The sequence below is a fragment of the Pteronotus mesoamericanus genome, unplaced genomic scaffold (assembly GCF_021234165.1).
Source record: "Pteronotus mesoamericanus isolate MK-2021 breed Mesoamerican mustached bat unplaced genomic scaffold, CSHL_Meso_final scaffold_174, whole genome shotgun sequence".
NCBI classification, from domain to species: Eukaryota; Metazoa; Chordata; class Mammalia; order Chiroptera; family Mormoopidae; genus Pteronotus; species Pteronotus mesoamericanus.
The window spans coordinates 36,160,316-36,304,494 of NW_026555309.1; the positions used below are offsets into that span (position 1 = coordinate 36,160,316).

Sequence of the window (144,179 nt, forward strand, 5' to 3'; positions counted from 1 at the left end):
CCAAAAGCCCCAAGACACTCATTTGAAAGAACATATGCACCCCTGTGTTCATTGCAGCATTATCTACAATAGCCAAGCTATGGAAGCAGCCCAAGTGCCCATCAGTAGATGAGTGGATAAAAAAGCTGTGGTACATCTTTGGTAAATTCTCTTTTAATTTCTCAAAAATAACTAAAAGGGGAAGAAAAAGTTCCATGAAAACTGTAAAATTTTTTGTGGTTTCAACCAGTGAGAAGGTAATAAAACTTGCCAATAAAAGTGTGTTTTCATGCAAACTATACTTTGAGCTTATTAGCTTCAAATTATATCGTAATATATTTTATTACTAGAGCAAACTGGGTTTTTTAAGGAAAATAATATGAAACTCTGGAAATTTTCTTCCGGGCAGAGAAGAGCGTTCGCCCTGCCTCACCATCACATTGCCACACTGTCGCCCTGCAGCTTGTACGCAGCAAGGCAACGCAAGCTGTGTGTGTGTATCCAGACACAAAGCGTCCAGCTTAAGACTGGGCGGCGTTAGTGGCATAAAAACGAGTTCTGTGGCCTGACATAGCATCACATCACACACACAGAAATTAGTATACCCATGTATGTCAAGTACAGGTTAAAATAGCAGGGCATTTCTATGGAGAGGTATAGTCTTCTAATAAAAGTAGACTGGATCCCCTTTGCTTAAGAGATGACCAGTTTTTAGCAACTATAATATGGATGAGTTTTCTTGTTTTGTTGACTCTTTGAGGCTTTTAACAAGTAGTTTCTGAAAGGAGCTTTGAACTCAACAGAATAAATACCTTTATAGTCTGAATTTCTGCCCTGCTTAGATTTTAAAAGTGTAAGCATGGATTGCGAATTCCACTTGATGTAAACGAAACTTTTTATACATTGTGTGTGTGTGTGTGTCAGTGTGTGCGAGCGCACGTAAAGTAACTTATTGTGTTGGTCCAGGTTCAGAAACTTGCGGTAGGCCAGTTCCAGATAGTTTCATTTCACCTGTAAACTGTATCACTTTTACTGATATTGTAATCTTTAAATGTATAATAGGTTTACAGATGCGCCCTAGGTTTAGTCTGCCTTGTTCCTGTTTTGACTTTCATTGAGGCTCCTGCCTGCTTGCCAGAACCTGGGATGCTTCAGGCCCGTGTACAACTGAAAGCGGAAGCATCCTTGAGCTTTGAAGCATTGAACAAACTGGAAAATGCAACAAACCACATACTGAAGTGAAAGGAGTCTGTGTTTTTGTGTTTTTTAAAAAATAAGACATTTCAAAATGATTTTTTTTTAAAAAAGATATCAGGTTGATTAAAGGAAAAAAGGCTCTACTTTGTTTTATAGGTCAAAAATAAAAGCTGTGGTACATTTACACAGTGGAATACTCCTTGGGAAGTCTTACCCTTTGCAACCGCATGGATGGACCTGGAGAGCATTGTGCTCAGTGAAATAAGCCAGTCAGAGAAGGACAAGCACCATATGATTTCACTTATATGTGGAATCTAATGAACAACATAAACTAACAAACAAAACAGAAACATGCTCACAGATACAGAGACTAGATTGACGGCTGTCAGAGGGGAAGGGGTGAAAAAAGATGAAGGGTTTAAGCAAAACAAAACAAACAAAACAAAACTCATAGACACAGATAACAGTATAACGATTACCAGAGGGAGAGTGGGGTGGGGAGAAGTGGAAGAGGGTAAAGGGGGGTAAATGGTGGCGGAAGGAGACTTCACTTGGGGCAGTGAACACACAGTACACTATACAGATGATGTAGTTTAGAATTGTGCACCTGACAACTATATAATTTTGTTAACCAACGTCACCCCAATAAAGTCAATGAAAAAGAGGTTAGGATGATAGTGAGTTGAAATATAGAGGACATAGTAGGGAGGAAAGAAGGTTGGAAGTGGTCAGTATTTTGGAAGCTGGGGCGCTTGAAGGAGGCTGCCTGGTGAGGTCCTGTTTAACCCGCTCAGCCCTCACCGGCAGGCCTTCTCCCCAAGCCCCCGCCTCGCTCTGGGGGGCTGCCTCCCACCCTCAGGGTCTGCGCCGCAGCGGCCCTTACATCGCCACCTGGCTCCCGGGTGGCGTCCTCCCGGCTGTCCCCTCGAGGTGCCCAATACTCTTCCCTTTCCTACAGTGTCATTACGAGGGGCAAAGGGAAGTGACATAGGGCAGCGTGTCGTTTCCTAGGGTTGTCATAACAAATGACCATGACCTTACCAGCTTAAAGCAACAGAAGTGTGACCCTCACAGTTCTGGGGTCCAGAACCCTGAAGTCAAAGCTCCCTCCTAATGCCCTAGGGGTGGACCCTCCCTGCCTCTTCCAAGCGCCTGGTGGCTCCTGCTGTCCCCTGGCTGTGGCCTCACCACTCCAGCCTCTGCCTCTGTCTCCACGTCTCTCCTCCTTGTGACTTCTTTCCTTTTTGTGTAAGGACACTTGTTACTAGATTTAGGGTCTACTTGGGTTACCCAGAACGACCTCATCTTGAGATCTTTAACTTAATTACATCTGCAAAGACCTTTTTGTTTTTTTTCAAATAAGGCAACGTTCAGTTTCCAGAATGTGGATGTCTTTCTTTTTGGATGGTGTTGTGGGGGGACCATTCAGCCCCCTACAGGTCATGGTTTCTGAGGCATTTGACCTACGCAAATACCTTTGTTTTATTTTATTCATTTTTGTTCTTCGTAAACTTGGTACCTTTGAAGTAGCATCAGAACACAAGCCCTAAAGAATTGTCATAGCACGGAGGCAGCGGGCCGGAGAGCCTGAGGACACAGGCTCTGAGATCCCTGGCCTCGGTTCAGCTCCCTCTGTGGCTCGATTGCAGTGCCTACCTCTGAGGCTGTGTGGAGCTTAAAGAGGTTAACACTTGTAGAAGCATCTAGAACCAGACCCAGGTGAAGTGCTTTATCAATGTTCACTGTTATTATTATTATTAAAGTGAACAATATAAATGCATTACACGTGGTTTGGGGCACTGTCTGGAGGTAGGGTTCTTTGGTGTCCTGACCTACCTGTGGCACCTGACTTGGAATAAAACACGTCAGGGGCCCCTCCTCTCCGGACGTGCTCTGAGCTGCTGTGTTTGCTGATCAGAGCCTTGGCCTCTGGCGGCCAAGCCAAGCAGAGGGCGCAGAATTTCAAACAGAGATAGGGCGCTGCTGGGCGAACAGGCAGAAGGGTATTTCCTGGGAGGCGCCACCCCTCAGGATGGGGCGGCCTGATACCCACCTCACTGGGCCACTGCGTTCTAGGCAGGAGGCCTTCTCCGCCCGAGACCAGTGCTGGACGCTCTGCCTCCTGCCCTGCTGACCTGCTTCGGGTCCAAGAACTCAGTGAGTGCAAGTGCTTCTGGGCACGGTCAGGAGCCCTCGCTGGTCAAGGTGAGGCGCATTGCTCTGTTTCTTTTTCCTGAATCTGTCTGCACTCTTGGCTGCAATCTGGGCTCCCAGATGCCCTTGGAGAGAAGGCGGGGGAGGGGTGCCGCTCGTCCTCTTGTTCTTAGAGACCTGGGCCGTCAAGGGCGAGGTCCCAAACAGAGCACAGAGCACAGGCTGCTGTGTGGCTGCATGCAAGTTCCCCAGCCTCTCTGAACGGTGGCGTTCTGCACCTGGGGAAATGAAGCTCGCACAGCACCTGACAATTTCTTTCAGAGAAATTGTGGCTCTGTCATTTGCGAGGCAGCACAGAGTGGCTGCCTGCCAGGCCAGAGCTCAGCTGCAGCTTATGGCCTGGGATCTTAGGCAGGTTGCTAACTTGTTAGACTTCAACTCCCACATCTGTAAAAGGGATGGAATTATCAATGGTTATTGGGATGATTAAACGAAGAAAAAAATGTATGCGGAACTTTGAGCCCAATGCATGTCTCATTCTATGTGCTTCACGAACAGTAGCTATTAGGACTGCCCCAGAGCACTTTGAATACTGACAATTAAATAATAAAATGGATGAATATAATGAATAAATTAAACATCATACACTGAATAACTGTTTACTGGCTCAGTCCCAGTGTGGTCTAGATGGAAAAGCATTCAGCAAACCGCGAGGAGACCTGGCTCTGCCCCCGTGTGGCCACGTTTTAGCCAGGTGACTTTGAGCAAGTTGCCTAACTTCTGCGCCTCGATTTTCTTGTTGTAAGAATAATAGTAGCTATTTTCTCTCATTTGCCAGGAGCTGTTCTTAGTGCTTTACATATATAAACTCACTTAACCCTTGATACTCTATGAAGTAGGTATTATTTGATACCCCTTTCACAGATGAAAAAATGGAGGCATAGAGAGGTTGTATAGTTTGCTCCGGGTCACAGAGATTGTAAGTAGTATTCTGGGGCCAAAGTTAGACCCGGGCTGTGTCTTACCCACTCTTAGGAAATACCTATTAGGAAATACCACCGCCTTCTTTCCTACCCTCATGGGGCTTCTGTTAGAGCCCCACATATGGCTAAGTGCTCCGGGGAGGGTGAAATAGCTCACAGATAGAATATGCAGTCACTACTTACCTCCTCAGGTCTTGGCTGCATCCCTGTTTTTGTTTATTGTGTGTGGCATACATCACTGTGTAAATCTGGATTTTAAGCAGACATGGTATAGACACATTGTGTTTCTATGTAAGCTCAATATATATTCTTCGCCAGCTCTGACATTGCTGTAGCAGGCTGGGGATCGGTGAGGCCCTCCTCACTGTATGGAGCAACCTTTACCGGAAGTCTCCTGAGTCTGAGGCCCAGGATGAGGCATGACTTTAGAGCCCTTCTCTTTGGTGTTTCCAAGTTGAGGAAAGGACAGAAGTGAGCTGGGGTGCCTCTGCATATTTGGGACTCCCCACATGTGGGCCCTGAGCAGAAGCTGAAATTCCATGGAGAGCTACCTCTGAAGAGTGAGCTTCCTCTTCCCATCTGACAGGTTCCAACTCTAGCTTTTGCAAAAGTAATTTCAGAGGAAACTGAGCAAGCCCCCAAAAAGATCTTGGTTGAGCAAGGGAGAGTGAGTTTGATGGAATTCTGTCATTTCTGGGACCCTGTACATCTCATGCAAAAGGCTTCCTCAAGACAAGCTGTTCTGTCAAGCCTCCCCAGAATGTCTTCTGAGTCAGGTTTGATGGCATAGGTTGATAGAGGAACCTTCAGGTTTAATCCCTTCTATGAAGGACATCAGTGAGAACTGGTGCAATGAATTTCTGGTGGGGTTTTTTTTTGGAAAGAAAATTGAGATCATGTCTGGGGTATGGGGTTACTGGAAGCTGTTTGTAATTGCATTGAGTTACCTCACTGTATTTAAAGTTTTGACTGATGAGAGAGCTTTGTTTGACTGCACTAGTTGAAGTTTTTACTCTTGGAAGTAATCAACTTGAGTGATGTAGATTTTTCCTTCTCTTGGTTGCAGAAGCCATTAAGGAACTCAAACATGGAAAGGAAGTAAAATCCTCTGAGGATCATATTTGAAATACCAGTTTTTTTCTGTCAGTATTGAACTACTTTTGCTTTTAACAGATGTGAATTTTCTTTCATTTTTTCCTTTTTTAGGTATATAGAGAAAAGTAATTTGACTATCATACTTAAGCCCTTGGAGCATTTTGCAGAATGCTCAAGAGTTCTGAAGGAAAGCTCTGTTGAAGGAGAAAGTTAACTTTTAGGTGAATGGGATTTAGGTGTGTCTGTCATCAGCGAGCCTGGCCTGGGTTGTAGGAGCTCATGCTCACTGAGGTGTTAGTGTTTCTAGAAGGTAAACACAAGATAAATGGGCATCCAGATGTCACAGAAATTTCAATAATCAGATACCTGACCTTGATATTTGATCTGGTTCCTACATTTCCTTGAGTTTCAGCTTCCCTATATGTTGAATGAATAGGTTGATCTTGATTAGTGGCTTTCAAACTTAGAGAGTTAATATATTACTCAAACTCCTCAATATATAAAACCGATGAAAATGGATACCCTTGGGTTGAAGGGGTAGAGGGAAGGATGGGGGGGGCAGGTTGGGCCATTTTGTTATCTACTTGGTCTTTCCTTAATTCCTCTTACCCCTGACCCCTTGAGCAGACACCTGGGCTTGAGATCATTGATAATCCTTCCCATCAAGTATCTGTAATTCTTTTACCAGGCCCTATTTCTGCTGAACCTCTTTTCCCTAGTCATTCTGCCAAAAATAGATGTGGAAATAATTTCATATTTATTATTTCATCTCTTTTTGACCAAAGTTGCATATTTCTATTATGATTCACTCTGAACTCTTTTGTCTTGAAGGAACTAATGTAAATTCTCATTCCGCCTTGTTGCATGTTTGGGGAGTATTTGTGATCATCAGTCTGTTGGGCTGTTAGGTTGTGAGCTCCTCATCACTAAAAGCTAAAGGTTAAGGGCTGGCTTGTCAGTTGATAGAGTTTTATGTACTTTATTAAATAAACACCTCTTGAATACCCAGTATGTGCAAAACACTAAAACCTTGCCTAATAGGGAGAGAGACAGATGCACAAGAAATGTGTGAGGGCACGACCTGCCTTATTAGCTTAGGTTACAGGTAAGTCACATTGTCTTTGATCATTCTGAGTAATTTGCTTAAGCAAGTTAGAAGAATGTTCAGCTTGTCTTTCGTGAGGGTGTGCCTTCCTACTCTTAAGTCTCTCTGGAAGCAGAAAGAGCAGTAGACAAAGAGACAAGATCAGTCCATTCGTAGTCAAAGATTTTGCTCCTGTCACTCAAAAATATACTCCTATTGAAGGGGTCCTTCTCTGATGAAGGATAGTCCTTGGGTTTCCTTAGGCTGTAACCCCCTGGTTTGAACTTGGATGCTCAGCCCTTTCAGTATCAAGGATATAGAGTTGGGAGGGGCTTCCAACCTTGGCCACACCCTGGACCAGTGCTGGTCTTCTCCATGACTCTCTAGGTTTGGTGTTGGGCACTGGCCACCAATCCAGACTCACCGATTTTGATAGTTAATTCCCTCTATCCCTCCATCACCATTCTGGGATCCTTTGATTTCTTTCCAGCCAATGAACCTCAGTCAGAGAAAAACATAGTCTACCAGAATATTTCTAATAACACTGCACCTCAAAAGGGTCTCCATCCCTTTTGCCCAGGCCTCCATCCAGATTCATCTGTTCCTCCCAAGCAGCCTCTGAAATCTAAGTACCAAGGGCATGTGGAGACAGGATCTTGGACAAGACACACAAAAAGAGCGTCTTCCCTTGAGACCTCTCACCTTACAGTTGCAGAACTAGGATGTACTGGTCAAGCCGCTTACCCTGGGGGACATCTGCTGCAGGGGACCTCGCTGGGGCTGTCTAGTCACAGAAGCAACTGGCAACTTAAAACTGACAACTCAGTGACATTTCACTTGGCTAATAACTCAGCTCAGACTACAAGAGAGGGGTCCCCAGTGTGACTGGTGGGGGAGAGTGGTGGGGGTGTGGAGAGAAGAAGATTGGATCCCTAGACAGGGAGAGAACGAAGTACCCCCATTGAACCCTTCAGTGACTTCCCATTGCTCTTAAGGTAAAATTAAGTCCCTCGCTGGTGACTTGAGTGCCTGTGTGACCTGCCTGCTGCCCACCTCTCTGGCCCCATTGCTCTCCCCTCTTTCCCTTCACTCTTCGCTCTGGGCATGCGGAAGGCCATGTTTTTATACTGCATGCCTCCGGATTTTCACACTTGCTCTTCCCTCTTTCTAGAACTCTGACAGAGTAGAGAGGGATGTTTTTAAATGTCATCTTAGAAGATGTTCTCCAGGCCTGGCGGAGAGAACAGAATGGTGAAAGGCCCGAGTGACCCTTGTGTGTGAGCGTGGTGCCCCATGGCCTAGACCTTCCAGAACAGAGCCAAGTACCGTTTGAAATGCTGCCAACCCTGAGTTTCACCAAGCCCCTTCCAAGCTTGTCACCCACTGCTGCTCCAAGGCTTCCTGTCCCTCTACATCCCACTGTTGGCCTGAAGGAACAACCTCTATTTTATCCTCTGTTGAAGTCAGGTAGCTACTGAAATGTTAGAGCTTCTTCTTGGTTGAGTGTCAAACATTCAACCAAAGTTACACCTGAACATCTATCTACTTTTAAAAAGTGACTAAAAGGGCTGAGTAGTTAGGGAGTAGTGAACTCCTCATCCCCAGGGATATTCAAACAATAATAATAGGTTGGAGTTAATGGAGATGGATGTAAAGGAATTCAAACAGATGGAGCAATAGATGATTTTAAAGAAATTTTTCAGCTCTGAGATGTTTTGAATTTCCAGAAGATTAGGTGGAATGCATGGACTTTTGCAATATAGTTCATCTTGCTGTCTTGGTTTGGAACCTCAGAGAAACCTGTCAGGAGTGGAAAAACACCCAATACACTAGGGCGCAAAGGTATCATCTATTGTAGCCAGAGGGGTTATTTTCTCAGACCTGATTCTGCATCTCTCAATATAGGAGGATTGTTGGGATTTTCAGTTCTTGGAAAGACTCTTAATACTACAAGGTATTCAGAGGGAGTTTTCTTGAGTATCTGTGTGTGTACTGTTCCCCTTGCCTGCTTATCCAGTCTGAACTCTGTCTATATCCAAAAGTGGCCTGTCTTAGTCATTTTGGCTGCTATAACAAAAATACCATAGCCTGGGTAGCTTAAACAATGAATACCTATTTCTCACAGTTCAGGAGGCCAGGAAGTCCAAGGTGCCTGCAGACCCAGTGTTTGATGAGAGAGGTGTCTGATGACAGTTTGATGACTATTTGACAAGAGTCTGATGAGAGCACATGGTAGAGAGAGAGGAGAGAGGGGGACCCTGTCCTTTTATTTTCTCATAAAAGCGCAAGTCCCACCTCCATGACCTCATCCAAACCTAATTACTTCCCAAAGGCTTCGCCTTCAAACACCATCATGCCAGGGGATTACGGCTTCATCATATTGACTTGGGGCTGGGGTACAGACATTAAGTCCATAGCATGGCCTAATCTTTCTAATTCAATTTCACCTCTGTAAACTGAGACTAATATTGTCTTCGCTCAAGGTTGTTGTGGCCCTTCTCTAAATGATCACATGTAAAGGAATCGAACAGAGTAGTATTGAATACATGCTCATCCTCTCCACCCATCTCCTCTCTGCTTCCCAGGATCTTATTCCTCTCTTAAGATCAAACTGGAGTATCGCCTCTTCTGGTTGCCTTCCTTGGCTCTTCTTGTCCCATGTCAGGCATTCTTTCCTCTGTTCTCCAAAAGCACTTGGCACCTACCCATGACAGCATTGTTCTTCTGTGCTTATAACCTCACAACCACACTGTGAGCACCTCTAAGGCTGAGGACCCTGTTAGATTTTCTCTGTACCCCAGGTATGTTTTGCTGGGACACAAATCGGCTCCACATTCTTCTGTTGAGTCACCACCCACGGGACTGGTGGTAGAGAAAGAACCGACCAAAAAAAGGTATTTAGACATGAAAAAGAGAAAGGAAAAGGAGGATGCATTAGAAAAGGGAATGATTTTAAGAACTGGATGGAGACCAAGGCTGGGTGACAGCCAGATCTGATGCACCATTTAACAGAAAACAAATGGTTTATCAAGCTCCAGAGAGAATAATTTCCTCTTTCTTCACAGCTCCAAGGTAACTATCAGGGCAAGGCTTAGCAACTGATGTTTTGGGTTACTCTCTTTTCTCAGTATGCTCTCAGTCCTGGAATGGCTTTGACTCTTCTGTCTGCTATGATACATTTTTTAAGAGAGACAAAGCACTTTCAGTGAATTCTTGTGGAGCTTTCCAAATGAATGCTCTATCTGTCCATCTATCTATCCATGTGTCTAATAGTCATTGAGCCCTGCTGTGACCCAGGCATTATGCTAGAGACTGAAGGTATGGACATAAACAAACACGGTTACTGCCTTCAAAAGCTCAGCGTCTAATAAAGGAGAATGACCATTGTATACTGTTAGTATTCATGTGATAAATGCTATCATACAGATAAGAACCAAGTGCTAGTGAAATCCAGAAGAATGAGTGATTTGCTCTTCCTTGCAAAACTGGAGAACCCATCACATAAAAGAAGGTAGTTGAGTTGGGCCTAGAATATAGATTTGGGTGTTGATAGAGACGGGAGAAGTCACTTTCAATGGAGGGCCTGGAGTGAGAAAGTGTCCATGGGCAAAAGAGTGTGATGGAGTCAGGCGGAGCTGTGCATGGGGCTGGAGTCCAGTGTCTGGGGAGTCCAGGGCTGGACTGGTGGGCTGAGGCTGGGTTGTGAGGGCCCCAAGGGACATTCGCAGAATGTCAATCCTATTTTTTCCTTTAATTAACATGTGTAGGATATAGTACTTTAGTGTTTACAAACAGAATGTGGCATCTTTTATCTCATTTGATCTTCATGACATCCCTCTAAGGGAGACATAACTTATCCTCCACTTTACAGATGAAGAAGCTGAGACACAGAGGATGAGAAGTTTGCTCAAGCCTTCCTCATCAGCAGATGGCTGCACTGATACTCAAAGCCAGAGCTTTGGGTCCCAAAACTAGGCTTTAAAAAATTTAAACATTTTACTGAATCATGACATGTGCACACAACACACACAATCATAAATGTATGACTTGAAAGTTTTCACAAAGCAGATGCAGTAAATATAATCTCTAAATCAAATTGGGAAAGTTTGGCATCTTCCCAAAATTACACTTTCTCGTTCACGAGCATGGAATATCACTCCATGTATTTTATTTTCTAATTTTCAGTATAGAGGTCTTGCTCATATTTCTTAGATTTATTCTTAAATTTTTTATGCTATTATAATACCTTTATTTACAATTTTACTTTATAATCCTTTTTTTGGTATGGAGATGTACAACTGAATTTTGTATATTGCCCTTGTGTCTTGATGCCCTGATAAATTCACTTATTAATTCAAATAGTCAAACTGTGTTGATCTGATACTGTGTTGAATAGAAAGAGTGATAGTGCATATCCTTGTCTCACTTTTTTTTAATGTTGGGGGAAGTCTTTCAATATTTACTACTGGTGTCATATTAACTCTAGGGCTTTTGTAGATACTCTTTATCACATTAAGAAAGTTAGTTCTCTGCTCTCCTGGTTTGCAGATGCCTGCAGAATGGAGACTAGTTTGCAGGAAGGAGAGAGGATGGATGCAAAAAGGCCAGTAGGGAACTGAGTTAGAACCGGAGCCGGGTGGAGGCAGAGGGAGAATTAAACCAGGACCTGGGAGATGTGTCCTGGGATCTCTATTTCCCCAGTACTTCTTACTTGATCACTGCTCATCTCACGAAAGTCTTAAAAGAGAGAAGAGCACTAAAAGTTGCCAAGGTTCTCTTTCTCTGGATATCCCCAAAAGTGTCAGGATATTTGCTCTTTTGTGATAAAGGTGTGATCAAATTAATTTGGAAAAATATGAATACTGTATTATCCTCTTAGAGAGGCACAATGAACATCAGCCTATTAATGGCTCAGAGAAAAAATTATGGCAAGGGTGGTTACTTAGTTTAATTTCACACAAGACCTGTCTTCAATATCCATGACACCAAAAAACAAGGTTTGGAAGAAATTTCATTAGACCTTCTTTCTATCCATTATGGAGTTTAATGCTTCTCACTTGTAATAAAATGTGTTATATATCAGTGTACTGGTGCTCCTAAGGCTATACACATACCCATCTCTCTCCCCCATATGTTCAAAACCCATCGAGAAATTGAGATCAAGGCATCACCTTTAACACAGCTAGATGGGAGGAAGCTGGATGGGCTGGCATCCAGCTTGGCTTTTCCATACTTCACTGTGAATCAGATGGATTCACCCACCCAGCTTCAGGGAGAAGAAACCCCACCTCTGTGACATACTCCCTCTCAGATGTAGGGACAGAAAGTAGAACACGGATGTTCCACGGGAGGGTAGGCCTGAAGAGGGGAAGACCCCGCGGGAATAGGAATCTCGCAGCTTAATCTTACTCAAGTGGAGTATCAATCATTGGGTTTCATACTGTTATCATTCTGCCAGAAGATAAAGGGAAGAGAAAGGTTTGGGGAGTGAAGAAAAGCTGAACGCTTAAAAAGGGTGGGAGTTTGAAGATTTGCTGATGCTGAGACATAGAGGGAGAGAGCTGCTTGTTCCAAATGTTGGGAAGCTGCCTATAGTCTTATTTTGGCTCGAAGGTTGATTCTTTTGTTTAGGAGAACCGAGATCAGGACTCTGATCAGTCTGGCTATAAAGAGGATGGAATAGGAAAAGTGGACATTTTTCTTAGGGGACCAGGCAAGAGAACGTTTGGAGTTGGGGTGGATCCAGCGGCCCTAATTGTACTGAGTCTTTGATACCACCTGCCAATATTGTGTCTCTATTTTCCTTGTGCCCTAACCAACATGGTCATGTGCTGACCTTAGCCATAGAGGAGGAGGGGTGAGACAGGAGGGAGGCCAGTGGCTGGGGAGGGGTCCTCACCCTTGGAAGATGGCATCAGTAGTGGGCACTTCCACTGGGCTGCAGGGTGGGTGCGATGCATGCGGGGGGAAAGTCCCCATTTTCCTGGAGCAACCCCACAGCAGAACCGTCCAACTGCATTGTCCTTGGACACTTGGCAAAGATCTCGAAGGACTGGCTTACTCTAGGCTGGCTTTACATGATGGGACTCTGAATTATTCCTGGGTCATCCTTGATTCAGAAAAACCACAGGAGGAGGGTTCCTTAGCATCCCTGGAGGTGCATTTCCTAGGCTCAGCCGCTGTGTCAGGTGAATATCACGGTTCTCAAGGATAGTCTGTTGAGCTGGTGACATTTGAATCTTATGATGGCCAATGTGCAAAATGAGGACGTAATAGAGAAAGATCCGCTTACCTCAGTGAGGTAGCAGGTTCTGAGCTGCAGTGGGCAAGAACGAGCTGATTCCCATGAGACTGAGAGCCATTTATTCAGGCCATTGCCTGGGACACTGTGCGCTCGGTTCCTCCAAGACTGGGCTGATCCTACGCATAACTAGAAAAGGTAACCAATTCTCTGGCCTCTTTGCTGGGATAGAGATTTTAAATGGAAGAGAAGTTGGGGTTAGACGATAAAGTTCTTTCAGCCTACTAAAATGTATCCACCAAGTATACTGAATTTCCTAAATTTCATTGTTTGGTTATAAAGTTATCTTCTGAGCTTTCTTGAAAAAACATAAACCTTCTCTTTGAGAGGACAGTTCATTGTTGCTGATGGCTTAACCTCAGGGGTGCAGTCCTGCCACCTATTAGAGTCACTTTGGGGACTTTAAAAAGCACTGAGCCTTAGCCTCTTGGCTGGACAATGAAACCAGATTCTCTGGAATGAGGCCTGGCCACTGTGTGGGACAGGTTAGAAAGCTGCCCGGTACGAGTTCAATGTGCAAGGAAGGTTGAGCATCAATGCCCTAAAGAAGTAAAAGCAGGTAAGTTGTAACAGGAGGATCACACGGAGAGAGGAAGAAAAGCTTCAGAGTTGACACAGGCAGGATGTCATACAGATGTTTATTTAACAGTCTTCTGTCACAACCCACATTATAGCTGTTGCTGGGTTTGGAGGTTTGCATTTAATGAATATATCCCAGTCTTAGAAGTAAGATAAATACACAGATGGGATATTTCCAAGGAGGTATTTCCCAGAAGGCATCTGGGAACTTATCCAAGGCTCCTCAGATACCTTAGGATGGTAGTAAAGCTTGGTTTTGTTTGGGTCTTAGAATAGACCTGTTATATGCAAATTTATTTTCTGGATAAAGAAATTTTATTACATATGTAATTAAACCTTATTTTTTTAAAGTTTATAAGAGTTTTCATGTGAATAAATTCACAAAATGTTCAAAAAAATTTTTTAAAGTACTGGGGGCTGTGCCTCTGGGTGTCAAGGGAGAGGCGCACCGGCCACCTGTGTCCTGTGTCCTCTTAGGGGAGAAGAGGGTAGCAGGGGCCAGGACTGGTCACACTGTGGACACAGTTAACTTAGTGTTTTGTCCTTTGTCCTGAGTGACTTCTTTTCCCCACTGAAGGTAGGAAAGGTGAGCCCAGTCGGGGAGTTCGGTGACACAGTGGGAAACCACGCGGAGACCTAGCCTGCAAGCGATTCTCTAATCTCAGCTCGACTGAACTATGAACATGACATTAAATTAGCTCTTAGTAGAGCTCTTTATAGTTCAGCATGAGAGTTACTTCAATCATATATATAACAGCCCAGGGAGTAGAGGAGCCTGGAGCTGTGCGAAGCCCCGGGGCCAGCCCTGTGACAGAGTTATAAAGTGTGTAGGTGAGACCCCAACCCCGTTGTCCAGCTCTGCTTTCCATGTGCCCGGCAGCGAGGGTCCTGGGTTTCAACATGGAGCATCGCCACCTGGAACAGATGTGCTGAAACAAGCCTAACACGTGTGCTGTTTGATATTCTTATTGTTTGGATACAGATTTCGGAGTCACGGTAGCTTTCACCCTGAGGAGACCAGGTTGGTATGGGGGTTTCTGTGTGTCTCTTGACTTCTCTTGGGGTGGACTTGGGAGGAGATTAAATAGGTCCTAAGCCAGAGTCTCAATCATGTTGCGAAGGGGGAGGGTCCCATGCTGGGATCCCTGGCAGACTGGAGACAGGGGCGTGATGGTACCTGCCCTGGAGACTTACCAGGTGAGTCCTCCTGATTATTGGCTGATCCCAACGTATGAGCTGGAAACCTCCAACAACCTCTTGTTTGTAAAAATGGACAATAATGAAATCTGCCTGGTGATACGCTGTGGGACACCTAGGTGGCAATGTGTGTGAAACAGTGTTCCTGGCACATAGTGAATTTCAATATATTCGTTTAAAAATTATACATGCATTCAGGGACATAGTCTAACGCACTTCCTTGTCATCAACATTGCAATAATGTGCAGCATTTTACAAGCATTGTTTCCTATTTTAATGTCATCCTGCGAATCAGATAAGAACTGACTTTGTGTGACACGTGAACAAAACATGCTTATCCAACCCCCAAATTCTAGCAGATTAAAGCTGGCCCTTGAGCTGAGTCCCGTGTCACCGATTTTCCCAGCATGGCCATGGCACGATCGTTCTGGGCAGGTGAGCCCTGTGTCCTCTCTGCTGTGGATGCCATGGGATCGAGGGGGAGGAATCAAGTTTTATCAAGAAGGCGTTTCACCCTGGGAGTCAGGCCGAGAGCGCCCCTCACGACTGACTCAGGGGTCCAGGCCAACAGCCTTGCATGTTTGTGAAACAAACAGCCCACCCAGCAGAGCTGGTTGTAAATCCTTTGGGTGACTCTGAAGCATTTCTCTGGTCCCCCTGCCGGGGGTCTGAGCCACGCCCAGACCAGACCTCTGCACTGGTCTTCTTTAAAGCAATCACAAGTCTTTGGAAGTGACTCGGGACAACAGTATCTTTTAGGGTTCCTCATGGCTCCTAGTGGGCAGCAGGGCCAACTGCTCTTGGTTTCAGAGATGGGGGCGCTGCCTGTCTCTAGGAGGTGGGGCCCCTCTCCCACCTCTCCTGCCAGGGCAGCGGTTCCAGGCATGCCCCGACGCCTCAGTCACCAGCTGCCCAGCGGGAGATTCAGAATGAGGAGGCCATGGATGATGAAGGTCATCCTAAAGGAACCTAATGTCTCCCTCCGGTAGATACTGCCATTTATTAGAAGCAATTTCCTATTTGAGGCTGGAAGTAACTCAGCCTTTTCAAGTAGTCCTTTTCAAGTAGTCTGCAGGGACCATTGGCCAAGCTCCCAGGAACGTCGGACTCTGCCTCTGTGAAATGGTCACAGTAGCGAGCCCTCGGGGACCACAGTGGGTGATTCAGGGTTTGGAAGGCACTGGCCTTGGGCCCTCTGCCTGGTAACTTTCCTTTGAGAACAGAGTAGCAAGAACTATTATTGGAAGTTTCCTTTAAGAAATTTCAGAAAATGGTAAGTCGGGCGACGTTAAGTGACCTGTTCAAGGTTGCAAAGGTAGAGCTGGGGTTGGAATCCAGGCAGCCTAGCCCGTGTACTCTGCCCCTCCTAAGTCCTAAACATGGAAGCAGAATGGAAAACTCTGCTGGTTGGTGGGTCCCAGCCCTCATTGCTCCAGAAACCTCGCGGGGAGGGGCGGAGCTGCTGCTCTCTCCTCCCCGCTCCTCCGGGCCTTCCCTGCTCTCCCGCCCCTCCCTCCACGCTGCCCACCAGCAGCCTGACTCAAGGCCAGGACTTTTCCTCTGAACCGTGACTTTCCGCTCCTCCACGCAGAGCCGGCTGCTCTTCCTTCAGGCTCTCAGGTCCAAAAAGCGATTCTCACAGATGGCCAGCAGGGTGTTGGGATGCTTTTATTGTCTGTTAGAGACAGTGGACTGTGGCCTTTTCCAGAGATGGGAAGGAGGCCCCCAAATGGCTTCTCGCTCGGGGCTAATGATAACAGTAATAATAATAGCTGACATTTGGGTCACATATCTCGGGCCTGCTTATGTGTGCTTGTGGCATGGCCTCAGTGAGTTCCGCGGCCTCTTGACCTTGGAAATGGTCTGGGAGCCTGGCTCTGGAGAGGGTGTTCCTGCTGCCTGGGGGAACCAGCAGGCTCAAGGCCACCAAGCTGTATAGCCTGGGCTCTGAAATCAGGCAACTTGGGTTCCAGGGGTAGCTCTGACACTTAGGAGCTATGTGACCTTAGAAACATTACTTACCCTCTTTGGGCCTTGGCTCCTCACCTGTAAATTGTAGGAGAGGGTGGCTGATTGACATCGTTATTAAATGTTGCCCTTTGTTTTGCATGCGTGCACAGACAGAGTGAGGAGAATTGGAGAAGTGCCAGCTGGTGCTGTCAGTATTAGGGTTATGCCTCATTGAAGTGCAATTTCGTTTCTGTCTTTCTTTCTTTTTGACAGTTTCTGTTCATGTGGTGTTTTCCTGGTTTCTGCATAAGTAAAACTGCCTAGATCCCTTATTGGGTCATCCTGACCCTTGTCTTTTGATCCCTATTGTGGGTAAATGAGGAGGCTGGTCGGCTTCTGGGAAACTCAGTGTGTGCACATGTATTTATTTTCTCCTCACACATCTAAATGACTCAAAGTTACTGTGACTGTGTTTAAGTTTTTCTTCTTCTTTTCAGAAAGGGGATGTTTGGGAAGCTGAAGAAGAAGAAGAATAAAGCAGAGAAGGGGTTAATCCTAGTGAACAAGGCTGCAAAAGGTGAGGCTTTTCTGGGGGGGGAAGCTGATCGCTATCTTGGGGCCTTGCAGAGTGGGCCCTTCCTTGGCTGAGAATGCAGTTCACCCTCCTTAGGGGGAAGCAGGAAACGGGTTGCCTGCTGGGTCTTCAGACCCTTCCGGTTACAGGTGCGGGCCCAAGGCAACCCACCCCAGGATGGCTGGTCACCTGGTCATTGGACCCAATGGGTGGAAGGGAACCCATGAAGAAGCAGCAACTGGATTCAAGTTCCTCTGTCTGTTCTAATATGCTCTGTGGCCCAGGATATGTCCCTCAGCATCTCTGAGTCTCAGTTTCCCCCTTTGCCAAAGGGACATGACATGGGTTGCTGGGTTGATGTCAATCGGCCAGATAGAGGGTCACGTGAGACTTTGAAAGTGAGAGTGAGCATAGCAGCTGTTATGGGAGGCCTTGCATACACCGTCTCATTTAACTCCATCATCTTTCCGGTCGGTGTTTTTGTCCTACTTTTGCAAGTGAGATTTCAGAGACGCAGAGAGAGTGAAGTATGGGAAAGCCCAGCTGCAGGAATCTGCAGGGCCCAGTGAAAAGCTAAATGCAAAGCCATTGTTAGTAAATTATTAAGACTTTCTAGATGGTGACGGCAGAACATTAAGCCAGGTTTGACGAGGTCCTTTTCATCGTAGGACTTTGCGTGGCTGCCTAGACCCCTGAAGCCTGCCTCCCCAGCAGCCACAATGCCAGAAAGCAAGCAGGGTGGGAGGTAAACCCAGGCTGCCTGACCTTCTGCCCTTACAAGGGGCTACATCCTTCTCCTAATGAGCAAAGCCCCAGTTCCAGTGCGAATGCTGCCAGCCCGGGCCAGGCCTGCATCCCGCTACATTCATGTGTATTGAATCAAATAAAAATAACCTTCCATTGGACAGGTCTGGGGTGGTTCCTGGGAGACTTCTGCTGGGGGCCCTGACAACCACCCGTTCAAGGCTAGCTTTGGGGGCCATTTCTAAACCATAACGGTGCAGTAGGTCTGCCTCATTTTCACCCTTCGCATCTCCTTGGGAGGGCTCCCTTCACCCTTCACTGCCGTTTGCTGCGGGTGTCCTGCAGCCTCTGCCCCACCTAAACTTAGAGTAAAATAATGTGAAAACCATTCATGCTAACGCGTTGATAGTAATGAGTCAGAGTCACCTGGGATGGGATGGGAGAGGCATTACATTTTATGTGGAGACGAGGCTTAACGTTTCAAAGACGTACTTGTCTACTCAGTCAAAGGTATCAGGGAACAGGTAGAAAAGGCTTAAGGGTCTTTCCGGGTGTCCTTGAAATTATGACACTGTGGTAGGTCCTGGGGACAGGTGCTTGAATAAGGCACAGTCCCTTTCTTCAAGGACATTATGAAAAATAATACTTATGACACATTTAATAAGACCCTGATGCTTTCTACCTGACCCGCATCATTTGCTACTCCAAAATGCAGATTCCTCGGCTCCTGGTTTACAACTGAAGGTCAGAGAGGGTGAGTGGCTTGCCCAAAGCCACACAGCTAATAAGAGAAGAAGTCGGCTCCTGCCCCTGGGTCAGTCTCACACCAGAGCCCGGGCCTCCCAACCACTCCTGTTGGGGCCCTCAGCGCGCGGGGGAGGAAGGAGCAGGCTGGCCGCTGGCCGAGAGTGAGGGCGGTCCGCCACAGGTGTTTCGGAGGGGCCGGCTCCTGTGGCTCATTCTAATTAGAGTCTTCAGCCCACAAAGCAAACAGGGCAGAGAATCAGCCCCCTCCTGGAAAGTAAACAGCACCCGTCCAGCTGGCCAGGGGCCACCCTGCAGGAGGCTGACAAAACAAAGTCCATAGAACTGAGTACACATTGGTCCTTCCTTGTTGGCCTGGCCTGGGAAGTTAAGACTTCTCTGGGCGAAATGTTTCAAGATTCTCAAAGTCTGTGGCTCTTATATTTGTGTATTTTGAGGCATACTGGCTACGTCTTAATTTTCTAAAATTCCAGTTACTTTAACTCCTCTGTGAATTGGTTACCCAACAAAGAGTTATTGGGTACCTCCCACGACCGTCCATTCATTCATTCATCTGCTCAGCAGATAGTAATGGAATGTCTGCTGAGAGCTGAGTGCTGTGCCAGGTTCTGGGTGTAAAATGGAGAAGAGCAGATAGTCTAGAGTGGGGACAGGTCTGTGCAGGACTCCTCGTTTGCCCCTTCATATCTCTTCTGCACCCTTCTCCACCTTCTCTCTGTCCCAGGGGGCTAGCCTCTGTGGGTGCACGACCCAGGTCCCTTCCAGGGGGGTGCCCCGGCAGGGGGTCTGAGAGAGGGAGGAGCGGAGGCCATGACCGGGGTCCCTCCACTGAAGGCTGGTTGCTGCTCCTTGTGGGGAAGCTGACCGCACATGACTTCTCCTTCCAGGTTCTGGTGGCCGCTCTCTCTCCTCATTTTGGTGGGCCTCTGAGTGTGGTAACAGCCTGCTGCTGTGAGCCCCAGTGAGCTGCGGAGGCCTCGGTGGTTTTCCCACACCCATGCCTTTGCAAAACAAGCCCTCAGATGGTCCTGCTCTGGGTGGGCCATCTGTTTCCCATCGGGGCCCTGATGAGGGAACGGTGTTACCAATTGAGAAGAGTAGCGTCAAGAAAATAGTGTGTGGCAAGAGACTACTGGGCAACCTCTTTCAGGGCAGTCAGAGAGGGCTTGTCTGGGGAGGTACCGTTTAAGCCGAAACTTCGAGGAAGAGAAGCTGCCCCCGTGGGCGGGGCAGGGGCGCAGCTCAGACTCAGACGGAGGGATGTTTGTGCAGACAGGTTCCACGCAGGAGAGGGCTCGTTAGGGGATACGGAGCTGAAAGGGGGCTGTGTGGCTGGAAAGCAGTGACGGCAGGGACAGCGGGACAGGAGGGCTAGGAGGAGGAGACGGAAGCCAGGCAGCGCGGCGAACTTCAGCTTTATTCCAAGTACAGTGGGAAGCCACGGAGGGGTTTTAAGAAGAGAAGCAACCCGAGAAGGCTTTTCTTTAGACGGTCTCTCCGCATGCTCTGTGGTGAGTGGATTGGAGGGAAGATGGTAGTAATTCAGTAAATGAATGAATGCGTGCATGCCAGCTCTAGAGGAGGCCGGCTGCCTTTCTACCTCCTGGTCTGTGCCACCCTCCAGCGTGTGACATAGAGGGAGGGGCCCCCATTTTCTTACGCCTTCCATTCTTGGCATCTACCTGCGCACAGCTTCTGGCACGTGGGAGGTACGTAAGCATGTTCACTGCTTACATTTGGTCCTCATCCTTGAGGTCTTCGTTGCCAAGTAGAGGAGAAAGACTTAATTTTCTCTTGCTGCTACCAGAGAGCAGCCAGGTGCTGGCATTTTTTCTGGCATCTCCATAGGCTGGCTTGCCTTTTGTTTCCCCAGTGAGAGAAGAGTCCGAAGTGACTGTGTTCATTCAGTCATCCTTTCTGTAGCTACTAAGCACCTGCAAAGGCCCTTGTCTGTGAGCTCCTTAGACATGTGGGACGCATTATACCACTTGCTGTCTGGCCCGGCACTGTTTCCTCGGTTGCTGATTAAAATCAGAGAACCAAAATACTTTAAAACTAGAAGGCGTTTAGAGATTATTAAGCTGACAGGTTGACAGGTCCACAGAGCTCAGGGCTCTGAGAAGGAGCTTCAGGGGTGTCTGCCGAGGGGGGTTGGTGAGGTCCTGTGGGAGGCTCCCTGCGTGGAATTTCAGCCCCTGGCACGTGGAACAGTTCTGTGTGCATGGACTTTATGTTATATATTGAAGTTTGGTATAAAATTACATTTATTGAAAGGGTTATGTTGCTTTTAAAATGTTTAAAACCACTTTTCTTATCTAATCCTTTCATTTTATAGGCAAAAGGGAAAAGAGCCAAGAAATTCTAAGTGACTTACCCAAGTCACCCAACCGGAAATCCCTGCAATGGAAACTCACCAAGTGCCCTGCCAGCACTGTGCTAGGGGCTGTCCGTACTTTAATTTTTTCCTAATAGCTCTGCGGGTAGATAACACTAGCATTGCTTTGCTTTATGAATGAGGAAAACATGGCCGAAACAAGTTAAGTAACTTGCTCCAAATCTTAGAGCCAGAAATGACAGAGCTGGGATTTGAACCCAAACGTGATGGAGTCAGGGTTTTGAACTACACCTTGCAGAGTCTCTTTATATAGAAGAGTGTTGCATCCATTTTTTAGTTTTTGCCAAAAACCTGGTTAAGAAGTAGTTCTCAAGATGTGCTACACAGTAGAATAATCTAGAGAATTAAAAAAAATTTTTGATATCCAGGTGGCATCCCAGATAAATTAAATCAGAATCCTCCTGGTAGGGGGGAGGGGAAGATCTAAGAATTTAGTATCCATTCGTGGAAATGTTCTTAACAGGTGTGTATTAGTTTCCCATGGCTGCTGTAACAAATACCACACACGGGGTGGCTTTCTTCTCCAGTGGAAACAGAGACCAGAAGTCCGCCATCAGTGTCACCGGGCCAAATCAAGATGTTGCAGGGCCTTGCTGCCTTAGGAGAATCTGTTTCTTGCTTCTTCCGGCTTCTGGTGGCAGCATCAGTCCAATCTCTGCCTCACAGTCACATTGCATTTCCCTTTGTCCCTCTGCCTTACTCTTCTAAGGATGCTGTGTTTGCTGTTAGGACCCACCTGTGTAATGCAGGCTACTCTCCTTATTTCCAAGCCTTAATTTTATCACACCTGCAAACACCCTTCTGCTAAATGTCACATTTACAGGTTCCAGGGACCAAGGCCTGATATATCAGGGGAACATTATTCAACCTACATCACCTTGCTACTCAAAATTGTCCCCCAGATGACCTTGCTGTTAGAAACCCCAGACCTACTGGATCAGAATCTGCATTTTAACAGTTCCCTAGGAGATCATTATGCATATTCAATGTTGCTAACGAGGTTCGAAAGGGATAAATTACTCATCTACATCTCATTGTGGCAAGCTTATGACTTGAAAACATGTGTTAATTCATACTGAAGTTTTCTTTCCATAATACTATGCATTTAAATATACTCTTCTCTGGAAACAGAAGATGCATATTCTTTTAGAGAAGTAAGATATGTGTCTGACTCTCTGTCAATAATGTATTGAGTTTCATGCTAGTAAGAACCATCTTATGGTTGCCTTGTACCCCTCTGGCATAGCACGGGACACAGAGTCAAGACCAAGATCACCACTACATGTATATTTAACAGGGTCTCCTTCCTCTTTTGGCTTCTCTAGATGGCCAAGGTGAAGCAGAAGCACCAGAGGAGGGTCCTTCTCAAAAGGAAGGACCAAGAGGAGATGCGATTTATGACGACACATCTATCTCTCCTGTCCCCCCGGCTCCTCCAAAGAGAAGGTATTGTGTTGATGTGGGTAGTAAGCACACACATTTGCTGAGCACCTCCTCAGTGTCAGGCACCCCTGCAGGCTCTGGGGGACAGAAACTAGCACCTAGTCACTGCAAGGAGCCTGCGGTCTAAGGAAGACGGAGTGCATGTCCTCATGTCCAGCTTTGTGTGTGGCAGCACCGGCCTTGTGATCTGGGCCAGGGTTCTGGCTCTACCTGCTTCCAGTCTTAAATCCCCAGGGTTTAGGCCCTCACGTCCACCACAGTTCAGGAATGACAGCAGCAGCAGACTCAGGAGCTGTCCCTCGCCTGCTCTTTAATTTTATCAATAAATGAGATGTCTTAGCTTTGTGTCTGTTCCAAATGAGAAGGTGGTCCTTATATGACCCAACAGAGTCAGAGCAAACTGACTTTCTGCGTGCAAAGTGTGGTATCAGTTAGTTATTGATGTGTACCGAATAACCCCCAAATTCAGTGGTTTCATAGAATCAGCATTTATGATTGCTCCTGAGCCTATCAGTTAGTTGGGTAGTTTTCCTGGTGCCAGATAGTCACAGATGTATCAGTTATGTGTCTGTGGTCATTTGGCAGCTCCACAGATCTTAGTCTGAAGGTTGGCTAGTGGTAGGCTGGTCTAGGTTTGCTTCAGCTGGGGCCCGCGGATTCTCCTCCAAATGCTATCAGATCCTCTAACAGGCCAGCCTGAGCTTGTTCTGATGGTGGGGATGGCAGTATTCTGAAAGAGAGTGGAAGTACATGGGTCTCCTGAGGACTAGATTTGGAATTAGCAAGTCATTTTTGCTGCACTCTATAGGCCAGTGCAGGCCACAAGGCCAGCCCACATCAGAGTTAGAGGAGACTGAGTTCCAGGGCAAAGAACATAGATGCAAGGAAGCCAACAGTTGGAACTATCAGTGCTTCAGTCTACTATGTATGTTTATGCCAGTTTCTTCCTTGTGATAATTCCTCATGCCACTCCATCTTTCTCAGTGAAAATTAGTGATTCTCTGTGTGGTAGACCCTCAGTTGTTATCATGATGCCATGATAGGAAGGCAGTGTATGTGTGAGAGGGGCAGAGGGGATGGGTGACCAAATCAGAGAAGGTGATATCACAGAGGCTGACCTTCAGCAGAAGGCACTCAATTGGCATGAGCACACTTACCACAATGTCTCCTCCCTCCTACATGGCCCCATTGACAACCACCAACCCCCAACCCCTGAGTGGAAGGAATTTCAATTATTTTTAATTAGTTTTTAAGGGCTTATTTGTCATTTATTTCGCTAGAATAATAGCACTGAATGGAGGAAGGCAGGAAAAAGAGGAGTGGTAGACTTCTCTTTTTTACTTGGTCAGACATTCTCCATCAGTTAAAATTCTGCCCACTAACTGATGCTCAATTCAGATCCAACCTCTGTAGAGATGTCTTTGTTGCTGATCCCAGCTCTCAGAACTTGTCTCTTCTCTGAACTGTGGCATTGTTTTTTTCTATGACACATTTTATATTCACCTGCTCTCTCTTTATATGCCTTGGACCTTCTCTCTTGAACAGACTGCTAGCTTTGCCAGGGCTGAGATGATAGTTTTCATCTTTGTTTTTCCTCTGAGGAAATCACAGAGCCTTTCCACTGTAAACAGTTGATAGAAATTTGCCATTTTATTAATGAACATATACTTTTTGATATCTACCCTTCCTCCTGTGCATTATCTCCGTTAATCTCTACATAGTAGGAATTATCTTCTCCACTTTCAGATGAGGAAGCTGGGGAGAGCAAGCATTGTAATTCTAATCAGTTTGACTTCAAAGCCTTGAGATTCTTGCTCGTTTACTCTGTTCTCTGCTGAACTCAATCACCTGGACAAATGGAATGAAGTCAGATGCAAGGTGGTATTGTTAGACGGCAACAGAATGAATTTAAAAGGAACTCAGGCGCAGTTCATTTCCTACCCATGGCTGCTTCTGTAACTGTCAGGATTCTTCATTTCCTTCTACTGTTACCCAATCTTTCAACCCAGATGTGGCGCTCCTGTGTTCAATTACTTATGACAGTCCAGATACAGGAAATCTTCCGGAATGTGAAATCTCACTGAGACAGTGCCTTGGTTCTTCCTTCCAATTTTCTCTTTTGCCGATTTTTTCAAAAGCAATCATGAAATTCTGAACTGTTATATCTAATGGAAACGGCAAAGTGGTCCCATGGAAAGGATCAGACAGGAGCCAAGGGGCGTCCTTATTGAGACCCAGCTCCGCTGCTGACTTGAGGAGGAGTTTCAGTTTCTCATTCTGTAAAATAAAAAATAAAGAGTACTGATCGCCTCACTCACAATAAGATTTGACATTTATTCTTGCCAGGTCCTGGCTTAAACATTTACATGCATTGTATCATTAAATTCTAGCAATCACCTCATGTGGTAAGTGCTATTATTAGCTCCACTTTTGGGATGTGGAGACTGAGTCGTGGAGTGGTTAAGTCACTTGTCCATTTATGTGTATGTCCCCCAGAGATGTAAAATACATAAAGAGAATATGTGATACAAGGTAAATAGAAGTACTTAGAAGTACCTAGGGAAATATCATCATGGCTTATGGATCTAAAATATGTTCTAACCTGATGAAATACATATGTTAAACTTTCTTTCAATAGATCAAAACTGATGACTAAGATCCATGATGGTGAGGTCAGATCCCAAAATTACCAAGTAAGTGATTGACAATTCCCACCTGCGCCCTGCGCCCTACCCCGGGCTTCCTGCGGGAAGGAAGAGCCGGGTCAGAGCGCATACCCACCGCCTTGTGTTGTAGATTGCCATAACTGTCATTGAGGCCCGCCAGCTGGTGGGCGAGAACATCGACCCTGTTGTGACCATTGAGATTGGGGATGAGAAGAAGCAAAGCACAGTGAAGGAAGGAACCAACAGCCCATTTTACAATGAAGTAAGTCACGGAGGTCACCGGGGTCCTCTCCACATGCTGTCCACTGCCACTCTCTGGTATTCTCGAGCCCAATAGAAAGCCTGTGCCCCTTGTTTCTGCTTCCCACCACTCATCTAAGCCCACAGCAAACTCTTGGAGCTTCTTTAACAAACAGCCCCATCAAGTTGAACAAAAAGATAAGGGAAAGGATAGGTAAGGAATTCCTGTACATTTTGAATACATTACTATATTTTTAATAAGACCCATTTTCATATTTCTTACGAGTGCATCTTCATCCATCTTAAGCTCTGGGCTTATAGTTAAAAATGTGTCGGATGTTGGTTAATGAGAAGATATACATTCTTTCGCAGGACAGAGACACTGGAAATTTAATTATTAATTTTGAAACAGGCATGCTGCGTGGGAAAGTAAAACAGCCGTATTTTTCTAAGCAGTGTAAAAATTGTAAAAGAAAACATCAAAGAGAGACATGAAGTGTCTAAATATTAAACACAGAGACATTCTCTTTTGAAAGTAAAAAGAGTACACAATATACAAATGGTAAAAGACACAAAGAGCATAAAATGATGTTTGGTGAAACATACGTGTCCCACTTATCTCTAATCCTCCCCCCTCCCCCTGGAGGGCATCTATTCTCACCGACAGTTGCATGTCCTTTCAGAGATATTTCAGGCATGTACAAGAATACAAATAATATTGTAACCAGGTGGTAACATTCTGCACTCACTGTCCTGACCTCGCTCTTTTCGCCAAGCAGCAGGTCTTGGAGATTAGTCTCCTCCATCAGGGTGTACAGTTCTGTATCATTTTCTGCTCACTGCTGTAGAGTTTCCCACTGCATCGACATGCTATAATCTACTAAGCCAGTCAATTTCTCATTGATGGATATTAATTTTTTCCAGCCTTTGGCTACTATTGGTAATAATATTTTATATAGCATAACTGGGACAAAGAGTACATGCATTTAAAATTTTGATATCTCTAAATTGGCCTCCAAAGAGGGAACCATTTATACTGTCACAGTGTTCAAGCATTCTTGTTCTCTCTTAGACACCACAAACAATCAAAACATGCAGAAAATGCCTAATTATTTTCCTAAGGGGAGTGGTAATTGAAAAGAAAGGCAGGGAGAGCATCCATCAGATAATGAAATCCAGAGAGAACACCCAAATCCCATTAGAGCTGTTAACTCCCTTCCTCTTCGTCACTCCTGCCTCCGAGCATTTACCCTGAGTTGAAGTGGCAGCTGTCTCCTTCCTGGCCCTCGTGCCAGCTCTGTAACGTCTTTGGCGTGCATGTGATGTGAAATAATGTACGTGAAAATGATTTAGTGCAAAGCTCTACAGATTTGTTATTTATTACAATTAGTATTTGCTTTATGCATGCAAGTCCTGGGTCTAAATGACATCAAGTGTAATCAGTAGGAAATCAAATAAAGACATAGAAGTGGGAGTAAAAACCTTTGTCACAGCTTTTGACCCTAATTTTCAAGCCCAAAGAACATTAGACGCTGACAGGGCTGGTGAGTAAGGGCTGGGAAATATTTCCCAGCTAGAAAAATGTATGTGGTCTCCAAGGTCTAGGGAACCTGTATGAGGCAGTTAAGTCTGAAATGTGAAACTCAGCAGAAGGCAATAAACATTGGAACTAATTTATTGGTCCAAGGGAACCCACGGCATCTCATATTTCAAGGAGTGAAGAATTTTATGTAAGTGAATTTTGCACACAAAAGAAATTCTCAACACAAAACTTTTAAAGAGTTTGAATGTACGTATATGAAAAACTTCCTAAAATGTTACATGTCTTTCTATTTTTTTAAACAGAAGACAACGGATACATGGTACCCTTTTTGGTACCTAAGGACCCCCATTTTTAAAGTCTCATGATACATGATGATTTCTTGCCGTTTTCACATTTTGGGTTTTCTGTTTTGCCCACTAAAAACAGGCTGTTGGTGCGTTAGCAGTCACTTCTCTCTTTCCTACCGCTGTCATGCTCATCTCTAATGTCTTTGGGTCATTCCTCCATCCTGCAGCTCAAAAATAAAAATAAATAAATAAAATAAAAAAGAAAGAAATGGTGAACAAAACAACTTTCTAGTTCTACCTCTCCTAACACCCATCAGCTCTCAAAACAAACAACCCCCTCACCACACACACTATTCCAGTTTTCTGCACCTTAAAATCATGCCCCCACATTTAAAAGGTACTCAGTAAAGCTCAGATGTTGAAATATCTAGTCTGTGAGCCCCTTGCGTGATAATTTCAGGAGGACCCAGCTTGGTCCCCAGCCCAGCAATAACTAGCTATATGACTCTAGGCATGTCTCTCTCTCTCTCTTTTTTTAAAAAATATTATTTTATTATTTTTCAATTACAGTTGATATTCAGTATTATTTTTTATTAGTTTCAGGTGCACAGCATGGTGGTTAGATATTTGTATAACTTACAAAGTGATCTCCTCAGTCAGTCTAGTACTCACGTGACACCATACATGGTTATTACAAAATTACTGACTGCCGTATTTTACCATATATAATGCACACTTCTTTGCCCAAATTTTTGAGGGAAAAATAAGGATGTGCATTATACATGGGTAGCACCTAAATGTGAGTGTGCATTATCCATGGCAAAATACGGTGTATTCCACACAGACATGCTCTTTTCACCCATCATTCTGTATAGGTCAAAATAAACAAAAGATTTGACCATCTCAAGGCCTGGCAAAGGTGTGGAGAAATGGCGGTTTTTATATGCTGCCTGTAGGAATCTAAAATGGCCAAGCTCCCTGATAAAGAAATCTCATGCTGTCTGCTAAGTATTTACATGCATGCACACCATGACCCAACAACTTCATTTCTCATGTCCATTTTAGAGGAAAACTCACTTATATCCTGTGCAAAGATGTGGCTGGTGGTGGTCTCTATTTTTTTTTTTGTTAATTTGAAAAAAAAATTCCAAAACAAGTTAAATGGCTTTCCATAGGGGATGGCCAATCAATTGATGACATAGATATTCATGCCACTGAGGACTGCGCAGAAGTGGGTTAGAACAATGCAGATTGAAATCTACTCCGGGACCAGGGTTCTTAAAAGGCTGGACTTTACAGTCAGAATGAACTTTGTGTTTTATAGCACTTTGTCTTTGACTTCATTGGGCCCCAAGTGCATCTCTTTGACAAGATCATCAAAATCTCAGTAAGTATATGATTGGTGGGGGAGCTGGGAGGGGTTCCAGGCATTGGGGGCCCACAAGGGCAGCTTCAGGGGAGAATAGATTCAGGAGGATGAGTGTGAGTTGGTGGGTTTGAAACCAAGAGGATAGAATTAAAATAACCAGAACAGAGGAGTTCAGGAAGGAACACTTTTCAAGAAAATCTATGCTTATTGGAAGCACGATGTAAGCTACCAACAGGCCATCATGAATTGAATTGGGTAGCTTACTAATGTGGGAATGTGAAAAGTAGGCTTCCAATGACAATTGCCTTTTTTAATTTATTTCTATCTTTTTTTATGAAGCAAATGTTAATGTTTCTCTCTTGGGGTAGTATCTACACGAATGATAATTAATCACATCTCTTCCCCTCCTAGTTTGTAATACATAGATAAATGGAAAGAATTAGGAGGGAGCCAAATACATCAGAGGATCAGAAGATGTATGTGATTTTGAGCAAATGATTGCCATTTGGCTTCTTAATAGTAGTTGCCTTTGAGTATAGATCTCCAGACCTACTCATGGGGGGCCGGGACGGCTGCACAGACCCTTCCTCAGCCCTGGCAGGTGAATTCCTACCTCCACAGACCAAGTCTGAAGAGTAGGGGACAGAGGGAGATTTCTGGGTCAGTCAGGTGCCTTATCCAGGCTGGCCCAACCCCTGGAGGACAGGAATGGGAAGGGCAAATGCCCATGTTGGGGCTGAACCATTCCCAACTTCACACCAGTGTAGAAGGACAGAGATCAGTGGGTGACAGACTGCATCTGTTGCACCAGTTTGAGAAATCATTGCTTCTGGCTTGGGGAGGGTAGTGAAGATGTTCACACATGAAAAGGGAGGGGTGGGGCTTGCAGGGTACAGGCCCTCTTCCAAATAGTTCTCAGAGGACAGAAATTCCTACTTTATGCACCAACATAAGATGTGTGGAGGAGAAAATGTTTTTCTAACAGTGACACCAACTCCAGTGAGAATTGTGAAGATGGTAAAATTTGTCTCCAAGACTTCCTTATCTGTCTTTATCATTCACTCATCTTTATTTTAATTTTATGTTACATATGGGTATACATGTATATTTATATATCATACATAACACATTATGTATGATATATAACATTTAAAACATATTTTATATATTTATATATATCACATTATGTATCAGCCTTGCATGAGGCTCAGGCAATAGTGGAAATTATGACATTATCTTTCCCAGGGGCACTTGAAGAATGTGACTCTTGAAGAATGAAAAGTCATCAAGAGCCAAAGGCTCTTCATGTTTAAATTTCAGGCATGATGACAAGTGGTGCAGGAGATATTTTGGGACCTGGGACATTGCCCAGGACTCTGTTACATTGCATAGCTTGGGCAACAGTCTGTTTGTGAGACTGGCTTTATAGCAGACTCCTAAGGGACTCTCTAGCTTGCAGATAAACAGTTTATAGCTAGACTTTTATACTGTGTCATCGACAAGGGTTCATGACTCCCTGTGGGACAAGTGGGTTTTTAGACAGAGGATCAAAGCTGGTAGTGCCCTTCTATGGTCCTCTAACTTAGAAGAAGGGTCTCCCTAAATGACCCTTTGGGACAGAGACCAAAGATATTAAAAGGAAACCTGCCCTTGAGCGGGGAGTATTTAATACAAATTTTCTGCTCATTCATGAACTGTAGGTCAGCATGCCCAGAATAAATTCAGCATGGGAGGAGAGGGAGGAAGCGCTGTGCGCCGGTGCTATTGGGACAGACTGCTCTCTGGAGCAGACCCTGGTGGGTCCAAAGACCATCCTCCCTCCACAGTGGTCGCAGGCACACAGGGTGCCCCGCAGCCTGTGTGTCAGGTGCCCCAGGGTTCTGGTCATCACAGGCTTGCCCACCCCAGGTGCTTGGTGCTCACCCTAGATGCATGGTCTGAGGAGGCCTCCTGTGTTACTTAAAGACCCGTTTGGGGCTCTTGCTTCCTATCATGCCCACTGGGACACAGATGCCTTCAACCTGAGAACAGCTTGAGTCAGCCTTGTGTTCTTGCTCGGGCCTTTGGGAAGCCACATTAGCAACTGCAAGCCTGGAAGGGTTGGACGGAGCTTGGTGAGTGTGCGCCGTAAATAACTGCGTGACTCAAGCCAAGCTGCCCTTGCTTCCCCTCAGATCTCTAACACCCTTGCAAAGTTCGGGCAAGGGAGGAAGAGTGGAAAGGGAGATGGGAAGGGCTGTCATGTCTTCATTTCTTGAAGTCAATTGAATTTGTTTCTTACTGCTTCTACCAAAGGAGCTGTTTAGAAGTTATAACAGCCTCCCATTCATCCATCATTCGATTGGTCAATCATTCATTAGTTCACTCAGTGTTCATCAAACACCTGTTATGCACAAGGTCATATAGTGGGTGGAAGAGAGTAGGAAACTGTCCTTGATTCAAGGGACTCATAGGATTTTATGACTAAGAGAAAATTTAGAGGTCATCTAGTCTAACTTCCAGCTGGGGCAGAAATTCTCTTCTATCACCTCCATGACATGAGGTTCTCAGGCTCTACTTGATTATATCCAGTGATGGGGCAGTCACTACTTCTCAGAAAACCCATTCCATTGCTGAGAAGTTCTGTTATAACAATTGTCCTTACGGTGAGCTGAAATCTTCTTCCTGTAACTCAGGAGCTACACTGGAAACTTACCCCTTCTTCTAGATGGAAGTACTTCCAAGATCTGAAGACATTTAAGTTACAGTTGCCCTTCCTCCACATTCCACTTTTCTCTTTTCTGGGTCAAAGGCTAAACTCCTCCTGATTCTTCAGCAGTGCCTCATACAATGTTGTTTTTTAATCCAGGGCCAGCTCCAACACCTTCCTTTAGAACTTAACTCATCTTTATAGCATTAGCATTAAAATGTACTGCTGTAACCAGCTAGGCACTTGGCTGTCTTCTGATTAGACAAAATATTGAGGATGGCCATTTCCCTGGTTCTGACTCTTGTGCATGTTCGAAACTTCTCAAAGTAATATGTGATGAATTGTCTGAAAAAGTTGTGACAAAGTATTGTGGGAGTTTAGGGGAGAAACGGAATATTTTTAGCTGTGGGGAACCAGGGAGGACTGCTTGGAGGAGGCAACATTTGCTGTATGCATTGAAGGATGGGTAAAGTTTCAACAGGCAAAGATGGGTGTTTAAGGATTGGCTGCACAAAAGTTCATTTTGGTTAAAAAAAAAAAAACAACACTTTTAGACAGTGGGATTTGTTAGGTGCCCTTCCATTGAGGATTAGCTGAAACCCTTCTCGGAGAAAGAGGTACTTCTGGACACCCTTCACAGCTCTGACTTTTGGTGACCAAATGTCATTGTGCTTCAGAGGATAGTGAAGCCCAGACAAGACTCAAGACCTAGCGAGCTCTTTGAAGTGTCAGAAACCCATTTCACAAGCTTATCCTCAAAAAGAAACACAGTTCTGCCGGACTCACTGCCCTGTCTCACCTCAGGTTTTTCACCACAAGCTGATAGGAAGCGTACTCATTGGGGCCTTCAAAGTGGACCTGGGCACTGTGTACAACCAACCTGGTAAGAAAGCGTGGCCCCCCGACATCTCTCTTACTCTTCTCCAGGTGGCCCCACCTGGAGGTCAGCTCAGTGATTCGCTCATCCATTTAGCCCACCATTCAGTAACACTGAGCACCAGGTACAGAAAATTGAGTCAAGGCATGCCTCTTTTCCTCAGTTTAAGAGCTAATGATAAACTTATCTTCTTTGTCCATACTTCTGAGCAGGGTTTTTTTTTTTTTATTATCACAAATTCTGTCTAATTAATGCTGTGAGACATCATCAAGAAGGACAGGAAAGTGTAGAAGTTAAGAATATGGACTCTGGAGCCAGGTTGTCAGGGTTCAGATTCTACTCGGCCCTTTCCTAGTTGTGCAAACTTGGGCAAATGATTTGACTTCTCTGTGGCTCAGTTTCCTCATCTTTAAAAGATGGGGATAAACTAGTGCTCTCTTCATAGGGTTTTTGGGGGATTAAGTTAGTAAATATATATCGAGTACTTAGTGTAGGACCCAGCAAAGAATAATAACTGTGGCATGCCATCTAAGGATTTGTTATAATAATCATTATTATCCCTGACTTATAGGAAAGTGAAATGCAGGGAAGTTAGGTAATTTGTCCAAGGCCAAGTTCTAATAAGTAAGAAAACCAACAACAAATGTAGATATTCCCATGAAAGTCCTTTTCAACTGTGATTCAAACTCCTGTGACTAGGTAGGCGTTCAGGTCATATGAGTTTGAAGTAGCTCAACTAACTCAGTTGTGATTAGCATCCACTCAGCTCCTTTACCATCTGCTGTTGTGTGGAAATGTATTGCCCTCTGTATTGCCTTGTTTAACAATTTTTTTTCATAAGCCAGAAGTGTAGATTTTTATATGAGATTTTGATGTTTGGACCCACAGTCTAAGCCAAACCAAAAAACAAAACAAAAAAAAACAGGAAAAATCCATGAGCCACATGTATAGCTTGTGAAATAGTATGTGACTTCTGTGCTCTATTAATGTCCTTCTATCCCATCAAAGCTAGAATCCTGGCTAGGGGATTTGCACCAGGTGGAAGTCCAGTTGCAGAAAAAGATGGAGAAGAGGATGGGAAGTAAAAGAAAGGAGAAAAAGAGGAGAGGGAAGCAGCATGAGACTTGGAAATAGCCCAGATGAGCTACCCCCTCAGTGGAGTGTGGGAGACCTTCAGCGTGGGAGTGGGGAGACCTGGGTGGAGCTATTGGGTCCATTTGTGCGGGACATCTGAGCTGTCGGGATGTTTTTACAGGTCATCAGTTCTGCGATAAGTGGGCCCTGCTCACAGACCCTGGTGACATCAGGACTGGCACGAAGGGGTACCTGAAGTGTGACATCAGTGTGACTGGGAAGGGTGACATCTTAAAGACCAACCCTAAAACTTCTGATGCTGAGGAGCAGATAGAAAAGTGAGACAGATTCGTCCAGGACTCTGCAATGGAAATGATATGTCCCAATTTCCGTGCATCTCTTTTCTTCCCCCCTCCCTCTTTTCCCTTATGGGTACATGAGAACGGCCAAGTGTATGGCTTGTCCACCTGGGATTTTGCTCTCTTGGAGGCACCAAGATGTGTCTCATCAAAGACATAACTCTCCGTTGGGCAATCGGCTTCTAAGACAAGAAGATCCTGTCTTCCTATAATAACCCATAGAAGAAAAGCGATTGCTGAGCTTATCTGATTTATTTGAATTTAGCTGATTTTCCTTTGAAAGAATTATAACTTTGAACACTGGGTGTTTGGAAAATGGGAAGACAACACACCTCTTTTAAGGTGCAGTGTGGGAGGCAGTGTTCGTCCTATGACTGTAGGGCCTAAATGAGTTTGCATTCACTCTAATCATACCCTTCGCTGTCATGAAACTAGGAAGAACACCCATTTTAGCAATAGATCCTAATCTTTTCAGATTTCTGTCATGTATCAGGGTCCTTCTTTATGTCTCCAAATTCATTCTAGCTTTTCTCTCTCTTCTTTCAAGCGAGAGCGCTGTTTAATTTTGTTCGTTTGTTTGTTTTTGTCCCCCTCTAAGGAACCTTTTGATCCCTCAAGGGTTTCCATCAGAGAGACCCTGGGCCAGATTCTATGTGAGGCTCTACAGGGCAGAAGGGTTGCCCAAAATGAACTCCAGCATCATGGCAAATGTCACCAAAGCCTTTGTGGGTGACAGTAAGGACCTCGTGGATCCCTTTGTGGAGGTCTCCTTTGCTGGGCAGATGGTGAGGACCTGTTGTCACTAAGAGTGGTAGGCCCGGGCCAGAACCCTGCTCTTTACCCTGGACATTTCTAGTCAAATGAAATTAAGTGAAAATCAAACTTAGGAAGTGCCTTGGGAGAAAAAGCTAGGTACATGGGGTCACATGGCAAGAAAGAAGAGAGAGGTCACTCCCTGTCCCCTGGAGATCATAGAAAGGAACCATGGGGGACCATGGTTTAGGACCCAGGCAGACAGGCCACCTTTCTTACCCCTGGCTACTTCTCTGAGCTCTTCCACAGTCCCCAGGCCCTGCAGAATTACCACCCTCCCCCAAGGATGCTCCATAGTGTGCCCAGGTAGCTTTGACCTGGTGAGCGTGGGCATCCCTGACGATGCCCACATTCTTCTCTGCTCAGGAGCCATTGAACATACCAGGACCTGGGCACATGGCCGGAGCTCAGTCCTGGCCACTGGACTTTGAAGCTTCAGCTGACACACATATTGTTTCTGCCCTAAATGTATGCCTACCCCGGCCCCCTTCACTTGCCAGGGTGAACCCTGGAGTATTTTGGACTTGGACTGCCTTGGCGGTCATATAGGACATCACCTCCATTTTATGATGCGGAAACTGAGGTCCAGACTAGGGAAGAGATTTGCACAGATTCCTACTTTTATAGAACACAAACTCAGGGTCTAACTCTAACCTACTGCATTCCTGGAGGTGCATGGGACAGCTCCTATTTATAACACAGGTGTGAGGTTCACCCCTTGTCCCAGTATGATGATGAGAACTTCTGGAGGGCAGAACGCGAGATGTACTCACCTTTGCCCCCAGTGCCTGGCACAGTGTCTGGAGTAGAGTAGGACACCAGCAATGTGCGCTGGGTATAACTGATTTTCACGGGTGTCGGGTGGAAGAAATTTCATTATTTTTAATAACTCACTTTATATTGCCAGTGGATTTGACGGGTTTTCTTGGGTCAGTCAAGGGCCTTTTTCATTTTGCATCCTCTGGCTTTGTTTTTAGGGGCGAACCACAGTGCAGAAGAATTGTGCTGATCCTGTGTGGCACGAACAGGTGGTCTTCAAGGAGATGTTCCCGCCCTTGTGTCGGAGGGTGAAAATCCAGGTGTGGGATGAAGGCAGCATGAACGATGTAGCGCTGGCAACCCATTTCATAGACCTGAAGAAAATCTCCAATGAACAGGATGGAGATAAAGGTAAAGCCTCACAGGCCTGACTTGGACATAGGGCCTCAAAGTGATTGATTTGGAGCCTTTGCCCTTAAAACGGGAGGCTTAGGGGCAGGCACTGTGTTAGGCCATGCCCTGTGTGGTCTCTGGTGTGGGCTGGTTCGGGACAGTGGCTGGAGCCAGCCTCTGGGATCCATGAGCACACCTGTGTGTGAGGCTATCCCTCCCTTTTTCTGGGCCTTAGATTTCTTAATTGGAAAATGAAATGTTTGGAGTAGATCAGAGGAGGGCAAATAGTGGGTCCAGGGGCCATATCTGGCCTGCCACATATTTTTGCATGGCTTGGAAGATAAAAATGGTTTTTACATGTTTAAATGATCCCCCCAAATTGAGCCCCCAGCTGACTGATGGAGCAGGGAGCATGAATATTGCAGGGAGGTGCCTCTGACAGTGCCCTCGGAGGCCCAGGGAGGGAACATGTCCCAGCTCATCCACTGAGTTGGCGGAAAGAGCTTCCACCCAGGATAAAGCTCTTTCTTCATAAAACCTAAATCAGTAAGTGAGGACTCTCTAAATATCCCAACAACGCCCCCCTTTTCCTTTAAATCTACCACTTCCTTTAAATCCAAGGCAACCTTTCTTTGCACAACAAATTTGTGCTAACTGATGTATATATTTGTACATGTGCGTGTGTACATATACACATATATACTGAAGGCTTGGCAAAAGCAGAGATCGAGATGGCATTTTTGTGGCCCTCACAGAGTGGCACCATTGGAAAGCTTCAATAAATATCTATTGCTTAACTCTTCATACTACGGAAGGGTTTGCCACAGGCTGTTTAATGCAGAAAGCGCACTCTACCTGTCTACAGGATTTCTCAGCTAGATGCGAATGTGTTTTACCCACAGCTTTCCAGGAACATCTTGATGGTTTTCGGGGAGATGTATAGGAGTGTTTAAAAACTAGACAGCGGGGGCCATAAAATCTTTCTATTCTTTTTAACACAATACCTCTGCTTCTTGCAATTCACTCAATGGAAGGACAGACTCTAGTCTCAGGGGGTACGGGAGCAGGGGGAGAAAACAAAACTATTTAGGCACAAAACTATTGACAACGAATGGAAATATCTACCTGTCAACACTGGGGGACTTGTTAAGCAAGTTATGATTCATATATCTATTAAGAGTAAAAGCTAATATTCTTGAGCTCTTCCTAAGGGCCTATGTGAAGCACTTAATAGATATTATCTCTTTTAATCCTGATAGGTTAGACAAGTACCATTGGCTTCTTCATTTCATAGATGAGGAAATGGAGGCATAGGGAAGTTATCTAACCTGACTGGCAAAAAGGAACGTTCTGTAGCCAAGGAGATGTTCACATTGATACTGTGTATTTTCCCAGATGCAACGTATTGAGAAAGGAAAATACTTATGCTAATAGTAAATTACAATCATGAGGTCTCTTCAGTTTTATGTTTAGAACAGATCATAGAACATTTCCTTCTCTCAGTCTCCACTACCATCACCCTAGGAGCCACCGATGTCTTCAGTTTTGGTGATGATATGATCCCTAGACCAGTTTGCCCAGATCCATTTTTATACCCATTCACATAGCAGCCAGAGTGATCTTAAAGCACACACCCAATTATGTTATATTTTTACTTAAGACCTTCTAAAATAGTCCCACAATTTCTAGGATAAAGACCTCATCAAGGCCTTCAGACCCATTCATTTCTCCAAATTCGTCCCACATAGCCAGCCACCGTGGCTTTCCCTTTCAGCTTCTGTCTCCAAGCTCCTTTCCAGGGGCATAGAAATCTATCTTTTCTCTCCTTTCACTCTCCACCTAACTCCCCTCTGTGCTATATCAGGCCGTTATTCGTTCTTGTAGCACCAGGTATATCTCCTTCATAGTGTCTACACATTGATATTTGTTTGATGTTTGTATCTGCTTTATTCTCCACTGGGCTGTTTAGAGTCTAGCATGGTGACTGGTGCATGTTAGGAGTCAGTACACAGTTGATGAATGAATGAACAGACAAGGATGCATATCAACATTCATAGTATTTCAACTGTGAACAAGTATAAACATTTGCATGGAAGAAAGACTAGAAAGAAATATAACAAAATGGTAACTGGCTGTCTATTGGTGGTGCAAAATGCCTGGAAATATTTTCTCTTGTCTGTATGTTCTACATTTCTAAGTGAATGTGTACAACTTTCATAAAGGAAAACATAATCAACTTGTAAACATAACCAGGCAACTAAAGTTTGGGATCTTTCTAGGCTTCCTACCTACCTTTGGACCTGCCTGGATTAACCTGTACGGCTCCCCCAGGAACCACAGTCTGATGGATGACTACCAGGAACTGAACGAAGGCTTTGGAGAAGGCGTGTCATTCCGGGGCAGAATTTTGGTAGAAATTGCTGTGGAAATCCTCTCGGGAGGGGCACAGGAGTCTAAATTTTCCAAGGCGCTCAAGAACCTCAAGATGTCTTCCAAGGACAAAGACTCTAAATCTTCCAAAAGCTCAAGTAAAGACAAGGGTGACCAAACTGATGACGGAAAGCCTCAGCAGACTTCAGACAAAACCAACTCAACTGATGTCGAGGTGGAGCCTTTTGATGTACCCCCAGAGGTAAGCACTGCTTCGCCACCGCACACACCTGTGAGGGGAGCCCAGCAAGGAGCAGCACGTGCCGCAGGTTCCCTAGGGCCTGTGGACGTCTCACTCCTCCTGCAAAAGTGCAGCCCCCGATCCTCTGCCTCTTCCCGCACACATCACAGCCATCTGCTGGTGATGAATTCCTTCAGCATCCCGCACCCCCCCACAACTCCAATTCCCATAGAAACCAAAGTAAAGGAGAAATAGAAGTTCTCTGGAGGAGCCGGTGGGAGTGGGTGGCGGGGTGAGGGACTGAACTACATCTGTGGCCCAGTTTTGTTTAACTTTGTTATTTTGCTCTGGATGCGAGATAATGTGGGAGGAAGGATGAAGAGGAGGAGTGGGAGACAAGCCGGGACACAGGAGACGGAGAAAACTGTTCCTCTGCCCCAGGCCTGTGGGGAAATCGCAGCTCAGGGGAAGGCTTCTCTTTGCTTCTTACTCGGCATCCGGCACATTAGCATTTTCTGCCCTGGTTCTATTATGAGAAAGAGATCTGGGCTCCAAGATGAACGCACACTGTGAATATCCGCTCAACTATTTAGGCTAGTAACAGCGCTTTGTAGTTTAAGCAAGTGGGAGAACGGTATGCTTTGTTAGTAGGAGGGGAGGGTGGATTCCAGCCCTTGGCTTGGAGGATTCTGCCTCTGGGAGTGTGTATCTCAGGTCAACAGACAGTCATTTCGGGTGGGGAAGGGAGGTGAAGGCTGGCCTCCCAGAGCCAGCCATTCCTGGGGAAGACTAGACAGACTGACAGATTGTGATATGTGGGTCACCTCAGCCTTGGAGGGTCCACTTATTTTTACTTCTGGGATCTAATAAATCATAAGAAACAGCGTAGGGGAGAGGTTGGATACATGGTCGGAAATCTTGGGGTTGCTTCTATTCATGGCTTTGGCACTAATAGCACCTCTTTGTGTTTCAGTTTACTCATTAACAAGATGGGGTAGTAATAGTCCCTGTGTGATAGACATCTCCTGGGGGTAAGTGAGGGAACGCCTGTGAAATGATCGGCAGAGTTCTTAGCGTGTACATGTCAGTAGGCAACACATTTGCTGTTGTTGTTGCCAAAGTTGCAATGGTTTGCTCCCGCCACCAGGGGGCAGCTCTTCAGAGCTCTCTATCCCTCTTGTTTGTGACTTAGTTTGGGTATTTTGCCAAGCTCCCCAGCTCTCCCCTCTGAAATTATCTGTTGGGAGATATTTATTCTCTGGAAATGTGCACTGTCAGTTTGTTGTTAAAACTGACATTGCCTTGATATGATTGTGTTTACGTGCATTTCTTCAGAAAACATGCCAACTTTGGAAACTTGACTTCTTTGGACTTTGCCAGAAATTGTGGGTGGTTTAGTAGCCACCTAAACTGATATTTAACTTTTTTTGCTATCAGGATTTGCCATTCTTTTCTAAACAGGGGTTGCCAAATAGAAAGGGGCTAGCAGAAGATTCTCTTAACATAAGCCAGTATCTTCAAGATATTTTGCTAAGGCCACCTGAAAAAGTAAATTCTAGCAGAAAGCAAGAGTGTCTGGGAATTTATGTGGAGTACGGTATACATCTTTCTTCAAAGCCAGGGTGGGCCATGTTTGCTCTTGTGTAGGTCACAGGGGAGGGGGGAAATTCAGGCATCATTCAAACTCTTCTTTCTCCTCTCTCCTCTCCTCGTCTTGGATTCATGTTTGTGGTCAGTGTTTTTGCAAATTACCCCAACATTTAGCAGGTTAAAACAACACACTTTAACTTTATTTGTGATGAGGAATTTGGGAGTACCTTAGCTTGGTGGTTCTGGCATAGGATCTCTATGAGTTTTCCATCAAAATGTTGGTAGGGTCCTGGCTGCTGTGGCTCAGTGGGTTGAGTGCTGTTCTGCGAACCAATAGGTTGCCAGTTTGGTTCCCAGTCAGGACACATGCCTGGGTTGTGGGCCAGGTCCTCAGTTGCGGGCATGCAAGAGGCAGCCAATTGATGTTTCTCTAGCACATCGATCTTTCTCTCTCCCTTTCTTTCTCTCTAAAAATAAGTAAATAAAGTTTTTTTTAAAATGTTGGTAGGGGCTGCAGTCTTTGGAAGGCTTCACTGGAGCTGCTCGGCTTCCACAGTGGTGATCTCCCAGTGCCCAAAGTCCACCAGCTGGGAGGTAGCAGAACTGGGTTTGAAGAGGGTTTGTCTGGCTATGGAGCCTGCTGCCGCTCCTCCCTGCTACAGAGCCCACATTCCCTCCAGGTCTCTGAGTAATTTTTACCCTCCTCCCAGAGAGTAAACCTGGCCTCAGGAAGGTGAGATAAGTGGCCAGTTTACAGCCCGTGGATACAGTGGCAGCAGGTGGGAAGGGTGTGTGCTCTGTGACTAAGGTCCTGCCCTGGGCCCCTACCCTGTCAGGTGTTTTCTGGTCAACAGAGACATTTCCTGCTGATGCTGGGAACACAGGCTCCTGTGGGAAGGAAGGGGTGACCTTCACCGAATGGTGTGGAAACCCTTTGACTCTCTGAGGGTCAGGTTTTGTGGTTCTTGATTGAATGGGGCTGTTAACCTCTGAGGCCACAGTGGCTTTAATCCTTAGAGGAATCTTACTGCTTTTTCCATAATAAGTCCAACCACAAAACCAGGAAGCACAGACTATAGGCTTCCAGCTCATTCAGCCTCTTCGCTCAGAATGCAATGCCGTGTCACCACGTCCCAGCCTGTTCCATGTCAATAGGAGTCATTTGTAAATAGTTGTGTATTATCTTGGGACGGCTCCTGTGTCTTATTCCTCCCTTGAACCTTAGAGAAAGACAAAGACGAATACCATATGATTTCACTTATATGTGGAATTGAAAGAACAAAATAAACAAGCAAAATTGAAACAGACTCGTAGAGACAGAGAACAGAATGATAGTTGCCAGAGGGGGAGGGGGCTAGAGGGTTGGGTGAGAAAGTGAAGGGAGTAAGAAGTGCAAATTGGCACGGGATATAAATTACAGCATGGGAAATATAGTCAATAATATTGTAAGAACCCTGTATCGTGCCAGGGGGGTCCTAGACTGGTCAGGGGGATCACTTTGTAGGTCATATAATTGTCTAACCACTATGCTATACACCTGAAACTAATATAAAATAATATTGAATGTCAACTGTAATTGAAACATTAAAAAAAAATGTCAAAAAAATGATCTTTTATTGTAAGGTCAGAGCTCCGAAGGTTGAGACTACATCTTTCCCAATAAATGGCCAAATTTTAATAATAAATGGCAAATGTGTAATTTGCAGGTCCCGGTTCCTGCCTGTCTGACTAGTCGGGAAATTATGTGCCATTTCAGGCTGACACTGAAACTCAAATACCTGTAAACTACCCTGGACCAGGTTAACATCGCCTTCCCAGTGATCAAAACAAACAAACAAACAAACAAACAAACAAACAAACAGCAGAGCTGTCTCATACATATTTTTTCCTTTCTATAGATTGTACCAGAAAAATATGAGGAATTTTTACTCTTTGGAGCCTTTTTTGAAGCTACCATGATTGACCGGAAGATTGGAGATAAACCCATTAGCTTTGAAGTTTCTATTGGTAAGTGCAGGCCAGCACAGTGGGCCTTTGGAAATGGGCTTTGCAACCATTTCTTGAATAAGTGAATGAGGGCCTTACCTGCAAATGATAGCGCTCAGAAATCAATGAATAATGCCTTCCCGCTCTTGTGTCTCTGCACAAGGGACAGATGTATTTTCATACCTTAAAAAGTAGACTGAGAGTGTAGTTTGGATTCAGACACATTTGGGCCACTAATCCTGGCTCCATGACCCTAGGCTCCCTGCATTTCCCTGGGTCTCAGTTTCTTCATCTATAAAGTGGGAATGATGATAACTTCTCACAGAGCTGTTGTGAGGGCTCAGTGAGTCAGTGCAGGCAAAGCACATGCCTACAGTCAGAGCTGTTGTTATGACTCCCAGCGATCTTCTTGGGTTGATGTACATCTGGGAAGACCATTCCAAGAAAGAACACTTGGTCAGAGAAGGTCTTCATTCACAGTTGGGAAGCTCTGCTTCAAAGAAAGAAAGGGAGAATGGAATCTAGTTAATGTGTAACTTAAGTGGGTTTTTTTTTGTTTGTTTGTTTCTTTTAACAAATGAGAACATAGCATGGATGTAGATAATGGCTCGTTGTCATTGTCAATCCTATGTTTTGGTCTGACCATGCTCTCCCCACCTGCTTACTGAGACCTAGTTTCCCTTCCCTGGGAGGACGTGAACTTGGATCTCTTATGTGAAGCAGCCCGATTCTGCTCGTTGCCAGACACCTGGCCCCTCTCCCCTTGCTACTGCCTCTGCAGGTAATTTTGGGAACTTGATTGATGGAGGGTCCCATCACGGGAGTAAGAAGAGGTCAGCGGAGTCAGCTGAAGAAGACAGCCTCCCGCTGCTGCATGAAGGAGAAAGGGACGCAGCCCCCGAGGCCGTCCCTATGGTCTCCACCACTCGCCCAGAGAAGCCACTCGTGACAGAAGGGAACAGGTAGGAAGCACAGCAGAGCCAATGGTGTCCGATGGTGGGAGTCGGACCAGTTTCTGGGAGTGTTAGTTTCAGTTCTTCCCTAAAACCAGAAACATTATTATTGTTTATCTCCGTTATGGGAGCAAACATAAATCGAGGCCACATGGTAAGTGCCACTTTACTGAGTCCTTCGTTACATTTCAACAGCTCTCCAAAGGACACATCCAAAATTCACGCAAAGGCAGAACAATGAGGATGGTTGCTATGATCAGATCTGAAGCTCCTTTATTCTATAACTATGATGCAGAACAGGGTAGGAAGGTCAGAACTTAATATCTGAATCCAAATCCTATTAACAGTTATTATATTCATCTGAGTTCTGTGCTATTATGTAAACTCAATTTAGTGGCATTATTAAATACATCATTTCTTATTTGGTTTTGCCACAGTCCAACTGAAGAACTAAAAGAAAAAGAAAAAAAAAAAAAAGATTGCTAGCTACCAGAAAAGACTATTTCAGAAAAAGCCAGGGCACCTACGTGTGTCCTTACTGAACTTGAATCGGTGTAAAATTTCAACATGTGAAGAGAAGTAAAATTATAGAATTCTGTTTAAGAAAGAGGTTCGAGCACCAACCAAGTGATTTGTGAGAAGAAGGGAAGGCCACACACCATGAGAGTCCTCTGCGTCTGAGCCTCGTGCTATGAATAAAGATGTTGCCATCTGTGTGGATTATCCTGTGTGGAGTCTCATGAGAACGTTGCGCTTCTCATTTACACGCCAGGAGAGTAGAACCACGTCACCGGTGCTCTCTGCTCTCTGCTCTTCACCAAGACTTTCGCTCTGGGCACAGGCCCATGGCTTACTGACCTCTGTTAGGAAAACACGGGCTGGCCATGTCTTCCCCAGACAGCCTCTTTCCTGGGCAGCGGATCCAAACCCCTCCCACTGGGGGCCCGTACATCACCCCCAGGCTCACCGTCTGCACAGACAACGTTGCTTCGCTCCCTGTCTTCCCAGCTCCTAGACTGACCCTGCCATCCTCTGAGCCCTTTGAGCCACAAAGTGGTCAATTGTTCTCTTTTTCCTTCCTACCCACATCCAATCAGGGATAAAGTCTGGTTGATTCTAGATCTTAAGGATTTCTCATATCTGTTGTCATTTCTTTAATCCTGTCAGTCCACGTCTTCATCTGGATTATTTTAAATATCTTCTACCTGCCTTAGATGTTCTTCAAGAAATTTACCAAACTATCTATCTGACCCTAATTGACACCGTCTGTTGGTTGCTGGTGGCTTTCGGGATAGTTTCAGAGGCCACAGCTTGGTTTTTCAACCCCTATCTACCTTCCCACCATCATCCCCAGCCACCACGCCCCAAGCTCCACCTTTCCTCCAGCCACACAGCGGCCCTGGCTGGTCCCTCAACTGCTGCTTCTGGTCCTTTTAAACATGCCCTTCCCTTTGCCAGGCAATAGACCCCCTCCTCCAAACTGCTGGCTCCCATTAACCTTTGAGATGAAGATCAAGTTCGCTTTCCTGAGTCTCAAGTCTGATTTAGACTTTATACTCACCTCCACCAAACGCCAATGAAAGACGTGTTCCCTTGTCTGCCTCCCTGTTCACCGGGAGCACCCTGAGGGCGGGGCCTGCGTTACTCCCTGTGTGTCTGCTTGTCTCTGCGCCTGGCACATAGTTGCTCCTAACGGTCTCCGAATGAGCCAGGGCGTTGCTGCCAGCGGGTTGGGCGCAGGGTGCTGTGGAAGCAGACAGAGGGGAGTGGGCAACCAACTCTGCCCGGGGAGGAGGTGAAGAGTCGGGAAAGGTCACAGAAAAGGTGACATCCTAAAGGATGAGAAGGGGCTTAAGGGGTGGAGAGAGAGTGTTGGGGACAAAGCAGGAAGGAGTAAGTGAAACCAACCTTAGCTGTTGTGCTCCTGCTTTTGAGGACACCCTGTGGTTCGCAAGTCCCGTCCCCCTCATGGACCACTCCCCCTCCCAGGGACCGCCCTACCCCTTTCCATGGCCCATCTTCTTCGGGGCCTTTTCTGGCTCCCGTGCCGCCATACTTGGCTGTCTATCCTCCTTTACACAGCCCAAAAAGAACCCCGAATTTCCCAGTCCCTTAACAGCTTCTCTGTCCATGTTTAAAACGGAGGGCATCCATGAGTGGATCCTATCACAGGATCTGAAGCTCTCCTCTGAGGCTCCACGGAAGTTCTCTGCATCCTTCTACTGGGGCCAGGCAGTGAGGACCCGCCTTGTGGGACTAGCCTAGTGTCAGGGGATATAGTGTGGGAAGGGCTGGGGAGGGCATGAGAGGTCTCAAGGCCTCAGGTTAGTGCTGGCCAGCTGGCTCGAGGAGAGCAAACTAAGTCGTGCTGGGATTTTGGGGGCTTTCTGTGTATTTCTCAGTCACTCTATTGAGGTTCTGTCCACACAGTGGCAAGTTGGGGTAGCGGCAGCTGAATTGAAAGGTCCTGTGTCTATAATAGACATCTACATGCATGTGCACACACATATATGCATGCATACGGTCTTTACACAAACATGCATACACATATACACAATTTATTTGTCTATTTCCTCTATTAAAATACCACCTTGTAAGGGGTGGTTTAACATGGCACTTAAAACACCACCGTGTCTTTGTTTGGGGCTTCCCAGTTTTGCGAAGCACATGCATTCACATATAATTTATGTATTGGGTTGGAGCTCAGGAATGAGATTGGAGCACAAGACACCTAATGATTAGATTCTCAGGATTCCAGGCCTACCCTTGCCCAGAGTCACAAGGCTGGTCATGTGTCAGGGCAGCCGTTCAAACTGGCAGTCCTCTCTTTCTACCGGCAGCGTGATGCCCTTCCATCTGCTCTCCCCCATCTGCACTGTAATTTACCTGAGAAACCACGGCGTCTTGGTCCACGCAGACCCAGGAAGACCAGGAGGGTCCTGGGAACCAAAGAGACAAGGGCCTTGAACATCATCAGCACAAAATAATCCAAACCAAAGAAACGTTGAAACAAAGCACAGCACTGAGAGGGAATTTATTCCGTTGCAGGATTCTCAGTGTAATAATTTTAAAAAGAGATAAAAGAGCACTTTTGTTTCTAACCTCTTTTGTTTCATGTTATTTTTTTGTTTTCTTGCTGTAATAACAACCTCCATTTCTGCCAAGAATTTATTTGGCTTCTCTCCTGAATGGGCACCTGCTGGTTTATTTCCTGCAGAACAGATCACAGGGCATGATCTCCAAAAGAAATTTGGATTGAAGAGCTAAAAGGAGCAATCATGCATCCTTTCGGGCCAAAGTTCTCTTTAGCTTTCTGGAACGTAAATGATTCTTCCTCTTTTGCTTCTCCTCCTCCTCCTCGTCCTCCTCTTTGTCCTCCTTCTCCTTCTCCTCTCTCTCTCTCTCCCCCTACTCTCTCCCCCACCCTCATCACTGTGTGACTCCGAACACTGTCTATATTTACCGGGCCTCCTGTCTGCCCCACCATACCCGTTCCTAGAAATTTGCTTTGGCCTTCCTTCTGCTTTTTTTTTTTCTTTTTTCTTTTTTTTTTTTACACAGACCTGGGTGTTTGTGGGAAAATTACAAGGGGTTTGGGGGAAAACTAGATAAAAATGTAGCTGTCATGAGGAAGGGAACTTCACCCTTTTGCTCCAACCTCCCCCACCTACCTTCATTCCCGTTCCTCTCCTCCTTGGGAACTAAAATGTACAAATTAGTTCCTTCTTTTCTGTCTTTAATCTCATCCTGTTAACTGTCTTTTTCTCATCCACATTGAAGCATACCCAGATGGCACCCTCAAGATTCTCTTTGGCTCTACATTTCCCCTTCTAGCTACTTTGACATTTCTCTTGTCCCTTCTTACTCAAGTGAGTCGCCTACATTATAAGCACTAATGCCTGGTAAGAATACATACTGGATGGATGGGTGGAAGGATGGATGGATGTATGGGTGGATGGATGGGTGAATGGGTGGGTGGGTGAATGGGTGGCAGGCAAACCATGGAATACTGAAGTTTAGTTTGAGGCACATGCTTTAATCCTTATTAATACTACCATTGTCTTCTTACATTTCCCTAGCAATTTCAGCTTATGAAATACGTCTGTTATCTCAAGTGATCCTTACACAGTGCCCAGCATATAGACATTAAAGGGAAATGTTAGCTTCCCCGCCTTCTTTCTTCTCTCAGTTAAAAACCTACCCCCTTAAAAGAGGCTTGCCTGATAAATCCTGCCCTCTGGTGGTTTTATCTAAGCTTTGCCCTGGGTCTGACAGCAGTAGCTGTTAGTACCTCTCCACTGCAGCCACATAACTGCTCCTTGTTTATTGAGTCCCCAAGTAGAGGCTAAGGATGAAATCCATAATAGTTTGATAGTTTTGTCACCACCCCTTGTCACCTCCGCATAGAACATCCAGAACATGAACATGTAGCTGGAATTGCCTGAAAAATGCCGATTGCCAACTAATGTCCAGACCAAATGTGTTTTCACAGGAATTACAACTACCTACCATTTGAGGCAAAGAAGCCCTGCGTTTACTTCACCAGCTCCTGGGGAGACCAGACGTTTAGGCTCTACTGGTCCAATGTGCTGGAGAAAATGGCAGACTTGCTGGTAGGTAACTGACAGGTGACAGATTTGAACATTGGGAAGCTGGGGGCAGAAAGACTGTTTTTCACTTGCCTAGGAGAAGGTCCTGCCTAAGTTTAAATACAAATACATTGAGGTTATTGCATTTGGAGGACACAGACCTCTTCTACCACACGGACCCAGGGGAATGAGAACACATTGTGCAAAATGCCTCGACTTTAAATCGAGCTGTATGAATTCAGATCCCTGCTCTTCTTCTTATTGATGTAGGACCTAAAGTAGGCTGTTTTCCTGATCTCCAAAGGGCTGGGTATTGACAGCTTTCTCACAATGCTGATAGATGCTGGCTGCAACTAATAAAATCCAAAGTCCCTAACATCGTGGACAATTTCTGCAAAATTAGGCCCAAATCCAGTTAAGAAAAGAGAGGGTCAGAATCAGCATGCTGTAGCGCTTCCTAGTCCAGGCACGAGAAAGCAGAGGGAATCTTCATTTCTGAAACAAACAAAACATAGTTAAGTGTTATTTCTGGGATGTCACAATCTGTATCTCCAGTACAATGTCTCATTCCCATCATTCCTCCCTCCACCTGTGGTTTGTTTTCAGGAAGAAAGTATAGAGGAGGTGAAAGCATTGGTCAAGGTTTCAGAGGAGGCACCGGAGGAGAAAATGAAGACAGTGCTCAGTGACTTCATCAGTCAAAGCAGGTACCAGCTGGCACATGGGTGCTGCGCTTCGTGGAATCAGGTTTTAATTATCTCAGAAAATAGTCCGTTTTACGTGCATTCGGATGGGTTATACCCATCTTTGTTTTGTTCCGTAATTTAGCTGGCACTAGAGAGATTACAGTTGCTTCCTGAAACATTAACAACTAAAACATAAAGCAAAGGGAGAAAGAAAAGAGAAGATCAAGACTCACTGCTGAGACTCTTTATGAAACAAGAAAAAAATGCCAGCAGTGCCCAGCATGGTTCTTTGTATTTGGTAGATACTCAACAATTACACTGACCGTGAGGTAGATAAGTTATATCAAATAGCATTTAATAGAATTTGTCAAATAACTCATTAATAAGAGACAATTAATGACTCTTTTTTCCCCCAGAGGTGAACAATACAATCAAAGATGCAGAAATAATGTGTCAGGTACTAAATACCGAGTAACAAGCAACCCTCAAATTCAGTGACTTAACACAATGTTTATGATCTCGTGGCTTCCGCGGGCATAGTGGGGCCTCTTGCTCTGAGCCTCTCACAGACGGCTGTCCAGGCCTTGACTGAGTTCTCTCCAGGCTCAACTCGGAAGGACTGGCTCCCAGGAGCACCTCCTCGGTTATTTGCAGAATTCAGTTCTTCACGACTGTTGGAGAGAGGACTTCAGTTCCTTTGTAGTGGATGGTTAGAAATCAGCCTCAATTCCTTACCAAGTGGGTTTCTCCAACCTACCTCTCACATGATTCAGTGATGGAAGGCAAACACTGATAGATAGGGGAGAGCAAAATACTGCTGTTTTCCCCACTTTCCCTCATTGCTCTCCCTTGCCCTGCCCACCCCCTCTCCCACATTCAATCTTCCCCCTGCCCCATCGTCCTTGTCCATGGGTCCTTCATACATGTTTCTTGACTTAACTCTTCCCCTTCTTTCCCCTGTTATGGTGTTCTGTTTTATAAGGTCTGGCTTTCCTAATATCTCAACCACCCAAGCATTTTTACTTTAAAAAAAAGGAAAGCAAAGAAAGAAATATGTAGTTTTTTTCTTTCTATTTGAATTTTTCTTGTTTTTCACTGTAGAAGCAATATATATGTCAGCGCTACCCCTGCTGTGAGCTAAATGCCACCTGCAAGTCCTTTTAAGCATCTTTAAAAAGTCTCATGAGCTCATGTTTTTAGAAACTATTTCTGGGCAAATTAATAGCTCAATAACTTTTCTATATTGGGGGTTCCTTGGGGTACTGATCATTCCTCTTTCAAGCTTTTAATCAACTTAAAACATACTCATAAGGGTTAGAAAGATAAGAAAATGTTGGTTTTATATGTGGTAAACCTAGGTTGAGAAAGCAGCTTGGACCTGAGGTCAGCTGGTCTTTGGAACTCTCCCTGAGAAGGGACAGACCATTTGCCATGTGGAGGAGAGGGGGCTGCCCCCAGCTAGCAGCGGGCTGGGTCTGAAAGACGAAGAATGAACAGAAACATGTGGCCATTTACCCCGATTTTGATGAGGAAATAATTTACCTTCCCCCCTGTGAAGAAGGGAGAGAGATAAGTCAGAAGTCTACCCCAAATCTCCCCAGGTGGGTCCATCCTGGGAGAGGAGTGAAATGAAAGTCCTTATGCCTCTATGAGAGGCAGACGTGTGAAAACAAGACTCCCTCCTCAAAATATAATGCTTTCAATTCCTTTCAGGAATTAAAAGAAAGCATAACTTGACTAGTCGTCCAAAGAGACTTTCCAGGGAAGCCTCCATTAGCCACAGGCGGAGCTCCGTGCTAGGACCCCTCAGGGGTGCTGGCAGGGGTGGCACCCTAGACTTCCCCTTTTGTCTCTTGTAATGGATTATTTTTTTTTCATCCTAGAAGCACTACATGCTCATCTTATAAAAAGGACAAATGCAGGAATGTAACCAGTAAACATCTCTCAGTTTTTCTCCAATCCCGCTCTCCAGAGAGGAGTATGAGTTTCCCTCTTGTATTCTTTTCCTGTGCATTTGCAAACACACACATCCATAAAAATACTATCTTTCTCCATGAAAAACAGCGCACGCTTTGTTCATCAGGTTGCCTTCTCACTCAACAATATATCACTGGCATCTTTCTATAGTAGGGTTTAAGAGTCATTCTCACTATGCAACCCATCATATGTATCAGAGAGTTGACTGGTCCCTGATACTGAAGTTCTTGCCATTTCTTTGCTTCTATAAACCATGCCGCAGTGAACAGTGCTGTGTAAACATATCCTTACAAAAATTTTCAGTTATTTTTGAAGGATAGAGTTCTAGTGAAATTTTTGGATTAGATTATATAGACATTTAAATGTTGACAGGTGCTGTCAAATCGCCTCTTAAACATTATAATGATGTACCTGCTCAAATACTGGAGGAGAGTGACTACATGCCCCACCTTCACCAGCTTTGACCACCATCACATTTGTAATAGATGAAAATAGTATTGCATTTAAGTTATTTGTAATTAGGACAATATCTCATTTCTCCACGTTTTAAAGCCATTTATTTTTCTTCTTCAATTGCATTCATACCCTTTACCATTTGAATACATTTTTAACTCCACTCCTCAAAATGTTACTATTCCATTCTTTTTACAGTTTTAAAAATTTGAGTTGAGTCTAAGGTATTTGCTTTAAAAACAACTGTTCACGAACCTCTTGGTGTGTGTTAAACTTGTAAGGTAAGAAAAACTGCTTTATTGTTCAAAAACCTCTTGGTGTGTGTTAAATTTGTAAGATGAAGGAAAACTGCTTTATTTTGTGTTTGTTGTTATGAACTCAGACAATAGTCATAAAAGATATGTGCTGAAAGAAACTGGAAAAACAAACATCTATTCCTCATGCGGGGTCTAGGCATCATTTTTGCCAGATAAGAAAAAATTCTCATTTTGTCGCTTAGAAAAGGGAATGCATCATTGCTTAATCTTAAATGAAAAATCTTGGTCCTGTGGCTTCATCAACTTTGCCATTGTATTGCAGAAAATATATTTACAAATCTCTGGAATTATATAAATGAATTTTCACTAAGTAGGTTTCAAAATTGTTATTTCCTTCTAGTGCCTTTATCTCTGAAGCAGAAAAAAAGCCCAAGATGTTGAACCAAACTACTTTAGATAAGAAACGACTTACGCTCTGTTGGCAGGAGCTGGTATGTGAAAATCTATTTATACTTTGAAGAGAATTGAAATGTGCTTTAAAAATAACCCTCATGGATGAGGCATAGGTCAGAGGCTACCTGAGGGTAAGGTTCCCAAGGTTATCCATTTGTGTGATGGAGTAGCATGAGTGAGAGGGAAATACATGGGTGAGCTGGAAAGGAACCGGCATTGAATGAATGTTTACAAGAATGAGCTGGAAGCCCACCAGTCCTCCGTCCTCTTCTGATGGATTTCCCCTTGTTCCTTTTCTTGATATTTGTATTTTGTCAAAGGCGGTAGACTCTTTCCCTTGACCTTGTCTCATAAGCTGAGAGAGCAAAAACAACAACAAAGCAAATAACCATGCTTCCTCTTCTTGGTTTCCTACCATTAAAAAAAGGTTGTAAGCATTTCTTGAAGTGGTGCATATTTACAATGGAATATGATTCAGCCATACAGAAGAATGAAATCTTGCATCTGCAACAACATGGATGGACCTAGAGGGCATTATGTTAAGTGAAATAAATCAGACAGAGAAAGACAAATGCCAGATGATTTCACTTATATGTGAAATCCAAAAAGCAAAATAAATGAACAAGCAGAATAGAAACAGGCTCATAGATGCAGAGAACATTTTGATGGAGGGTGGGGCGGGGAGGTGAATGAAAGAGGTGAAGGAATTAAGAAGCGCAAACTGGTAGTTACAGAATAGTCACAGGGATGTAAAGTACATCATAGGGAATGTAGTTAATAATATTGCAATAACTTTGCATGGTACCAGGTGGGTCCCAGATTTATCGGGGTAATCATAAGTTATATAAGTGTCTAATCACAGGGTTGTACACCTGAAAATAATATGAAATTGTACATCAACTGTAATTTAAAAATCAAAAGTATTTTTTAAAGAGTCATAAGCACTTCTTGAGGGGGCTGTCCCTGGTGTCCGTCTCTATCCGGAGACCTTGCATGGCGCCGGGGAGCCTACGGGTGTCCAGCCCCTGCTCAATGAGCGGTGACTGAGAAGTGCCAGACCACGTCAGACTCTGGCTTGTCTCACCTCCGCACTTCAGTTCCAATGATGGCCCCAAGGGACAGTTTACAGGAGGCCGTGATAATTTTGCAAAGAAAAATTACTCAGCGTCTGACGGGCCAGGGGTATTTTAAAGATGTGAGTTGTGCCCAGAGAGATTCAATGATTTTTTGAAGGTCACGGCTAGTTAATCGTAGTCTAGAGACGCAAACTCAAGTCTCAAAACTCCTGGGCCATCCTTCTTTTGAGAAAAATAGCCGAAGGCCCGGCCCCCACCATGCAGGAGGCCTGCCTCCCAGCACAGCTCTTCTTCAGCACCTCTGGCCGCCCCTCCCTGTGTCAGCAGTGCCACCACTACCTGTCACCCGCAGAGCTCTGCTGTCTTCTCAGTGTCCGACAGTCCTCGGCCTGGACAAGTTCAGGGTTTCAGTGACTCGGTAGTGGCCCGCCCCACCTCTTCACTTCCAGACCTGTATTTCCAACCTCCCCCGGGACACGCCCCCTGCTTGTCTCACAGCACCTCACGCTCAAAAGTCCACAGGCCCTTCTCAAGCCGTGTCACCTTCCCGCCTGACCTTGCTCCCATCCTGCACTGGCACCGCCCACTGCACTTGCTGCTCCACATTAAAAGCCTAAGGATCCACTTCAGATCCTAACCTCGCACCCTAAACAGTCCGTTTGACCCTGGGCTCTATTCTGCCCCTTAAAAACTCTGGGACTTACCCCACTTCCTCATCCCCAGAATCACTGCCTACACTGAGGGTCTCTGTGTCTCTGGCCTGGACCGCTGCAGTGATCTGTCTTTAATCCATGTTCCGTGCCACAGCCAGAGTTGGCTTCCTACAATGCAAACCTGGCCAGGTTGCTATTGCTTTAAAAAAATCACTGGGGATCTTAATCATTCATAAAACAGTGTCCACATTTCTTTGAAATGAGGGACAGGGCTATCCACTGCCTAGCTCTAACCTCGCATCCCAGACTTATCTCCCATTCCTCCCTTCCCGTACATCTCCGCCCCAGCCGTTTTGAACCTTCAGTTGTTAGGTGATCTCTTATGTAATTGTCCCCTCTGTCTGAACCATCTTTTTTCTTCTTACCAATTTATTGACTGGTTTGTTCATTTTGCAAACATTTATTTAACACCTGCTATGTGCCAGGAGCCGTGCCAGACACTGAGGATACGTGGTAAGAACAAGACAGAGGAGGTCCCTATCCTAGTGAAGTTCACATTTTAGTGCGGAAGACAGACATAAACAAACAACAGATAAATAAAAATGATTAGGGCTGATGATAATGAAGGAAATTTTTAAAGGCCCCATAATGCCATGGTGACATTTAAATTGAGGCAGGAGAGGAAACCAGCCACATAGAGCCTAAGAAAAACACTTGAGCAAGAGGAAACCCCCAGCACTCTGGTCTTGAATGAAACATGTGTGACACGTTTCAGGGCCGCCTGGGGCACACGGAGTGGAACGCTGTGGGAGGAGGCAGGGCCAGCTCACACAGGGCCTTTGAAATCCCTGTTAAGTGTTTGGGCCTTTTCCCTAAGCACAGAAATGTGGGCTGAGCAAACGGATCAAAGTACACACTTTCGGATGTTTCAGTTGCTCACACTGAGCTCCTTGGCAGAATTTCTCGAATGATGCCGCCTTGGTCTGGAAGCATCCACCAGACCGCTAGGAAGAGGTGGGGAGAAGGGTAACTAAGGACTTGGACTCTGGGCTCAGCTGGAGGTCAACTCCAGCTCTGCCTCTCAGAGCTGCACTATCCTATCTCCCCAACTGCAGAGGAATTAAGAGTACCTACTCTGGTTGCTAAGGTTGCTATGGTTGCTATGAGGATTAACACAGCAGTTAGGGCATTGCCCAGCCCAGAATAAGAGCTCAATACGTTTTAGCTGCTATTAGTATAGTTGTTGCTAGTATCACAAAACCTCGATTTGGGTCTTGTCTACCAGAGCTATGGGACCCTGACAAACCTGACTTCTCAGCCTTGGCTTCTCATCTGTCAAAGGAAAATGAGGTGATGATCACGGCCTCTATCCTCTTATGAAATTTCTATTAAATCGGCAGCATGCTCGGCGGGGGGGCCCGGAAACAGCCCCTGAGAGTGGCTCAGTGTGCAGTTCACGAGCACCTTCAGGATTCTCCAGCAGCAGGGCAACACCCGTTGACCAGATTTCTAGAAAGATCTGCACTGATTCTTGTCTTGTTTCAGGAGGCGATGGCCAAGAAGGCCAAAGGGATCATTCAGCAGCAGAAGAGAAAGTTGTCACTCGATGAAATGATCCACGAAGCCCAAAATTTTGTGGAAAAAATCCGCTTTCTTGTGGATGAGGTAATCAACTCTAACAGCAAATTTCATTTGGGAGATTAGACTGGGTGACTTCTCAGTGGGATGTGAATGTGTAATGAGAGAGAGCAGCATTGTCTCCTGAACCCTGCAGGGCTGAGCGGGCGCTGTTAGTTTGGGGGGGAAGAAGGAGATTTTTAAATTGAGCCAGACATCTACAGCTTCATTGATTTCTTTTTAACATGAAGCTTCAATATTCAGCAGAAATAAAAAACATGTTCCTTAATGGACGCAAGAAAAGTCAAAATTAGCACGGGATCCTTGATAAGTTTCCAACAGAGGATTTAAACTCATGACCAGTAAAGGTCAAATCAGCTTTTCTTTTTTAAATTAGTTGTAACCAGTGTTTTCTGGGGATTTCTAGAATGATCTAAAAGGGCCCTTATATTTGCTTCTGTCAGACATGGGGTTTTGTGTGGGAAGGCTGCAGGGAGAGGTACAGGTTTATTGTTTCTGTCGTTCTCAAAAGCTGTATTTCTTGTAAATCAACTGTTCTCTGCAGGCATAATAAACAGTGAGACAGGCAGTCATTTTAGCAGATTCAGGGGTTTTAATAAACACCCAGAAGGCTCAAGCCAGGCATCAGGGCTTCAGGTCTGTGACTGACCAACCCCGTGGCCAGGAAAATGTCCACGGGATGTTTGCTTCCATGTCTGGGGAGAAGGGGTACTGAGGAGGGCCCCAGTCACACCAGAGTGTCAGGGATTTCGAAATACAGAGCATCTGTGTCCAGCCCAGCAATGCTGAAGCCTAGTTTAGGACATTACACTTCCCTTCTGTTTCGGGAGCCACGTGGTTCAGAAATGTACATTTCAAACTCTCATATCATAATAGGCCTCTTGGCAGGGAATTCTGCAATTCCTATGTTGACTAGCTCAATTCTAAAATCTCATTATCTGTGCAATTTAGTCAAGTTTTTCCTGAATAACCACTTAAAAGGGAGCTAAAATGCTTGCAATCATATTTTAGGTATAAAGTCCATGTGGAATTGTTTTCCCTTCCAAGAGCAAATGGAAAGACATTTGTGGAATTTTTTTTTTTTATTTGAATGTTCTGGAAACATTACCTGTTTCTGAGGAGGCCCAATGCTTGAAGCTAAATTCCTATTACAAGATTGGAGGAAAAAAAATCCATGGGAAGGTGTAGAAAATGTTTGTTCTGCAGATGGAGAAAAGCAGGCCACTAAGATGCTAAATCTTTGATCCAATTTGCATATCATGAAAGCACAGTGAGCCATTTGGCAAACAGGGTTTACATGCACGGTTAATTCACAACCTAAAGCTTTCTCTTTTCAAAGAAGCTACGTTTCACTTGCTTGATTGCAGAGATGTATTAGGATAAAAGAACTCTGAGCATGTGCTGGTTAAACACCAACCAATCAAATCTATCCCCCTCCATCCCTACAGCCACAGCACACCATCCCCGATGTCTTCCTCTGGATGCTCAGCAACAACAAGAGGGTAGCATATGCCCGCATCGCCTCCAAAGACCTGCTCTACTCCCCCGTCAGGGAGCAGATGGGTAAATACTGTGGAACCATCAAAACTCATTTCCTCAAAGTAAGTCTGCACTATTTTTAACTCAGAGATGGGAAACCTCTGGTTTTTTTCCTGGTTTGCTCAGCATCCTTAGTCTGTGTTCATATCTCTGACTCTTCCCCAAGACTTTCAAAGGTCCGAAGGATACCATTTAATCCATAACAGAATTCCAGGGTTAACATTTATTAGCTGCTTGATCCTGGGTAAGATATTATACCTAGCATTCCTGTGTCTCCTGTTCTTCAATCAAATGGAGGGGGTGTTGAGAATTAAATGGGTACATGCATATAGAGAACATAGAGTGCACATCACCCGGAGTAATCACCCAATAAACACTGGCATTCAAACACACGGGCATCCCACATCTAGAGGATGTCTCTGGATCCCGTCCCCTTCGTAGCCAGTGAAGTGTTTGAGGCTCTGTATGTTATTCTCTGTCATGTGTGTAAAATGATTATAATGATTCTGCCCCTGTAATGATTGTAACTGAAAAAGGAAATGTTTACCCAACTTATTCACCACAAATATCAGGATTCTTCTTCAGCTTGCTCCATCCAAGAAATTCTGGGGTCACAAGAAACATTTATTTGTCTTAAAAATAGCAAGTCATTTTGGAAGGCCTTGTGCTAAAAATACTAGAAAATCAGTGGCATGTTGCTCTCTCCTAAATATTTTGACGTATCGTGGCATTATTTAAAATTAGAACAAAGAACAGCTGCAAATAAAGCCAGAGGCTGGATGTAACTGACTTCTGTATCTGCATTTTCCTTTTGCCATCGGGGTGGTTTTGGATGATAGCTTTGTAAGTTGCGTTGAATTCACTTATACCGACATGATGACACATCTTGATGAGATGACTCAGCAAAACGACCTTTAGTCCTGTTTTGACCATCACCCCTGCCGTCAACTCCTTTCCCTCCACCTCCCTGGGTGCTCTTCTCCTCGCTGAATTGGTAAATCTAAAAAAAGGGAGAGCCACACCAGGGAGACAAAGGCTTCACTCACCTGCCACTCACTCCCGTGTCTTAGCTGGGAGTCAGGAAGTGCAATAAGACAAAGGATGCACATCTAGAACCTCCAGGCTCTAGAGGTTTCTTGAAATTGATCCCAGGGAACAGCTGTCCCTCTAGTGGCTCTGTAAACATTCCTCATTCAAGCTCCTTTGGGAGGTTGCAGTTGAGTCTCCCTCCTGGAGTGTCCCCTTGCCCAGGAAGGTTCTGAGGACTCCTGCAGCCAGGAAACATCTTTAACTTTGACAGCCCAGCCTTGCTGACCTTATTCATCTGGGATAGTGATTTATGAATTTTGGGAAGTGACCGTTCTTAGAGGCCCAGGTTGGGGCATATTAACCTAGGGGAAATGAAGGTCCCTCATCTGAAGACGCATGGCTAAGTAATGGTAAACCTGTAACGGCAACCAGGGTTGGGTGACTCCCGGTGGCACGATCTTTCTTTTTCTCTGATTTAAATATATTCACGATGCTACTAACAATGCTGGAACAGAAATCGTTGAGCTCAGCCCAATCCATCATACCCAAAAAGCAGAGTTCTCCCCTTTCAGTCTCATACCCACAGCGCCCCTAGTGGCCAAAGGGCAGGAAAGGACCATTCATTTATTACTGAAAGGAAACTCTTACTGTGCACTTTGAGCCCAGTCAGGGGATGCTCAGCCTCCCTTTCCTGTTCTCCTTGAGTCACCTCTCTGTGCCAGCTCGCCCCGCACTAACTCCAGAGACCCCTTCTCATTCTCGTCCCCATCTCTATCCTGTCCTTCTGCTCCACAACCCTGGGTCAGCCTCTTCTTCTCAGGCCTCCAGTTCTCCATCCAGCTCGCCCTGGGATGCAGCAGAAAGCGAAGCCTCCATAAGGCAGACAGACCTTTCTTCTTACTACTACTGGTAGACCAACTTCAACATCTTTCTCCCCCTTTTCTGACTTGCCGCGATTTCTCTTTCTTTAAAGCCAGCTGGCGTTCACCAACACCGCAAGGAAGGTGGGGGGGGGGGGCGGTGCATGGGAGAAGTGGACTTTATAGCCTTCTGTCTCATGCAGTTTTTATACATGGGGGATCACAGTTTTTTCAATGCATGTTTGCATTCTTTAATTTTTTTTTGTTTTTTTTCCTCTGCCTTAGCATGCTATTCTCAAAAAAAAAAAAAAAAAAAAAAAGTTGCTGCAGTTGGTCAGGCTACAGCGGATCATGAGAAAGGAGTGGGGAAGAGGGGGAGGCAGGGGAGATGCACCCAGGCTAGAAATGCCTGTGAAGTTACAAATATTATTACTATTATTGTTATTATTAGAAAAATAGGTAATTCAACAAATATTTCCTGAGTGCATCCTGGATGCCAAGCCCCCTTTTAGGCATTAGGGATAACACTGTGAACCGACAGACAAAATTCCTATGCTGTCTACACATGGCAGAGGGATTGCTTTTGTTACTAACAAAATAACCTTAGGCTCTCAAAAATTTTTGTTTTATTAAACAAATGCTCAATGCATCTTAGCTATTATTATTATTATTATTATTATTATTAAAGTGATGAATTGGGAATTATTTGTCTCATAAATTTGAGAGTTTTAAGTTGCAGAGTGGTTGTCTTTACCAACAACAAAATGACCTTTTTTGCTATTTGTAAGCTGGATAAAGAACCACCCCACTCCCTAAAGAATCCAATCCAAACTCCTCCACATAAGCATCAGGTTTCTCCACCTCGTCTGGGTCATTGTCTGTCCCAGCTCTTCCTGTCTTGAAAGCTCTTAGCAAAAGCATCCCTGGCCCAGAGGACGCACTCACTAACCATCAGTCTGTATTGTGCTGTTAGTCTCTGCCCCGTATCCTGGCTCTGTGCCTTCCTTCTCCTGGGGTGCCTTCTCTTTTGGTCCAGCTCCATAATAGTGATGAAATCCCAGCAAAATATGAGTCTTAAAGAAAGGATGGAAGTACCTACTGCTACTTCTATGCTCCTGTAGCATTTTCTCTCTTACACTTGACTTTGCATTTGAGGAAGTGCCTGCCAGCTGGCCTCCTTGTCCAGATGTCATCTCTTGGAGGGAGGCCAGGGCTGTGTCTTAGTCTTTGCGATGCCCTCCTGACTCCATTCCATCAGCACTTGCTAGGGGCACTTGTAGTAGTTGCTGAATCAAGTTGCTCAAAATCCACATAAAGCACCCAGAGAGCAAGACAAGAAAGTGGACAACTATGCTCAGTTTTGGACTCAGGGGCTCTCCATGGGTGCCTCAGAAAACAGAGCACGTTGTAGCCTCTCGTAGTAGGATTTTGGGGTTCTCTGTGGAAAGAAGTGGTGTAGAAGAAAGAGGACAGTTCTGATAGGAGATCCTTAGAAACACTAAGAAAAGGCACTCAAAAGGATCAACAAAATCAGCAGAGGTTGCCATCCTCAGAGTGAAGACCTTGCCACCCTGAATGCAGCCAGACCTGCGGTCTGGGATTCCTTAGATGGGGACAAGGACTGTCCTAATCCTGGTGATGCAGAAGGGAATTAGAAATCACACTGCATGAGGAAGGGGTGAAGGAATGAGAGGCTTTAGTCTGGAAGAAAGAACTTGAAAGGGCAGGTAGGTTCCTTCGAGCCCTTGAAGGCCTGACCTATGAAAGAAGCATCTGAGTTTTCTGAATGAAGCAAAGAGGTAGAGGCTTTGGTTGGGGCTCCAGGCACTCGGAAGATCTGGGGAGACTAATTCCAGCTCAGCGTGGGAAGAGGCAAGTGGCAGGCGTTCAAAGCCCAGAGTCTAGGTCTAAAGTCATCTTTCTTGGGTTTGAGTCCTGGCTCTGTCCCTAAAAAGCTGAGTGGTCTTTGGGAACTTACCTAATCTCTCTGAGCAACGGGGGCAAGAACCATACCTACCTGATAGATTTAACTGACCCAAGGCTCAGAAGTGCTTAACATAGTGCCTGTTTGAGCTTCAGGCCCCACGACCCCTGAATCCACCTCTGGAATTGTGCATCGTGGCAACTGGTGCCATCGGTCTCATTTTGTTATAAGATGAGCTCCTGAGAACAGCATTCTGAATACCCCCCTGTGTATGTCCCTAGGGACCCAGGAAGGACCTCGTTTCTCAACGAGCAAGGCCCATACTCTGCTCTTATTAATGAGGTGGGCTTCCTTGCAACCTTTCTGCAGCTTCCTGGAAAACGGCCAGCCGGCTGGGCGGTGCAAGCAAAAATCGACGTCTACCTGTGGCTGGGCTCCACCAGACACTCTGGTGCCATTTTGGACAACTTGCCAGCAGGCTATGAAGCAGAAACATCCTCCACAGTGGTGGGTGCCAGCCACCCTCCAGCCAACCTGATCTACCAAGGTATGAGGCCCACGGGGCAGAGCCGGTCATTAGGTGCCTCTGGTGGGCTCCTGAGAAAACAGTGAGGAGGGGGACATGCGTGTGTTGTTTGTGCCTTGCCTTAAGATCAACTTATTTGCCTTTTTTAATATAGTTTCTAAGTTTTTTTCCTCACCTTCCAATGTCTGATCTAAAACAATAAAGTGAAGTCATTAAACACACCTGAAAGAAACATTGATATTTTTCTGTTAATGGAGAGAAAGCAATTGACATTTCTTTGTAGGCAGACTATATAGGTCAAGTTTGAATTTTAGGCAAAAGATGTGTTTTATATAAATGTCAATGAGTTCTTGTGTTAGTGTGATCTGCGAATTAAAGCAGATTTTTCCTTTTACATGGCATTGGTGTTTTGATCTATCAAGAGCAGGCATTTACATTTCCCAGTAAGGACCCAGTGGAAACTGGTATTAGTGAGGTCTCTTGTGTTTCTCTAGCTTGCTTCTTGGCTTGGCTGCTTTAATTTTTATTTTTTAAAATCCTCACCCAAGGATATCTTTATTGATTTTAGAGTGAAAGGAAGGGAGAGAGAAAGAGACATGGATGTGAGAGAGAAACATTTATCAGTTGTCTCCCGTACACACCCCAACTAGGGATGGAAACTGCAACCTAGATATGTGCCCTGACTGGGAATTGAACCCCCAAACTTGTGGTGTACGGGACAATGCTCTAACCAACAGAGCCACCTGGCCAGGGATTGGCTTGGCTTGGCTGGGCTGCTTTTAGAAGTCCAGATTGCTTTATGTAATCCTTTCTCCTTTGTAGGTATTTTCTATGAATACCATCATGTTTACATTTCCATGTAATTTTAAATTTTGTTATAAATATTAGTGTCTTATAGTTGCATTTGGCTTCTGTTTCCAAATCACTTCAGTTTGCAGGATTTCTTGCTGCCGAATTCAGACAGAGTAGAGCAGTTTTACCTTCACTCCGCCTGAAGCTGAGTTCTAAATTGAGCCAATGTTGGAAGCCTGGGAGACCTGTCCACACACCCAGGCTTCCCATGTCACACAAGGCTCCTCTGATGTTGGTTGATCTCGACTGCCCGTGGAATCTAAGGTCTCAATAGTCAGAGAAGACAAGCTTCTGGAGATAGCACCTACCACGTGCCAAGCCTGGTGCCCTACACTTTATACATAAGATCTAATTTATTTCTCCCATCAACCCTGGGTGGTTTCTTCACCTTACAGATGGACAAAGGATATATCAGAGATGCTTAGAAATTGCTCAAGACCACACAGCTAGTAACTGATAGGGCAAACAATCCCCAAACCTTGCTTTATTTCCCTTGTTCCACTCTTTTCTATCCTGTCTTTAGAATTTTATCTTTGAGTGAAAAACATCCGTATCAGGTTATCTCCTTTTTTCTATAGACACTACCTCTAGAGACCCAAGGTACCCGAACCTACTTGCCATCCCAGCCACTACCAATTCATAAGAGAGAAAAGAATTTTCCAGAAGTTTTCTGACCCTCAGCAGCATGTTTTCATGGAGTGACCTAAGAGACTTTCTCTGCTGTGAACTTCTCCACTCTTGCCTGGTCTGTGGCCACCTGCGGCCCTCTCTCTGCCTCCCTCCCCATCAAACAGGTGCGCTTGCTCCTGCCTTTAAACTCCTGTCCTGTGTGTGTCTCTCTCCAACACTGAGCCCTGGCCTCTTGTCACTGTGATCGCAGAGTCTGTGTTATCTATTGCCCTCTCTCTGGAGCTCCCTGAGGGCAGGAGCTGTCTTAACTACTCAGAGCCCTTAGAGGCCAGAACTGCCCCTGGCACACAGTAGGTGCTCCAAATGCCCTTGGCTGGCTGGCTGGAAGAAGGGATGAACAGATGACTCAAGGCTTTATTGAAGCAAAAACCATTTGTGGAGAAGCCCCTTTCTTAGACACACATACACACGCACCTTCCCCCCGCCCCCCGCCCCTCTCTCAGTGGAAACAAAAGAATTACTAGGAATGAAAATGTGGTATTTTTGAAAGAGGAGGCAATTTTGGAATCCGACAGAAATGAAATGTGGGCTCTGGCATTTTGTAGCTTTGTAGACTTGGAAAAGTATTTTAGCCTTTTTGTGAGCCATTTCCCACATCTATAAAATGAAGACCATTACATATATCGCACAGGGTTGTCATGAAGATTGAACCCCACCGTGAAAGCACCGAGGAGAATGCCTGGCTCCAAAGTGCCCATCAGCACGACCTCTTCCCTGCGTCCATTTCAGTCTCGGGAGCCGGTGGTGCCGTGGTCTCCTTTGCCTGTCTCTGGATAAATCCACAGAGTCACTTCACACACGGACAGCCATGTGCACTTAATGTTCCTAAAAGCCCACTAACGCCTGCACTTTCCACTGTCTGTCCACAGACCGGCATGTCTTTCAGCTGAGAGCGCACATGTACCAAGCCCGGGGCCTTATTGCGGCTGACAGCAATGGACTTTCAGACCCATTTGCCAAGGTCACGTTCCTTTCCCACTGCCAGACCACAAAGGTAACTAGGGGAGCCCAGCTGCTTTCTTCACATCCCACAGCCAATCCACAGCAGACCCCAGGAAAGAAACGGCATGGGCACACTGCAAATTCCTGTGTCTCTGGGTAGGTGTTTCAGACTCCAAAGCACATGTGCAAGGAAGGACAGACATGGGGTCTGTCATTCCAGTGTGATCCATTGTCTGGAAGCCAAAAGAGTAAGTTTCTGAGACAAAGGAAGGGTGGCAGGAAAAGCAGAACCTGGCACCTGGAGCGCCTGTTCAAGTACCAGGCGCAAGGTCAGGTTCAGTGGGGAATGAACAAACAGGAAACCACCACCCAGACCACCCTCAGGAAGCTTACGGTCCAGCCTCACTGAGGGGTCTTGGTGGGGAGGAAGTTTCTCCAGCTTTGTGGTCAGGAAGCCTAGACTTTGCACCGCCACTTTGTGCTTACCAGTTGGGGGATTTTGCCTACTTTCAACATCTCTGCAATTCATCGTCTCTCTTCTGCCACATACCACTTCCTGATGGATGCTGTGAGGGCTAATGGAGATAGATGGAAACCCGTCTCCTCTGTGCTTCCTCCTTTTCTGTACTCTGAGTGCTGAAACATGAAAAGCATTCTTAATCGGTACAAGTCCACTAGGCTTTCTCATCCGATTGTATTCACTAGGATTTACTCTGTTCTCCGAGGGTGCACTGTTCTGAGAGAGGAAAGCTCTGTAAAGAGTTTGCCCACCCCGGGAGTGAAGACAGAGGACACAAAGAGACCCGAAGTTTCATTCTAGCTCATCTGCTTTTTAGCTGCATTTACCCACTAAACCTTGGTCTGTCATCTTAAAATAGTGCTATCATGAAAAAGTAAGAAGTTAAGGAATAAGTGATTGATGAATGGTGGCCATTATGTTGGCTAATGTTAGAGGGCTGACATTTCTTTCCAAAGTGAGGCCCGTCATCTGGGTGATGGGTGAGATTGCATTTTGATTTATGACTTGCAGACCAAGATCATAACGTGAACCAGCACTGTGTCTACTTCACCAGCACCGGCTGAGTGTCTGCTCTGTGCCGGGCCCCATGCTGGGCTCGGGGGAACTGGGGGACCAGCCCCTGCTCCTGTGCGCTGTGTGATCTGGGCGTGAGACAGACAGGCCTCTGGACAGAGGAGTCAGCTACACTGTAATGAGCCCCACAGGGCTGGGCCTCCAAGAGGCACTGAAGAGAGAGCATGGCTTTGGCTGGGAGGGAAGCTGAGAGAGACCTCAGAAGGAAGCTGACTCCATTCCCAGTGAATGAGCATGAAAACAATCAGAGTGCAGAATACTGTCTCCCTTCTGTCTTGAGAGGTAGCACATCAGATGCAATGGCTAAGAGTCTAGATTCTGGAGCCACATTGCCTGAGTTCAAATCTGAGCTCTTCCAGTTATTGGCTGTGTGACTTCAAGCAAAACCCTCTGTGTCCTCAATTCTTTCATCTGCAACAGGAGGATGATGAAACTGTGTATACCTCTCACAGGGTAAAACATCCAGGACAGTGCTTTGCCTATCACGGCTTCTATGTGACTGCTTGTCATTATTGTCACTGAGGCTTCCCACCAGACCAAGGGTGGACCTCTGGGATCTTCCTCTGCCAGCCACAGTTGTGCCCCCTGGGTGCACATAGAGGGTCTGAGAGCCCAGGGTGGGGCAGGGGGTTTGAATGAGCTCCCTGGGCTGCCATGTGGTTACTGTTCTAGTCTGTATTTCCATATAGTATCTTCATTTGATTTTGACCCATATCTCAAAGGAGCAGATGGCATTAGTTTACCAAATAATCATTTGCAAGGGAAAACAGGTTCTGCTGAGCCCTGGACTTTGCTTCCATACTTTAAACCAAGTACCTAATTTTTGTTAATAATAATAGCTTCCATTTTCTAAAAGTGCCTTACGTGCCAGCACGATGCCCAAGCATTTTACATGCATCGTCGCTATACCTCATTGCAGCCCACAGGTGGATGTTGTTAGTGTCCCCGTGATGCAGATGAGGTAGGTAAGGCTTGGAGACCATGTAGGTAGAAGATGGTAGAGCCCCGAGGGATATCCAGGTTGGTCCAATTCCAAAGTCACTTTGCTGAACCTTTCTGCTTCCATTTTGATAAGAAAGGGTCCCAGTTTCCCCTCTCCTGTTCCAGTGCTGTGCTGCCTTCGAGGGACTGGTCTGCTCTCCTGTTTTTTACAATGGGGACAGCTGAGCCTGGGGTCCCTGCAGCCGTACCTGAGCTCCATCGGTTCACCTAGTAGCCCCATCTGAACTGGCCACGTGGAGCTCAGCGAGAACAGTCTCTGAAGGGCTGGTCCTGCAAACCAATCCTCCATAAAGTGACTAAATGGTACAAAATAGCTTAGAAGGGAATCCAGTCATTCCAGATGTCACTGAGGACAGACGTGGGACTTAGAAATCCTGTGGTGGCTAAAGGATAAAGGGAAAGGGAGAGAGCCTGCAAAGGAAAGCTTTGGGGATAGCAGGGGCAAGGGACTCCGTGGCTAAAAGGAAGTCTTAGAGGAGCAGAGGGGGTCGTAGAGGGTGAAGAGCATGGGGCTTGAGATCTCAAACAACCAGACTGGTGCTGAGTCCTAAGGACGTAGATGGTCAGAAACAAGTACCCTAGTAAACCAATACTGACACATAGTAGGTGTTCAGCAAATGTTTACCCATTTATAAAAGAGTGTTGGTGGGGTGGAGTGGGGTGGGTCATACGCACTTATTGAGCACCTACTGTGTTCTAGGTACTTAATATGCTTTATCTCAGACAACGGTTATAACAACTCTACAAGGTAGGTTCTAACCCTTTTAAATGAGGAAAACCATGGGTGAGAAAGATTGAATTACCGGCCCAAGTTGAATGTAAGGTGCCCGTGAAACTAGTGTTCCCTTCCGGGGGTACCTGAGGTTAAAGCCATGCTCTGGCCATGGTATCTCACTCTGTTTTTAAAAGTTTTAGCCACATGGAACTATAATCTCCCAAATCATGTCATTTAACATGATTATAGTAAAGAACTCCTTAAGGAAGCCCCAAAGAAATAAGCTAGTGGTGGGCACCTTGGCAGTAAAGTGGAAGAATTTATTTTTGTTTGGGTGGGCGTACAATACCTCTTGGAGGTGGCCATGGTCCTTTTGTTCATGGAAACAACTCTGAGGCTAAGCCAATGCCTGCCCATTCATTCGTGTACATCATAGGTCCTGAATAAATACATGATGAATGAATAAACGAACGAACAAATGAACGAATGAATGCTGGCCTCTGGAATCTTATCAAGTGGCATTTATAGCCCAAAGTGCCAAGGAAGACATCAAAATATTTCTGTAGGAAAGATACAGGAAGGATCATAAATTGCTTTGGTATCACACCGTGCAGGTGAATGCTGAAAAATAGATCACATTTCTATTTTTAAAAGTAACATGAAAACATGTGGTTCTTTGCGATGTCAGTCACTGATACAGGCTAGCTTTGTGTTGCAACTCCCTGTTCCCTGTTTATAAGCTGGTTGAAACCATTCCTTTTTCGTCCCAAAAGTTAATATTTTCTCTGAAATGTTATGTCAAAAATCTTACTGTGTTTGAGGCATAAAATACCCTATGAGCAGAGAAGCAAGAAAGGAAAGAAATTGTGAAATGCGCACTGTGCTTATGACTCAGATAAAGAAGAGAAATAAAAAATTCTTTTGTGACCAATGTGCCAGTGATTTCATGCTGTGTCTCGAGACGGCACTTGATGTAAAATTCTAAGATGACCATTTTATTTGAGCTTTGGAATGTGGGCAGTTAATCTAGGCCAGATCCCTCTCTGATCCCTCCTGGGGTGAATGGTGAGAAGTAAAGGTGCAGTTCAGAGGTGGCATGGAAATTTCCCCAGGACCCAGCAGCCACTGTGCTGTGTTCACCTGCGAAATCACCCATTTACCTGCGCAGCCTGGAAGAGAGGAAGATTGGTGTGTGGCCACTTTCCAGGACTGGCCTCGCATAATAATGGGGCAGTTTCTGCCCAGATGCAGAATCCACCCATTCTGCAAACCCCCTTAGCCCATAGCTCTGTGAAACTCACGTGCTACCAAACATCCAATTAAAGAGAGTAGAGGGGCAAGCCCAGCTACGACCTCCCCCCTGAAGGTAGTATTTGAAGGGCCTGGCAGGGGGACTGTGAGCCACTTCTAGGTGAGCTGCTCATGGTTCTGGACCAAATATGCAGATTGTGGTCCTTCTTTGTCCTTTGGTTTCTCCTTGCGAGTAATCAGTACAGCCAGCTACCAAGACCGCAGTTTGCTAAGGTAGAAAGAATGATGTCATACAAAATGGTGAGGGTTATTTTGAAGACCCTGGTCTCTTCAAAACAGTCAAATATACATAAAACAGTAGAATCCTTTTTTAAGTATGTTTTATTGAGTATGCTATTACAATTCTCCCATTTTTTCTCCCCCTTTATCCCCTTCTACCCTGCACTTCCCCTCACTCCACCCTCCGCTTAATTCACATCCATGGTTATTACATGTAAGTTCTTTGGCTTCTCCATTTCCTATACTATTCTTAACCTCCCCCTGTCTATTTTGTACCTACAAATCATGCTTCTTCTTCCCTGTACATTTTCCCCCATTCTTCCCACCCCCTAGCTGCTGATAACCCTCCAAGTGACCTCCATTTCTGTGATTCTGTTCCTGTTCTAGTTGTTTGCTTAGTTTGTTTCTGTTTGGTTTTTTTGTTTTTTTTTTTAGATTCAGTTGTTGATAATTGTGAGTTTGTTGTCATTTTACTGTTCCTAGTTTTGATCTTCTTCTTTTTCTTAGATAAGTCCCTTTAACATTTAATATAATAAGGGCTTGGTGATGATTAACTTTTAAAGAATTCTATAAAAAGGTATTAGATGTAAATCCCGCTTTAGAGTATTTGATGATGAAATTTTATTTGCCCATGAGTAGAGAATCACCAGATACCCTCCACCCTTAGTTTGCCCCTACATAAAAGAGAGATGATATTGCCAGCTACTTGGTGGGACTGAATGAGTTAGCAGCTTGGGCTTTGGTACCAGAGATCCTGGCTGAATCCCTCAGTTCTGCCACTTGCTGGCTCTGGACAGGCGAGCCACAAGTGAGCCTGGTGTAACATGTGCGTAGAGAGCTGTGTGCACCTCCCAGAACTGTGAAGTTTGAATGCGACAGTGCATGTAAAGTGCAGCAGCCGGCACACAGTAAATGCTCAATGAAGGGTAGCTAGTCTTATAATCACAGCACTACTGTGAGGATTGAGCTGAAATGACGTAGGCACATAGGATATTAGACATTGTAGGGGCTCTACCTGCATGAGTGTCTGCAGGGCAAGGAATCTTTTCATCCACTAGTGCCTAATACTTAGTACATCAGTTTACATGGTCCCTTGAATGTTACATGAGTGAGCAATGATGACAAGGATGTATTATTCTCTTTGCTATTGAATGCACCTCAGAAGCCCTATCCCAACTAAATGATCTCTGCTTTCCTTTTGGCCCCGCCTTCCAGGTCATTTCCCAGACCCTCTCCCCGACCTGGAACCAGATGCTGCTGTTCAATGACTTGGTGCTGCATGGAGACCATAAGGAGCTGGCAGAGTCCCCGCCTTTGGTGGTGGTGGAGCTGTATGACAGTGACGCAGTGGTGAGTGTCTCTGGACAGTGCTAACTGTGCCTCACTAACTTATTTTATCTAACCAGCCTGTTAACGCTTAGTATCTGGATGTGCCTGGCGACAGTCCTGACCTGGGAAAACAGTGCATTCCAGAACCAGGAAAATTGGCCATGATATTGGCTTCATTCACTAAAGAGTTTTTCACCTAGAGTTCCATTTAGACTGCAATTAAAATTGGATCTAGCTCATAGAGCTCCAGTTGATATACACGGTTTCAGGAATAGGATAATTTATAAAGCACCCCCGACTTGTGCCCAGCCCCCAGCTAGTTCCTTGTCCTATTTCTCCTTAATAAAAATGTCCATATCTTTTGAAAACAGGAGGTGTTTACTGATTTCTCCTGGCTGGAAGGAAATAAAAGACTATTGTCACCTATTCAGCCTTTGTAACTGGGCTGTTTGTTTCTTGGTTGTTGCTTCTGAATCCTGAAACAACATATTCGTCTCTATCCCATTTCTGTTATCATGTTAACCAAACTTCTTTCTCTCAAAAAAAAAAAAAAATCTGTGTTCTAAAATGTTAAACAGATTAAAAAGCTTACTGGAGATTTATTTTTTTTAAATTACAAATCAGATCTTTTTTAAATTAAGAAGTCTAAAATAAAAGGCAAAAGTCTGTTTATTTTCTCTGACATCTCTACCTCCTCAGGAAATTGTGGAAACACAAGTATATTATGTGCAACAGTTTCCCAAAAAGCCTACCTTAAACCTCTCACCTCCTCACCTCTGAGCATCTTGGCAGCTCTGACCTTGATCCAAGGTCGGGGGAAATTAGGATGGCAAAATTGGAGGAAGTGAGCAGGCACCTTAAAGAGCACAAATCTCCCTCTTGCTTCCTAGAGAAGGAAATGGAGACCCAGAAAGGTCAAATACCTTGTTCAAGGTCACAGCTAGCTGGAGGCAGAGCCTCCTGTGTCTCCTCTTTGCTGCACATGTGGTGGCTGGTGCGGCTGTATCCCTTTAGAAACACATGCCATTCTGCTTCTCCATCCCTGTCTCTCTCTCTCCCTCTCCCCTACCCTACGTGCCATTCCCCCAGCTGTAAGTGGGAGCTAGAGGTATATACTTATGGAATGTGAGTTCTCTCAGGCATGTAGTATAGATTTTCTGTAGAAACTGCCATAAAACAAGCACCTTTTCAATTTTGTTCCTAGCAACATGGTTCTAATACTAAGTATTTTTTTATCTGAAAACCACAACAATAGTCAAGCATCTTTGAAAGCTCCACCTCAACCAACCAGCTCCACGGATTTCCCTTGGCTGGTCTTTGCTTTTCAGACTCCTTCTAAATCTCCATTCCACAATGTCAGGTCCCACCCCAAGCCAAAACCTTCATAAAGAAACAAGCTCACATTCTCACACCTAAAAGAGAAGGAAATGTAGGAGAGAAAAAAAGAAACAACTTATGAATGTTTTGTACTTTCCTCCTGGAGAGTTGTATAGAGACTGCAGCCACCCCAGGCCTGCAGTCCTGTGGCAATGGTCAGATTTTTTTTACGAGGCTCTGACTCTGCCAGATGTGCAATTTCGGCCTAGAGCTTTCTCTCCTTACTTAGTGCCAAGTGCCCTCATTCCTCATTAGGGTCTGCTGGCCGTGTAGGAAACCAGTTCATATTTGGCAAATTTGTTGCTTGGGTTTATGTTGACTCCTTTGTTTCCAGGCCTAATTTTAGTCATTCCCAGCTAGATCATGGGCAAAATGAGTACACAGCACATCCCTGCCTGTACCTATACTAGGGACAGTTCTGACTCTACTGGGGGATACCAGCAGGTGGCTTTGCTTCCAAGTGTGACTGAGCTAAACCCCATTTCCACCTCACCCAAGCTTCCTTCTACAGCCAGGAACGCAAATGCTGGTTCACAAGTCCAAAGACAATGAAGCCGTGCAACTGCTAAAACCCAGCCTCAGCCAGAAGGGAATGTGGGCGCTGTCCTCAGACTTCAGACATCATTAATTCAACAGCTTTCACTCAGTAAATGTGTAATGAGTGCCTTCCTGGGGCCAGGGGACACAGCAGTGAGTAGAACAGGCAACACTGCCTGCATGGAGCTTACATTCCAGGAGCTCCTGAGATAAACAGCAAGCAAAGCAGCCGCATGCTCTAGCCACATGTGCTAGCTCCTCCTGGGGAACCGTGGACCCATGACCCTGGGAGCAGGTGTGGGGCAGAGACAGGAGGTGACACCATCTAATAGTTCTTAAACTTAGGGACCACACCCATCCACACATATAAAAATATTTTAACACCTTCTTTTACTATACAGAAAAATAGGGTAGAATTGTTCCGTCACTTCAACATACTGACCTTTGTCATCATCACCACCATCATCATTGTGAGCATCATCCTCCTCCCAAGTGCTGAGTGCTCATTGTATACAGTCACCATGCAAAGCATGTATGTCATTGTCACCCTTCATGGCTTTATTAATAGGTAGTAGTCTTAACCCCTTTTTGGGCATAAGGCTCAAAAAAGGTTGAGTAAATGCCCAAGTCCATAGGGTTGCCAGACTCCAAAGCTCCTCTTCCCGACCACAATGGTTTCCTGCCCTGGACAGCCTTTGGAATGTTTGCTGCCTCCTTCTTTTCCTTTTCCCCTTCTAGTCTATCCTAGATGATTATGTTAACTTTAATCCACTGAGCTCTATATGTTGAGGAGAAAAATAATCCCTAAGACATTCTTGGACCCAGAAGTCCCTAAGATGACCCTCTTAAGAGTTTTCCCTGGGAGCCCAAGCTTTGGAAAGGGATAAGAGGTCAGCAGCAAGAGGGAGACACTGAGGCTGACAATTTTGTGAAGGTTATTTACACAATTGTCCTGATGCAGGCCAGAACCAGGTAGGTGGCCATCAGGGCCAAAAATTCACTTCTTCTCTGCCTTAGGGAAAGCCAGAATATTTGGGTTCCACCGTGGCTGCTCCTGTGGTGAAGCTGGCGGACCAGGACTATGAGGCACCCAAGCTGAGCTATCACCCCATCTTTTGTGGGAACCTCTCTGGAGGGGATCTCCTTGCCGTTTTTGAGCTGTTACAGGTAAGTGAAGTAGAAGTAACATTTGACTAGTCATCGTCTATCTGGTCTACCTGGCCAGAGACTCAGCCTCACTGGAAGTGCCCTTCAGTGAGGCTGTGCCTGGCCTCTCCCTGCTGTCTTGTGTCTCCTGCTGGTGATCTGGGAGGTGCCACATAAAAACACAGGCTATTCATTCCCCCAGCCCCTGTGCTACAAGTAAGAATCCCAGGATGAAATATCCTTAAGGGTTTAGCCAGCAATGCTTATACAGGTCCTTGAACTTTCTACAGACCATGAGAGGATAGCAAAGAGGAAGGGAGCAAATGTTTGTGGGACTTACCATGTGCCTGGTATTGTGTTTGCTGCCACATATACCTTCCATGACACTAGACCTCCATCAGTCCTGTTGAGATAGCTGTTTATGATTCCCATTTTACAGATAGTAAACTGAGGATTAATGCAATTGATGGGCTTACCTGATCACTCAGCTAGTTGGTGATTGGGCTGAGAGCTGAACTTAGACCTTTAAAACTTTTTGCTCCTTACATCATGTCACACAGTGTCCTGAAGGCAAAGAGCTCTTGATGTGTCCCTCTAGACGTAGAGTAATTTATAAACATGTATCTTAGAAGACTTTTTCAGAAAGCAGGAAATTTGGGGAGGGAAACTGAAACTCTCAAGCCTGGTTGTCCAGCGGAGGACCATATGGGACAAAGAGAGGACCTCAAAGAGAAGTGACCGGGTAGACCTCTATCAGAGAGAGCTCTCTCCCAGACCATTTCGTTCTCTGAGGGCAGGTGGCACTTTATCTTTGGGTTAGACCAGTCCCTCTGTGGGGAAGCCTGTTCTTCAGAAATCCCAATTTCTAAAAAAAAAAAAAAAATTCACTTAGCAGAAAAACTAGAAGACAAGCATTCTTAACACACAGAGAATAGGTAAGATCGAGGGAGATGGGAGGGACGCCCATGGGTGCAGAGCTCATTTCCATTACTTCTTAGCATGTGACCTTGGGTGAGCCGCTTAACCTCTCTGTATTTCACCTGTAAAGTGGGGATGATCATCTACATAATGTCCTAGGCATGGAATAAACACTCAATAAAAACCACCTGTTTTATTAGTAGTAGCATTATTATGAAATGGGATATGAATACAAAATATAATGAAAAGAGCCCTGGCTGGGTAGCTCAGTTGGTCGGAGCACTGTCCTGATGCATCAAGGTTGCAGGTTCGATCCCCAGTCAGGGCCCATACATGAATCAACCAATGGGTACATAAATAAATGGAACAACAATCAATGTTTCTTTCTATCTCCCATCCCTTCTCTGTCTAAAATCAATAAATGTAGTGAAAAGGTAGTTTTAAAAATGCTTCACTTTACATATTCGAATAACATGTTTTGTTTTCATTTGACAAGTTACTTTCCACTTATGGCAACTGGTACTTGTTTTCCTTAGCAACGTGAGAGTTTCATTCTTTAAAACAAAACTGTATCTAATGACATTTGCTGGATAACAGTACAGGTGGTAAAAGTAGTAGAGGAGCGACTGACTTGAGAAGCTAAATCCAGTCAAGGCTCCCATTTTACACGTTGGAAAGCTGAGGCTCGTTTTGTTAGTTTGTTCCTTTTTGTTTTATATTCCACATATGAATGAAATCACTCAGTTTTTGTCTCTTTCCATCTGACTTATCTCAGTTAGTGTAATAGTCTCAAGATCCATCCATGTTGTTGCAAGTGGCCATAGTCCATCTTCTTATGGCTGAGTAGTATTCCATTATATACGCACCACATCTTCTTTATCCAATCATCTGTCCAAGGACTTTTAGGTTGTTTTCATATCTTGGCTATTGTGAATAAAAAGCTTCAGTGAACATAGAGGGATATATATTTTTACAAATAAGTGTTTATATATTTTATATAAATACCCAGAAGAGTGATTGCTGGATCATATGGTAGTTCTATAAAATATATGGTAAAACAAGGAAACAAGACTTTGGATGGGGAGGATGCAATAGAGTACACAGATGTCAAATTATAATCTTGCACACCTGGAAATTACATAATGTTATTAACCAATGTTACCCCAATACATTTAACTTTTTTTTTTTTAAAAAAAAAGGCAGCTGAAAAGCTGAGGCTCAAGGTTAACTGAATTAGATTCAGTCCACTGCTCTTTCCATTACACGAAGCTTCCTGAAGTGCCATGAACGTGAGTCTCCTAATCTGTCACTGCGGGGCTGGACCTGCTGATCCCTACAGGCCCTCGGAGGGCTGGGCTCTCTCCACACCGTGGTCTGCCTCTCCTCTTCCCTCATTCCTCCGCGCTGAGCTTCCTGACAGCTGAGTTAATAAAGGAGGCATTGTCAGAGGCAAGCAACCTAAGAGATAAAATTCATTAGGGTGCTCCATTAGGACTCCTCTTTGATTACTTGTTCAAAACGTAATTTAATCATCAGCGCAGCTGCCTTAGCATGTGGATCTCGTACATGCTGAGAGACGAGAGCTGGAAAATGCCTTCATTTGTCCCCAGCTGCTCTTGGTTTTCATCTGCGGATGGTGTACCCGGCCTCTCCATCGCCTTTCCTGAGACGCTTCCCTGTCTCGGAGAAAGGATGCAGTACGTTGGTATTTCCTGGCCCCAGGCTGCATTTGGTATGTCTATTTCCCTCCCCTGCCCAATCTGGCTGCCTCCTCCCCACCACCGCCATTACTCCAGTCCTGGCTCAGAGCCCCACTGTTATTCCAGACTCTCTGCTGTGGAAGTTCACACTCAGCTTTAATTCTTCAGTCTCTATTTCTGTCTCCAGCCAGGCCAAGCCCATTCTGTGAATAGCTTCCATTTTCCCTGTCTTCATAGACTCCGCTTCTCCTCAGGATTGTTGTATTGGCTTCCTTCCTGGTATTTCGGCTTCCTGCCCTTTTCTTCTTCACTTTACCCTCCACGGTCCTTCCAGAACACAAGTTGTACAATTACTGCTCTCTCCTTCAAAAATCATCCACAGCTTCTTATTAACTCCAGAAACACTCCCCAACGTCTGCTTTTAATAATGCCAAACACAGCCCCTCCAAGTCACCGAAAAGCAAATCCGGGAACTGCTCATAGTATCTCCCTCCTGGAGATCGGAAATGCCCATCACCATGGTGCAGACTCCAAGGAGATCTAACCAGCTCCAAAGGTTTTTGACCATGAACTCTTTTTTTTTGCCTAACTCTTTATAGCTCACGAAAGGAAAGATCTGGCCCGGAGGAGAATGTCAAATTTCCATAGGTTGGCATTTCTGGTCTCCCAAAATTTGTCTTCAAGCTGCTTTTTCAGCCTCCCGTTTCATCACATTGCTCTGTATGCACGACGGCCTGTTCCTGCCGGGTTGCTCCCAGTTCCCCAACCTCTCCCCTCAGGGGTGCTCCTGTACTGTGAGTCCGGCCGGTACCCATTCGGGAACGTCTCCCCACCCTGCCCGCCCCAGCCTCCGCACTCCACTTACCTGTTTAGGAAAAACGTCATCATCAAAGTTCAGAACAGGACATGCCCCCTCCAGGAAGCTTTCCCCACCCTCACCTCAGTCAAAATAACTGTTTTCTTCTGTCTGACAGCACGTTGCCTCTTTTCCTATTTATTTCAGGCTAGGGCAAGGTCAATTGTTTGCAGGCTTGTCATGCATGACCCTGAGAGTGGCAGCTCCTTAAATTCTGCACCCTAGGTCCTGTTCTGGCCCTACACCTGGACCTCCGTTGAGGCCTGGACATTTTGTCTCTACTGGGACATTGGAGCACTCTGGCTTTTGAGCCAGTTTATCCTGCCCACCCCTCAATCTTACCATTTTGCCTTCATAGCAATTCCGTATCTTCCCCAGGCCCCATGCCTGAGTGACTACACACTATGTAGTTTCCTAGGCCAGCGGCGGACTCATTTCCCTGTGAAAACCTTTCATCTCAGCTGGGGGCAAAGTCACTGAGCCTCCGCCACATAGTGAACTCCTTCAAGGCCTGTGTTGAACACTCTGGGCATCACCTTTTTGGTCCTCACAAAACAAAGCTTCGTCAGAGCATTTCCCAGGCTGACGTTTCAGCCGCCCCAGGATGAGCAAACAAACAGATGGTAGGCACCGCTCTATGCCGCCATCGCAGCTGTTCTGCGCCTTTGCTTCGCTCACCGCTTCACCACCCGGCAGTGTGGGCCATGCACCCCGTCATCTCCCAGCTCCTCTCTCTGGTCGGGCTCATTCCGCTGCTTCATTGTCCTGAGCCTGCTTGGCATTTGCAGTGTCTGCTGTCTGCTTTTTCCGAGCTTTCTTATAATTAAATTGACCACATCTGCCGTTGCCAACAAGAATATGTCTGTGAAAAAGAAACAGTGCTACGGTTGAGCTTTGCAGGTTTTGATGAGCAATTAGGCTTCTGCAGGCATATGGAGCTAATGTGTCAGTCAGCCAATAAACATTTATCAGGAGCCCTGGGGAGGTGGAACACTGCTCGAGGGGCTTGGAGGCTGAAGGAAAGTAAATAAACACGCCCCCTTGGTGAAGGCAGACAAACACCCGCCCTGTGAGGAGAACCTCCTCCTCCAAAGCAACCTTTACTCCTACTGCCAAGGGGTTGGGGGGATCCTCTGGTCCAATATCTGGGACCCAGGGAGGGAAAGGGACTCATGCAGGGCCACATAGCAGAGCCTGGTGTTCAGGCTCAGACTGCAAATTTCTGCACTAAGCTTCTAGAGGGGACACGCTATGGGCCAAGGACAGTGTCTGGGATCAAATCAGGGACAGCTCCTTGAAAGATGTGCGTATTGAGCCAGGCCTTGAAGGCAGCGTGGGGTGGCCTGCACAGTAAGGAAGACCCTTTCCGTAGTGGGCTTTCTAAGTCCTGTGTGTGAGATTTTGACAAAGCGTGATTGTTCTCCTGCAGGTTTGTGAACTCTCAGGGCACAGGAAGTGGCATCTTTTCATCCTTGGAGGTCTTCCTTCCAAAGGCTTCATTTTCTGTTTCACTGATTAAGACGTGGGTTCTATCTGATTAAGCAGGAATCTCCCATAGCAGCACAAAATGGGGAGTAGTTAAGTCTCAGAGGGTCAGCTTCAGACCAGAGTCCTTACCATTTTGCCTTCATAGCAATTCCTTATCTTCCCCAGGCCCCATGCCTGAGTGACTACACACTATGTAGTTTCCTAGGCCAGCGGCGGACTCATTTCCCTGTGAAAACCTTTCATCTCAGCTGGGGGCAAAGTCACTGAGCCTCCACCACATAGTGAACTCCTTCAAGGCCTGTGTTGAACACTCTGGGCATCACCTTTTTGGTCCTCACAAAACAAAGCTTCGTCAGAGCATTTCCCAGGCTGACGTTTCAGCCGCCCCAGGTCCCCTGCTGGCATTCCGATGTCATTTCATCAGGTCGCACGAATCTATCTACTTGTCTTTTTTCTCCCCTCTACCTTGTGAGCTTATGGAAAGCTCATTAACCTATCAATTTTGTGGCACATCATTAAGTGCTCATTAATGAGGGTTACCTTTGTGAATGAATGCAGTCGTCAATTAATAAATGTGGTGAAATGCATCATCTTGGTTGTATTTTAAGCTGGAAACGTTGGTTTTCTTAAAATAATGACTTTTTTATGGAGGAAAGGGTTTTAATCAATTACATGATTTGGCTGATGGTGATAACAGGTCAATGAGGTGAAAAAAATAAAGCAACACAGACTCCCATGTGTCTCACTGGGGTGGGACTGTCCCAGAAACACCCTGTCTTTCCCTCATTCTCTACTTTCCATCAACTACCAAGTCCAGCTACACATAAAACATGCACGCCCTTCTCGCCCTCCCCACTGACCCTTCCTGGTTCCCGCATTCCTCACCTGCTGCCTACAACGTTACCCAGTCTGTCTGTATTTGAACGACAGCAAGGAATTAAGGTGTTTTAATTATGAGAATGTCCTTCTACTGAAATGAAATCTGTCTGCCTCTATATACCTTCTATTCACGGGTCGTTTTTTATTTTTCAATTATAGTCAAAAGGCAATATTATATTAGTTTCAGGAATAGAGCATAGCGATTAGACGTTTATATAACTTATAATGTGATCACCCCAGTAAGTCTAGTCTCCACCTGACACCGTACATAGTTATTACAATGTTATTGACTATATTCCCTAGGCTGTACTTTGCGTCCCTGTGACTATTCTTATAACCACCACTTTTTACTTTTTTCTTAATCCCTTCAGAGGAAGAAAAACACCATATAATTTCACTTATAAATGGAATTTAAAAAACAAATAAATGAACAAACAAAACAGAAGCAGACTCATAGATACAGAGAACAAATTGATAGTTGCCAGATGCAGGGGCTGGGTGAATACTGACTGTCTCACGGATATGGTGCTCGTGTGGCACTGCTGTCCTTCCCTGCCTGCCCTCGTCCGTCTAACCAGCCCTTGTTCTTTGTGGTAGGTCCCTTCAGCTGGGCTGCAAGGGCTCCCTTCCATTGACCTGCCAGATGTCGCCCAGATCTACCCAGTTCCTGCCAGCATTCGGCCAGTGCTGAGTAAATACCGAGTGGAGGTACGGCGCAGGGAAAGGTTGAGTTGATTTGGGGACTAACAAGCGGCAGTGCCTTGCAATATGGTCATATGTTGTATGAGGGGAATTGTGGGGTTGGAAGGAGACACGTTTGATCAGATGGGCTGTCGAGCTACTGCACAGTCCCTTCCTGGAAGAACACACTGACGTTCTCAGGAAGCACGTGGACTTGCATGCTGGCTCTGCCCTGGGACTTCGAGTGACAGCTGTGCTGGTCCTCTTCTCAGGTTCTCTTCTGGGGAGTCCGAGAAATGAAGAAGGTGCAGCTGCTCTCGGTGGATCGTCCTCAGGTTCTCATCGAGTGTGGGGGACGAGGAGTCAAGTCCTGTGTGATCCAGAGCTACAAGAACAACCCAAACTTCAGTGTCCAGGCCGACGCTTTCGAAGTGGTACGCACATCTTGTTTTCCCACCAGCTCATACCCTTCATTCCTACAGATTGCCTTGGCTTGGGGAGGTTTTTTAGAGTTTGCGAGTATCTGCCACCTGCAAGGAAGGACAGTCTGAGTGAAGAGCCGGAAGTTCAGATTGAGAGAAAATAGACTTTTGCTGCTGTTTCGTTTTGTTTTGAAAGGATCCAGGTTAGATCACGCAGTACATCCAGTCAGGTTAACAGTGGTTCCCAAAGTGTAGACCCCAGTTCATTAGCATCAGCGTCACCTGGGACCTTTTAGAAATGCAAATTCTCAGGACCATGCCCCACACTTTGTGAATCAGAACCAGGGCGGGGGGCGGGGGCACAGGAGAGCAGGGGGAGCGGGGCTGGGGCCCAGGTAGCTCTGGCTTAACGAGCCCTTCTATACAGTCTGAAATTTGAGAGCCACTGGCTTAGAAGATACCGTCACAAAACTCATTTTGACGGTTAAATTCAAAAATATTTTTTTGTGCATAAAATGGCAGTAGCTTACATGTGAATTTGTGCTTCTAGAGTGATTTTCTTTGGCATTTGTGCTTTTGTTTCAATATTTCAGCATACTTTTTTGTGCTCTGATTTGGAGCTAATTGGGAAGAGTGTGCCTTGTTCAATGTAGTCAGTGCCAACGGATGCATATGCTAAATCAGCAGAGACTGGAATTAAAGGATGTGCATCATGTGTGCAAACATTTCATGTCAAGCTTTGCTGAGCTTCCAGCAGAGGCCCTGGGGAAACAAGCGGGCAGGGTGCTGGCCCCCCACCCTCAGCTTCATTTTAGATGGCTCCTTGTTATACCCTGGGCCTGGGTGAACATCTATTTGAGATGAGAGTTCTGGTGAATAATGACAAAATAAGGACTAAAACTGCTGCCATCTGGAAGTGTGTGATTTTTGCAATACAAAGCTGGGATGAACTGCTAGTGCCACTCTTCACGTTTTGGGTCATTACTCCTTGGCTTGGGAAGGCTATGCTCTAGACTTCTGGCAAGCTGCAGGGGTGGCCTGGAAAAACAGAATGACAAGGCAGGGACAGAGGGAGGAGGTGTGTCTGGCTGACTTTGGTCCTGCCCTCAGCAGGGCACTGGCAGCCAGGCTCTGCCCAGGCAGGGCCCCCCTTCATCCTCGCCTCTCCCCCCAGGAGCTGCCAGAGAACGAGCTGCTGCACCCGCCCCTGAGCATCTGCGTGGTGGACTGGAGAGCTTTCGGCAGGAGCACCCTGGTGGGCACCTACACCGTCAACTGCTTGAAGCAGTTCTTGTGTAAATCCAGGGAGCCCCTTGCCCTCACCTCACAGGTGGATGGAATCCAAGCTGGGCAAGGTAGGACACTTCTCCTGGGTTCCAGGGCTGCAGACTGCAGAGCCGTCTGCTAGGGGACCCTCACAGAGGGACCCCTGGTCAACTGGATTTTTCTGAAGAATTTGCTCCTCGAATCCCATGTTGTCTTCTTTAGCTGCTAGAGTCTTACTTTAAGAATGGCATCAGAGTCAACTCCTTTGAGAAGTCTTCCTTAAATATTACTCCAACTCCCTCCTCCCCCCCCCCTCCCTGGCATTTTTCTTGGCGTGGTGTTACTGTAATTTGCTCCACTTTCTATCTCAGGTGCACAGAGTTGAGTTATTGCACTTCTCAGTTGATGCTGTACAATTATCATTGGTCTGTTCAAAGCTTCTCATTATATCCACCCCCCCCCAATGCTTTATTCCCTATCCCCACTCCCAGTCCCCCCGCTCACTGTAGGCCCCCCCACCAGTTCTTGTACAATGTAAGTCCATTTAATTTACACTTATGAAATGGTGCCATAATCTTCATTTGGCTTCCTACTCTTTTCATCAAAGCGATGTTTTAAGATCTATTTGTGTTGCTCTGTGTATATTAGCTTGTTACTGCTGCCTGCTGCTTCCACTCCACTTTTACTTTTCCTTTTTCCTTATATTAATATATTGACTGATATTAATCGGATAAGTCAATGTATAGGAAATTAAAGTGCTAGTCAAACAGGACAGCAATATTTAACTGAACAGAAACTTATCTCAATGTATTAGCTTGGAAAGACAATGGTTTCTATATCCAGGCCTAATCCACAGGTATTTAGAACCTACTTTGTTCAAGGTTATATGGAACAAAAAGATTCCAAAGACAAGCGAGACTCTCCACTTCCACAAACAATGCTGTGATAAATGACCTCCGTTCATTAAAATTACTCTGAGGATCAGTAATGAGTACAACCATTTATTGATTACCTATTAAGCAGCCAATGTCTTATATCCTGATCTCATTTATGACCTCAGTGACATGGGCATTTTCTTTGTCATTTTATAAATAAGGAAGATGAGGTTCTGAGATACTAGGAACCTGCCACATGAGCATCCAGGTCTGTCTGACCCCTGGTCTTGAGTCCCTGGAATGACCTCCCTGTACCAGAGCCCATTTGCCTGACCGGCTGTGTCTTCATTTCGCTTATTTCAGATTCGCTGATAGCCATTGAGCCCTCTGGGCCCCTCAGCTCCTCCCAGGAGCCCCCAACAGATCACATTTATGTGGATGTAGAGCCACCGGCCACCGTGGTACCCGACTCTGCCCAGGTTCAGCAGCCCGGCCTGGTGGACGTTCCTGACTCGTCCCCTATGTTGGAGCCTGAACACCCACCTGCAGCCCAGGAGCCACCAAAGGATGGTAAAGCTAAGGTCAGAATATAATCCTTCTTCATATTTACAAGACTCATTAGAGTTTGTATTGGAGGCTCTCATCCTCCTACCTACCAGCTGTGTGACCATTGACAAGCAACTTCACATTTCTGAATATCAGTTTCCTCATCTGTGAAATGGGGATATTGATATCCACTTTGCAGCATGGTTGTAGAATCTGATAAATCAATATATAAGAACTTAAAGTGCTAGTCAAACAGGACAGTAATATTTAACTGAATAAAAAATTTTCCCAATGTATTAGCTTGGAAAGACAATGGTTTCCACATCCAGACCTAATCCACAGGTATTTGGAACCTACTTTGTTCAAGCTTATATGGAACAAAAGGATGCGTCTTGTGCGTTCATGAGAAGTGAGACTTCTCATCCCCAGTTAGCCGAGATGCTGGAAGGGGAGATGGGCACGCATACAGAGAACTGTAAGCCAAGGAGGTGATTTATCTTTCTGTGTCATAAGTTTAAGTAACATATCCTGGTGCATCAATTGACTTAAAGAAGAAGGCAATTTTAGGAAAGTCCTAAGAGATCGTTTGCCCAGCAAATGGCAAAGGCTGAAATAAAAAGCAGAGTAACATAGATTGATGGATGTTTGCTCAGGCCACTCCCATCTCATCCAGGCTCCCTATGGCCTTTGAGGGGTCCTCTTCCTCCCACCAGCATGCCACCTGCCATTTTATGTTAAAATTCTTAGTTTAGGTGTTTGTTGCTACCATGAACTGTGGGCCCCGTTAGGTCAAAGATAGTGTTCTTAAACATCTCTGTATCCCCTACATTTGCTAGAGTGCATGGCACATGCGTAAGTAGGGACTCACGGTGTGCCTGAGAGCGTGAACAGATACTGGGTACACGATACGTCTCTCACAGACAGCCTCTGCCAATAGGACAGCTGCCTTCCCCCACAAATATGGCGTCCCTGCCAAACATGTATTGCTGTCTCTCCAGCTCCCATCACTTAGGTGGTAGGTATCATTTGTTTGCACCCATTCAAATCATAAATGATGTTAAAGGAGAACTGTCTATATTACGTCACTTAATCCTCACAACAAGGATGTAGGCAGAAACTATTGTCCCAAATTTGTATTAATTGCTTAATGACTTATAAGCCAGGTCTGTCTGAAACGAGTGCCCTGTTCACTGCATCACATTGTATCATAAGCCTGTCTCCCCTCCTAAATTCTAAGCTTCTCAAATATGGGGATTGTGTCTAAATCCCATTACATCCCCAAAGTCAAGCACAGTATCTTACCTCTGTTCAATAAGTGTTTGCTGAATAAACAAATGAATGAAAGAACAGATTATTAAACTTTCATTTATTGAAGTGCTACAGAGAGCTACAGCCACAAAACCTGCCAGCGCTTCCATCTGCTTCCCAGAGTGCACCTGTGTGCTCTTTTTTCAGGAAACCAGTCAACCACCAGCAGATCCACGCGGATCTATGAGGGTCCATGGTGCCTCACTAACAGTCCGTCCTCATCTTTTGCCAGGATGCCAGGAAACCTTCCCGGAGGTCTACCAAAAGGAGAAAGAGGACCATAGCGGATGAATCTGCAGAAAACGTCATTGACTGGTGGTCCAAATACTATGCCTCCCTGAAGACAGCACAGAAGGTAGAGACCCCTGGCTGTCACAGTCAGGGGGCTTGATGAGAAAGTTGTCTCTACCATCACCTTTCCGATCCCACATTATCCTCTCTTTCAAATTCTACTATAGGTAGGCCCTACTCAGGTGCAATTCTGTTAACTGCAGAAGGGTTCAAAGCCTGAAAGGACCAGGGATCCAGACTTGCTGCATCACCAACCTCTGGCTGGAGATACCAGCTCTGTTGTAAATGCTGATAGGATGTTCAGTCTAGTATGGCATCTGGAGAATCTGCCCACCAGGCAGACTCAGGGAGGTCCAACTAGGAGAAATGGGGTCTCAGCAAAGGTGGGCATCAGTGATTGGGGCTTCTGGTCCACCTGGAGATACCCAGTTTAAAGGGCTCCAGGTCTCTGGCAGGATGGGAATCTATCCAAGTAAAGGCAGAGGTCTTGGCCTTAGCAAATGGGAATGATCAGTGCGTTGCTAGAGCACTGGCATGGAACAAGGAAGGGATCAAGTGATAAGGCAGAAAACCAGTAGGGAGCGGGTCTGGAAATGAAACCAAAACTCAGTGGCTGAATTTGTTAAGACGTCTCATCCCTGAGACGAAAGGAAAGGAAAATTAGTCAGATATCACTGTATGTAACTGAATAGAAAGTCTTCTGACTCTTGAGTTCGGAAAGACCATAGTTTCTTCATCTAGGATTATCCATGAAGATTGATATATAGTTAAATAAACAAACCAAATGTTAGTCTCTGTCTCTGACCTCTCTCCTTTTGTTGTAATGGACAATGGACACACCATTTTGGGGGAGTGGTCAGCCCTTCTTTCTCCACTCACCTCCCAAGTCCGTGGGACCAACCCAACAGCCAAATATGCCAGCAGGTAAAACTCAGAGCTACAGACGTAGGCATCAGACTGAGGTGATGCTCCAGGGAAGTGGAAAAGTAGTAGGAAGAGGGGTTGCTTTCCTAGTGGCTGAGAGAAGGCTGCACATGGAGGCAAGGGAGTCTACAGCTTGATGGCACTTTCCTTGCATGTGTGGGCACCTTTGTCTAGGGCAGGGCCTCTCACTGCCCTTGGGTCTCAGGTGTTTACAGTGAGGCTTCATTAGGGGGCTAACTTAGGGACTGTCTAAATACTCTTTTAAAGTGGCATCTCTGCCCTGGCTGGCATGACTTAGTTGGTCAGAGTGTTGTCCCATAACTGAAAGGTTGAGGATTTAAGCCTGGTTAGGTCACATACCTAGGCTGCAGGTTCAATCCCTGGTCCAGAGACATATGGGAGGCTACCAATCGATGTTTCTGTCTCTCCCTTCCTCTTTCTCTAAAAGCAATGAGAAAATGTCCTCAAGTGAGGATAAAACAAACAAACAAAAAAGGCCTCTCTGAGAATGCAAAGGCCTGAGACAATTGAATTAGAACTCTTAGCAGTCAGGATTAATAAATGAGGCATGACAGTGCTGATAAGCTTGTCTCTGTCTTTTCTCAAAGGAAAAGGAGAGAAATCCCAAAGACAAAAAAGGCAATACAGGTAAGTAGCTGTCCTGGGGACATCTGAACATAGGAGAAGGCCATTTGGGTGAGAGAAGTACAACATGGAAGACATGGGAGGTCCGTTAGAGCTGTATTCCCTTGTTTTCCAAATGTGGAACCAATCTCAGGAAGATGCCAGCACTTTAAAAAGGTCATGTTGCTGATTTGAGCTGGACTGGGACCAGATCTCAGGTCTCCTGAATCTGGTTCAGGGCTGAAATCAACCCTTTGGCTCATGTCCCTACATTGACAATCTTAATGTAGAAACAGCAGAGTAAAAATAGAAGTGAGCTGGGATGACAGGCCAAAGCCAACATGATAAACTTTAATAGAGGTGACCTGGATTTAGCTTCTAAAACTCAGTTTACAAGGATTGGGTGGATCTGAGTTGGCAGAAATCAAATGAAAGAGGCCTGGGATCAGAAACGACTGCCAACTTGAATCAAGCCAAGAAGGCCTTGGCCTAAAAACAGCAGTAACACCAAGTGGCTAATTGCTGTTTCAAGTGACGCTGACGGAAGAAAACCAGAGTCAGGTTCAGTTCCTCAGACCACTCCTAATTAGCATATTTCATTCTGAGGCCATCTCTTGACATAAAGAGTACTGTCTTCATTTTGCAGATGATGAAACAGAGATATGAAGGGGTTGAGTAACTTGCCCAGGTTTGCACAGTTAGAAAATAACAGAGCTAGAAGCCTGTCTCAGGCAGTTTATCTCTAGAGCCTGCACCTAAAAAAAATGACTTCGTAATCTCTCTTACTTTGTGCAAGACCCTTAACATATTTGAGCCTCAGGTTATTAAACAAGATGAACATCAAGTTCCTAAACAGATCTGAGAGGGAATGTAACTCAAAGCTTTGGAGTCAGTCCATCCTGGGTCTGTTCTTTCCTAGTTGGATGACTGAGCAAATTATTTCCCCATCTCTGTGCCTCATGTAAGGAATTCTTACATATACCAGGACAGGCCAGCAAAACTGTTGACATTGCGTTACTATGTGAGAGGCATCTCTTCTGGTTCTGTAGTGCACAGACTATAAAAGTCCTACAGCAAAATGTTACTATTTCTTTTTGAAAAGAAGTGTCATGACACTTGCCAGAGCAAAGGGAAAGAGGGAGCTTGACTTTGTTTCTTCTCGTCTCAACGGCCATGAGAAGTCTAACAATTTCCACTAAATATCCACAGAGGCAAAACCAGATGAGGTAGTGGTGAATATAGAAGAAGGCCCGAAGAAGAAGAAAGACAAATTGCTCAAGAAGAAAGTCAAAGAAGATGAAATCCCCAATCTGGCCGTCTTGAAGGTATGTGAACACAGCCATCACCCCCATGGACGGGGTGGGAAGCTCAGAAGGGGGTTCTTGGTGCTTCCATCAATCCTAGCCATGCCTTTGTCTGCACTAACTTATTTTATTATAATCATCGATGCAGAGGAATAAAGCTTTAACAAGCATGTAAGCCAAGGCAATGGTGTTTGCTAATTTTCCATTTTCTCTGTCTTCATATTAAAAAGAGGCATAACTTACTTGGGTAAGCCAGGGCCCAGCAAGGTGACTGACAGTGTACGAGCGCACCTCTTGGGGCTTGACCTCACCACGCAGATGTGCACACCTTCAGAATGGCAGGACTTTCAACTCTGACTAAAGGCAGACCTGTCAGACCAACTTTTACATTAGCCAGAGGCTATTAGCGAGAGGCATATGGATGGATGTGAAAACTGGGAGTATGAAAATTATGTATGTAGGTAACAAATTTAGATATGTAATTTTAAGAGAAAATTTGAATAAGTGATTTGATTATATTACCAAACCTAAAACTCAATTCAATTTTGCATTTCTAAAGTGTATATATAATTTCCCACCTGGAAAACTCATGTCTATATGTATTATAATCAAAACAAATATTTTGTAACTTTATGTGTGGTGATAATTAGATGCTTAATGAGCACATGTTGATTTGAATGTCCTCAAACTATGATAGTCTATATCCAAAAACCAATGATATCAATTAGCTATTAAAATGTTTGTCATATTTATATTTTATATTATATATTTATATTTTTGGTTTAGCTATACTTTTTGGAATTTTAGAGTTTATCAAAAATGTTTTATAAATTTTAGACGGATAGTTAGATCCTGGAATGCTGAGTCAATCATATTTCTTATTTTGCTAAAGATAAATTAACAACAGCCTCTAGCTTTTTCCAAGGGGTGTATAGCAAGCCTGGCTTTGGAGAATCTTGGCATTTCTCATTAAATCAAGCCTGGTCCTTTTTTCCTTTGTCTGAACATACTCTTCTCCCTTTTCCCTGAAGATATACGATGGCGACCTCGAGAGTGAATTTAATAATTTTCAAGACTGGGTGAAAACCTTTGAGCTCTTCAGAGGCAAGTCTACGGAAGATGACCATGGCCTCGATGGAGACCGAGTCATAGGAAAGTTTAAGGCAAGTTCCAGGGTTAGCTCTTTCACCTGGTTCTCCCGTCCACAGGTTTCAGATACGACTCAGTTCTATTAATGGGATTGTGATGTGGGATGTGTATAAGGAAAATCCTACACCTTTATACACGATCCTCTCTGGAACCTCACAAGACCCAGCACCAGTGTTTTGAGAGATGTGGTTCATGGCCACTGAAGTGCGTTGGAACTCAGTCTAGTGGAAGATAAGGAGAGAGAGTTGTTACATTAAAGAATCAGTGAAGTTTACTGTGCTCTTCCCACTGCTGACCTATGAAATGTGTAAGTTATACACATCTACCAGATAGATGATTAAACTGATCAAATAACACAGACCCTTCACCTGGCAGAGGTACGGCATCAGCATTACAAAGCAGCAGCGGACACTTAATGAACCTACCGCATGCCGGGTCCTTTATATGCAGTGTTGTGTATTGGAAATAGCGTGGGTGTTGCAGTTTGCCGATGTAGATTTTGAGCCTAGTTATAATACTAACTGGCTCTAGCAGCATGATCCTGAGCAGCACTTGGCCTCTCAAAGCCTTGGTTACAGCACCTGAAAATCGAAATACTGCAGTCAGGATTGAATGAGATAACGGGAAAAAACATGAGCTTGGCACCCACGTGTCAAAGGCACCCAGCATCCCCTCTGATGTTCCCATCCGTGTTCCTCACGGAACAGCCCTGTGGGGAGGTGGTGCTCTGCCAGCACTGATCCTCTGGTGGACCATGAGGAGGCCCAGACGCAAGCAGGTTGTGTGAATTTCCCGAGGACTCCCAGAGGGCAAGGGGCGTGCCATCCCGGGTGGGGGGGGTCCTGTTGGGCCCCCGGTGATGCTCATTTTCCCAGTATTATGCCCTCTATGGCTTTTGGTGGGACATGGGACCATCTCGTTTCAATGGGTTACATTGTGCTTTGTGGTTCCAGGGCTCTTTCTGCATTTACAAAAGCCCCGAGGACTCCAGCACTGAGGACAGAGGACAGCTGAGAATCCAGCAAGGGATCCCACCCAACCACCCCGTCAAAGTCCTGATCAGGGTGTACATTGTGGCGGTGAGCTCTCCTGGTTTACTCTCGGGGGCTGTCTTCGTCTGCTTGGGCTGCCATAACAAAAATGCTACAGGCCGGGTAACTTCAATAACAGGTGTTAATATCCTTACAGTTCTGGAGGCTGGGAGTCCGTGATCCCGGTGCCGTCAGGGTTGGTTTCTAGGGAAGCCTCTCTCCCTGGCTTGCAGGTGGCCACCTTCTTGCTGTGTCCTCACATGGCCTTGCCTGTGTGGGCATATCCAAAGAGACAGATATCTGGTATCACTTCATTGTCTTATAAGGCCACTAGTCTTAATGGATTAGGGCACCGCCCCTAAGACTCCTTTAACCTTAATTACCTCCCTAAATGCCCTGTCTCCAAATACAGCCACCCTGGGGCTTAGGGCTTCCACAGAGGAATCTTGAGAGGACACAGTTCAGTCAACAACAAGGCATATGAAGTTTGGTTGGTGACTTGGACATTTGTTGCTGGCTTCCCAGGCTTTATTTGTGTAGCTTTATTTGCTCTCTGGGTTTGCCTGCTCACTGGGAAGAAAACCAAATAGGCCGGAAACAGGAAGCTCGCAGGCCAGACTGTTAGAAAGACGAACAGGGCAGCTGCCACTGTGACATCCTCCCCTCCTCCCGCACGACTGGGCCTCCGCGCTGTGGCGGTCGGACATCTCACTGTGAATGTATTTCTGAGAGAAACATTCTCTGCCCTGGGCTTCCCACTTTCTGAATAGGAAAGCGGTAAACTTTAATTGTGAAACTTTGGGGCCTGATTGCCAGGGCGCTCAAGGCCAGACCTGAGTCTCACTCAACGCAATTGTCTGCTGAACCTTTGTGGTTCGTGGATTTGTTTTCATCTCCCGAACTTGGAGCTGATTTTCATAATCTTATTTGATTGTAGTAGTCTTGTTTTATATTAACTCCTTGCATACATTGCCTGCATCCTCTTTTTAAATACATGTATGAAACGTAAGTCAAAAACAAATCCTTTAATGCTAAGGGAGGAGTAAATGTCCCGCTCTCCACTGTGCCGTTCTCATGTTTCCTTCATCATCGTCGCCACGCCCACCATGCGCCAGGTGTGTTCTGCTCGCTAGGGATGTTGAGATGAGACGTGCTTGTAAAGAATCACTGGCCACGCCGGGTAGTCTATTCTAAACACCCAGCCACAGGATAGTTTAGGCTAACCTTTTCTACATTGTGTTCAGGAGGTCACTCATGTCTTGGGAAGTGCCTTGGGTGACATGATTGATAAGCATTTCTTAGAAACAGACCATATGTACAAATAAATTTGAGAATGGTGCATGTAGTATTTTTTTTCCCCTCCACCAACCCCTGAGGTTCGCAAAGCTCATTAGAACATTTAAGGCTCTGAGAATTCAAGAAGCAAAGGACTCTACTTAGCTGTTGAATCTTTAAGAGCATTTTCTAAACGTAATGCCCCACACCTTTCCTCCTTCCACAGAAAACCCTGCAGAACCACGGTGTGTGGGGCAGACCCTAGGGAACCCGGGAGGAGAGGGTATGAGCAGCACAGGGAGAGGGAGAAAGTGTTTGGACGGCAGAGACTGGGGAACTATCGTTATTTATTGATTCGTTCAGCAAACGCCCACAGTACACTTTTATGTGTCCAATGCCCTTTAGACAAAGGCCAGGAACATAGATCAGGTTCCTGCTCAGGAAGCAGCGCGGAGGAGGCAGGGCTTGGGCTGGAACCTGAGGACACACAGGACTTGAACAAATGAGTCAGGGGGTGGCAGCCCTGGGTTGCAGGATGTAGGATAAATTCACTCCCATTGTGGATGGTCCATACTTTTCAAGAGCGTTTCTAGTAATAGTGATTGGGTGGTTTACTCTCTCACACTAAGATGTGATCAATTAACTATATAATAAGTTAACTTAAAACCTTTTAATTTAATAAAACACCAACAAAGTAAAAAATAATGCTACTTTAAAGTTACATAAAGAAAAATCTTTCCACCTTTATAATTCTACCCCAGAAATAACTCATTTTTTATGTATATGTAAATAAATCTATATCTATTTCCACTTGTCTACAACTCCACTCAGGTATTTATATAATAGAGTCCTGCTTGATACATTACATATTGATCTTCTATTTTCTTTTCTTAGCTAATACTATAACTTGGACATTTTCCCAGATCAGTACATATAGGTCTTCCTCATTCTTCTTAGTAGCCACTTAGTGTTTTTCTGAATTAATGTTAGTGTTCAATTATTCATTCATGCAACAAATATAAGGCCATAGTTGAGGTCCTAGAGATAATATAATGAACAAGACAAACAGTGCCCTTGCTCTCTTGGAGAGGACATACTAGATAGCGGTGGCGGAGGATTAAGAATGTATGAAACATAAACAAAGGAACAGATAAATAAGACAGATGTCAGGGAAAACTGCCACGTGGATGATTAAAGCTGGGTGACGTGATGAGAGGAAAAGGGGAAGGGACTATTTTGGATTAAGTTTCCCCTTAAGTAATTGACATGTGGCTTGTTTACAAACGTGGCTATTACACAATATTCTAATGAACATCCTTGGGAATATAGCTTTGTGTGCTGAATACAGGATTGTTTCTCACTCCTCAGCTCTCATGTCTACAGAATTTCTCCATGTTTCCAGTATCATTCCTCGCAGGCCCCCTACCCCAGCCTTCTCTTAGAAAGTGTTTTCTTGTGATGGTCTATGGCCCAGCTTGTCCAGTATCAGACTTAACTCAACCAGTCAGTGCTAAATGCAGGGGTGACGAGGCCATGGATTCAGAGCATGTTCCTTCTGGGAGGAGCCTTGGGTGGAGGGTGGGGGTGGGGGGTGTCCGTGCTATGATTTTACAGACAGATCTCAGACTACTTAGAACCAGAACTCCAATTCATGCCTTCTGCCTCCTGGCCCAGCATATCTCTCATTTCCCTGTGCCAAGTGCCGCTTTCCACTGGGGAGACGACTCCGGAGAAAGTGAACTTTGGCAAAGCTGATAACTCTTCTTTTAACAGCAAAATGGAGAGGTTAACGCAGTGGCTTTTAACCTTGGCTGCATATTAGAATCATCAAGGGAGCTTCTAAAAATCCCAAAGCCCAGGGCCAATTAAGTCGGAATACCTGATGATGGAACTCAGGCATATTTTTGTAAAACTCCCAGGGGAGCCCAGGGTGCAGCGAGTGTTGAGGGCCACTGGACCAAGGGCATTTCCTCTCTCCTTCCCAGGCATTTAATCTTAGCCCAGCTGATCCAGATGGCAAATCGGATCCCTACATCGTGGTCAAGCTTGGCAAAACGGAGATCAAAGACCGAGACAAATACATCCCCAAACAGCTGAACCCAGTATTTGGAAGGTCAGTGGCCATCTGGGTGGCCATACCGTGTCCTCTCTGCACTTGTCCCTGCTGTGTTCCTGGGGTGGGGGGTGGGCTGTATCGTGCACGTTTGCGTCTGAGCAAATGGGGGCAGGGGGTTCCGTGCTGACTTCTGCTTTTGGTAATAGCCAAGCAAACCCAACATTGGTGGAGAAAGGCCAGATTGTTTCCTTGGTCCCTTCAGGTACAAAGTGGTACATGGTAACTTTCATGCCTGTAGTTTTCCAATAATGATTTTCCTAGATCTTAATCTTTCCTAAATTCAGTCTCCTGCATCTGGACAGAGAGGTTTCCCTTTCACAAACAAGGCCACCAAGGCCCAGACAGGTTTAGGCATGCATTCAGGTTCACAGAGCTCATGAGTGAAGAAGGGGCCAGACCTTTGGTCTTGTCTCCTACCGAAGGGACTGCCCCATCATATCATTTTGCCCCTCGCTTGAGGTGGCCGCTCAAGTAAAAAAAGTTGAACCCCATCCCCCATGCGTGCTTTGTTTTCCTGCAACATGTTTGGAAAAGCCTGGCATTTGCGCAGGTGCCGGTGAAGCAGGTGTTCCCCAGGCCACAGGAACCCTACCCCCCCGCTTGTCTCCCGACAGGAGTGTCCCACATTCGTGTTCCCTGCTTGGACGGTGCCCCTGGCCGCTGTTAACATTGGAGTCAAGCAGACGTGGGTTTCATTCTGACACATATGGGCTGTGTGACTTTATGCAGGTGGCTTAACCTCTCTGATCCCAGCTTTCCTCATCTGCAAGGCAACAACAGTGACACTAGGCTCTCAGGCGTCAGTTAGGAGATTAAATACTCATCACCTTGCCCATTGTCTTGCTAGCCCGTGGGAGACTTTCAGAACACATTGTCTTCCTCTCTCCCTTTATCATCGTTTTAGCAATGGATGCATTTTAAGTGTATTCAATATTTTTTCTGAGTAACAAGAGATTTGGGATGAAATCTCCATCAACCTTATTTAAATTCACTTACACATTTGTGATCTCTTCGGACCCTCTGACATTTGATCAGCACCAGACTCATAACTTTACTGCTCCCGAGGAAATGAGGGCATAAATGATTTTGCCTGTTCAGTTTTATGAGAGTGATTAAAACGATGCCTGGGACACACACCCTCGCTTCCCTCATCCTGGGGTGACCTTTGGCATTATCTGCTGTTGATGTCACTAGCACTTCATTTTGCCAAGTGCTTTGTAGTCACTTTTTATTAGCTACTCTCACCGCAATGCCCTGAATCGACTGGTTTTATTACCCCTGCTTACGAACAGAAGGGGACGATGGAATGTCCCCTCTTGCCTTGGCACTGTAGAGACTCTTCCAGAAACCTTCCACACGTGGACGCTTTCTTGGATGGCTATTTGATGGTTGCTCGGGGACAGAAGCGGCTGGCGGAGCCCGGCAGCGTGCCAGCAGGGAGAGCACGGGGGCCTGGGCCTGACCCGGGGCTGGGGACCGCCCCTTCGGGGCCTCACCCCTGTGTGAGGGGCCACAGGGTGTGCCCCGACCCCTGGCGCCTCGCCTGCTTTTCTAGCCTCCGGCATGAGTTGGTGTGTTTGGGTGTCTATTTGCCACCTCCCATCTCCCCACTAGAACGTAAACTCCGCTTGAGCAGGGCCCTGGTCTAGTCCGTTCAATGCCACGTCCACAGCCCATAGGACAGGGCTTGGCATGGAGCACATGGAGAAGAAGTGTTTGTGGAATGAATGAGTGAATGCATGAGTGATGAGTGAATGAATAGACAGATGGATGGACGAATCTCCAGTCAGTTTTCAGTGGGATTTAAGGGGACCCTGTCCCTCTGCATCAGCCTGAGGGGGTACCTGTCTGCAGGCTTTAGTGGTTCCCCATTTTCTTAATAACCGCAGTGCCTGGAAGATAGTGGGTGTGTAATAATTGTGAAATGAACAAAGGAATAAATAACTGAACAGAGAAACCATGGGACATTTCTGCTCTGAAGCTTAGAGGTATGAAATGCTTCAAAAAGTCTCCGTTTTTGCCCAGTTCAGTGCATTCTTTCGAACCTTCTTTGTATCCAGAGATCGTACCTCATTGTCACACAAGTTGATGTAAGTCTAGTTTTCCCCTGGGTGCCTGAAAGTCCAGCCATGGTAGTTCGTTCTAATGACAGCTCCAGTGAAAACTCAGGAGAGGTTCATCTGTGAGCACACAGCTTAGGGAAAAGGGGCAGAGCAATTGCATCATCTGTCATGGTTGCCAGGGGCAGTTAGCACTTAAGAAGTCCTTTCTTGGTGGCTGCAGCCACGTGACAACAAAACTCAGAGATAGGCAGCTGCAGGCTTCCTTCTGAGACACCTTGAGAATCAACTACCATTTGGAATCCAAATCTAGGAGCCCCAGGGAGGCAATACTATGGCTGTAGGTGGAAGACGATCATTTCTTCCCACACAGCCGTGCCCCTGGCCTGCTAGAGCTGCCTCAGTTGATTACAGTCCCCGGAGCTGGGGAGCATCCCTGCCTTTTTCTCTGGGGTTGGGGGGGGTGGTGTTAATTGGCTCAGGCTGTGCTGTGATTGCAGTTCTTGCCACAATGGACAGTGAGAGTCAGGGCTGAGTGCATCTGAGCCTGCGGTCAGCAGCCCAGCCGGCCTGCGGGCGGAAAACAATGGGCCCTCATTCTCCCTTCCTCCCCCCCACCTCTGTGTCCCCTGCTCCCACACTACCCCACCTTGTGCCAGGGCAGCGAGGGTCGGGAGCTGCTAGAGAAACACTGGTGTGTCCTGACTGGGTTTTCAGGAAGACATTTCCCTAAAATGCAGGGGTTCACTCAAAATTGAACTCTCATCTTCTCTAGCGCTCAGGAGCTCGGATAATGCATTGCCGCAGGAAGTCCAACAGGGCGGGTGCTCCTTTCGGCGCCTCGCGCTGGTGCGGTATCATGGAAAGAGCCAGAGCTAAGGAGTCAGAACCTGGCGTTTATATTCATTAGGCGAATTTATGCTCCTGGCCAAGCTGCTTGTGTTCTCCGGATTTTAATGTCCTTATCTGTAAAGTGGAGGAATTGAATATGGTGGCCGCTGAGGTCCCTGACAGCTCAAGGAGACATATATTATCTACTCTCTGCAGGCCGAGTGCAGGGTACAACAAGGCAGAGATGAGAGGGTGGGTCTCTCTTCTCTGGGGCTTCAAATCCTGCAGACACGGTGTTCCAGCCCTGCAATTATACGTCGTTATGATTTGCGCACCTTCAATAGGGCTTTCATTTAAAATAAACACAGCTGGCACTCCCTGATAAAGCAAAAACGGAGGGGAAAGGGAATGGCAACTTTGGGGGCACCAGTTAAATGCCTAGAAGTAAAATGTGCATTTTATAAAAACAACATTTAGCCACCGTGCTGTCTCATAAAGAAGACATTTATCCCTATTTACATACACATAAGGAGGCTGTGAGGGATGGAGAAACTTTCCACAGTTTTACAACCAGGAAGGTACTGATTTGAAACCACGGTTGGAAATCAGTTTGAGACCAAAACCCAAGGGTTTTCCTCGGTATCTAGCTGCACCCAAGTTATGGACTGCAACTGGGGCCCATGAAAGAGATTACTGGCTACTGAAAAATGACAACAGAATTGGAAACTGTTTGCCTCTCACAGGCAAGTTAAACCAAATAAATATCCACTAAGCATTTAGTGAGTTATTTAGTGTGTTCACAGGAACTGTAGGCGAGGTACATGTTTTTGACTCCTAAAGCCTCTACTTGGACTGCAGGTCATTTGAGATCCAGGCCACGTTCCCAAAGGAGTCCCTGCTCTCCGTCCTGATCTACGACCACGACATGATCGGGACAGACGATCTCATTGGCGAGACCAGGATCGACCTGGAGAACCGTTTTTACAGCAAACACCGAGCCATCTGTGGCCTGCAGAACCAGTATGAGATGTAAGTCCTTTCTCTGCAGGGACGCTGTTGGGGATCCGAGCTGTGGCCTCAGATGGTCCCTGCTCTGGGAGCACCAGCCAAGGCTCCGCTTTAACACCTCACATGGGCTCCCAGTCAGCGCGGCTGGTTTGATGAAAGTGCTCGCTGTGCTGGGGGGTGGCTGGGGCTGGGGAGGCAGAGCTAGGTTCCTCAGGAGACAGGAGCCCAATTGTATGTGTTCGCTCAGTCAGCTGGGCCTGGTGGGCTGAGTTCCACAATGGGAAATGATGCTACAAGAATGATTAATATAACACAAATGCCAATATCCTAGGTAATTATAACTAACACTTAGGAGAACTTATGAAACACCAAGCACGTTACATGGAGTATCTCATTTGGTTCTCTCAAAACCCATTGAGCTGTACCCCCATCTTAAATATGAGAGAATTGTGGGCTGAATTCTTACTCTTTACAAAGATTTTAAATTCTGCTTAATTTGAAAATAGAGACTACCAGCTTTATTTCTTTTTAAATATGTTGTATCTGATATCTTAAAAAGAATTAAAACCTTACAATTACAAATTTCAGCTAGGAAAATATGAAAACATTCATTAGACTTTCATGGTATACTTTTAGAAATGTTTTTTCTGAACATAATATTATATATTCATTGTAGAAAATTTAGGAAATACAGGAAGTATGAAGTAATGATCAAATTATTTTACCCAGAGATAACTACATAAAAAATTTTGTATGTGTTTCCTTTTAGTATGTTTTTCTATGCTATTCCCCCCAAAGTTGAATTTATACTCTCTGTGCAATTTTGTAAACTACTTATCTTGCTAACCCTTACATTATAAGCATTCTATAACATCATTTAATATTCTTCAAAATCATCATTTGACTAGCTCAATGGTATTCCATGAGATGGATTTATTATAAAATGAATAATCAGTTCGCTTTCATGAATGTTACGGCATTTCTATATTTCTTCTTTATTCTGTTAGAAATATTGCTGCTATAAGTATTCACATACACAAGCCATTGCACACTTCTCTGGTAATTCGCTCAGTATTCATCTATAGACGTGGATTATTCCATTGAAAGGAATGCATATTTTAAGGAAGTATGCACATCCAATGGCTCTCTGGAAGGGCTGTCCCCATCTGGACTCACATGAACAGAACCTGAGTGCCCGTTTCTCTCATGGCAAACATTTCAGACAAGCCTCTGAATGAAGAGCTGATCTGCTCTTCCCTGAGTCCAGGGAGCCAGTTCAGTGTTGGTGTCTAGGGAGAGGTATTTGCATCACCCTCAGGTAACCCGAGACAGTACCACTCAGAAAAAGCTCTTCTTACTCTCAAGTCAGGGAAGGAAGCCACAGGCCAACATGCTGCATACATTGTTCAGAAGACTTTCCTGATGGTGTAATTACCAGGGAGAAAATCATTTGTTCAGAGAAGTTATAACCTTTGTCCACTGAAAAGGTTTTAAAGTAGGACAAGAGCACCTGTGTCTGGGGAGGCCTGTGTGTGGCTCTGGGTATGGCGCATGGCGTGGGCGGGCTGTCCAGGGCCGCCATATCTCCGGAACAATGTAGGACAGCTGCCATGTTTTGATTGATTTAAATGCTTAGACAAGTTAAATGCAAGTGAATCCTGTGTCCCAAAATATGCAGAGAAATCCAAGCTCATCGTGGCCATAGCTCTCAGAGAGCACGTCACTGCCAGTTAATAACTTGTGCACAAACAGCTAATTTTTAAGGGATGAAGGGATTGGAAAGATGTAGAAACTCAGCACCAGGAAAACCACTGATTGGAGAAACAGCACATATAGACTTTCTGTCTACATCATGAGTCTACAGTATGATTTGGGGGTGGGAGAAGTAGAGGGGAGGGAAGAAACAAAGAAACTAAAAGGACGAGTTAGGCTTTCCTCTTAGAATGAAGGCAGCTAACTGGCTATTCTATTAGAAACAGAATAAAAGCCAAACAGCAACAAAAAACCCTGCAAAGAAATCCATGGAGACAAAGAGCAGCTTGGTGATTGCCAAAGGCCAGCAGGAGGGGGAACGAGGAGTAACTGCTTAATCGGCACAGTGTTTTCTTTGGGGTGATGGAAATGTTTTGGATGCAATAGAGGTAGTGGCTGCATGACATTGTGAATGTTCTAAATGCCACTGAAGTGGTCAACTTTAAAATGATTATTTTTATGGTATGTAAATTTCACTTCAATTTTTTAAGGTACATTTTTAAAAAACTACTTGCAAAGGATTTTTATGTTAAGCTATTCAGAAGTCCTGCTTTTCATACAAGCATGCATATGAGAGGTATTGACCAGAAAAGAGAGAAAACAAAACCAAAAACATGAGCCCAAGCATACAGAATGGCATGTTGAATCTGAAGGAAACCCCAGATCATACTTAGGTGGCCCTTTGAATAGGGACATTGAGTATGTCCTTCCAGGGGAAGCTAGCCTCACCCTACCGGTCCTTCCTCTGCTTTTCAGAGAAGGATACAACGCCTGGAGAGATGCGTCCAAACCCACTGAAATCCTCACCAAGCTTTGCAAAGACAACAAGCTGGATGGACCCTACTTTCATCCTGGGAAAATACAGATCGGGAACCAGGTCTTTTCTGGAAAGACAGTCTTCACAGAAGAGGACACTGGTAACTCCCACAGTGCAGCCTGCTGGCTTCACTTTTCTTCTGAAAAGCCTGCTTCTGGTGGTACTTGTGGCCGGGGACAGTGGCCCTCTATTGCAAACATAATGCTTGCTCATGGGAGAAAATATGGAAAAGTAGGGAGGATAATGAATATCATATATAGGTCCCCAAATCAAGGATAAGCATGCTGCATGCCGGTATATTTCCCTTCAGTCTGTGTGTGCATGTGCGGTGTGTGCCATATACCCCATTTTCACAGAACTATAAATGCACCATATATAGTTTTGTATCCTGCCGTTTGTATTTCCAATAGATTATGACAATTCTCCTTTGTGCTTTGAAAGGATCATTGATAATATTCACTTTATGGCTGTGTTATTTATTTACATTGTGTCCACCTTTTGTAGTGACACTCAACGCTACCATGCACCTCCTTATACACAGTCTTACACACTTCTGATGTTTCTGCAGTAGAGATCCCATAGGTAGAGCTGTTGCACCAGAAGGTAGACAATAACCTTAAAAAGTCCGTTATATGCCATAAATCATTGGACACAGCCCGAATTACTCCCATAAATTGTACACCAACAGCTCTCCTGCTGCAATGCTAAGAAGGAGATTTTCCTCAGTGCATCATGGCACCTGCCAGGGAGAACCCAGGGAGGCTTTCAGAAACTCAGGATGAGAAGAAAAGTCACCTTTACTTTAATGATACGGAACAATTCTTGTCTGTCACCCTTATCTGTTTGATGCTTAGAGACTGCCTGTACATAGCGCAGTGCTTCTGATGCAAAGAGTCCAGCCAAGGACCTGCCACAGGACGCTTGGATACTGATGTGTTGATCCCACCACTCTGATGCCAAGATTTCTTGTTATTGTGTCATTTTGACCCCAAAAACTTCTTGAACGTTCTTACGTGCAGAGTTCATTGACATTTAGATAATGTGTTAATGGCATATTGGTGAACTTATGTAAGAGAAATTCTCTTTCACATTGTACTTTATTAAACCAGTTCAATTCCTTGATCAATGTCCAGTATTTTGTGACAAAACAAAAATCTTTTTTGCCCACCAAAAATTTGAAATTATGTTCATCAGGATCAGCGCTTGATGGATTAAACTTCATGACAAAGATTTAGCCCACTGATTCCTCGTTTGTCCCTATCAACTTTTTCTGATTGTAATTACTACTATGGGGAGACTTCTTTTTGTGGCCCTCCCTTTAAAAAAAAAAAAAGTTTAATTTCCTATGTCAAACTTGGGCTTTCTAAACTGTCAAGGAGATTTGACCCTTTCAACAATATTTGCCTTATAATGTTCGCAAATAATGTTTCTACAGTAGTTGCTATCATGAACTACTTTCTTTGGTAGAATGGTGGATCAAAGAATCTTTTCTGTGAGCAGGAGCTGGTAGGAGGGAAATCCCGAGCAATAACGAGAAAAGACAGAAGACCTCCCTGCACACACATGGTGCCCATTTCACCACCTTGTTTGGGGTCATCCCTGTTCCCAGGCCCTATCACACTGCCATGTTAGCAAACAGTTCTAATATCTCCAAGAAATGTATCCTCTCCAGTACCTTGAAGCCCAGCTTGCAATTTGTAGACTCTGGAGAAATCTGATTCAAGAAGCCTCGTGCTCCAAGTGACTTGCTCTCTTGGTCTTCTTATCAACCCATTTCATGTGTCACTCTCTAACTTTTCAATCTCTTTCCCCTTCCTACCACACTACCCCCACTTTTTTCTCTCTTCTCTTTGTTCTGTTTCTCTTCTGCTGGCTTTTCTTGTGCCTCATTATATTTAAAGGAACCTTTAAATGTGTTTAAAAATGCATCTGACTGCTCACTGCTGTCCCCTTCCTGGAACACACAGCTGACAAGTCTCTTCATTTTTCTTTCTTCCACGCAGATGAGACAGTGGAATCTTATGAGCACTTGGCCCTCAAGGTTTTACATTCTTGGAGTGACATCCCAGAGGTTGGATGCAGGCTGGTTCCAGAGCACATAGAAACCCGGCCGCTGTACCATAAGGATAAGCCAGGAATGGAGCAGGTAGTGGCCAAGATGGGTCTGGCCCTGATAGGAGGGTTCATCCCCAAGGAATAGGACTGTCCCCCTAAAAGTCAATCTTATGTGCCCTAGAACAATGGTTCTCAAACAGGGAAAATTTCCACACACACATATACTGTCCTGGGATACTTAGCAATGTCTGGAAATATTTTTGGTTGTCTCAAGCGGGTAGAGGTGCTACTGACATCATGTGGGTATAGGTCAGGGAGCTACCAGACATCCTACACTGCGCAGGACAGCTCCTCACAGCAAAGAGTCATTCGGCTCCAAATGCCGGCAATGTCAAGGCTGAGCAACTCTGCCCTAGGGTCAGTGTTGGACTTAGTGCTCTTTCCTTTTTTTACGATTAGAGCTGTCAAACTCTTTTGGAAGCATTCTGACATTTGCAAAACTTCAAGTCCCATTGGATATGTTCAAGCCCTTGTCCAAATATGTTTCAGCAAGCACACAGCTCACTAGTTTTCCCAGAGAGGCAATAGATGGTGGCTAACCTCAAAGAACTGACAAGAAGCTTTGTGGAAAAAAATAACTAGAAATCTGGGTTAGAACTTAGAAGAGAAGATAAACTTTATTAAGAGCCTTTTATGTACTAGGTCCTTTACATAAATGATCTGACAAATGAGGATGATCATAGAATTGCTTACCCAAACTGTGACCATTTTTGAGCGTGGAAGAGGTCACTATTAATAATTATGCAGGTGCAATGGATCTTCCTAGGCCAATAAGGCTGTGGGGGTCACCTTACTCTTATTCTTTAATATAGCCTTATGATATACTCACTATGATCCTTTTAAGGTGAGGAAATTAAAGTTCTGAGAGTTTAAATAACTTGCTCAAAGTTACTCAGCTGATAAGTAGAGCTGGAATTTAACCCAGGCAGTTTGAGTCCCTAGTCTGTCCCAGCCCTAGACTCACTCACTGTGTAACTTGGGCAAAGCCATGAACTTGACTACAACAGGGCAGGAAAACCCAGCTTGCTACCCTACCCTGGCTGTGCTGGGACATAAACCCAGTGATAGCATGGGTCAGGAAATGCCTTGAAAGGGTAAACCTTTCTCAGATGTAGAAGCTTATGATTGTTTCCTGAAATTTACAATGATATTTGAAATCACTTAGTTACTGGTATCCTTCCTTTTGCCCATCAGATGTCGCTTTTTGATTAAAGCTGAATATCAACATATCTTGAGAGAATAAATCACCCCACTTTTCTCTAGGACTAGAATTCTCCATTGAATTGGTTCTTCTCTTCCCAAATGCTAAAGCTTTTCTTATACTGTCCCTTCCCTTAGAAAGTTTTTTTTTTCTCTAACCAAAGCCCCCTCCCACCCTCCTCATTTCATGAATATTCTTCCCACTCAAGTGGAAGCCCCACTTCCTTCTTATACAATCACCCTTGACCACCCCCGTCCAGACTTCCTTGCCTGAGCTGACAGTACTTAGAATGTATACAACACAGCTGAACATGGAATCTGCCAGACCTCCACACATGGCCTCCTAAATCCCTTGCAGCAGAATAAGGCATGATGTATGGAGTTCAAGTCAATGAATGGGAGGCCCTATTCTGCCACTGATTAAGCAGTAGGATTTCAGATCAGTACTTTGACTTCTCTAAGCCTCAGTTTCTTCATGTGTAACAGAAGTATGGGTAGGGCAAGCATTTAATGAATGTAATGGATGTTAAGGTACATTGGAAACAAATAAAAAAAAGCATGGTACTTCTAATAGATAATATTATCATCTTTTTAAACTTTAGGAGTTCGTAAAAAGAGCAGTCTCTGTAGTCAACAGACAAGGGTTGAATCCAGACTCTGCTACATATTGTCTGTGTAACATGGGCAAGATGTTTGCTCATCTGCTAAGTATGAATAATGACATCTACCCAGGGGGGAGATTGGGACAGTTCATGGGATAATGTTTATCAAGCGCAGAGCCCTTTGTCTACCACATAGCAGATGCTCAGTAAGAGTTTGCTTGTTCTTCTGCTCTTAATGTATGCTCTGACTAATTCTTAATTAAAATGTAAGTTCTGCCTTTGTCGACAAATATCCTAAACATGTATAAAGCTACCAAGCTGTATCTAATATCTATTTCTAGCAAAGAGATCTGTTAAAACCATGAATGATCGATTGCTCATGTGGTATGCTCACTGCCCCACCCCCCCGCCCCACCTCACCAAAGCTAAGGGTCTTCATTTCTTAACAAGGGCCGCCTGCAGATGTGGGTGGACATGTTTCCCAAAGATATGCCTCAGCCTGGACCTCCTGTTGACATCTCACCAAGGCAACCCAAAGGGTAAGTCAGCTGCAGCCCAGCCTTCAGGGGACGAGATCATGGTAGCCGACTACACGATCATGACATTTTATCTGGGTCTCATGTGTCACATTGATCAATTGGCACCTGATACTTATACCTTACTTTCCACCCGGCCAGTTACAGCGGGGTGAGTGTGGAGATTGGAATGGTGGCCCCCATTTTAGGATAGGGGCTACTTGGAGCTTCAACATTCTGCAAAATGTTAGTTAATGGAAGGAGGATGTGCTCAGAGAAATTCATGTCCTTGGTGATTCCAGCAGAACACTTGGTTTTGAAGGAACCAAGACCGTAAGTGTTGATATTTTTGAACTTGGTGAAGTTAAGGAAACCTATGGTCTCAAAGCAATACCAGAATCACATAAACACTCATTGACTCAGTTTTCATACTTTTCAACCTAATGCTGCCTTTCCTTATTCCAGATATGAACTGAGAGTAACCATCTGGAACACTGAAGATGTCATTTTAGAGGATGAGAATATCTTCACAGGACAAAAGTCAAGTGATATTTATGTTAAAGGGTAAGGCCATCAACAAACTCCCTCCTCCCAATCCTTCACCTCCTCACCTCTTGAAACCCTAAGCCTCATGAAAACCACTCCACCCACATCCCACAAAAGGAGTTCATCTTACTCACCTCATTAGAAAGCCCACTTTTTTGGGGGTCAAATAATTGTCTTATTTGATCGTTTTGTTAAGAATTATTATCTTATAAAAATATTTTTGTCAAGAAATCTTATTATGTAAGCATCTCTTCAAATTAAATGTTGTATAGTTAGACTTTTTGAGTAACAAAACTGTTACCCCTGAAGGAAGTAGAGAGATGTGCTGCTAACGATGAAAGATTAAGTGGTAAGAAGGTTGTAAGACTAATACGAATGCTAAACCTTAGACCTTCTCATTTGCTAGTTCTACTGATAAAACAGATACCACCTAAGACTCAGGGAACTAACGAGTTTATATCTCTCCTACACCTTGGGTATAACAGGCTTCCTTTTAGCCTCTTGTCAGAGAGAGATATAAGAGAGTAAAGAATCAGAAGCAAAAAGGACAGAAACTTGTAGCTCAGATAAAAACTCATCTAAGCCTGTCTTGGTATCTCTTTGTCTTCCCCAAGCAACAAATCTTCCTCATTGATGACCCCATTTCTAGTATGCCATTAAATCTTGTCCACTTTGCCTCAAAGAGTTATCAGTACAGTTCATTTCTCTTCATCTTCACCACCCACCACTATAGTCTTTCCCTCCATCATCTCTTGCTAGAGCCACTGAAATACCAGTGCCATAGGAATTGGTCTCTCCATATTCACTCTTGCCTCCAATAATTTGTTCTCTAAGTTGAAACACGAGTGATCTTTGTAGACCATGATCTGATTATGTCAGTTGTGTACTTAAAACCCTTTAATGGCATCCTGTTTTCTCTGGACGAAGATTCAAATCCCTAATATGTCCTAAAATGTCCCATGTGATTAGCCCCTGCCTATCTCTCCAGCCTCATCTCACTGGACCAATACCCGCCCCCCCCCCACCCTCTTGCTTTCTGCTCTTTGGTCCACTGAGCTTCTTTCCTTTCTTCCATAGGGCCTTTGTACATCTCTCTCTGGTGGCTTCTGCCACCCAACCCAAATCTCGGCACCCGCTTCCTGCTGTGGCTGTAGCTCCATGAAGCCAAGGACCATCTGTCTCTGCTCGCTGTCACTCTCCTAGCATCTATTTACCACTCCTGTCCTCACAACAGATTATATTTTTTTTTTTCAGTGAGCACCATCTACAGCTAAATCATTGCATCCATACCCCAAGTGGTACCACTTCCCTGAGGGAGAATGGTCTTTACCCGCCCCTGCTCCCTGGGGGAGGAATGTCAGCTTTCAGAAAACACTTGGTTTGGAATTATCAATTAGTTTGTATAAAAAGTATCTATCTTTCTCAAGAGTTAATTCACTATGTAGTAGGGGATAGATATTAATTGTAGCTTACTTTTTGGTGAGTATGGAGGGGAAAGACCAGGAAATACTAAGAAGAAATAACAGTAGAGATAATTTGGTGTACACAAAAGCACTTAACAAATATTACCTCATGTAACGCCTCAGAACAATCCTACGGACTCAGTGCTGTCACCGCTTCCATGTCCCAGGTGAAACCAAGGCACAGAGAGGTTAGGTAACTTATCTATGGCTGCACAGTTAGTAAGTGGTAGGGCCAGGACTGGAACCCGGGCGGGGGGCGGGGTACAGGCAGCCCTCGTACCCTCCATGCCACACTGGTGCAGGCCTGCTGGGGTTTTGAGACCCACAACCAGAGAGAAGGGGGTGAGTTTCAGGCCTGACATTACAGATCTCAATAAGGCCAATGTTGGAGGCTCGATGTAGTGGGCAATCTTGTCGTTAACACTCAAGTGCAGAGGTTGTGTCCCTGACAAAGAAGAGTCCGGGGTGAGAGGAGACTAACTCTACCTTCACATGTCCTGAATTCGCCTTCTTTATTGAGGGGGGCTTCAGGTCTACCCATAAACAACTGAATGCCCTTCCTCAGCCTGCCTTAGAATGAGAATCTTTTTGTTTCAGACCCTTTAAACTCTATTTTCCCTTTTAGATCAATGGAAATGTCCATCTAAATCTATTTCATGATCTTAAAACTATAACGGATGACTGCATTGGAACTAGTTAAATCACTCTCGATTATACTGGTGCCTCAATAACCTGCGCTGAGTGTTCAATTCTTTTTCTACTTTATTCAGGTGGATAAAGGGTTTGGAAGATGACAAGCAGGAGACAGATGTGCATTACAACTCCCTTACTGGAGAGGGGAACTTCAACTGGCGCTTCCTGTTTCCGTTTCAGTATCTCCCCGCTGAGAAGCAAATCGTCATCACCAAGAGGGAGCACATCTTTTCCTTGGAGAAGATGGAGTGTAAAGTGCCAGCTGAGTTGGTGCTCCAGGTGTGGGATTTTGAAAGGCTCTCCTCGGATGACTTCCTGGGTAAGCCAATGGCTGCATCAAGCCCGTATGAATGCTAAGTGTTGTTTCCCAGGTTTGGGGGAGTTTGGTCTGATTTAGCTACAAGGATGATAATTTCAGTGCTATTTATCACTGTAAAAAATGGAAGCACTCCAACTAGCCATTAATAGGGAGTTGGCCAAATAAATTATGGTGCTTCCATATGGTGGAAGATACATAGACAAACAGATTTAAATTGATCTTTGCTCTACCACTGAGAAGCTGTTAATTTTTGAGCTAATTAGTGGTTTACTCTGTGCCTCTGTTTTCCTCAGTTGTAAAAAATGGGGGTAGTCATATTGTATGTCTCAGAGGGTGTTAGGAGCTATGTATGTGATAATATAATTTAACAACTAAGCACAGTGCCTCATACGTAGTAAGCACTCAATGGGTTATAACCCTGCAACCATAAACATTGTATAATATTTAATGATTTGGATAGATATGCAAGATGCATTGAGTGAAAAAAGAGTGTAGGAAAAAGAGTTCCCTTTCTGTAAAATATGTGTTTATATGTATAGGAGAAAGTGATAGTCAGAGGCAGTCAAGGAGAAAGACGGACATAAGGATAGGAACTAATCCATAGAGCTGCAGTCAACTTTTGGGGACAGAATTATGGAAATTTTTTCTATTATTTTTTCTTATGGGAATGTTCTAAATATTCACAATTAGCAAATATTGCTTCTGTAACAGGAAAAGGTTATTAGATACATAATGCTCTTGTGGCCCTCACAGGTATTACCTTCCTCTGCCTTATACTCATTCATTGAAAATACATTGTTGAGAGCCTACCGAGGTCTTGGAGAGAAGCTACAAAGGCTGTGAGACTTAGTTCCCAGCCTGGAGGGGTTCAGGGGACTCAAAGAGGAAGGCGAGGGGGGAGAAGGGGGTTCTCCTAGGCTGATCTGTACTAAGCAGGGGAAGGACACGGTGCAGACGGCAGTCAGGGCAGAGATGCCCAGCAGCAATGACACCGGACCCTGAGGCTTGAAGGTTTCATATTGTAGCCTCTGCGCTTGTCTCCGACCTGCTGCCGTATTATCAATGCTTTGAGGGCACCAAATATGTCTTGGTCATGTTTGTATCTCCAATACCTAGCACATGCTGGTGATCCAGTAGGGCACTAATTGAATGATGACTGAGGGATGAATGCGTGGATGATGGATGGACAGACGGATGAATGAATGAATGGCTGAATGGGAATGGTGATTGATTTTCAAAGCCCTCCCATAACTGCTACGGGCATCTCTTCCCAGGCTCCCTGGAAATGAACCTCAATAGTTTCCCCCGGCCAGCCAAGTCTGCCAAAGCCTGTGATCTCACCAAGTTTGAAAATGCAAGTGAGGAGAGCAAGATCTCCATCTTCCAGCAAAAGCGTGTGCGGGGCTGGTGGCCTTTCGCTAAAAGCAAAGAACTCACAGTAAGTGGCAGCCGTAGGAGATGGGGTGGGGGCAGGCGGGGAACATTATGCTCTTTAAATGAGTCATTTTGCGAACTTTCAGTGAAGTGCTTTGCAGTGAAAATAACATAGAGCCCTTTAGGGCAAAGGTTCTGCTGAGAAGCAAGAATTTTGAACACTTTATAAATGCATTAAGCCTACCATATTTCAGCATACTTGATTTACTCGCTGACTCTGTCAGGGTGGTTCTGTCCTTTTGGCTTGAACTTATGCCCCCGGCATTAGTTTTTTGTGTTTGTTTTGTTTTTTTTTAAACATTTCTACAAATTATGCATCAAGTCTTGAATGATGTAAAGTTTTACATAAATACCTTATCCCTTCATCCTCAAATATGAGATTCCATTTAAAAAATGAGCCATCCTTTGGAAATGTCTTTGAGGGAGTGACTGCAGGGAGCGCCATTTGTCCCTGCACCACCTACTCGGTCCTACTGGGTGGTACACACTATAGGAATTCAGGCCTTTCACGAACACTGGGAAGAAAGTGTCTCCTGCCCTTTCCCACAGCCTCCAAAAGGGAGGAGGGATGACTTCAGTGATCGACGAAACTGAGAAAAGGGACTGAGTGGCATCAGTGGCCTCTTTTCTCAGCTGCTGACCTCCTCTGGGGGCGAGTGTGTGCTCCCCTCTGTTCCTGTGCCCCCTGGCAGTAGCACAACCAGGGCAGGACCCTCCTGGACAGCAGTCTGAAGAGAGAGCTATTCTCTCTCCCTGCTCTAGGGTCCTAGTGGGTGTGAGGCCAGGACACCCTTTGAACTTGACTGGGTGAGTGGCAGCTGCCAGCCTGACTCCATGGTGTCTGGTTTTACTATGTTCTCTGGGAGTTTTTCTCTTCCCTCCATTCTCTGAGTAATCCCCGCTGAGTGCAGGACTTGGGTAAAGAGATGAGGCTCCAGGAAGGCACACTCTTGCCCGTTCTCCTAAGGACTTATTGAGGGTTTGCTACGTGGCAGCCTCCGGTCTCAGTTCTGGCTTCACAGCTGAGCACAGCTTAGATCCTCAGCCAGTGAATTGATTGACGACTGGATGGATTAAGAAATGAAGCAGACATGGCTTTTACCCTCAACCAGCTCAGAGTCCGCAGAGAGGAACAGATGTATCAATAATGCAGCCATGCGTGAAATAATCAACGCATCCATCATACAAAAGGAAGAGAGAGGAGGAAGGGACCCAATTCTCTCTGAGGGAGCTGAGGGGTCAGGCAAGGCAGAAATGAATTTTTCAACAACAAAGGACGATGAAAAGGTAAAAATCACTCACTAGCAGAGAAGGTTCCTAGCACCTGGATCCTGGTTTCTAAATACTGGTTCCCATTAAAAGAAAGGCATCTTTGGAGAAATGGCTGCAGGATGAGCCTGGGACAGCTCATTGTGGCAGATAGGATAGTCTGAACATCCAAAAGAACGGCGTCTATGCCTTGTGCAGAAAGCTTTTTCCAAGTTTGGGATTATTTCCTTAATTTAGCCACCCAGAAATGGAATTCCTAGCATTGAGTATGACTATGTAAGATAATGCACACACTCACATGTACATAAATGTGTGTGTGTGTGTGAGCAGGTATGTATATATGTGTGTATATGTGTGTGTGAGAGTCCGGAAGGCTTTTGCCAGCACACGTCCCTGCCGTTAATGAACGAGCCTCAGCCTCCTCTCAGGCCAGTGACAGCGGAGAGACAATAAGCCGGAATTATGGCTGCAGAAGGCGTGTCTGGCCTGAGCACAGTCACCTCTCGCCTTCCCCAGCCTCACTCTCGAGGCAGGTGAAGTTTGAAACCATAAATATTAATGACACGTGCAGTGACAACAAATCTAGCCTTTTCAGGACCTTTTCTTCCCTGCACAGGTGTCATTGGGTTAATAGATAGTCTCTCAAACTGTCTGTCTTCTTTTTTTCTTGCTCTGATTTAAATTACTCTTGGAGGGTACGATTAGCTTACGGCCTTTCCTTGGTGCTCGGTGACTGCATACTGGTGACTGAAGCGGGACTTGGAGCCCGCTGTGTGGAGAGATACAGGGGGAGGCGCGGCGCTTATCAGAGTCTGTCAGTGAGCCCCTTCCCCTGCTGCCTTTGTGATGCCAGATGAGAGCTTTGGGGCCACTCAGGCAGGGCGGGGGCATGGGGGGGGGGGTGGGAGGGACAGGCTCTTCATGATATTAACCGATGACTCCTGTGTGTAGAGCAGGATTCATTTTATCATCTCTGCCTCCCCTTTTTTTGCAAATTTTTTCCTTCTGCGAATGTGTGTCCTTGGGATATCTTTGGGTGTTTTCTCTATGGTTGGAATATGCTTCTCATTAAATTATGTATTTCTCTCCATGAAATAGTGTCAAAGGTAACAGCCATAATTTTTTAAGAGCTAACTATTTACCAGTCGCTAGGTTAAGTGCTGTATAGGTGCTATTGCGTTTATTTCTCAAAGCGAACTTTGGGGATACATGCTGTTGGCATCCCCAGAACAGCAAGACTAAAAGAGGGAAGGTAACTGACCCGGGTCACACAGTAGTGAGCGGCGGAGCCTGGTTTCAAATGCAGCTCTGCCTGCGCCAAATCCCACTCACTCAATTCTTGTGCTACTCTATGCCACGCTACGCTGCGCTGTAATATTCCTTGGGCTACCCAAGTTCAGTCCTTACAGGAAAGTCAAAATCATGTTCTAATGCCAGAGCCATGACAGTAATTGTGGAGTTCCCCTTAAACATTTCAGAAAAGGCATATTTATTAAAGAAGGGGTCATGTGGACACACGCAACAGCAGAGGATAGAATTTGGTGTCAGAGGGCCTGAATGCAAATCCTAATTTTATAGCACAACTTAGCAAACCTCATCCAACCTTGATTTCCTCAACTATAAATGATTACAAATGAAATAGTGCATGTGCCTGAGTACACATGTATCTCTGTACATGTGATACTCTCTCTTTTCACAAAACTCAGTGTGTTATAACATCATTTCAGGGCTTTTATTGTTCATCCTAAAAATGGCTTGTCCCAGGACCAAATAGCTAACACTATTTCTCAAAATAAAGCAGCAACATAGTCAAAGTACTTCCTGGCAATCTACCACCTGATAACACCTTTCTAGGAGGCTGTAGATAGATGCCCCAGTAGGTCTTTGTGATCAGACGCTGAAGCTTTTGTCTTTGTGCAGGGGAAGGTGGAAGCTGAGTTCCACCTTGTTACTGCAGAAGAAGCTGAGAAAAACCCTGTGGGAAAAGCGCGAAAGGAGCCAGAGCCCCTGGCCAAGCCCAAGTGAGTGGTGTTGTCGGGGGGAGCGTCAGAAATGGGAAAGGCCCTTTGCGGCCCCGCTATCAGAGGGAGGATGGAGACGCAGGGGTGTCCAACCTTTGGGCGTCTCTGGCCCACATTGGAAAAAGAAGAGTTGTCTTGAGCCACACATTAAATCCATCACAACACGTCATCGCAAAGAAATCTCACATTTGAAGTAAACTTACGATTTTTTGTTGGGCCGCATTCATAGCCATCCTGGGTTGCACACCGCCCACGGGCCACAGGTTGGACACCTTGCAAGGATCCCTCCGGGAGAGCCGAGAAGCCAGGAGGCGCCAACAGGTGCCATCCAATCCACGTAGTTTTTTGTTTCTGTCGTTGAAACTACTCTAAAAACAAGACAGAGGCAAATGGTGAGGGCATGTTTTCTGTAATACGACCACAAAAGCATTTCTAGAGTAATTTCATATATTTTTTACCCATTTTTTATGTGACTATAAATTTCACATGATTTTTTTTCTACTCGTTCTCTAATCATTCATACAAAATTGTGTTCATGTTTCATTTATTGTTTGCTGAAAAGTTTTGCTTTGTTTCCAGTTATCATAATCAGGATTTTTTATTGGTTATGGAATGTTCCATGGCACTGATGCCCATAATTGAATTGGTTACCACCCCATAACTGAATACTTAATTTATATCTACCTTTTTTCCATGATCATAATATGATGAAAAGCTTTCTCCTTCATGAATTATTACTTTAAAGTAAATTCGCAGAAGTAGAATTACTAGAAGGGACACTCTAGTCAAGTTAATCCATGGTTATATAGCAATATAAGAATACAAGGCACAAGCTCTGCCTTGCAAGAGCCTTCAGTGTGTTTAGGGCAAACGCACAGGCTCATAAAATAGTTGTCATAGTGAAGAAGACAAATAGGTTATGTTCAAAAAGGGGCCAAGTCGAGTGACAGGCAAGGTAAGAATTTGAAACGAGGGGCTCATTATGGACTGGGTGGTTAGGGTGGGCTTCAGGGAAGATGTGGGACTTGAGCTGGTTGGTCAGATGGAGGGCACTCAGACCTCTGTCCGTTTCTAACCAGACTCTCGCCCTTCTCCAGACCAAACTCTAAATGATGAGGAATCCTCATTGCCCCAGATGACAGATTGCTGCCGCTTTAAGCCACCATGGTCTACTTCTCCCGTTGTCAGGCTTCTCCTTGTGGAGGAGCGGGAGTCAGAAACGCTTGCTGGGGCCTAGAGAATCCTGCGGGGGAATGACAGGACCCCTCCCCTGATTTTCTCTTGCTTTCCCCTCAGCCGCCCAGACACCTCCTTCTCCTGGTTCGTGAGCCCCTTCAAGTGTCTGTACCACCTCATCTGGAAGAATTACAAGAAGTACATCATCATCGCTTTCATTCTGATCATCCTCATCATCTTTCTGGTCCTCTTCATCTACACCTTGCCAGGAGCCATCAGCCAAAAGATCGTTGTGGGCTCATAGAGGGTCAGGAGGACGGGCCCCTCCCTTTCTACTAACCCTCTCTCCCTCCTCACCTGTAAACATGTAAGAGCGTGTGCCCTGCACAGGCACTGTGCAGGGGGCTAACGGGATGAGCCCAAAGGGCGAGAACCGGTTCCTACTCTAAGGACAGGTCGGCTTTTCTTGGAGGAGAAGGGAAGGGAGCAGTCCCTGCCACCACCTTTCACACTTAGAAGCCTGAAGTCAAGTCTCACCCCTGGGCAGCATGAAATAATGACTCTGCTGCCTCAAAGTAATAATGGGGACCTCAAATGGACTTAAGCGACTGTTTTCTTTATGTAACCGGTTTTATCCTGAGAAGTTTAATTCTGGGCCTGCGATTTTATTGGAAGTACTTTCTTTTAAATAAAAATTTTACAGCAAATAAACTGAACGCTTTTTAACAATTACGAGGTATTTAACCTGTCCCATAAGTCCTAACATGGTGTAATCATTACAGTTCACAAAACACATTCACTTATTCAGGTTGCAAAACTAGCCTGGAGCAAACTTCATATAAATCACCGAAATGAATTCATTGTTGAAATTCGTATTAGAGAGGAGGTGTTGCTGGTTTTCTATTAAAGTCAACACTTGTAGAACTTGTGATGAGTAGCAGTGGTAAGTTCTGGAGAAATCCATTTGGATTTATGTTCTATGTCAATTTCCAAGTGAGAATTTTGTAAATATAAAATAGAATTTTGTGTCTGTGTGTAGGGGCAGGGGCAGAGCTCCAGGTACCAGTAAGAATTCTCCTCAGTCACATACATAAGCCCCTCAAAATATGGTGTCCCCATAGACCATGATCCGAATGACCATCCTTGGCACTACTCGACACTTAGTCTTACACCGCTGTGGTAGGTTCTATAAGGACTGGCAAGCACAAATCAATTTCAAAAGCAGCCTTAGAAACAATAGCCTACGCACTTGTCAGATGGGGCCAGTTCTTCTTCAGCGTGAACCTTTGACCTTAAAAGTAGCCCAGTCTGGATCTGCTACTGCATCTAAGATACGGAGTGGATGTGAGGGGCTGGTGTTGTCAGTTAAAATAAGGGAACAAAGGAATTGGAATGTTTAGCCTCAGACACAAATAAACATGGGTGCCATATTCTTCTTTCTACCATGAGGGGCCAGTCGGTGGTGCTAAGGAGGCTTGACCAAGGTTCCTCTTTTGATACCGGAAGTACTAGGGCATTGTTTTCTTTAGATAGCCTGGCACAAATGTAACTTTTCTAAAATAAAGGATGTTTCCTTCCACATGGAAAGCCCTTCTAGAATGTTCCTGATTCATCAAAGAAAGATTAAAGCATGTTCTGTGTGATTTTTAGGCTTAGCGTTATTCACTGGGTTCTGGCCCTGGATACTTGCTCCCTAGGAACCATGATGCCGTATTTTCCTGAAGTGCTGAAAAATAGGGTGTTTATGACATTGGCCATGTTTCCTGTGGGATTAGTTACGTACACTGTGGAATAACATCCCTAATAATGATGTAGTCAGAAATACTTGAGGGTATGTAATATATACATTAAGTACATTGTAAGTTTTTAAAAAAATAGGTTAGAAAACTTGTATGTATAACATGATGTAAAAATAAAATATATATACATGCATAAATATTGATAAAACATGTGGAGGAATATACCAAAATATTAATAGTGATTATCTTTAAGTAGCTATATGTTTTTTCCGTCTTGATTTTCTGTTTCTCCTATAGAAACAGAAATAATAGAAATGTATTATTTTTAATGTAAAAAGTTTAATAAATATGTTCATTTAAAGATATTTATTGGAAGTCTCCTATGTGCTAGGCAGTGGGAATGCAATAGAGATAAGACAAATATTGGCACAAATTTTGCATTCTAGTAATTTCTTAAAAAACTGTTTTGTCTCCAAATTATGGAATGTTCAAGAACAGCACCAGGTAGGGCATATGTTTCATGCATGAGTTTAGGAAAAAGCAGAACAGTCGTCTGCGGTGTTGCTGAAAAAGAAAAGTACAGTGTTATTTTACGATAGATTTGAAAGATAGATTTAGGATAAATTTACTACTTTCTGCTGGATTCTAGATGGCAGGATGGCAGGGAAACTCTAGATAAAACAATGCTTTTATTGTGGATGTGAACAGGTGCAAACTAAAAATAGAAAACTCTCTAAAGTTAAGTAGAGCTCATCAACTCTGCTTTAATGTCCAAATGCTGAAAAGCCTTGAGCACAAGTGTTTCAAATACTTTCAGATCAGACGGTATCATAAATGTGATAAGAAGCAGTAAACAAGGATAATTTTGGAATCAGCTCTGTCTTATGTTCTATACCTGGGTTATTGCTTTATGGCCTGTACTGTGTATAAAAAATGCAATAATGTTCTATGCCTCATTTTGCAGCCCTGTCCCTAAATATATTATGGTTTTAAAATAAAAATAGTTAAAAACTCCTTTTCCAAGAAATGAGTTATAGTTCCTACTTGTGTTCTTAAATATGAGTAATTTAAATTTATTCATTTGGCAGATTAAAGGTTTTAACAGCTTAAAGCTGTTTCAGAGTGCTTTTGTTTATGCGTGTTTACATTTGCATCCTTTCCCCCAAACTAAGCAAAACAAAATTAATACCAGCAACACTACCACCAAACAACTCATAGGATGGGATACCCAATTCCGTGTCTCCAGGAGTTAAAACATTTGATACCTTTCTTGCTCTTTCTAACAAAGACACAACAATGGCAAATAAAGCATTGACTTCACAGCCAGGGCCAGCTGGTGTTTATTTACTCAACAGATAATTATTTCACTCCATCCTCATTCCAGGTGCTGGGAACAACACAGAGGACACAAAAGCACAATCAGGTAACATAAGTCTCTGCTCTAATGGGGCATGGACTTTGACAGAAAGAAGACATTAATCAAATAATCATACACATAGGTAATTATAGAGTATGTGCTGCCAAAGTAAGCACATATATACGGACTGAAGGATGGAACAAGGGCCAAATAGTAAAGGCAGGAAGAACATCTCAGGAAGGGCAGGTAATTCCCCTGGGGAAGTAATGGTTGAAGGGAGGCGGAAGGGTAAGGGAGAAGGATGGAGAGGAAGAAGAGCACCCCGGACGGAGAAGCTAGCATGTGCAAAGGCCCTGAGATGGGAGGGAGCGAAGCGTGTGCAGGGTCTGAAAGAGGGGGGGTATCAAGTGACAGGCGGAGGGTCCTGAAATGGGGCTGGAAAGTCTAAGGCCATAACCCTAAGGGCTTCGGTCCTTAAGAACAATGGAAAGCAAAGGATTTTTAAGCCATGGAGAGGGTGATCAGATTTTCATTTAACGTGGAGAACAGACTGAGTATTGTATGGTAGTTCTCCCCATGAGAGAGGATGGTTGTTTTCACTCAGTAACAGTGACAGAGGAGGGAAGTGGAGGTTTCAGACATCACCTCTAAGGCTGCAGGGTGGTCTCATAGAATTGGTGCTCTAGTATGGATGCTGTTTTGTGGAGGCCTGTGTGACCTAAGGCAACTAATGTCACATCTTTGATCTATACTTTCCTTGTTTGACATATGGGGAGGTTTGCCCCTATGGTGATGAAAATCCATGGCGTATTCTGGTGCAAAGCTAACACGTTGGTGGGTCTGTAGCATAGAGAGTTCAAAGGGATAGATTGAGCCCACAGCCTATTGGGAAGGGCTTTGAATGCCATGCTAAGAAGGTTGGCCTTTACACAGCAGAAAGTGGGGCTCCCTGGGAGGGTTTGAGCAGGGAAGGGGAGCGGTGGAAAAGTCGCTGTGCCTGTAGCGCATGATGCATTGACAGGGATGGAATCCACAGATGAGGGCCATTTTAACAAGCAATGGCCAAACCCTGGTCAGAGATGAGAACCTGTGTCAGGGCCACGGCCGTGAGGGTGGAGAGGCAGAGCTAGACTCCTGAATGTTGGTGAGGTTCCCCTACCCTGCTCTAGCACCCAAGATGCCTGCCAGAGAAACAAGGACGTTTGAATCCTGGCTCCACCGTGTCTATCTGGGTAGGTCAAGTAACCTTTCAAAGTCTCAGTTTTCTCACCTGCTAAGAAGGAGTTATTACCTTCTTGGCAAAAGTTGTGGAGACTGGAGAAAAAGTATGTAAAGTGTCTAGCATGTGCCTGGCAGGAGGCAAGTCCTCAAAGGGTAATAGCTAGCATCACAAGTATCATTTCTATGGGTAGATTCAACAGGATGTGGAGTCTAGTGGGATATAAGAAGTGAGGAAGGCAGATTAGACCTATGTTTTAGAAATGTTCTGGCCCATGGACCAGGAAGGTTTTCAATCAGTAATACTCCTAAGCATTTTTTTTTTTCTATTGATGCTGTACCAGATCACAGACATCTCTATGGATTACAACAATGCAAATTTATCATACAGCTCCAGAGAAGTCCAACACAGATCTCACCAAACTAAAACCAAGGTGCCTACATTGCTGCCTTCCCTCCTGGAGGTTCCAGGGGAGAAGCTGCTTCCTGTCATGTTCTAGCTTCCAGAGGCTGCCTGCATCCCTTGGTTCATGGCCCCTTCCTCCATCTTCACAGCCAACCAACCTCATTGCATTTCTCTGTGCCTGTCTTCTGCAGTTACATCTCCCTATAGCTGGGAAAGGTCTTGCTTTGGAGGACCCATGTGACTATATCGGGCTCACCCCTCTAATCCAGGATGTCCCTGGTCTCAAGGTCCTTAACTTCATACTTAATCCTACCCTCAAAGACTCTTTGCCTAGTAAAGAATTTGCCTAGTGTATTCATAGATTCTAGGGATTAAGACATGGGGTTTTTTTTTGTTTGTTTGTTTGTTTGTTTTCAGAGGAAGGCGTGATTCTGTTAGCCACGCTGAGTATCATCTCCTAGGCCTTGCAATTCAGCCCAGTTTGGAAGGCATTTCTGTAGGGCTTTGAAAGTTGGTGGGATGATCACGGTGTAGGAAAGGAGGCGGCTCCACAGACACTTTTCTCTTTGGAACAACATGTTTCCATTAGTATTTCAGCCTCACAAGTGACAATTGTCTCAGGAAACAAAAAGAAGGATCCATCCCACCGCTCCCTGACTCATTAAAATCCCCCTGGCACAGTGGTTGGAGAGGTGCGCGAAGACGGCAATGAAATGGCCTCAGGGGTTTCCCAAGTGCCCTCTGAAGCCCAGCTTTCCTTTAACACAGCAGCAGCTCCTCCCAAGTCAAGAGAGAACACTCGCTTGTCTCTGCTCTCCGGAGCTGGTAAAGCGCAATTTGAGAAGAGAACACTCTGATTTTTCCTGAGTCATTGTACTAGTGGAAAACGGATATAATGGCACCAAATCTTGGATGGAGACACTGAATAGCTATATGACCTTGACCAAGTTACTGGACAACTCCAAATCACATTTTTCTGATAAATAAAGATAACACCCATCCTATGGGATTGTCTGTATACGGGCATGCGTTGGGGTGGGTGGTGGTCCTTTATTGGGGCCACAGAGGTAGAATAACATTCATAGAGTGCCCAGTTTACTGTCTTCTGTATCTTAGTACCCAAATCAATGATCGCTTACTATCTAAGGAACAAACAACTAATGTTTGTGGCATGCTGTTGTAGATTACAAAGTAATACATATACTTTCTCACTAATTGCCCCAATTGTCTCATTTTGTAGACAGGAACACAGCTCATTTGTAACAGACCAAAGATCCAAGTCCAGGCCCCTCTCCCCCGCCCCCTGGCTCTCTGTTTTCGAGGAGGCTGTCCGATGATTGAGTTAAGATGGGTGGGGCTGCCTCCAGCCAGAAAGTTCCTTAATAATCTCACCCACGCCTGCAGGGTTCAGCCAGAACACCTGAAATATTTAAATGTGTTTCACACAACAGTATGGATACACTTTTAAATCTCTTTTAATGTGAACCAGCACACTTAATGTTAAGAAAATGTAACCGAAATCTCTCTTTCATGCGACCCCAGAACTTTTTTGACATTCTTTTCCCCTTTTGCCACTTTTTGAAATGAGATCCTCCCCACCCCAGTGCAGAAAACAACCTCTGGAGTGTAGACATTTAACTGAGCTCTTCATAAGTCAGGCAGAGAACTTTGATTTGGAACTTAGTTATGTGAAGAAGCAGGCAGGATAGTCGGCCCTTGATCATCCCAGAAGTCGCTGGCGACAAGCCTGATCTATTCTCACCTTTTTTCTCAGTCACAGAAGCCCCGCCCTATTGGGGGCAGCAATATTTGCGGAGCTCAAAGAGAACATCTTTCAATCCCTTGCGACTGAAGGCAGCCAAGGCTATGTGAGTATAGCTCAGTGGTAGGGCTTACAGGAAATTTCATTAAAGGGGGTTCACTCAGCTGACAGATTCTTTGTGCCTTTGCCTTTTCCTTTTTCATACCACCTGGTTGTGGATGTGATGGCTGGCGCTCCATCAGTTATCCTGGATCACGAGGCAACTTTGACTATAGAAGCCACCACAAAGAATAGTGCGGCAGAAAGGACTGTAGGCTGCTTTGATCAGAGGGGCCCTTCATATCAATACTAATTCCACAGGAAAAATAGAGCAAGGTGTCTCCAACACCAACTATTGAATGCTTCCACTTGAGGGTAACACGAGACACTTCCACCCACATTGCATTGACCAAAACAAGTCATGTGGACATGCCCAACTTTAAGAGATCGGGAAACTACCATCCCTCCATGTGCTCAGTAGAGAAGAATTAGATGCTGGAGAATAACAGTAGTGCTTTCTACACACGGGTATGGCTATTCCCAATTTACAGATCAAATAATTAAGTGCCTTAGTTAATTACTAGGAAGTTCTGCTTGGTTTTAAAACCATCTTCTCTACTTATTCCCAAGAAAATAGCTACAACATTATAATATACTGGGTGTAGACTATTTTCTCCCTAAAGAATTATCCAGTTTTCTCTCTGTACCTGTCCTTGTCATGTTTATGATGATTTAATGCAAATGCTTGCTGACTATAAGCTGACTGATTTTTAATAAAACAATGAAATTCAGAGAGCAGTGAATCATTTTTATGGCTTTCCTGAGCTCTTTCCCCAGAATACTTACAGCGCTGAGAGTTTACTAGGGGCCTTAGGAAATACCCAAGTGGCTCTTTTCTTCCTGTAGCATTCAGAAAGTGCAGCTGGAGTCTTAGCAGTTAGGATCCGGGCACACAGAGGCATCAGGTGTGGCCACTAAGTAAAAGTAAATTTGCATGGATGTCCATTTTAAAAACAAGTGTTAGAAATATTGATGTACGACGCTCTGCTCATGTTGGTCCTCCTCCCCAGGAGGGGGCTCCCTTTTCTCTGCGCTGTTCCCCTCTGGTGATCCAGACACATTTTATCTAGCTATAGAATCAGTACATACTTGTCATCAGGCCTTATTTATTTGTCCTTGCATACTGAGTTTCCTCAGGCCCTCGTGACTGATAGGTAGAAATAGGATTGCAGTAACAGTAATACCCTCAAATTGGGTCTTTTGACCCAAGTCTGTCTGTAGGATCTCAGGCACCTAAAAAGTCTTATTCCCTCACAGAACCCTAAAAACTTTTACATAAAACCTTAAGCCAGGCCTAGGACAGTTCACCCACCATCATTTCATCTCCAGCTACAAGGGCAGGAAGATGTGTGGACACCAGGGAGACTGGTGTTGCTGTGTGACAATTGTTGGCCAGATGGCAGTTATTAAGAAGTCTGGCGGCTGGGACTTTCAAAATTCTCTGGCTTATCTGAAAAAAGGAGTGGCACAGTTTTTCCCTTTGTCTTATCCTTTGATTCCTTCCTGGAATGTAGATGTGATGGCTGGAGATACAGCAGCCATCTCTCCACATGAGGACTGAAGCCAAAGCTAATGATAGTGTATCAAGAAATATGTAGGAGTCTTAGTGCTGCACTAGTGCCCTTCACACTTCCTTTTACAGGAGTGAAGCAGAGACTCTAACCTGTTAGTCAGGTTTTCTGTGGCTTGCAGTCAATAGGAATCCCAGCTGGTGCAAAATGGCAAAGCATGTGTCTCCAAAATTACAGATGATCTTAAATTGCTTTTAAGGAAAAACCACAGCCATTTGAGTTTAAATGGTTGAGAAGAGGCAGAGCAAGAGGCAGGGACCGGCCAGATTTGGGAGCAGAGGCAGGACAGAAGTCCACAGAAGAACAGACTTTGGTAGCCCATTGTTAGGAACTTGTCCCTCCCCTCACCCCCACACACACATCAGCATCACTTACATATAGGCAGGGGGCAGGGGGCAGGGGGCAGGGGCGGGGGTGGGGGCAGGGGGCAGAGGGCAAGGGCGGGGGCAGGGGTGAAACTAAAATTTCATACAAACTCTTCAATAATTCAGTGATTTGGTCATTTGGTGAGTTGGCTTTCAGGAAATTGATTTTTCACAAAGCCTGTGTTTTCAGCTGGAACCATTGCCATTTCCCAGGGCTGCAATACCTCCTACAATAGCTCCGTGCCAGGGCTCAGCTGTGGCCAAGCTGAGAGGGGCAGTACCCCTCTCCTGCTCATTGCCCTGGCAGGGAGCGGCTGCTTTGTCCCGGAGCGAGCGCCCCGTGGACACTCACACTCTCTGGAGGATTCAAGCATCAGCCACTCGAGCTGGGCAGAGAGAAAAACCCATGGGGAGGCTTGGGCTTTATTCATGCCCAGCCTCCCCTCTGAGGACTGCTGAGGCACAGGGAGCGAGGAACGTGAGAAGCGTGTTCCAGACCCACCCTGACGACCTGCGGGTCACCCAGTGGTACTGCCGTTTTAAAGAAGCATCCGTTCCACTGCTCCCCCTCCTCCATCATAACCAGCCATTAAGTTCTTATCTGGATTTTCTCAAAACGCAGAGTAATAATATCCTCCTCCTCCCCAAGCACCTTCTCTGAATTAAAATTGGAATTTAATGTTATGCTCCGCATTTAAGTGCCATTTCCCATCTTTTGAACAAACGTGGCTGAAGATATAATTTGGTCTGTTATCGGCTTAACCAAGAAGAGAATCCTAAGAGATGGATTTTTGGTCTTAACTCAGCTACTTCCTGAGTGTATGGCCTTAAATGTCCCTAAGACTCTTCATTCAAAAGGGGAGCTGGGTGGCATGTCCCCCCAAGCTTCAGACCACCCCTGGGTTGGCGGGGGGGGGGGGGCGGGGGGGGCGATGCGCCATCAAAAACAGGGAGGGTGGGACTACTCTGTACACTGAAGGGCACAGCCCAAAGACTTGCAACTAAGTGTCAAGGGACTGACCTATTTGCCTCAGGTGCCAAGAAACAGAACCAATTTAACTAGAAAATGAGGAAATTTACTTATTTATTCAATTGTTCGTCTATCCATTGGCCCGTCCATCCATCCATCCATCCATCCATCCATTTATTCAAAAAGTGTTTCTTGACCAACTCCATCACCTCTGTGTTTGGTGCTGGAGACAAAGATAGTATAGCCTGGGACCGAGGCTGTGATGTACAGTGTACAGTAATGCCGTACAGTGTACAGTAATGCCATGGATGCCCAGACCGCCTTCCAACTACCCTTCTTAGTTCTGGGCTCCGAGACCATAGTGGCGTATGTCTGACCACGGCCAGGATTGAAAACCAAAGCTCCCCAACACTTCTCCACTGGTGACTGAATAGGACCTGGCTTTTCTTACTTTTAATCAAAGGGGAAATTAAGCACTTTAAAAATGACAGAAGTCCTTCAGTTAAGAAACCGGACTCAGATCTAGAAAAGCCAGACAGTAAACACTTGAACTAGCAGGGAGTAAAAATATCTTCCCTAATGAGCATCTACTGGAGAGGCTTAAAATAAACCTTTTCAAAGGCTGAGCCAGTGGGTCTCATCCCCTTCTTTCCTGTTTACTGCAGACTCCATATCAAGCTCTGCCTTGGAGCAAAGAAATAATTAAACACATATAGATGGTCACACACTCACAGCAAGGACCCTCCACCCCAGAGGACTTCACAAGTAGGTGGCGCCCTGTGTAATGTGGTGGCTGCCGGAAGGCCACCTGGCTCCTCCAGCACCACATCCTCGGTCTGCCCGCCCTGTTCCACTCCAACCTGCCCTCGGAGTACAGCTCAGCTTCACCGTCATTTCATTCTTTCAGGTTAAGATATGGGCCCTGTAACCTGCTCCAGGTGTTGGTAAAAATGGTCAAAATTAGGCAAGTCAAGTTCCAGGTTTTTGAAGGAAGAAAGCAGTTAACAGTGAGTCATTTGGAACAGAGAAGCCTTCTCTGGGGTGTCTATCAAGACAATGCTCTTCCCTGGGGGTTCTCCAACTTTGGGGGGCTCTGGAACCATCCGGAAGGCTTGGTGACGCAGACTGCTCCTCCGCCCCCATGTATACACAGCTGGGTAAAAAATTTCAGGTTCAAGGAACAGACTCTCAGCACTCCGAGGCTGATCCTCCACTGTCCCCTGTCACCCGATGTGGCTGTGGGGAGCTGGTGCGACTGTGATTCCCGCCCCTTTGGGGTGATCGCCTCTCCTCTGTGGTAGCTGTGCACACTTTCTCTCCGTTTACTTATTCTCACACACTGTATCCAGGGTTCGTTTAGTTTTTCTTTGGGGTTATGTTTTTGTTTGTTTGTTTTTTATTCTAGTTCATCAATTTTTCCCCCCATTTTGAGAGCTCAAGGGTTTCTTCAGTTCTGGAAATGTCTCAGGCAAGAAATCTTCAAGTGTCGCTCTCCAGCTGTGTATTTTTCTCCCTTTTCATTCCTACTAGAAGTGTGGTGTATCTCCTTGTTCACTCCTCTCTACTTCTTATCCTTTTGGTTTTCTGCTTCTTTATCTCTTCAGATTTAATAGTACAGCTCACTGGCTAACTCTTTGGCAATCTACAGAATGCTGCACTTATTAAAAGAACAAATTGACTGTCTATATTCATTCTTCATAATCATCATTCTTGTTCAGTAATGAATGGATTTTATTTGTTCCTTTATCTCTTTGAGATTATCCGTACCCCCCTGCCCCCATATATACACTCTGATGGCTTAAGGATCTTCCTGAGACTTGTCCCCGTGTCTGGTCTATTGCTATTCCTCTGCCTTACTTTAGTATGCTGTCACATAATTCTACTTTTTATTTTGATTATTTCCATGCGCTTTTGCAGCGAGGGCGCTTTTCCCACGCCTGGCCCATCACCTTGAGTGTGAAGTCCCAGCAGGTGCTCTCAGTCCTGCTCAACTCCCAGCAGCCTCCAGGAAGCCAGCCTCACAACGTCTCCAAAAGCCCCGGGATCAATTTGCAAAATGCACATGACTCCCCTTTAGAGAAAGCCCACAGGTACGATTTCTGTTATTTGTCTGTATTGAGGGCCATAGTGTATACATGGTTTGTCTATAGATACTTATTTTCTTGGTTCAATTTAACACATAACGAAGAAAAGGAGGGGAAATGAAGCCATTTGATCAGATTCCCATATGTGGCGAATAACAGCATATATTTCCCACTTCTCACTCCCACCGTAGCATATTTATCCCATAAAAATCAAGTCCAGAGCTTCCCACCTGGTCTGCGTGTTCCGTGGAGCGGGATTCACAGCTGTGCCCCTCGTGCCTCACACAGTGCCTAACATGCCGGGTTGTGTCTGATCTGTGTATTAACTGAATGAGAAGAAAGCAGGGTGTCTTTGATTAAAGCTATTTCTTGATGAGCACACTGAGGGTTCGGGTTGCTGCCAGGTACCAGAGGCAGGGCTAGAACCCACTTGACCCGATTCAACCCATCCCAGAAGAAACAAGACAATTTCTGTTGAGGATTTACTAACTAAACATTTCCCAGCTCTATGGATGCATATGAACGCACATAAGATATTCACTAGGATGCTTGCTGGATTACTATGATTAAATGAATTATTATGACTAAGTTATTATCTATTTTTTCTTAATGTTTTTGCACTCATAGAACATTCTAGAATCAAATGACAGCTTTAAGAACCCTTCCCCCCGAAAAATGCATATTTGTAGACAAACATGAAATTTTATCTCAATTCCAAAGGGTTCCCAGAGTTCCTAGAACTGAGCTAAAACCTTAAAAAGTCTCTTTCAAAATCTTCACATTTTAGGCCTTAGAAGGGGCCTTAAAGATAAGGAATTTTAATTTCTTCATTTCACAAAAATGTATAAAACTGAAGACTAGAGATAGGAAGTTACCAGTAGATTGATCTGAGACTAGATGCCAAGAAGGCACGGGATGCTGGCTGGAAGCCCCCCGCTCCGCCGTAGCTGGAAAAGAGACCCCTCACCTCCCTCGGACATGGGCTGTGCTGGGAAATGTTCCCCCTCCACTCTCAGCCCCTGAGCGTCCGACTGCAGAAGGCACGCACCCAAAGCAGCACAGCAGGTTAGGAGAAGCCCTGATCACACAATCGAAGTCTCCTAACCCCCAGCCCATCGCCCTTCCCGTGACACATTCTGTCCCCCAAATCTCTTCAGACCTCATTTTCCAGCCTCCTGGCCAACTTCTCTCCTCCCTTCTTTCCTTCTGGGTTCTAGTTGCACTGGATGCTTTCTTAGATTACATTATTTTTTTAATTAAAAAAATTAAAATTACAGTCCATAGCGTGATAAATAGTTAGACTAGGATGATCGAAACCAAAAATCACTTGTATATTTCCGGCGTAACCAAACTCTTTAAAAATAAATAAATAAATCATGACACCTGGCTCTTCCAAGCCCATGAAAGCAACAATGTAAATAAAATAAGACAAGATGACCACGTGACACTAAATCATGTCCTGAAAATGTCACTAGGGGGTAAGATAAACCTTGATCATGGTAAAATAAATTAAAATAAAAACAAATGACATCTGTTGAGAGATTCAGACCCAGAGTAAAATTACGTGTTGCTATGGATAACACACTGCGATTAGACCAAATGAATTGGCCTTTCCTGACAATAAAAATGGGTAACCGCCTCCAAAACGCAATTACATAGTGACTGATGAAGCAGGTTCATTCCACGGCATTGATTTAAAAAAAGAAGAAAATCAGACAAACAACAACAGCAAAAAGGAAAACACTTTTCAGGGTTAATCCCTTCAACGCCCCCCCAGGTCACATGAAAGATAAGACATTTTTGAATTTTTGGCCGAGGAATGACCTTCCCCAGTTGTACAGTAGTTAAGTAACACAGGCTAGATCCCCAGTGGGGTCACAATGTTCCTAGATTGGTTTCTCTTTATGTAACAATGCTAAGTTTTGCTTTCAGCAGCCACTGCCGAGGCTGTGTTGGACCTTCTTGCTGAGGACCATGAGAAGACCTAGATAAAGTATTATATAAAGAATGCCTACTGTAAAGCATGAGGAAGCTACTAAGGCAAAACAAATTTGCTGGGCCAAGGTCTGGCAAAGCCAGGGGATGTGAGGTGAGAATACCGCGCACCTTTATTTCTCAGACTTGTGATTCCAAAAACAAAAGCTGAGCCTAAGAGGCTGAGTAGGACTCTTGGGGTTCCCATAAGACTAGAGGGGAGTAAAATGAAGTCCACAGTCCTCCAAAGAGGAGGGGCCCTGAGAACTGTGCAAGGCTTTTAGTTGGACAATAGGAAGAGCTGCCACCTAGGAGTAGCGGTGACTGGGAATAGAAGATTCTTCCAAGGACTGAAGCGTCTCCTAATTCAGTCCCTGATTTGAGAAGGTAATCTCTCCTTAGCTTAGTTTCGGGGAGTTCCAACAGAGAAATGAAAAACAGATGTGACATACAGAAAGCAAAGAGCAAAATGTCAGATTTACACCAGCCATATATATGATTCTATTAAATAAGAGTGCGCCGTGCATTTCAATGAAAAGGCAGGGATTGTCAAACTGGATTAAAAAGCAAGATCTAACTATATGCTGTCTGTAAAAAATATATTTTAAGTACAAAGGCACAGGTACATTTAAAGCAAAAGAATAGAAAAGAGTAACACCATGAAAAAAAAAAAAAACTAAGCACAAGAGATCTGGTGTGCTTGTATTAATATCAAAGTCGATGTTAAAATATAGAGTATTGCTAGAGATAAAAAGAGACACTTCTAAGTAATAGAAGTATTGATTCATTCAGATATAACAATCCTAAATGAGTATGTGCCTAATTATAAATGTTCAAAATTCTTGAAGCAAAAAATGGTCAAGACTAACAGAAAAAGAGAAAACTCCACAGTTCTATTATGGTGGGGGTATTGGAGAGATATTTAAGGGTACAAATTTGTACCTGGTAGATAAATAAGTCCTGGAGATCTGATCCACAGCATAGTGATTACAGTCAACATACTATATTATAAACTTCAAAGCTGCTATAGACTAGATCTTCATTGTTCTCACCCCCACAAAAAATTATGTAATGTAACAATGGTGTTAGCGAATGTTAAGTGGTAATCATAGTGCAATATTTAGGTGTACCAAATCAACATGTTATACACCTTAAACTTACACAAATGTTATATAACAATTATATCTCCATAAAAATAAGCTTTAATATGAAGTATCCAATCTGCACCTTTACAAGTTAGGAAAAGAAAAGCAGTTAAACCCAATGTAAAAGGAAGAAAAATAATGAAAATCAATGAAATAGTTAACAATAGAAAACATACAGTAGAAACATTAACAAAGCCAAAAACAACAAAGAAAAACAGACAAACAAAATGGCTAATATCTGGAATAAAAGAGGGGATGAGATATTAGGATAAGGCAATACTTTAAACAACTTTATGCCAATAACTTCAGCAACTAGACAAATTCTTTGGACCAAATACTGCTGTATCTATTAAAATTAAATTCATAATTAAAAAAAAGAAAGTTCCCACAAAGCCAGATAGTCTCACTGATAAATTCCATCAAATACTGAAGGAAAGAATGGAAGCAGCATGTGCAGACGACTGAAAAGACTCAGAGGCAGGTCACTGGCCTTCATTGTTGGTGCCACCAGGCACCCGAACCTCAGCCTTTGACTCTTTCTTCAAAATTCCAAATTCCAAGCGAGAAATTTTATTATCTCACCATGACACTTCTAGAAAAATCAGACCATCCAAGGCAGTAAGGACGGGGAGCCTAGGAAGTCAGACAACACTGACCAGAGCCTGGGGACCAAGCCCGAGGCCTGAGCATGCGCCTAAAGCCAACGAGGTCACCCAGGCACCTGCTGCACCTTCGGAAGCCGGGCCTGAGAGACGGCCAACTTCACAAACTGGACAAACGCTGGAGAGAAACACTGTCCCCCAGCTCCCTGCACACACGCAGCCTTGTCGTCTGGCTCACGCAGAAACCAGTTCCAGTCACCTTGAGGTTTCAAGGACAGCGAAGGAGAGCACGCTGAGCACATGAGCCAGCGAACAAAGAAACAAACAAACAAACAAACAAACAAACAAAAACAATAACCACTGAGCTCGCCACGCCAGGCTCTGTATCATTAATTATCTCCATTTCCCATATGGGAAAGGTCACCGTTAGAAGGGGCAAAGGGACCTAACCCATCTGACTATAGACCCAGGGCATCTTATGTTGTATGATAACTGCCTACATTGTTCCATCACTTTAAAAGATAATTTCAGTTGGTCTAATGGGTGCCAAGTAGATTAGGAAGGTTGGGTGCAGCCATCAAAGAACATTCTATTGCTTTTCTGTGCTGTTACACCCCCAGCTTGCCCAGTAGTTCCTGCTTTGCCAGCCCCCGCCCCCCACCCCATTTTGTTGAGATTGGTTGTGTCTACCAATGCAGACATGAGAACAAAGACCACAGAGCCGAACTGCTATTCAGTTTGCCAGAAGGTGACAGAGAAGGCAAAACACACGTATTTAATGAGGCTGGGTTTTTTTTTTTAAAGGCTGAGTAATTATTTCCTCTCAGAAAAAAATTATGTAAGTCAATTTCTGCATGGAGGGGGAAGTTGGCTTTTGGAGAATGAGCTAAACTAATTTTAGCTCAATTTGCATTTATCTGTAGTACACGGACAACTTCAATTTGGAGTGTGGCGGGGAGGAGAGAGGCCGACCCAGTTCTAGGTCAGGAAAGGGGGGCAGGTCAGAGCTCTGCTGGAGAACGCTGATGTCGGGCATGGCGTTGGTCAGCGGGCAGGCAGGCGACATTCCTCCCGCTTTTCATGCATCCTTTCCTGGGCCAGCTGACCTTTGACATGAATGCCAGGTCTCCCCAGGGGTGACGTGATGCTGCGGATAGAGCGAGGGTGGACGGAAGAGGGCAAGCCACAGCCTCTTCGCTTCCTGTTCTTTTCTGCGCAACGGGAACAATCCGTGGTTCCCATGGGGATTCCGGCTGCCCGCTACGTGAAGCCGACACAAGTGGACTTTGAAGAAGGGCAGTCTGAGGTCGCAGAGGACGTATGAGGGTTCCTGAAACCCTTGGAACTTCCTACGTGATGAGAGTACCAGGAGCATTTTTTTTGTTCTGATATTTGGTCTTTGACCCCAGTTCCTGACACGGGGCTCCTGAGACCATTGTCATTTCCTGGGTGGTAGGAGGGAATTGTTCTAACGGTACCTCTGGGTGGGCTCCTGGATGGGGCTGGTCACCAGAAAGATTAAGTCGTGGTTAGACACTGGGAATTTTCAGACCCCCCTCCCCGCCACCATTCTCTTGAGAAGGGAGAAGGGCTGTAAATGAAGTTTATGATTGATCATGCCTACATCCTGGAGCCTCTGTAAAAATCCCAAAAATATGGGCATCAGGGAGCTCCCAGGTTGGTGAGCACATGCATGTACCAGAAGGGTGACACACCTCAGTTCCACGGGGACAGAAGCTCCTGTACTTGGGACCCTCCCAGACCTTGCCCTAATTATCATATCTGGCTGCTCCTCTGTATCCTTTGTCCCATCCTTCCATAAATTGGTAAATGTAAATGTTTCCCTGAGTTCTGTGAGCCGCTGCAGCAAATCCATCAAACCTGAGGAGGGGGTTGAGAGAATCTGAGATTTGTAGCCGCGTCAGACAGAAGCTGGGAGTAACCTGGGGACCTACTACTTGCCATTGGCATCTAAAGGAGGGACAGCCTTGTGGGACAGAGCCCTTAACCTGTGGGATCTGACACTGTCTGCAAGTAGATAGTGTCTGAATTGAGTTCAATGGTAGGACAGCGGGTGTCGTGGAGAATTGCGTGGGGAGGGGGGGATCCCTACACATCGGTGACCAAAGTGCCCTAAGCGAAGTGTCCTGTGTGAGGAGAGAAGGAAGACGCACAGGCGGCAGCTGTCGGTGGGGCCCAGCCCCACCAGCCTCCCTGTTACCCACCCGCCCTCCAGGGGTGAACCTCGGTGGGAAGTTGTCCGAGATGGATTACAGGCTCACACTGAAGTTCTGCAGGTTGACGGGCTCCTGGAAAATCTTTCTTACTTCAAGTTGTGCAAATCAAATGAAATGCAAAATGGACTTGGCACCCTTGCTGATTGTAAACAGATAAAGAAAATTCATAGTGACTAATTTTATAAAGCAAAAACTCAGCTCTTCAATTCTCTGACTTATCATTTCAGGGTTCGACATGGACGAATAGACCTTCCAGCGAAAAAGAGACGCACTGCTCATTGTTTTTTGGGAGGCTGTGGATGCAGAGGGGAAAAAAAAAAAGTGTCCATATGTGGTTTCACATGGATTGAAATGAAACAAATAAAATGCCCCTAGCTTTCAAATAAAAAATCAGTTGTATCTTTTTAATAGTGAACTTTGTTGAAGTGGTTTAGAAGTATAGACAATATCTAAAATCAATTATTAAGGGAAACTTCTCTTTAAAAAATCTATTTCTCCTGGCTGGTGTGGCTCAGTGGATTGAGCACCGGCCTGCGAACCAAAAGGCCTCTGGTTTGATCCCCAGTCAGGGCACATGCCTGGGTTGTGAGCCAGGACCTCAGCTGGGGGTGCATGAGAGGCAACCACACATTGATGTTTCTCTCCCTCTCTTTCTTCCTCCCTCCCCTTCTCTCTAAAAATAAAATAAACAAAATCTTTTAAAAATAAAATGAAATAAAAAATTAAACATCCATTTTTTCCTTATTTTTAATCTTTAACATAACTTCTCTTCCTTTTGGCATCATAACCAAAAGTAGTATGGCATCATGCAGACTTGAAGAACAGGGAAATCAGACTCTGAACCCCAGCCTCAGTATTTAACAACTCTCTGCCCTTTATTTTCCCATCTGTAAAATGTGGAACATCATCCCACGTAGTTGGCGGTGCTGTTGGTTTAATTGGTGTGCTAAACAAACATGATGATGCACTGTGATCAAAACGCACCTTAGTTGTTAATCCTATGTCCTTTTAAACATCATTTCTGGGGTTGGGAGTAGGAAGGGGGGCGGTCTCCTCACGCCTGTGAGTGACAATTGCCGCAAGCCCATACGTACTCCGCCCTCACACGTAGGCAGCTGATAGACTAAAGGGCACAAATAGGGCCTCAATTCAGCAATTACAAACCCTGGTCCTTTTTAATAATCCCAAATTCTACATGTGACATAGCCTCGAATCTCCCCCTTCTGAGCTCAGAGCTGTTTCAGGGACCAGTGGGGAAGGAGAGGCTGTCTCTGTGCTCTCTGGTATCTTACGGTGCCCCTTCTCCTGCTCCCAGCACGCCCTTTCCTCCTGATCTGCCTCCAGGATCAGAGAAGGGGAGGTGAGACCTAGGTAAGAGAAGAGGACCATTATCACTTAGCAGGTTACTTTGTCCTCTCTGGTTCGGTCGGGTCAGGGACAGCATTCCACAGGTCTGAGGGGCCCTCGAGGCTCTCCTCACTAGGCATGAGGCTAGAAGGTGACACCCCACTCTCTTTATCAACCTTCTCCCAATCTTTCATAAATAAGGGAGTCAGGGGACAAAAGGCTTTTCTTCATCTACACTGTAAACCCTGCAGGTGGTGAGGCCTCTTACATTCCTTCTCCTGATAACCAGCTTATCAGTACCTTTGTGAAAACAGGGTCAGAAGAGTCTTCTTTGAACATCCTGTCACAGGAAGATTAGAAATGATATATCTCAAGTGAATGACTTATAGTGGGTGCTCAAGAAATTATTGACATGGTATAATTCTTAAAGGTTTTTTTCTCCCATCTGGCAGATGAGAGAGGGCTTTATGGGAAAACCCCAACAGGTGCCCGTTTAAATGCATCCAAATCCTTTTCTGAAAATGTTCTGTAGTCAACAAGTTTAGATTTCCCAAAGCCAAATTCTTGTTAATTATTCAACATTTTAAGAAATGCCACAAGCAAAACCACACGCTTGACAATTGAAAACTCTACTCAGAAACATCCTGGGCTTGGCACATCCAGTGCTTGTTGGTGATGATCCAGAGCCAGAATTAAAACAAAAGACTCCACTGTGGGTTTAAGTTTCCTTTTGAAAAAAAGTGTTGTTTTCTGCACATCCACATGAGTCTAAAATACAAGTTTAAATAACAGTTCCGAAATCTCACTGGCTCTTTGGAAAATACAGATAACATGTTCATTTTGGCTCTCCCACCTCTGAGCTTGGCGAAGGAAGGCTTGGGTTATTTTTCAGTTAACCATCCCAATCCAAAAGCATGAGCCTTCCAGGAAACCTGAGACCACTAATTGCTCAGACCTGTGTCTGTGCACATAGCGCATGTGTGTGATGTGTGTGTCTCGCCGCTCCATGATGCTGTGGCGGTTGAGCCTCCTCTGCTGAGAGAGCTGAATGTTTTGTTCTCTGGCATTATCATGGAATCCTAACTGCTCTCAACCCACTGTAATCTGGCTGATTTGCAAAGAAAACAGAGCCTCCTCTGAAGCTAGAGGGAGCTTTGGTAGCCTGAGAGAACTGAGGTGCAAAAGCTCTCTTCTGATCTGACCCTTTTGTATACCCAGTGAGGACCTGGGTAATTTCCTTAAATTATTTGCCTTTCAAATCCAACTTCCTTTGTTAGTTAAACTTCAATCTCCCATCCCCTTCTCTCTCCCCCCACCCCACCCCACCCCCACCCCCAGGCGGCACTCCTTGTAGCTGGAGCCTTCTTGGCCTCTGCTTGCCGCTGCTGGGCTGCGCGGCAGCCCCCAGCCACTGCCAACACGAGGGTCGACTTACTGAGCGCCTACTGCAGCCCTCATTTTCCCTGCATTGCCTGTCATTTGAGTCTGTCTTAGGATTTCCATCTCTCTGCTTACATTACGCATCTGTTTTTGTATGTTGTTTCTTTTTTCCATTAGAGCCCTTAGCATATTAATCACAGTTATTTAAAATTGCTGGTCTGATGATTCTAGCACCTGTAACGTATCTGAGTCTACTTCTGATGCTTACTTTGTCTCTTCAGACTGTGTTTTTTTTCCCCTTGACTTTTGGCACGCCTTAAATTCTTTGTTGAAAGGTGGACATGATGTATTGAATAATAGGAACTAAAGTAAATAGGCCTTTGCTGTGATGTTCTATGTTAATTTGTCTGGAAATAGGCCTGTCTTTTTAACATTCGCTCTCGCAGTACATGCCAGAACCTTCAAGCCCCTCTAGCGTCCTTTTGTTTGTCTTTAGGTTTCCCTAAGAACTCCTCCTTAAAGAGAGTCTGCACCTTGCTGCTCTTTGAGCTGCACTCTGCTGTTATCAGGCTGGAGTCCTGCTGATGTGATAGTAAGATATAGTAAGGAAGGGAAACATTCTACCACCTTATTAACTCTCAGGTATTTAGGGGTCCATGTCCCTGAATTGTGCCTGGCACAAGTGTTTCTCAGTCTCTCCCCAACTCTGCACCCCCCTGAGTGAACCAGGAAGGCTGCAGGGGGCTGCAGTCTAACACCTGCCCTTCCCCCAGGCGGAGTGAGGGTCTGGTAAAGTCTTCTCTTTCTGGGTAGGCCTTTGCATGTAGAATGCTCTGGCATATTTCCACATGGTTCTTTTTCTCCTCCCTCTGCCACAGCCACAAGGGGATAATTCTTGATTTTCACTGCGAGAAGCTGGTAGGGTTGTTGGAGATAAAGCCCATGAAGATGTGATGCCCCCATCCCGAGACTGTGGCCCTCAGGACTTTCTCACTCCCAAACTAGTCCCCACTCAGCCTTCAGAAATTCATTCAACTATCTGTGGTTGGATATAAAGGGGTTTTTCTCTCCCAATGCACTTCTTCTGTTCAAACAACGCTGAAGTATACATTCAAGTAGCTACATATCTTTTCATATTCTTTTTTTAATCCTCACCTGAGGACATTTTTTCATTGAATTTTAGAAAGAGAGGCAGGGAGAGAAACATCAACATGAGAAAGAAACCAATTGGTTGCCTCCCTACGCACCCAGACTGGAGATCAAATCTGCAACCTAAGTATGTGCCCAGACCACAAATTAAACCCATAACCCTTCGGTTACAGGATGATGCTCCAACCAACTAAGCCACAGCAGCCAGAGTTTTTTCATATTCTTAATTATTTCCTTTGGCTGAATTTATGGACACAGCACTGCTTACTTAAAGCGTATGTACAAGTTAAAGCTTCTAAAAAGTGCAGATGATTGCTCTGCAGCGGGCAAAAGATTGCAGCAAATTATGCAACTATCAGCAGCCCTCTGTACCTTCAGTATCGCTGAGTATTTATTATTTTTTAAACTGACAATCCAGTAGGCTAAAAACACTATGTCACTTTTCAAAAGTTATCGTTATTTATTTACTTATGAGACTCACCATTTAGAGAGTAATTTTAGGTGTCTATTAGTATTAAATTTCTAGGCAGTGAGAGGGCAGATGGGGAACGCTGCCATTAGAAGTTTGAAAGGGTCCCCCAGGAAGACTAGAGACTTGGCAGGTGGCACCATTGTAGCAGAGCAACCAGTGGGCAGGACCTTGGGTACCAGGCCAGACTAAGAGAGGCAGAGAAAGGAAAAGTAGGAGGCAGCTCTCATCTTATCTGACACCAGGTTTCCTCTGTCATTCAAGAGGTCATTTAATATCTCTGGAATTCTTGAGTCTGTTTCCTAAAAAAGACATCTGCCATCCATCAGAAATGCATGGTTGTCATCACAATGAATGGATTGAAAGCATGATTCAATTGTCGTTCTATAAGTGCTAGTCTTACATATGCATGAATACAAGAGCGCGCACACACCCGGAGCCCTGGCCTGTCTGAATCCTGGTCTTCTCTTCCACGCCAAAATCAGGCCCTATCCAACTATAATTAACTGATGCTACAGCCAGGCTGTAATAGCAGTCACGTAGGATGAGAGCAAGATGATAGTGGTTGAACCTGGTACAGAGGGGGTTTTCTTCACAGCTGTTCTCCTTATATTTCAACACTGAACATCTTGCTGCTCAATAAATTATCAGTAATGATAGTGACTTGCATTTGTTTCCAAAGGGTTTTGACCCCAAGTCCTTGAAGGCAAGAGCTCCCCAGGTGCCCCACTTCCTCAACCTGAGCTAGTGACCACCTCATACCACTGGCTTCATTTCAATTTGCTGAATTGGATACATCAAATTCTGTTTTACTGAGTTATCTAGACTCTGGCATAAAGAAGAGCCCTGTGCTGCTAATGCCGGGCATCCCAGGATAATTAGCACTCAAGGCCTTAAAAATACACTCCTGAAGAGGCTATTTCATTGGGAGCCACAGATTTTATCAGAGCCGGTTGTGTCATATGTGCTCAGGGGCAATCTGATGCTTGGAAGGCCATAGACACAAGACTTCGCACCTAGACACGCTCACTCCTTGAAGTGCTGCTCTAGACTTGGATCGTACAAACACAGACATTTTTATAGCTTACCTTTTGTTCAATTCCCATCAATACAAGGAAAAAGAATGGTGCATTTGTAATTGTATGCATTGCATTATATGACCTGTCCCTGGAATCTTGAATAGGCATTCATGAAAACAAAATACACCAGGTACAATTTTGTCCATTTGATGACTGGAATAATTGTACCCAGAGTAGCTTCTGGTAGCTTCTGGGTCTGTTTCAAACCTTGTTTTTCCTTCACCATCCACCCTCAGTGCAAGCACAGGAAAGCATGTTTCTGTAACTACATGACCTCTAGCTCTGCTTGTCTGTGTTGCTGTCGCTGAGCTGGCACCATTGAATGACTGAAGGGTGCCTGAAGGTATTACAACCTGCTGTTCAAACCTGGTGCCTGAGTATGGTGGGAATATAAGTTTTCTGATTCTTGTCCCCCAAAGGTCAGCCACTATCTGGCTGTTCCACTGGTGCCTGGTGCATGCTGAGGTCACCTGCCCTGGGGACCTGGCTTATCTATTTCTCTAAGAGACAGAGCAGGGCACTGAGGTGCGCGTACATAGAGGTATGGGCCCATCACATTTTCCAACCTAGAAGTCGCCAGGGAGAGCTGTGCACTTGAGGTTATTGATCACTGGTCAGCCGTCATTTCCAAAGTTGGCACTGTAGCCCTGTCCGGCTCTTCGGACTGCATTTCAGCAGGTAGAATCCAGATGCCGCAGGAATGGATGCTTTGTTCCCTGGCCTCCGCCCTCACCGGGTTTGGGTCATTTTACAGATGCAGACACTGAAGTTCAGAGGGATCTCTCTGATGATGGCATATCCGGTGAATGTCAGGGGAGAGAGACCCCTTACGGGCATGTGTCACTGTGGTTCCCCAATCTTTGAACCTCTCATCTCTCCCTTAGTAATTTTTCACATCATGAGTCATGCAGCTCCAAAATATGTCACATTCCCACAATGCTTTGCAACTCACTGCACACATGCAACTTAGGTCCCACAACTAGATGCACACACGGCCTGGATCAGAGGACTCCTAAGGGGGAGTCCTCATGCTGGGAAAGTAAATGTGCTGGCAACGTCCACCCACAGGGGTGCTGCAATGGCGGTCACTCTGGGGTCTAGTCCAGAGCAGGGCATGCCCAGCGAGCCTGGGGAGGGTCACAGTACTTTCCCTGAGGCAGCCCCCACGCCGCTGACCCTGCCTATGCAGCCTCACAGCTCTCTGCACCCTCCCAGTCTCTGGGAGCCACTCATACCTTTAAATAAATCCTTTCCTTGCTGAAAGTATCAAGAGCTGACTCTGTTGTTTGCAACCAAAAAACCTGAGCAATGCTAACTAGAACCCGGGATTTTTGATCCCCAATCTCAGAGCCCTTTTCCTCGGTCCACAGTCAGGCATTAGCGTTAAACTCACATCTTATTAACCCTTGTCCTTTCTCCTGATAAGGAGCTGAAAATAAAGAACGGAGGGCACCTGGAAAGAGAACTCTGGGTCCTGGGACCCCATCAGAACGGACAGCCTGGGTGGAGTGACAGGAGAATTGAGGGCACTGGACCTCATTAGGGGACAGCAGAAGGAGGGGCGGGGAGCAAAGAGAATCAGGAAGGAAGAAGAAAAGACAAGTCCCGTTTCCTAGCAGTGATTTTGTGCCAGAACACATTATAAACAACACCCAGAACAACAGAATGTACGTAAGATGGCCGTCCATAGCATTTCCTGTCTTCCCACTTTCAAAGGGGGATTCTTTGTTCGGGCTCTTGAGTTCTTTTTGGAGGAACAGGATTAAGGAAGAAGCAAAAGAAATGTGTCAGAGTTACACACAGAAGAAAGGGGAGATGCAGAAAGTGGAAAGGGGGAATGAGAGGCAGGCAGTATCGGGGGAGGGAACAGAAAGAAATTGAGAAGCGGTGCCATGATGCTGCGACTTTGGGGAGGGCAGTATTTTGGAAGAGTTTAGAAAGATTTGCTGGTGTTGCCTGCTGTGGCATGGTTCCCTTTGCCTCCCTTTCCATCCTTTTTCAAGCATTTTGATGTGCATTTGTCATTCTTTGGGAAGCATCACCATTCTGGGACCCATCTTAGGAAGGAACAAATGCACTGTCTCATTTGACCTGCATTGTAACCCTACGAGGTGAGCGCTATTAGGATCCCCATTTCTCAGTTTAAAAATCTGAGGATCAGGGGAGGTGTAATAGCTTATCCAAAGTCACACAGCTCTCTGAAGTGGTAAGACCGGGTTTTGAATCTAGACCAAAAAGACCCCCTGCGTGGAGGAAGGTAGGAGGGACATATGTCAACCTACTTCACAATCTGCCCATTTCTCACCCTGGGTGATCACGTGGGTTGGGAAATTCTTGAGCTGATGGAGGGTTCTGCCAATGACTTAGATCCATAGCTTAAAATTTAAAAGCTACAAAGCCCCATACAACAGCTATTCCAAAGGCAAAAAGATAGAACCTCCAAAACCATAATCGAAGGCTAACCTGGGTAAGTTAGTCAGAAAGTAAAAATTAATCAAACTGAAAGGAAAAACAGCTGTATAATACCCCGCTGGTCTGCCCACAGCACAAGAAAGCAATTAACTTAATATACACTTTTTAAATATGTATATGTAATTACCTCGCGGTTGTTTATATCCATACAGACAAGAAAATGATGACACAGAAGGAAGTCACCACTCTGTAATTATTTTAGTCTAATGCACTAGTATTAGGGCCTTGGAGAAATTAATTACTCTGTACTGTGTAAGGGCTTTACAAAAGACATTTCTTTTATCCTCACCACACCCCTAGGATGTTGATACCATTAGTCGTTTCTTGTAAAGGATTCACTGGGGCTCCAAGATGTTAAGTGACCTGCTCAGTCACACAGCTTCTGGTTGTAAATAGGGGACCATAGGCCTGGGAGTGTTTGCGATGGTCCCAGTTTATACTTGTTGCCTCAGGGTAATTATTGAGTGTCCTCCTTTCAATCTCAAACCCATCCCCTTTAAGATGACAATTTGTAGGGTCGCTGAGGTGCTGACAATGCTCAGCTCACAATGCTGAGGTGAGCACAGGTCAGATTGGCTCTCTAGCCCACAGTCACTGGGCTCCACAGGCCTACAGAGGGCTTTCCATCAAGCAAGCCTGACCAGGAGACCCTTATTCGGTGGGTCTGGAGTGGGCTCAGGAATATTCATTTTAACAAACACCTCCCCTCCGCAACCCAGCGACTCTGTTGCTGATGACTGAAGGGCCATATCTGAAGAGAGACTCTCCTATACTATGTTGCATTGAGTATTAATTTGCTAGGGCTGACGTGACAAGACACCACAGATTGGGTGACTTAAACACAAAGGCTTATCATCTCACAGTTCCGGAGGCTAAAAGTCCAAGGTCAAGGTGCTGGCAGGTTTGCTTTCTTCTGTGGTCTCTCTCCTTGGCTTAGAGATGGTTGCCTTCTACTTGTGTTCTCACACAGTCTTTCCTCTATGTCTACACATTCCAGGATCTTCGCCTCAGTCTCCCGATTCTCCCCGAGGCTGCATTGCAAACATACATCCACTCCTGCTTGCCAGACAATAGAGCTTCCTTTTCTTCCCAATGCCCGGATGCAACTATTCTATTCTGTCCCATGGTACCTGAGGATCACAGAGAGGTGTCCCTCCCAAACCCTGCACAAGGACACCTGGCTCCCGTGCGCATCACTCTGTTTCCGGAAAATTAGTTTGGGGGCGGGGGCAAAAGAAAATCTTTCCTAATATATTAGAGAATATCTGGCTTGCACAGCTTCACCTCACTCAACTTCTTTTCCTTAGCAGTCTCTCCTCACCTTCAGTGGTCTGTGTTCCTTCATCATGATTTTTGCCCTATTTGTAGGCCACCCATACGACCATTTCCTCAGTCACTTTCTTTAAATCTAGCAGCTTTTTAAATCAAGTTCATTTTAAAAGGAAACATTATATGACTATCGTAAACGGAAAACTAAAACCTGGAAGGCCGTTCCCTGTTACTATAATCCCTGCAGCAAGCAAGGGTCGCTCAAAATGACTATTACTGTGAAAGCTGAGCAGTATCATTCAGTTCTAACTCGACGGTGTCACATGCTGAGGGCATGGGGCCTGACGCCTGCTCTTCAGAGATATGACTGGAAAGAATGGAAGGAAATTGAAAAGTGGATTGTCCCCTCCCTCTGGCTTAATGCTGTTTCACGCCTTGCCTGTAGATGGTCTTCAATCATGATAAGTAGAACGAGGGGTGTCTGTCCTCTGCCTCAGAAACACTGGTTTAAGGGGTGGAAGTCTACTCTTCAAAAAGATTGGTCACGCCTGTCTCAGGGCCCTCAGAGGCCAGCCGCTGCGCCTGTCTGTCTTCTTGCCACCTTCCCACTCCCACCCTGTGGGAGATCTTTCAAACAACTATATCGTTCAGTGCTGCCAGCTTTACGGTCGCTGAGGTTCTCTAAGAGGGCACATCTAAAGGGCCATGGGCCAACCGTGGCCATTCCACCATTGTCAGGATAAATGACACCAGAAAAAGATGATTACTGTTGAATGGCATCATCCCACTTTTGTCCACATACATGTTCTCTGTCTTGGACCCAGCGGTGGGGGCTTCTCTGTGTTCCTCCCGGTTGCTGTGGTAACAGGGCAGGGGTGTTCCCAGCTGGGAGATGCCTCTTCTCTAGAGAGGCCTGGCTGGCGAGGTTTGGCCAACTTGCTGGCTTTGAACACATTTTCCTCACCATGGAAGGAGCAAGACAGCAAGCACTCAGTGTGGTTGTGACACAGGGGAAGGGCCACGGGGTCTCCCCAGCCTACCTTCTCTTGTGTTTACCACGTGGGGCTCATGTGACCTGGAGAGAAGGCAGCCTCCATGTGCCCAGGCCAGGTCGCCAGGGCAGCAGAGGGCTCGGAGCAAAAGTCTTGGTGTAATGACTTTTTAGCGTTCAGCTAATTAGCTGTGCTGTCTGGCCTTGTCCTCTCTGCATGTACTTTCTCGCAGCACCGGGACTCAGGAGTTTGTGCTCATGGGTCTCTGTCCAGTTCCATCCTCCCACTGGGCAATACCCTACACGCAGAGGCGAAAGTAGCTGGGAGGAGATGCACAGTGTTACTCGTGAGGATTTCGGTGGGATGGCAGGTGATTTTAGTTTTTGCATTTAAATGAAGTATTTTATAAAGATTTTTATTCCTTGAGTGGATTTAATTTTCCTTCTCACTGATCTGTATTTCCTAATTTTAGTATAACTACAAGATAATCTACTAATAATTGAAAAATTACAAGTAATTGAAAAGAAGTTTTTAAAACTTGTCACTCTAGGCACAAAGTGATGTAAAACCGTTTATTCCTTGAAAATTAAAAATCCACACTTGGTCTAAAAATGTCCAACTCTGTGATTTTAATTTCACTTTTATTGTTTCACGCAGTACCTTATTATCTTGTATGTCCATTAAAAAAGAAAAACTTATGTTAGCTTTTCAAATCCAATTTGTTTTGCCCTGGAACCCTGTTTTCCATATAAACCCTACTTATAGCCCATAGAATTGTGTTCCAGCACACGTGCTTTTGGTAAAATTGATCGGTTCATTTTTCCTTCCCCGTTTGACAGCCAACAGAACTACGGCCCAGAGAGATAAAAAGACTCACCGAGAGTCTCACAGCTGTTACAAAAGCAGGCTGCAGCTTAAACTGAAGGTCTCTCGTGCAACACCAGTGTGTAATCCTGCAGGTTTTGCACACGCAGCTCCAGGGGACACCAGGCACCTTGTCGCCTCCCTGAGCCACACCCCCTGGAGTTGGCAGGGCACGCCTGCTCCGCGGTATGGCCCTCAGCTCCCATCATGGCCGCTGTGTGGCGTGGCCTTTCATGCTTCCGCGGAGGCCATGATCATGGAGACTCTGGATTGAACAGAGGAGTGAAGTATTTTCTATTGTTAGTGGAAAGCAGTAAATGATCTCAAGCTCATGGCTTCAACCGCCTCACATAGTTTTCCGAAGATCTTGGGGAAGGAGACCCACCAGCTTTGCTCTTCTACAAACTGTGGGAATTCCCAGTGTAGGACGCCGACAGATGTATAGTTCTGAGAATCAGAATACTTCTCTCTCTCCCTTCCTTCCTCCAGCCTTTAAAAAGACATCAGGTACCAAAGATGTGTGCAAAGCATTGTGCTCTGAGATAAGCGTCCTGGGAGCTATTGTCACAGCCATGGGTGTTGGAACAGGGTTCTCCAACCCACCAAGGAATTCCATTGTCAGGGCAAATTTCACTGCATCTCTTTTCGGTTTTCTTTCCCACTGCACCAACTTAGCCAGACCCCCTGATGGCAATCAAAAGACCAAGATATTTTCATAGTTCTTTTCTCCTTCCATCTCACCCTTCCCTGTTACAAACAGCCTGCAGCCCCCTGTGCCTCCCCCCAGCCTGTGTCCCCTTCTTTGCCCCACGGTGTCAGCCCAGGCGTGAAGATTTCACTCTTCCCTGAATGGGAAAGCCAGCCTTGATTTCTCTTCCCCACCTTGTCTAATCCATGAAGAAGTCCTGCTGCGTCCCACGTGTCCCTCCAATCCTTCCATTGCTCACAGACCAAGTCAGTGCCAGCCGTCGCCACTGCCAGCCTCCTCTACCGGCGCGGTCCCCTCGTAACTGGTCTTCCTGCCCTCAACCAACACGCCTTGGAGCCTCTCCGGTCTTTCCACTGGTTACTGATGGCTCTCCGCCCTCTGCAGACAGCTCCTCCTCATCCTTTATCCTTCAGTTTAAGTTGGTACTGCTTTCCACTCCCTTCCCCTTTATTTTCAAAAATCCTACTGTAATCTGTAAATATTTATTTGTGATTGTCTGCTTAATCCCATGAGCTACTCAAGCGCAAGAAAAGCATCCTCCTCAATTGCCTCCGACCCTACCCCTGCCAAGCACCATTCCCTCCCTAGATTTCAGCTCTTAGCTCTGTGACTTTAAGCAATTTATTTAACCTCTCCTATAGGCTATACACAGGTCACTGAGCTCTACCTCCCAGGCCACTTTGAGAATTAAGTGAGTTTATTTGCAAAGGGCCTAGAAAATGCTTGGCCCATTGTAGGTATTTAATGACAGTTCCTTCCTCTTTCTACCTTGGGGCGGAGCTCGGGGGGCATGGATATGTAAATCAGGACCCTTGATTGTAAGTGACAGAAACTGAATGTGAGCTCTTTGAGATTAAAAAAGATGGCGGGGGCGGGGGAGGGGGCAGGGAGATTTTAGCTGGTGTTTCTAAACTGGAGAAACAGGGTGGAAGGTGAAAACAGGGACTCAGATGCCCTCTAACTGCCCACCGGTCTCTCCCTCTCATTTTCTCCCTCTCGCTCTGTGTGTTTGGGGGTGAGTATGAGGGGTGGCATCTTATCTCGGCTTCTTCCTGTCTGTCACTTTCAGTCTGCCTGCCTTTCTGAATGAGAAAATCCATCTCTGCAGCCCTGGACCTTGCCCCACAGCCTCACATCTAGAGAGAAATGGTGCTTCTTCGTCTGAGCTACAGGTAGAGAAATGCCAGGGACAGCCGGGACTGCCCGGCTTGTGTTACGGGCCCCTTCTGCTGTCACTACGGCTGGGGAGGTAGAGACATACAGCTCTTATTCAGACTAGGAACCAGGCTGGGGGACGACCTCCCCCCCCCCCAAAAAAAGGGGCTGCATTGCCACGGAGAAGTGGAAGACTTCCAGGAAGACAACACCGTGGATGCCCCCCTGCCGAGGAACAGGACAGAGCTCCAAACAGCACGTGCCACGGACACAGTGGTAACGACACCGCCCCCTGAGCTCCTGTTGCGTCTTTCTCACTGGTGAAATTGCTCGCAGCCTGGAAACAGAGACGATGCCTTTGCAATGCTTCCTCCCCACAGTCCCAGGTACGGTCTGGTCTTGTGTGCACCAGGCAATAAGTGTGTGTTGCCTGAATAAATGATGGACAATGTAAGCACCAAACCTTTTATTCTGGTGGGAGCTTCTCAGCTGCAAACTGCCTCTGTGATCCCGGTCTGGGGAAACAGTTACATAATGGCCCTCTGAGTCCCCAAGAAATTTGGCTTCTCTCTCGTTAGTTGCTTATATCTTAGAATGGTCTCGCCGAGACTTGCCAATTCTCCTTTGCCTCGGTTGGCTTCTTTCATGAGTTTCCATGTTCCTATTTATAAATCTCACCTGAGCCCTGCTCTTGGGGCAGATTCTCTCCTCCCCCACCCCCGCCTCCCTCTCTCCCTTCCTCCTAAGGGCAGGGCTTCAGTTAACCTGAAATGGCTTTCAGAGGAGGTACATACAGCTGTTCATATTAACGTCTTGTGGCCCCATCCAGCTCCCTGTCAGAGACACAGCCTTTCCTGATGGCCTGTTTACCCTCTGCTTCAAGGACAGAAGGGTCGCTTAGCAGCTTCCCTGTTTAATGCATGGAGAAGCCAACAGGCTGTGAGAGCAAGCGGCTGAGCCAGAGGTCCAAACCAAACCAGTTCCAAGCCTGGAGAGTTCCAAGTCCCTAGTCACGGCCCCTGGAGACAGAGGCAGCCACGGAAGGCTGAGCACCTAGGCCGTGCGGACACTTGGACGCTGCGGTGACCCCAGCCAGCTCCTACCCTTGCGAGGTTCAAGTCCACAGCAGGCGGCTGGGAAGAGGAGCTGTTACTACAATGGAGCGTGAACTCACAAGGTCTCAGATCACGAGTTGCATGGCATTGAAGAGATTAGAATGCAAATGGCTTTTGCACCTGGAAAGACCTTGGTCTGACTCCAAAAAATCCTCCAGGGCTCATTTACCAAGTAGCAGCTCATGGAAACCACTAAAGAAAAATCCTTTAAAGTTTTTTATTTACAGTCATTGCAGTTTTAAAGCTGGATGAATCCTGAAGATAATCTGGCCCCAAAGCAGCGAACAAAACAGATCTGTGTTCTACAGTTAAATCTTTGCCGTGGTGTGCAAACTGCTCCCTAGGAGGTTATCCTAATAATGTATATTGTTTTCTGTTAAAAGAAAGAAAAAAATTAAACGTTTATGCACAAGGGCCTGAGCTACACATTCTATTGTCACATTTAATTCTCCCAATATCGACATGAGTGTTTTTATTCCAGTTACAAAGGAGGAAACTGAAACCCAGAGAAGTTAACTGACATGTCCAACGTCACACAGCTGGTAAATGATGGATTGGGGATTTGAACTCAGGCTTATTTATTTCCAACACCTCTGTTCCTATGAGAATGGCGATGTATTGAATTAATGTTAAAAACCTGGATCCTCTTAAATCTACTACTAACAAGTTACGTGACCTGGGAAAGGCCCTTTCATTTTATTGGGACTTAGTTTCTGTTCCATAAGTGAAAAGAATTGACCTGGGTCACGGATGACACTATATGGCCTGTGAATGACTGTCTTCCTGTCCCATGCCCAAGACAGGTGTGACTGTCAGATCAGGGCGCCGTTTCCCCTGAGCTCAGGCTTCCAGCACGGCGTCATTCGGCCACTCACCATCTGTCCTGACTGGCATGAAATAAAACTTAATGGCAACCCTCTGACGCAATGAGCTCTCAGGTATAGTCCAACCCTATAGAGCGCGTGCAACCTCTGGCACTGGGTTTTGTCATTTCTCTGCTGTGTGTGAAGAAAAATGGGAGCAGCTTCTCTGTGATTTTGCAAAACAGAAGCTTGCGGGATGCAGAGTCCCACTGTTCTCCTGGCTGATGGGCACAGCCCTGCAGTCAGCCAGGAGAACAGCCAGGGCGATGCGTCACAAACGGGTCTGCTCCACACAGTGGAGAGCTCTCCTCGGGCCTGACATTCCCTGGATATCACATAATTCTCCCATGAAATAAATCTTTATTGCTCTATTGGCTCAATATCAACAATAAGGCAGCCAAAGAGGTATATGGAAAAACACCACAGCCCTCACACGTTCACTGGCATACAGATCGCAGGGAGAGGAGGGGCTGATGAGGGACAGTTAGGCAGAGGTATCTGTGGAAAATATCCAGACGTGCCAAGCTACGTCAGCTGCGCCTGGGACAGGAGGCGACAGAGGACTGGAAAAGCAAAACAACGTTGACATCTGATGCTGAGCTGACAAGTGCCATCAAACGCCATGCCTGGGGCATGGCAGGCGGCGTGCAGATCCGAGGGAGCTGAGCACCTGGCCAAATCCCAGGCTGCCTGGCGCAGACCTCAGCCGGGTTTCCTCACGTAGCCAGCGCGGGTCGGCCCGACCTGCCAACAGCCACCATGGAAAAAAAAGTGGTCTATTCTTCAAGGTG

At 45.2% G+C, this 144,179-nt stretch overlaps 1 protein-coding gene across 1 annotated transcript; it reads left to right on the plus strand.

The window, feature by feature from the left end:
* Positions 1–17,023: 17,023 nt before the first annotated feature.
* On the plus strand, positions 17,024–111,300 carry FER1L6 (fer-1 like family member 6). Its single transcript, XM_054590092.1, has 40 exons — positions 17,024–17,096; positions 22,323–22,443; positions 25,079–25,133; positions 25,237–25,368; positions 28,501–28,563; positions 32,039–32,117; positions 33,367–33,523; positions 34,143–34,329; positions 35,335–35,527; positions 37,789–38,141; positions 41,609–41,717; positions 42,478–42,658; positions 47,142–47,262; positions 47,845–47,945; positions 51,012–51,102; positions 54,339–54,458; positions 55,880–56,032; positions 60,153–60,330; positions 62,721–62,845; positions 68,349–68,483; positions 71,394–71,543; positions 77,961–78,071; positions 78,317–78,478; positions 79,641–79,821; positions 80,926–81,188; positions 82,694–82,816; positions 84,285–84,324; positions 85,510–85,625; positions 86,636–86,767; positions 87,707–87,832; positions 91,045–91,172; positions 94,925–95,095; positions 97,583–97,743; positions 99,647–99,789; positions 102,011–102,099; positions 102,541–102,639; positions 104,855–105,096; positions 106,371–106,534; positions 109,720–109,820; positions 111,117–111,300. The coding sequence occupies exons 1-40, from the start codon at positions 17,024–17,026 to the stop codon at positions 111,298–111,300; spliced, it is 5,613 nt and encodes a 1,870-aa protein (XP_054446067.1).
* Positions 111,301–144,179: the final 32,879 nt, after the last annotated feature.

What these genes read in the sequence shown, in the direction of transcription:
- FER1L6 (XM_054590092.1), top strand. Translation starts at nt 17,024, where the DNA reads ATGTTTGGGAAGCTGAAGAAGAAGAAGAATAAAGCAGAGAAGGGGTTA. An exon ending in TAGCTTTGAAGTTTCTATTG is followed by an intron (nt 41,718 to 42,477) that starts GTAAGTGCAGGC and finishes CTGCCTCTGCAG; the next exon opens with GTAATTTTGGGAACTTGATT. An exon ending in TCCGCTTTCTTGTGGATGAG is followed by an intron (nt 54,459 to 55,879) that starts GTAATCAACTCT and finishes CCATCCCTACAG; the next exon opens with CCACAGCACACCATCCCCGA.